Source organism: Bos taurus, chromosome 25 (assembly GCF_002263795.3).
Source record: "Bos taurus isolate L1 Dominette 01449 registration number 42190680 breed Hereford chromosome 25, ARS-UCD2.0, whole genome shotgun sequence".
In the NCBI taxonomy this organism is placed as follows: domain Eukaryota; kingdom Metazoa; phylum Chordata; class Mammalia; order Artiodactyla; family Bovidae; genus Bos; species Bos taurus.
Window position 1 is genome coordinate 2526130 of NC_037352.1, and position 134538 is coordinate 2660667.

The window sequence follows — 134538 nt, forward strand, 5'->3', positions numbered from 1 at the left end:
ATGTGAATGGAATAGGTGCAATTTCCAGGGATTCTGGGCACAAGTTTCTTCCTTCCTATGGAGAATTCTGAAACAATGAAATATTACTTATGTGAATATCAGTCATCTCACTTCTTGGACCTTTTAACCAGCACATGCAAGTTATAGACAGCAGTTTTCAGTGGGTTATTTGCTGTAAAGCTGATGTTTTGTACTCCATTTAGCATAGGATAGCCATTTGAAACCCTTAGGTGGTATTTCATGGGATAACAAACGTTCGTCTAGTCAAGGCTATGGTTTTTCCTGTGGTCATGTATGGATGTGAGAGTTGGACTGTGAAGAAGGCTAAGCACCAAAGAATTGATGCTTTTGAACTGTAGTGTTGGAGAAGACTCTTGAGAGTCCCTTGGACTGCAAGGAGATCCAACCAGTCCATTCTGAAGGAGATCAGCCCTGGGATTTCTTTGGAAGGAATGATGCTAAAGCTGAAACTCCAGTACTTTGGCCACCTCATGCCAGGAGTTGACTCATTGGAAAACACTCTGATGCTGGGAGGGATTGGGGGCAAGAGGACAAGGGGACAACAGAGGACGAGATGGCTGGATGGCATCACTGACTCGATCGACATGAGTCTGAGTGAACTCCGGGAGTTGGTGATGGACAGGGAGGCCTGGCGTGCTGCGATTCATGGGGTCGCAAAGAGTCGGACACGACGGAGCGACTGATCTGATCTGATCTGATCTGGTGAACTCTGGTCCTTTATGTTTCAGCTCAGAAAGAATTCAGGGAGAGGTGAAAGGAGCCTGGCAGCCTACAGTTCACCAGTGGCACAGTCAGACACAACTGAGGACCTAAGGCTCTCACTGACCTGTCAGACCCCGTCTCATCTGCAGGACGCTGCTCTGCATCTCCTCGCCTGCGCAATAGTCCTTGGCTGCTGGCCAAGCTCCTCTCTCTCCCACCGGGGTCTCTGCACATGCTGCTCCTTTTGCCTGGGATGCCCTCCTTTTTCTCCGGGGCAGCCCTGCCCCTCTATTTCAAGCCAAGTCCCCTAAGGCCCCACCACATTCCCTGGCACATGGGTGGGCTCAGGAAATAATCACGCCTTGATATGCTGTGAGTGCTGTCGCTCTGTCGTGTTCGCCTCTGCAGCCCCATGGACTGTGGCCCACCAGGTCCCTCATCCATGGGATTTCCCAGGCAAGGACAGTGGAGTGCGTGTCATTTCCTTGTCCAAGGGATCTTCCGAGCCCAGGCATTGAACCCAGGTCGCTTCCATCTCCTTCATTAGCAGTCAGATACCTTACCATTAATGCCCCCCATGCTGTGGGTTCTCCCAGTTCCTCAGTCTCTTAGCTGACCTGTCCTCTCTCTTGGAAATGTTCTTCCCAGGAGTCTTGCAGGAGTCTTAAACCTAAACCTGCGACATGTGGGGACTCCCGTAGCCCTGTCTTCCTCCCAACACCTAAACGACTGAACATCCCAGCCCCAGGCTCAGAGCTTTCCCTTCCAGCTGTGCCCAAGAAACACCTCTACTTTCCAAATCCAGTTGCCCTTCAAGGATATCAGAAGTCGCACTGTGTCCCCAGATTCCTATGCCGAAGTCCTCTGAATGCCACGTCATCTGGAGGTGGTCTTTACAAGGGATCAAGAGAAACCTGGTCCTTGGGGTGGGCCCTAATCCATTATGACTGGTGACCTTAGGAAAATGGGGGATTAGGAGATACATGCATATCTGGAGAGGATCCCGTGTTGATGTGGAGATGGCTATCTACAAGCCTAGGAGAGACCTGGAACACAGGCTTCCCTCAGGGCTCTCAGAGGAACCATACCTGCTGACACCTTGGCCTCAACTTCTAGGCTCCCGTGTGAGAGAATAAATGTGTGTTGTTGATACACGGGTCTGTGGTTCTTTGTTATGGTGGCCCTGGGGCTGGAAGACTTACGAGAAGGCCATGGAGGTGCTGGGCTGAGAGAGGCTGTTGCCTCAGCAAGGAGGCTGGCCAGGCTGTGAGGGACAAGCCCTGTGGGGCAGGCCAGGGGAGGGAGACACCTGCCACTTCGCTTTGGATCGAGGGGACCCCAGAGGTCTCAGCGCCCAGACGGCCTTCATTCCCTTCTGAAGGCCCCAGTCTGTGTGCCAGGCAGCCCAGGCCGCTCCTGTCAACAACTGTGCCAAGCTGTTTGGGTCTTTAGGGATGGGCCCCACCGTCCACCCCGGGACGCTGAACCCCAGCCTGCCTCTGTGGGCCCTCTGTGATTTTTGTCACCCTGTCCTCCTTCTGTGACATCCCAAGCAACCCACTTTGCTGGGGACCCCACATCAGCCCTGAGACCACCCCTGGTCACCGTGCCCCAGGTCCTGGGTGACATCACTGCTCACACATAGATGATGCTCCACAGTCGGCCCCGTGCACCTTCTTTCCGGTCAGCACCCTGGAACCAGAACTGCCCACTTTCAGGGGGACACCCTCCTACACCTGGAACACCTCTCTGCTCCTCCACACCTGAGCCCCTGCCGTCCTCTCGGGAGCTTCCTGGCTCCCATCAGCTCATGCTGGCGGGAAGACAGTGGACTGGTCCCCCGACTGGTCCCCTCTCAGTCTGGGGTCACTGCTTCGTCAACGTTCCTGGGTGATGAGTGGGTGGGACGTGGGCCATCTATTGACCTCCCCCCATCCCAGCTCATCACAGAATTCAGGATCTAAATCAGTGCCCGATTCTCTTCTTTTGTGGAGAAGGCGGTGGCACCCCACTCCAGTACTCTTGCCTGGAAAATCCCATGGTCGGAGGAGCCTGGAAGGCTGTAGTCCATGGGGTCGCAAGGAGTCGGACACGACTTAGCGACTTCACTTTCACTTTCCACTTTTATGCATTGGAAAAGGAAATGGCAACCCACTCCAGTGTTCTTGCCTGGAGAATCCCAGGGATGGGGGAGCCTGGTGGGTTGCCGTCTATGGAGTCGCACAGAGTCGGACACGCCTGAAGCGACTTGGCAGCAGTAGAAGGGTCCTGGTGGTGGGGGGCTAGCGCGGGGCACGCGCAGCGCGGCCTACCCGGCCCCCGCCCCGCCCGCAGGCCCGCAGTTCTGGTCGTTCCAGGACCGGCTGCTAGAGGCCGCCGCACGCCCGCTCACCGAGCTGGGGCTGCCCCCCGGGACGGAGGTGGACGCCGCGTTCTCCTGGCGGCTCAACGGGAAGACCTGCCTGATCCGGGGGCGGCAGTACTGGCGGTAGGACGAGGCTGTGGCGCGCCCGGACCCCGGCTACCCGCGCGATCTGAGCCTCTGGGAGGGCGCGCTGCCGGCTCCCGACGATGTCACCGTCAGCAACAGGGGTGGGAGAGATCGCGGACTCGGTGGGCGAGGCCTTGGGGGCCCAGTGGCCGTGGGGTGGTGGGACTTGCAGAGCCCGGGGTCGGGGGAGAAGCCGTGCGGAGAGAGGGGTTTGGAGGGTGGTCAGGCGTAGACCAGCCCTCAAACCTCTCCCTCCCCGCAGGTGACACCTACTTCTTCAAGGGCCTCCACTACTGGCGCCTCCCCAAGGGCAGCATCAGAGCCGAGCCAGACTCCCGCCAACCCATGGGTCCCAAGTTCCTGGACTGCCCCGCCCCCACTGTGGGCCCTCGGGCCCCCAGACCCCCCAGAGCGACCCTTAAGCCCGGAGACTGCGACTGTCAGTGCGGGATTAGTCAGGCTGCAGGACGGTCTTCGGTGCCCCTCCTGCCTCTTCTGTCCCTGCTGTTGGGGGGCCTGGCCTCCCCCTGAAGGGAACCTGCGGCTGCGTGGAAGGGAGCTGATTGCCCACGGGGGATCCCGCGGGTTGTGGCTGTGGGAAGTCCGTCCCAGGGGCGGGGCTCAGCCAGGATGCAGCTGGGGATGCAGGTGGAGCTAAGTCCAGGAGGCGGAGACACAGGGCCGGCCCTGACACTGAATGCCCTGAGTGCTGCCTCCTGGGCCTTCCTTCCTCCCCTGCCCCTGGCCATGACCCCGCAGGACTCTCCTTTTCCCGGAACACCTGGCCTTTCCCGGAGCTCAGGCGGCTGAATTCCTGCAGCCCACCCCACCTGCCAACAGCAGCTGTCCCAAGTGCTTGGCTCTTTACAGGACAGCCCCACTCCCCCTTGCTGAGCCGGCTCTCCAGCCTCTGGTCTAAGGTTTCTCATCCTGTCATCCCCTCATGAAGTGCCAATCGAAGCACATTGGTGGGGTCCCAAACCCAGCTCTGTGACCACCCCTGAGCATGTCCCAAGTCCGGGGTGACATCCATGGCTCACATGGGTGTCACATGAGCATCACGTGGGTGATTCTCCTGAGACGGCCCCTGTGGCCCATCCTTGGTTCTAATCAGCACGCTGGTAACCAGCACCGCCCACATTCAGTACGACACCCTCCTGCTCCTAAAACACCTCTCCCATCTCCTCACCTGAGCCTCTGCCACCCCCTCCAGAACCGCTTGGCTCCCATCAGCTCGATGTTGGTGGGAAGAAAGTGGACTGGTCCCCTCTCAGTCTGGGGTCACTGTCTCCTCAGTGCCCCTGGGTGACAAGTGGATGGAACCTGGCCACCGCAATGACCTCCCTCCCCACTGAATTCAGGATCTAAATGAATGCCTCTGGAACTCTGCTTCTGGAATAGTCCACACAAGATAATCCAGGAAGGGAGTTCCCTGGTGGTCCAGTGGTTAGAATCTGGTGCTCTCATTGTCGTGGCCTGAGTTAAATTTCTAGTCCCAGAACTCAAATCCTTCAAGCCGATCGGTGTGGTCCAAGAAAAAGAGAGAATGACCTAGGGAACTTGAAAAATGCAGATTCCATGTCTTCACTGTGAATCCTCACTCTGGGTCTGGGGCCAGGAATCTGCATTTGAACAAACTGGGTGGTTGATGTGGGGGTGGGCTGGGGGTGGCCCCGATCTTCAAGGGACCAGGGCCAGCAGCTGCCGTCTCAGGTCTCTGTCTTCTGACTTGTGCGTCCCCTCCGTGTTCTCCACCCAGGAGCCAACCTCTTTCTGTGTTTACAGATTCCACTCACGGCCTGGGTGAGAGAGGTTCACCCCCATGGCTGGAGTCACATACCCACCATTTCTTAATGTGCCACCAGCCTCAGCGGGCCCACAGTGCAGCCCAGAGCTGACCCAGGGGCATGGAGCCCAGTGTGGTCACGACCAGGCCAGAAGGAGGATGACAGCCCGGTGTCTTCAACCAGCCAGGGATATGGATGTTCAAAGGCACCAGAAGCCATCTGGGCCTCTGTCAGGACCCTTTCTAAGTATGAGGAGGAGGAAACTTGTCTTCAAAAAGCTTATCAGCCCCAAAGCAGGACAATAAAAATAACAGGAGAGAAAACCCTTCATTTCCTAAGAGCAGTGATGGAGCCCCAAGGCGAAGTTTGGTGGCAGGAACGTGACAGACCTGAATCACTGTTTTACAGAAGAGGCTGGAATCCAGCATTGACGGGGGACAGGGTGGCTGAGGATGAGCTGGGGGGCAACCAAGAGTTGGTTGGAGGCGCCCAGAGAGGGATGTCCCATGTGACACCTGAGGCTCCTTTCGCTGAGACAATGGACACTTCTCCAGCCTCTCACTTCATGAAGTCAGGTTCACAAACATGCCACATCACATTGAATTTTATTATGTAAAGAACAGTACAGCTCCAGGAGTTGGTGATGGACAGGGAAGCCTGGCATGCTGAAGCCCATGTGGTCGCAAAGAGTGGGACTTGACTGAGTGACTGAAATGAACGAACAGTCCCAAGATAACAATGCAAAAGCTTCTGTGTTTCAAAGTAAACCATCAGGAAAATGAAAAGACAACCACACAATGGGAACAAAAATTGTGCAAACGATGTATCTGATAAGGGATTGGTACCCAGAGCATAAAACTCTTCTGACAACTTAAAATAAAAAGACAAATACCCCAGTTTAAAAACGTCCTGAGGATCAGTGTATACAGTTCTCCAAGAACTGTATAAACATGGTCCACAAACACATGAAAGGTTGCTCAACAGCATTTGCCTCCGGGGAACTGCAAATAGAAATCAGGGTGAGATAGCACTTCATGCCCACTAGGATGCCAGAATCAAAAGGTTGTGATAATAAGTGCTGATGAAGATCAGGCAAATTCGAACTTTGATATACTGCTGCTGGCAATGTGACGTGGTTTTATGACCTTGGGAAATATTCCAGTGGTACCTCAAAAAGTAAAAAGCAGACTTAGGGGTTGCCTGGTAGTGGGCCCTGGAGGATGATGGCTTAGGGGTGGAGAATGGCTGCTTGAGGTTGTTAGGTAGTTAGAATAGGAATCAGGAGTCCAGAATGGCGGTGGCTAAAAGACAAGGAAGGGAAAAGCCAGCGAAAACAGAGCAAAGGAAGGTCCGAGGACCGGAGTGAGGACCTCAGGTAGAACCAACAGCACTCCTGGCTGGCCCAATTTACATAGTGTGTTTAGGGGTCCTCAACGGTCAACCCAACTTACCTGCAGGCAGGTTTCGTTTTTCAGTTTGAAGTAATCAGCTGCTAGCATTTTCAGTGTGAGTTAGTTACCAACGTTCCACAAGAACAGGTTTCCCGTATTAATCTAACATCTGGGCTTTTAAGTTTTATTCAATTTTAATTAAACAGGCAAATACACTGGACGATATTGTACTAAACACGGGGGTGGACTCAAGAAGAGAAATCACTCCAGGCTGAGACTGGTTGGCCTCACCCACAGTTGGCTCTAATAGCTGTCTTTCCCCACAACACACACCCCGCCCCCGCCACACACCCCAACAGACACACACACACAGACACACCGACAGACACACACAGTGAGCCTTGGCTCCACTGGGAGAGAATATACGTGTGTCGCTGAGACCTGGGTCTGTGGCTCTTTATTATGGCGGCCCTGGGTCTCTGAGACAGACACAGGGCCATGGCTGTGTTGGGCTGTGAGGGGCTGTTCTCAGGGGGAGGTGGGCCAGGCTGTGAGAGTCAAGCGCTGTGGGGATGGCCAGGGCCAGGGAGACCCCTGCCACTGTAGCTTGGGACTGAAGGGCCCCCCATGGGGCTCAGGAGACCCTGGTCATTGGGGTCAGTTGGTCAGCAAGGCTCCCTTCAGACCCTCCTGGGCCCCATCCTTTGTGTCAGGCAATCAGGCCCGGCCCTGCCCTGGATGCCGGGGACCCGGGGAGAGTCTCCACCTCAGGGCCCTTGCAGGTCCTGTGACTTCCTGAGGGCAGGGCGGCTACCGAAGCTTCTCTGGATGTGGAGTGGGGTGCAGTCTGTTCAAGGGCCCTGGTCGCCTTCCCCTGTATCTTAACGCCCAGCTGGTTGACATCCTTTCCTGGAGCTCCGCAAGCTTCCTCAACGTTCTGTCCCAAGTCTGGACTTCCCTGTCCCTCCCTGCCCCCTAGTTGGTGGGTGCGGGTGGAGGGTGAGGCCCTAGTTGGGCTCAGAGATCCCGTCCCAGCTTAGGGAGGAGGGGCCTGTCCAGGGACCCTGAGTGTCAGGGACACGCCCTGTCCACCCTGGCCCCTCAGAATTCTGTCAGCCCATTTTGCCTTCCTTCTGTCTTGGCCCTGCTCTAGTTCTATTTCTGTCACACACACACACACACACACACACACACGAACCCCCGCCCCAGCCGGCTTCCTGGGCTCTTCGATGGCTCCACCCTCCCACCCCTCCCTCCTCTGCCCTTAAGTCCCTGACTCCCAGGGGATGCTGAGTCTGGCCTGCTGTGCAGTGGACTGCTAGCTGGGGCTCTGCCGCAGGCTCTCAGGTGAGGGGCTCCGGGCGCCTGGGCTGAGGAAAGAGGGGAGACCTGCAGGCAGAACTCGCTCCAGGCTGGTGGGCGAGCCTGCTTCTCCAGATCACTTTTCCTCACACCCTCCCTCCCACCGCGTTACAGTGGCAGAGCCTTGGAGCACCATGGCTTCCGCTAAGGTGAGTGACCGCAAGAGTGGGGGGAAGGTTGGGCCCTGGAATTTCCTAACTTGCCTCTGTCCCAACCTCCCTGGGCTGAAGTGGGGGACCCTCCGGGGAGATTGGCCTTGAAGACCTGTGACCCATGCAGTTGACAGGGTCCTCTCTCACAGCGATCCGGGGCAGTGACGGGGAGTGCTCTGCTATCTCTACCCCGACATTCTGAACAGTTACTGACACAGACCCTATACACGCCTGTTGCTCTGAGCCCTCTCTTTTATTTCATTTGGAAAATTCTCAGCTGGACTTCAACTATTTGTTTTCTCTCCATTTCTAAAAGGGTTTGTGCACAAAGATTTCTCTCTCTCTTTCTGTCTCGTTCTCTCTTGCTCTCTTTATTTTAACTTTTGATTTTGTGTGGGAATAGAGACGATTAACAATGTTGTGATAGTTTCAGCCATACATATACACGCATCCATTCTCCCCCAGACTCCCCCCACCCTAGAGCCCCGTCCTTAGCAGCAGGTCCTGGCTCTGGGGCGGCATTCCTGCTGGAGGACAGGTATGGCAGCAGCTCTGTGCAGGTCCTGGTGGGCTGGTCTGGGCTGCAGAAAACTGAGGAACCAGAGTCATGGGACAAAGGAGTCACTTTAGGAATTAGAGTCGACATTCTGGTGAGAGAGCTGCAAATGGAGGGTCTCCAGGGTCAGAGGAATGAGTCATCTCTGGAGACTTTTTCTACAGCCTGGAAACCTGGGGGTAGAGGCATGTGGTGTTTTACTAGAAACCGAAAGCATTTCTCTAGGGCCTGGATCAGCAGCTGAAGCCACGCTGAGCTCAGAGTCTATTCTTTCCCTTTGGGGAGCCCTCCCCGCTCTGTACCAATCCGCCCACCTCAGTCCTGAGCATGATCAGATGCTCAGGGGCTCTGGGCCATGGAACACCGGTGTCTGGGAGTGGTCATCTGGGGTGACCCAGGCTGAGCAGCCAGGCCCAGCGAGAGGACGATGAGGGCAGCAGAGTGTCCCCACGGCCCCTCGAGGTGTTTTCTTGCCCAGACACGTGTGATGCTGGGCTGACAGGATGGGGCCCCGGGACACAGGGTGTGCAGACGGAAGCCCTGCATGCCCTGTGAGCCACACTGACCACGCAGGGCCAGGAGGGCAGTGGGGACAGCGCCAGATTCCCGCCATTAGGTGGAGTCTCCCGAGGGGTCGGTGGGGCGCCTGCCACCTCCGAGATGGTGTCAAGTGTCTGGAGGGAAAGGGGCTGGGGGCCGGGGGTCTGCAGGGTCAGAGAACTGACCAGTTCCTCCCTGGTCTGCTCTAGCGGGACCACGGAGGGCTAGGCATCTGTAACCAGGTTGACCTGCCTAGTCCAGGGCAAGGGTCCTCCTTGTGTGAGTGTGTAACAGGTCTGCAATGGTTGGTGAGGTCTCATCAGCCTGGGTGTTACTGTCATCTCCACAGGACATCGACGATTTCATCAATTCCCTCAAAGCCAAATTGGTAAGAAGTTCTTCCTCATGTATGGTTAAGGGAATGGGGAAGCTGGGTGAAACTGAGAATGTTCTGGCCCACCTGGGACCCAGGAGTGAAAGGACCAGGCCTCTTTGTCCCAACTCTGTCTCTCTTCACAGTTTCAATTCGTGGAATTGTTTTGTACAAACCTTCAAAAGAAGTCTAAAGAAGAGGTGGGTCAGTGCACTCCCCTCTGTCCAGTTTAAGTGGAATAGGGTGGCTTTGTTGCAGGAAGGAAGACCTTTTCCAGCGCCTGAGAGTGGGCTCTTGTCTAACACTCGGAAATAATTCTCTGAGGAGACATACGTGCTGACAAAGCAAGAGAGTTTATTGAGAAAGGGCGCCCGGGTGGGGCACAGGAGGGTAAGGGAAACCAGGAGAACTGCTCTGCCTGCTGGTTCACAGTCTTGGGCTTCATGGTGATGGAATTAGTTTCTGGGCTGTCTTTGGCCAGTTGTTCTGACTCGGAGTCCTGCCTGGTGGCGCACACCTTGCTCAGCCAAGATGGATGCCAGCGAGAAGGATTCTGGGAGGTGGTCAGACACGTCCTGTCTCCTTTTGAGCTTTCCCCAACTCTTCCAGTTACTGGCAGCTTGTTAGTTCCCTGTTCCTCACTAGGACCTCCTGTCCTAAAATTACTCATGCAGATGGTTATGGTGGTGCCTGGCCAGGGTGGGCAGTTTCAGTCAGTGTGTTTCCCCTAACAATTTCATGATAATGGTGATGATGAAGGTGATAGCTCAGGGCCCAGTCCCTACACTGCACAAAATTCACCTGTGTATCCATTGTATCCGCTGACCGCACAGGTGGGGGATACGGAGGCCCAGGGCTGCTGGGGGAGGTGTGCAAGTCACAGGGCAGTATGACAGAACAGCAGTGTCAGATGCCTGGTCCGCAGCCACCGGAGGAAGAGGGGACACCAGTGAGCACAGACTCGGGCTTGAGATTGAGACTCGAAGTGAGAGAGGGTAGGGGAATTTTAAACTGAGTGATATTTTCCCAATAGGTCTGCTCAGATCTTATTTTAATGGAGGTGAGTTTGGGTCTTGCCCTTCCCCTGAAGTTGAGTCCCCAGGGTTGGGATCAGCCAGGGTACTGGGTCTGGACGTCTGTCTTCCTTCTGACTCTCCTGGACCCATGGGAGGCCCAGTGGGGACAACAGAGCTCAGCTGCAAGCCACGTGGGCAGTCTCCACATTTTCTTTCCTCAGAGCATATGCAGTGCAGATATGGCTGACGCCGTGGATGCTCAAGTTAACAACTCGGTGAGTTTGCGCTGACATCTCAGCCCCTCTTGATTCCCTTCCCCACTGGTCTGTCTTCTCATTGGTCCTGCCACAGGTGCACAGAGCTCCCCGGAGCGGGGCTGGGGGGCCCTGAGAGCTCCGGAGGGCAGCCTTGGGGCATCAGCCTCCTCACTCAGTGCGCGGCGAGCAGAGCCCTGCCTTCAGCCCCCTGCCTGTGAGCCCTGGGGCCTCATGCTGAGTTCAGAGGTCATTCCATCTTCAGGTACAATAAAGCACCAGGGCTCATTTCTCGAGGGGACCCAAGGGACCAGGCTCAGGTTTTGGGAAAAGTCCTCTTGTCGGTGGAGCTGTTGGCAGGAAGGCAGGCAGTTTTCATTCGTGGGCTTCTGGGTCCCAGAGTCTCCTAAAGGCTGGGAGGCCTCGGCTCGGTCAGGACAGTGCCCCAGACATGTACCTGAACAGCCTCCCATCCCTGCAGGAATCCTGTCCATTGCTTCGTGAAACACTGCAGGAGTTGCGTCGCAGAGTCTGTGAGCCCTCTGGCTCCTACAGTCCCCCAGGCCGGAACCAGCCCTTTGACTCCTCCACTTCAAGGGATTGGTATGACTGGACACTTGAGCTATTTAAAGAGCTCCTGCGGCGACTGCAGCAGAAGTTTCAGAAAGCCCTGGAGTGGCTTCATCAGATAGCGGCTGCCTGCCTACAGGGCTTGCGCATAGCGGCTGAGGCCGTCTGGAGAGTGTTGAATGATTTTTGCTCCTCTCTGGAGCAGCTCTTCAGGAGCCTCATCCAGGTCTAGAAGCCCCAAGGGGTCCCCAGGGAGCTTGGCCTCATCTAGACGCCTCAATTTCCCCTTCTCACAGGGCATCTTCTGATGCACCCTTTACCCTCCTGCTCACCCTTGACCCATCCTCATAGCCTGCCTCACCCCCTCCCCTTCAGGGAGGGCACCACCCAGCCCATCTAACTCTCCCTGCCTGAATTTTCCTGCACCAGGTCTGGCCTGCCTGTCACTGTAGTGCTGATGTCCTAATAAAAGTCAGTTGACCCAAATGGAGTGTCTGTGTGGATGAGAGGCTGGGGGTCGGATGGCTACAGGCAGAGGTGGTGGGTCAGATGGATCCAGGTGGGGGTCCTGGTGCTGGATGGATAAGCAAATGCCACTGGACTCTCTAATCTGTAACTGGGAATGAAGGAGGAAACAGACAGAACAGGCTCCATCTTGCAAGCAGGACTCCATCTTGGGTCAGACTGTGGACTTTGAGCTATGTGCCCAGTATCTATGGAAACGATGTACCAACTGGAAAACCCCCCACCGCCGATGGAAGAGCCCCAGGGCTCGTACCTAGACTCTCCATTGCCTAAAAGAATTCCCTAATTATCTGGGTAACCAAATAGAATCATGAATTCTATTATGCTTATTGGGATATGACCACAGGCTTATTGATAATTGTCCACTGTTAACTACTTAGCTCAAGGCATATGATCACAGGTTAACTTTGATTGTATCTTTCTTTTTCCTTTATTTCAGACTAGTTTCAGAGAATTTGGGGAGGTGGGTTTGAGCATGTACATTTAGGGTATATAAGGGGTCCTTGGCTAAGAGGAGACTCTACCTCAGGCCCCCTGGTGTAATAAACTGCACTCCACTATCTGCATTGTCTTTCTGAGTGAGTTTGTTTCCCAGAACGCGTGGCTACAACAGGAACACTGGTCGTGGACTGACTGGCGGGGAGGACTGGACCATCACACTCCTAGGGCCCAGGGAGCTCGGGGGAGGGGCTTTGACCCCTCTTGTCTTCTCCTGACCCCTCTCTCTTGGCCTTCAGTACCCCAGCTGGGGCCTTGGAAGCTCTACCATCTTTCTTCCAAGATCAGAGCCCCAGGGGCCAGGGGAAGGGGAGGGAGGGTGCCCAAACCTGGGCCAGGAGGGAAAGCAGGGTAGGAGGGGGGGAGTGGGCTTCTGGGCCTGTGGCGTCCCTCACCTGGGCCTCAAGGCAGAGACTGGGGGCCCGGGAGCAAGGCCTGAGGGCCAGCCTGGCTCACCACCTCTGAGGACACATCCCCCTACCCTAGGTCCCTACCTCACCTCCCCAGCCCTGACTTCCTGCCTCAGGGAGGTACCCACAGCAGTTTTCAGGGGTTCTCTGTAGCCCAGTCTTCCTCCCCACCCTGAAGGGCTGCACTCCCCCAGGCTCAGAGCTCTCCCTCCCAGCTGTGCCCAGGAATCACCTCTACTTTCCCCAGATTCAGGGCTGGTTCTCCTTCAGCTGCTTGAGCTCTGGTTGATGAGTTCACTTCCTTTCCACAAGCATTTGCTAAGGAGCAGTTATGTGTCTGGTTGATGGAGAGGCAGTAATTAAAATATGATATTTTTGTGGTTGAAAAGCCACCAGGTAAAGGTATTGTGCTCTGGAGCTGGAGTGCGCTGCTTTTCTCCTCCTGTATTGTTACCAGAAGTCATGTGATTTAAAATCTGTGCACCAGAGGAAGAGGCCAACCAAGTGGGCCTGATGGGCAGGAAGAAGGTGGAGCAAACCTAGAAACCAGCTCCCGGTTTTTAAGAGGATTATGGGCGGTTGTGCTGTGCTGTGTTCAGTCACTCAGTCATGTCTGACTCTTTGAGACCCCATGGACTGTAGCCCACCAGGCCCCTCTGTCCATGGGGATTCTCCAGGCAAGAATAATGGAGTGGGTTGCCACATTCTCCTCCAGGGGGTCAAACCCAGGTCTCCTGCATTGCAGGTGGATTCTTTACCGACCGAGCCACCAGGGAAGTCCAAGTGGAGTGGGTAGCCTATCCCTTCTCCAGGGGGTCTTCCTGACCCAGGAATCCAACCCGGGGCTCCTGCATTGCAGGCAGATTCTTTACCAGCTGAACTACCAGGGAAGACCCTACGCGTGATTAGGGGTCCCCCAACAGTCAACCCAACTTACCTGCAGGCAGGTTTAGTTTTTCAGTTTAAATTAATCACCCACTAACTGCTAGCATTTTGTTTGAATTAGTTACCAACCTTCCACAAGAACAGGTTTCCCGTATTAATCTAACACCTGGGATTTTAAGTTTTATTCAATTTTAATTAAACATCCAAATACGCTGGAGGATATTGTACTGAACACAGGGGTTAGTGGTGGACTCCAGAGGAGAAATCACTCCAGGGTGAGACTGGTTGGCCTTGCCCACAGTTGGGTCTAACAGCTGTCTTCTCCCCTCACAATGCACGCGCGCACGTGCGTGTGCACACACACACACACACACACACACGCCCTGACAGACATACATACACACACACCCTGACAGACACACACACACACACACACCCTGACAGACATACACACACTCACAGTGAGCCTTTTTCGGGGGGAGGAACTCTCCTTGGATCTACTCCCACCCAGCCTGCTCTTGAAGGGGTGGGGGAAGCAGAGAGCATCACCACAGACCCAGTGGAGAGGGTAACTGCTGCTGCTAAGTCACTTCAGTTGTGTCCAACTCTGTGTGACCCCATAGACGGCAGCCCACCAGGCTCCCCCGTCCCTGGGATTCTCCAGGCAAGAACACTGGAGTGGGTTGCCATTTCCTTCTCCAATGCCTGAAAGTGAAAAGTGAAAATGAAGTCGCTCAGTCGTGTCTGACTCTAGCGACCCCATGGACTGCAGCCTACCAGGTTCCTCCATCCATGGGATTTTCCAGGCAAGAGTATTGGAGTGGGGCGCCATTGCCTTCTCCAGGTGGCACTTAAAAAAAACATAAAGAGGGGCCATGTTCAGAAGGCTGTTTTACTTTGGGTATTTTAAAATACATTCCTGAGATCTGGACGAGATGCTTCTGTGCAAGGGAAGAATTACTATGCGGGGTCAGTGGAGCCAGAGGGAGGTGACTGAGGGTGGGTGGGAGCAGGGCGCATGCGCGGCAGCCTGGGCGCAGCCCAGGGACATGCGCTGCGATCCGCCCCGCCGAAGCGGGAGCAGCTAGTACAGAGTCTCTCGGGCGTGGGTTCTCAGGTGGCGCAGCAGGTGGGAGTTGCGGCTGAAGCTGCGGCCACACTGTGTGCACGAGTAGGGCCGGGCCCCAGTGTGCACCAGCATATGCCGCAGCAGGTTGCAGCTGCGGCTGAAGACCTTGCCACACTCTGGGCACTCCTGGGGGGGCTCAGCTGGCCCAGATGCGGCCTCGTCCCCCGCCCCGGCGTGGGTGGCCAGATGCCGCTGCAGGTGGGCGTTGCGCCGGAAGCTCCGGCCGCATTGCTCGCAGCTGTAGGGCCGCTCGCCCGTGTGGCTGCGGCGGTGGCGGGCCAGGTTGGAGCTGTTTCGGAAGCGGTGACCGCAGGTGTCACAGACGTGGGGTTTCTCCCCGGTGTGGATGCGCTGGTGGCGCGCCAGGTGGGCGCTCTGGCTGAAGCCCTCGCCGCACTCGCTGCAGCGGCAGGGCTTCTCGCCTGTGTGGCTGCGCCGGTGGCGGGCGAGGTCCTGGGTCTGGCTGAAGCTCTTGCCACACTGGGTACAGTGGTGGGGCCTTGGGCCGCCGTGGGTCAGGAGGTGGCGGGCGAGGCCCGCCCGCCGCATGAAGCGCTTTCCGCAGTGCGGGCATCCGTAGGGCTTCTCGCCCGTGTGCACCCGCTGGTGACAGACCAACTGGGAGCTCTGACTGAAGCTGCGGCCGCACACCTGGCAAGAGAAGGGCCGCTCGCCCGTGTGCACGCGCCAGTGGGCCCCCAGGTGCTCGCTGCGCCGGAAAGCCTTGCCACACTCGCCGCACACATAGGGCCGGCGCTCAGGCCCGGGGCGCAGGCTGCCCGAGCACTCGGAGCACTGGTGGCCCTTATCCTTGGCGTGGATCCGCAGGTGGCGCTTGAGGCTGGAGCGGCGCTGGAAGGTCTGGCCGCAATGGGAGCACAGGACTACGGTCAGCTCGGGGGGTGCCGGGGGCTTGGTCTCCGGGGTGCCGCCGGGGGGCTTCTGGTCCTGGGCGTGCGCCAGCAGGTGCTGTGTGAGGCGCGCCCGGCGCTGGAAGCCCTGGCCACATTCGGCGCACAGGAAGGCGGGCTCGGAGGAGTGCGTCTGCAGGTGTTTGTTCAGGTGCGAGCTCTGGCGGAAGCGGTGGCCGCACAGGTGGCAGGTGTGCGGCCGCTCGTCTGTGTGCGTGCGCATGTGCAGCTTGAGGATAGAGCTGCGGCCGAAGGCCTTCCCGCAGCACAGGCACAAGAAGGACCGCGCGCCCGGGTGCGAGCGCAGCTGGTGCGCCTCCAGGCGGGCCAACTGCGGGAAGCTGATGCCGCAGTCTGTGCAGATGAACTTGAACTCCGGGTCCGACTTGGGGGCGTCCTCGGCTGCTTTGACCTTGAGAACGTCACTCCTGCCTGGAGGGGACATTTCTCCTCCGGGGCTGCTCGTCTCAGGGCCTGATCCTAGCGACTGGGCGTGGGGCTCTTCTGCCACCCTGGGGCTCTCTGCCTGAGAGTTTGCTGAGGCAGCCGAGGGCCAGGACACCCCTTTCGGCTCTTCTGCCTTAAAAGCCTCTTCTAGGGTTCTGCCTCCAGTTCCTAAAAAAGAAGCAGAAAACAGGGCAGGTTGGGCTTTTTCAGAGGGCCTTCTGGGAATCGCTAGAACTTCAGTGCCCCGAAGTGGAAAGACACCGAGAATTCTGCAAAGTCTGTAGGTGGGCAGAGAGTGGGGTAAAACCCAAATAACATACAGTTTACCAGTTGTAAGGTGTATAATTCTGGTCCATTAGGCCTGTTTATAATGTCGGGCAACCATCACCACTATGTCATTCTCCCAAATGGAGACCTATATCGGTTAGCAAGCCTTCCCATGACCACCGATTTTATTTAACTAATTAAAATATTTATTTATATATTTGGCTGTGCTGCGTCTTAGTTGCAACACACGGAGTCTTCATTGTAGCACGTGAACTCTTATTAATAGTTGCCACCTCGTGGGATCTAGTTCCCTGACCCAGGCTCCCTGTATTGGGAGTGCAGTCATAGCCAGTAGACCACCAGAGAAGTCCCTTATATTATTTAATTTTAGCTGTTGTAATTAATTTTATTGAAGTATAGTTGATTTACAATGTTGTGTTAATTTCTGTTGTACAGCAAACTCTTTCAATTATATATATATATCCTTTTCTCTTATGTTTTATTACAGGAGATCGAGTAGGACATTGTTGTTTTTCCACTGTATTAATATATGTAATAATTGGTATCTGCTAATCCTAAACTTCCAATCTACTCCTCCCTCCCCCTTGGCAACCACGAGTGTTCTGTGTATTTCATAGATCAGTTGACATGTGTCATATTTTAGATTCCACATATAAGTAATACCATACAGTATTTGCCATGACCACATTTTTTTTTTCTTGGCCATGTCAAATAGCTTGGGGAATCTTAGTTCCTTGACCAGGAATTGAAGCAGGGCCCATGGCAGTGAAAGCCTGGAGTCCAAACCACTGGACCACCAGGGAATTCTCGACCACTTATTTTAAAAGCTCAAAGTTTGGAGGGGGGGCGGTTGATGATTAGATGCAAAGAGCCTTAAAATTATATCTATATAGATATGGACATATCAATATAGATCTATATAAATATATATCACCTCATCAAAATAGCTCATTTTTAGCCAAAGAGGCCAAAAAGTCAGGGGTCATCTTGGACATACAAAAAAACCTTCAGTGGTCATAAACCCAGGAAAAGGCTGTCTCACCCAGAGGATGCACAGGCCAAGCCTTCTTTGCTGGGACGTCTTCAAAGGTCAGGGACTCCTGTGACAAAGGGATGGCAGAGATTGTCAGTGAGTGAGGAACGGGGCTCGGGGACCTAAGAGAGATGAAGAGCTCTCCAGGTTTAAATTAAGGAAGACAGGGGTTTGCTGAAAGCAGAGTCAGAGAACATTGCAGAGCAGGAGATAGGCCTGGAGTGAGGGCACTCGCCCAGCTCACCAGCACTGCTGCCAGCTCCTGATCTCCCGAGCTCTCCTCTGGCCACAGCTCGGGGCCCTGGAGGGCTGACGGCACTGGGGGGAGACAGAGAGCTGTGAGAAGGCAGCCCTACCGCCGTGCGGCCTCGGGGTTGTGCAGCCATGGCCAGGGCCCTGGGACTCTCCGCCATTCCCGCCAGCTCAGGAGGCCGCCCCCTTTCCCTCCCTGCCCACACCCACCTGGCCCCCCAGCTCCCCCCGCACCCCAGGCCTCCATCTCCCTAGGGCTCCGGCGCCTCACCGCTCTCTTGCGGGGCCTGCAAAGTCCTCTTGGGACCTGGGCTCAGTGGCTGCCTTGAACTCAGGGGGCGTCTCCAGTCCCCCATCTCAGCAGGCTTGGAGGGCCCCGATTGGGATGGCGGGAGCGCCTGTGATGGTTCCAGAGCTGGAGGCCCTTCTGAAGCTGCTTCCTTCTTGGGACTGTGGCTGGAGACTTGGAAAGAGCCCCCCTGTTCCTCCAAGGTGACGTCTGCACGGGGACAATTCTTGCCAGCATTAAAACTGAAATCCTGTTCAGAACACACCCATGTCAGGGGACAGACAGGACAGTAATCCATGTCCTACTAACTCCGAAGGGCAGTGGCATGGTGGAAAGATGAAGCTCAGACAGGGAGGGAGGGAGTTAGGAGGTCAAGAAGGAACTGGCAGAGGAAGACAAGTGGGACCTTAGTGCCCCGACCAGGGATCGAACCCCCTGCCATGGAAGCACGGAGTCTTAACCACTGGACCACCAGCAAAGTCTCAGCTCAGTGATTTCTTAACAGGGAGATAAAGTCCCTGCCTTTCCCCCTGCTGTCCAGCCCACCGGCCGCCCCTCTTACCAGCGGCCCCACGTTGCTAGACTCCCTCTGGACACCTTCTAGCAGCAGTACCACCTCTTCACCATCCCTGAGCTGCTGGCCCTGCAGCCGGGCCAGGAGGTGTGGGGGCAGCACACTCAGGAACTGCTCGAGCACCAGCAGCTCCAGGATCTGCTTCTTGGTGTGCAGAGCCGGTCGCAGCCAGTGGTTACAGAGCTCCCGGAGCCGGCTCAGGGACGCCCTCGGCCCCATGTCCTCCTGGTACTGGAAGCACCTGAAGAGCTGGTGAGCCACCTCGGGCCGGGGCCTGGCCTCTGGCCGCCCAGGGTCCTCCTGGCTGGCAGCCTCCTCCTCTTCCTCCAGCTTGACTGCTCCAAGCTGCTCCGGCTCCCCCGCAGCTGGGCTGGGTTCTGCAAGCATCCTTCACCTTGGGGACTCCTCACCGTGGTTGCTCTCGTGTTCAAGTCTCTCCCTCCTGGCTCCCACACCTGGGGTGTTAAGGGGTGCCTGCAGGTGTGGTCTCCAGAGGAATCTCTTCTCGAACGGGTCACGGGTAGTGGCTCAGCCTGACCAAACAAAGCAGAGAAATCGAATTGCTCAGTATCATCCATTCCTTCCTGCAGCACTTAGAAGGTCACCTCGGTTTGCCCCAGGGACCAGAGTTGGCAGTCCCGAAAGAGGACAGTCTGGCTGTCCCTGCCTCTTGATATGGTACCACGGGGGTACCTGGCACCACCGAAGGGGGAGTCCTTGCCAAAAATGCTCCGTCGCAATCCAATCCAGCCTTTAGACCCAACTTCCAGTTAAAGGGCATTGCAGGGAATAAGAACAAGCTGGCGGAGAGGCTAAGAGTGATAGTGTTTAAAGATACAAAGTTGTAACAAGTAGTAAATAAGCCATAGAGATCTAATGCACAGTATAGCAAATACAGATAATAATATCGTACTGTAATACATTATGTAATATGATACTTATTGCTACATCACAATCATATTATAATATATAAATAAAATGCTGTATATCTTAAAGTTACTCAATGTTACATATCACATTTATAAAACAGGGACTTCCCTGGTCTAGGAACTAAGATCCCACAGGCCGCACAGCGACTAAGTCCAGGCTCCATGGCTAGAGAGAAGCTCGTGCTCTGCAACTACCGAGCCCATGTGCCGCAACTAAGACCCAACACAGCCAAAAATAAATAAATAAAATATTTTAAAAACGATTATAAAACAAACAAGCCAAATGATCCATTGAGTAAACAGCTGAACAGATCCGAAAGACCGGACATTCCCAGAAACCTGGTCCAAGTTCTTCCAAGTCTGTTATAAAAAAATAAGTGCCTGTAGGCACATTGCTGTAGAGGAGACTAACAGCTGATTTAAGGAAATGTGCGAACCTTGACTGGATCCTGACCTTTAAGGGATGGTGGTGCTAAAAGTTATTCTGGGAAAAAAGCTTTGGGGAAATAGTTGGGGAAATCTGAATCTGGTGGAGCCCTGGGCAATAAGGGAAATGACTACTAACTTCTGAGATGGGATTCCAGCCTTGCACAATGTTGGAAGTGTCTTCATTCTTAGAAAATGTTAAGGATCTGGAATTGAAGAGGCGTGAGGTTTCATCCACACTTATGGATCAACAAGGCAAAAGTGGCAAAATTATAGCAATTGTCGAATCCGGGAGGTGGGTGTATGGATGTTCATTGCATTGCTCTTTCAACTTCTCTGGAAGTTTGAGAATTTTAAAGATAAAAGGGTGGGCGGTGGGTATAGTTCATGCATGGGATCACTCCTTAACCAGACGTCCTGATTCTCACTTTCTGGTGCTGGAGGTGGCTTTCAGGGGTCAAAGCCAAGATCACCCAGCTGACCAGGGCAGGGCTGACCTCCCAACTAGTGTCCCAGTCTCGTTCCCTGGGTTCCATCCCAGGAGACAGGCCAGGATGAGCCAGGGAGACGGGGTCGGTGGGTGGGTTTCGACATGAGAGACTAAGCTGACTGCCTTCAGAGGTTTGTGACACATGTGTCCCCGAGGCAGGCCAAAGCAGAGAGGTGTACAGTAGGTGCAGCCTGGGGAGCTGGGTGATGAGTGGGAGATGCAAACATTTCCCTTTCTTTCCTAGTTTTTTTTTTTTTTTTTTTAAAGAAATCCTGGATTCTTCCTTTGTCCACTGGGAGGTATCCATCACAACATCCCTGTGAGTCTAGCTAACAATAAAAAAAAAAGTGCTTCTAACTTGGCAACAGGGGGCACTGGTTCTGTAAGACTGTTCCTTCCTTTGGGGCTAGCGGAGACCTACCTAGGGGGAGGTTCAGCCCCACCCCTAGAGGACTCAGTTCAGTCCTTCAGCACAACCCAGCCAGGAGGCTTACACTTCCAAAGAAGCTTGTACTTTTGTTCCAGAGCTTTGAGGCACTTTTATTTTATGTTTTGGCTCAGCCACGTGGCTTGCAGGAACCTAGCTTCCTGACCAGGGATTGAACCTGCGCCCTTGGCAGTGAAAACGTGGAATCCCAAGTCACTGGACCGCCCTGGAACTCCTGAGGCACTTTTATATTTCAATCCGGGCAGGGATTACTTTATGAATATGGAAACCTAAGTTCCAACATCTTTCTGCCCTCCCTGTTCTCCAGCCTCAGGGCTGCAAAAGAGCATTTTCCAGACCTGTTCCCCTACCCGCACATGAACATCCAAGGCAGAGACTTGGGCAGAAGCCCTCCTGCATCGCTTCCCACCAGGTAAAGGCAGCAGAGCGGTGCCCACACCTGCAGACTGTACACGCTGGGCGCACGTCTAAGTGCTGGCTGTTCTCACTGAGTGAAAACACAAACAACCATGGCTAATAGCTCGTCCTATCATGACCATGTTACAGCCCAGGACACCTAGACACAGAGATACAGACATTCTTCCAAGAAGGCAACCCAGCCTTGGTGATGGAGTCAGGGAGAGGTCGGCCTGGCCAAGAGCTTTGATAGTTTAAGCCCTCTTCATTCGGGGTTGAGGGATCTCTGAACCTCCTTTTCAGGTGGGGTGAGTGGGGGTTGAATGCGGTTAAAGAACACAGGAAACTGAGCCTAGCACTTCCCAGCTCAGAGGAGAGGGTTGTGATGCTAAAACACAGACCCAGGCCTGTGTCCTGGCTACCTGACCAGCCCCCAAGCCCCAGCCTCCCTCCACCCCCTCCAGCATCTTCCCAGCTTCCCTTCCTCTCCCTCTTACCCACTCCTTCCTGCCACTCTCCAGTCTCCCCCAACCACTCCAGAATCTCCTAGCTTTCCCCACCTCCATCCTCTCCCCCAGAGCCTTGTTCAACTTCCGTTCTTTCCTACATGTTGGCACACAGGGTTGCTTCCACTCATTGACACCTCTCTTCTGGGATGCCACACACACGACCCACCTATCTACTTTGCAGTTGTAATTATTGAGGAAGGCATGCAAACATGTCTGGGGCAGAAGAGATCTTTACCTTTCAAGAAAACGGGTTTTTATTTTCTTGTGTTTTGGTAGCATGAGCAAAAAAGTGATACAGAACCAGTCACATGTGATCAGGAACGCAGTATTAACAGCTGGCATGTACTGAGACCTTCTCTGCATGGGTTCTCTGCTTAGGGTCGCTTCATCTCTCTGCATCCCAAGCAGTAAACTATAATTTCTCCATTCGACAGGTGCAAAGACCAATCTCCTGGAGGATGGGTGACTTGCTCATGGTCACACCAGGGGAAGCGAAGATTTGCTTTAAGGAGAGAACACCAATCTTACGGTGCAAAAGCTCAGAAACAGAAAAGGACCCAATTACCCTCCTGCCGTGTGCGATCTGCCTAGTCTAAATCCAAATATTACAGCACAAATCTGAAAAACTAAGGGCATTCAAATTTCCAACCCTCAGGCCTAAACTCTTGGGATGCCACAAGCTTCAGGTGAGGTCTCACCAAAAGGTTTGAAAGAGGTGGAATTCAAGGGACGTTGGCCTGGAGAGTCTCTCCCGCCCCCAAGTCTGCAGGACAAAAGCTCTGTGAATATGCGCATCTGTAGGGGGTGAGCTGGGTTGCAAGAGGCAGGGTGTGGCGCTCTTCAGCCGTCCTCCGGTGTTTGACCAGCTTAACTTGGAGCCTAGAGTGGCGGAGAGGCTTAAGGTAGACCAGCCCGGGTGGAGGTGCAGCCGCAAGACCCGCCCAGACAACAGGGGTGCCCAGAGCTGGGGTCCTTGGCCAGAAACTTTCCCTTGCTCCCTGGATCGCTCGTCTTTGTTGGCTGCGCTCCCCTCTAGTGCTGAGCTGAGTCGAGGAGCCCGGTCAGTCCACCTGGGGGAACGTGGAGCCTGCCTTCTGCTCCCCAGAGGCCATAGCAAGCCCACGTCACAGGAAGTCCCGCGATCCTCCCAAATGCCCCCACTTACACAGGCCTCCCAGTCTTCCCAGCCCTGGATTCCCCAGCACTGGGCTTCCCAGCACAGACCAACCACGTCCGCCCAAGACTCTTCTGGCACTCTAATGCCTTATTCCACCAGCCCGCCAGAGGCCTGGAGCCCCCTTTCTCTCTCCAAGGTACAAGGAACCCCTTAAGTTTGTCCTTGGCAGCCTGCACCCCAGGCCTCTCTGCAACTCACCACTCGTGGGGGTGTTCTCTGAGGGCCCCTAAGGCCAGAGTCAGCCTCGGCCAACCTGGGGAAGGACTCCGGGAAAATGGAACAGGAAGTTGCCTGCCCCAATCCCATCCAGGTGGTGAGGGGGGCTTCCTTGAGTTAACCCTTAACCTCCCAGTTTGGGAGTGGTTTGGGGAGAGGGCGGGGCCAGGGAAATAGACAAAGCAGCAGGTTAAGATTCCAACCCTGGCTGGCATTTGAGAGTCTAACTACCCCTCCGACCCACCTAGTCAGGACCGGCTCTGTGCCCCTTGAGGGTCTGTCAACCTGTATGTTTGGTGGGGGCCAAGAGCTGCCATTTAAAAACGCTTGCTGGGGTTTCCGTGGCAGTTCAGTGGTTAAGACCATGTGCTTCCACTGCAGGCGGAGCAGGTTCAAGCCTGAGTCTGGGAGGTCCCCCTTATCTCCATGTATGGCCAGAAAAAAAAGCCTGCTGTGTGCGTGGTTCTTTGGTCAGCATTTCATTCATGCAGCAAATCTTTGCCAAGGGCCTGCTGTTGGTGTTGAGGATACTGAGCTAAATGTGAGGGACAGTTCCAGACTTCAGGGGGTTTACAGGAGCAAACCACAGGTACTAAAAAGAAAACAGAGCAGGACCACGTGTTGGGGAAGAGAGGTCACCGGTCGACACTGCCACCTAAATCCCTCCCAAGAATCTTTAGGGGTGGGTTCTGTCCCCTCTTTATCAGTGACTAAGTGGGGCTCCCAGGAGCGGAAGTGGCCTCACCAACAGCCTTGAGTCCAACTCCAAAGTCAAGCCTTTCCCTTCGCTCTAAAGGGCCTTTTTGGGTCACGTCCTTGGCCCCAGAGGGATGCGCGCCTCCCTTTGGGGAGTCCGTGGTGTCCGGCTGGGCGTTCAGGGCGCCTGCTGTTTGGGGGGTGCTGGGCCACATTCTCAGTGGCCGACCCTGCGCTCGCTCTGGTTCCCCGGGGCGGGTCTGGTCTCCTGCACTGACAGCACCTGGACTTTGTTCCTTTATTTTAACTGTCTAGTGTGGATCTCACAGGACAGTGGGCGGTATCCCTTCTCTGCTCCGTGCCTAGCGCCTGGCACATGTGAGGACGGACGGAATGCCTGAGGAACGGCCGGGCAGAGCCCCCCGTCCTGCAATGTTTACTGGCACCGTGCAGCTGGCGCCCCGCGAGGCTAACTCCCCGCACTTTACGGGTGGACTGGACGGGGCGCGGCCGGGAACCTCACACGGGGCGGGACTATGAAACCCTACCCTGGTCGTAGAAATGAGGCCACACCCCTGGGCGTGGCCGGGGCGGTGGAGAGGAGGTGTGTCCTGTACCCCTTCACCTCCTCCGGGCCTCCACGCCCCAACCCGGGCACCGCCTCCCCGGCCCCGCCTCCCTGACCCACCCGCGCGCCGAGCGCTGCGGCCCTATCTGACTAGGCGAGGTCCGAGCCCTGCGACCGGGAGCAGCGGGCCCCGTCCGGACGCGATGGGGCAGAGCTGCAGAAAGGTCGTGGCCTCCTCGGGTAATGATCCGACGTGGTGGTCTTGGTGCATCGGGCCTCAGTGAGAACCTCCGGGAGCTGGCCGGGAGCGCAGCGGCCAGGCTCGGTGATCGCTGCTGACAGTAACTTCCAGGCGTCCGACTCAGGTGCACACCTTCCCTGGAAATCTGTCAGAAAAGCAGAAATGGAGTTGACCCAACCCCCAGAAACAGCGTCCCGGCAGCAAGGCAAGTGACGCAAGATCAACACTAGCTTTTGGCCTCCTCCACCACTAACTCGCCGCCCAGCGATGGGCCCTGACTAATATCCGTGCTCCTGGCCCATCTCGCGCGCGCATCATTCATTCGGGGAATATTTGCTTCCCTGAGTGCGTCCAAGCGTGGTCCCTGACCCCAGGGACCCAGTGCTGAATACAAACACGAGTGCTGCCCCCTTGAGGCTTACAATCCGGGCAGGACCAGATCACTGAGGAGAGGATTCCTTTTGACTTTTATTAGCTCAAATTGGAGAAGGCAATGGCACCCCACTCCATTACTCTTGCCTGGAAAATCCCATGGTCGGAGGAGCCTGGAAAGCTGTGGTCCATGGGGTCGCTGAGGGTCAGACACGACTGAGCAACTTCACTTTCACGCATTGGAGAAGGAAATGGCAGCCCACTCCAGTATTCTTGCCTGGAGAATCCCAGGGACGGTGGAGCCTGGTGGGCTAACGTCTATGGGGTCACACAGAGTCGGACACGACTGAAGTGACTCAGCAGCAGCAGCAGCAGTTCAAATTACTTTGCAGAAAAAAATAGGGGGGCAGGGTGCTTAGGGGAATTCCCTGACAGTCCAGTGGTTGACTCCGTGCTTTCACTGCGGGGCGGAAATTCAGTCCCCAGTGGGGGAACTAAGATGCCGCAAACCAAAAAAAAAGAGGCTTAATGCACATTTAAGTCCCTTCAAATTCGTCCTCATCTTTGAAAATACACTCTCCTGTCCCAGAGTGTTAGCCGCTAAGAGAGGAAAATTCTTGTGAAGTTGCTGGTTTGTTACTTTACTCCATTTAGTAAACGATAAACGCATCCTGAAAGGATTTCTAATATACATCCACCTGTTTAGTGTATATATCAATATCTTCTAAAATTATCTTGAAAGTGAACACAAACTATTCTAGTTGTTACCTTAGATTTTGGGAAAGTAATTGGTGTCTAAAAACAAACAAAAAATAAGCCCCAACTTACCATTTATTTATTAAATATGAAAAAAAGTGTCCAGTATTATCCAGGTCAGCGAAAGTCCTTGAAAATACTGATGCGGTCTTCATCTTTTCTGTTATCTCTTCAGAGATTGCGAAAGAAAAACAAGTTTCTTGTATTTTCAGTTTCCATAGGATTCCTCCATTTAGAATAATTCAGGGCAAAAGAAGAAAATCCTTCTCCAGCTCTGGGAAGAGCTACTGTTAAAAACACTATGATCCCTTGATTAGGCTCTGGCTTATCCAGGGGCTTGAGCTTCCCTTGTGGCTCAGCTGGTAAAGAATCCACCTGCAATGCGGGAGACCTGGGTTTGATCCCTAGGTTGGGAAGATCCCCTGGAGAAGGGAAAGGCTACCCAGTCCAGGATTCTGGCCTGGAGAATTCCATGGCCTGTATGGGGTCGCAAAGAGTAGGAAACGGCTGAGTGACACTCACTATCCAGTGGCTTAAGTACGTTTCTAAACTGCATTAGTAACAGCTTAGCATTTTCCTCTGGGCAGCTGCCATCTTAAAGGAGTAATTAGGAGTGTTTATGGCACAGTCAGAACCCTCACTAAGGACCAGCCCTGGGACAAAGGCACTGGGCATTCTGATGAGAGCAGGAGTGAGCACTGCCTGTTCAGCTCTGTCTTGAGTGTCTGTAAACGAAAGCTGTCCCCCAGGCTTTTCAGCTTGTGTCTTTGGCAGGAGCCAGCCGTTGGCTCTGCGAGCTCCAGCTGCAGTCAGCTCTGCCAATTGTTGCTGTGTGACTTGGGCAGGTCATTTAATTGCATCCTGTCACTGTGCTGCTCAAAGCTCCTCCATGGCTTTCTGTGGCACTCAGAACTAAGTCCAGACAGCTTGGCCTGGGGCTCAGCCCAAAGCCCCTTCCTGCCATGGATCTCATCTTCTGTCCTCTTTTCCTTTGCCTTTCAGTTTCTGAACACGCCACACTGATCCCACCTCACTACCTCATTATTTTTATATATGTAAGAAATTTTGAGATACATTCTTTCATTTATTCTGGCTGCACTGGGTCTTGCTCCTGGTATTCGGACTGCTTTTGTTGGGGCACACCAGCTCTTGAAGGGGAGGGGGCGGGGAGGGGGGCAGTGCTCAGCAGGGCAGGCTCAGTTGCCCCGGGGCGAGTAGAATCTTAGTTTCCTCACCAGGGATTAAACTCCGTGTTCACTGCATTGGAAGGTGGATTCTTGACCACTGGACCACCAGGGAAGTCCTCCTCTTCATTCTTTTTTTTTTTTAATGAGTTGGTTTAATTCCAGGTGGTACAGAAATCAGGACAGAATAAAGACTTAAGAACCACACTTTGGCAGGAATCTGGGCTAAGTTTACTATGATCTCACAGTTAAAGCAGAAAAAAGTGAGAACTAAAGAGAAGGTGAACCACTGTATGATTTATTTATTTTTCACAGAAGTTTTTTCTTAAAGGTACAATAGGTTCCAAGACAACACTTCCTTCTAGCTATGTGTGTATTAGTCACTCAGTCGTGTCCGACTCTGCAACCCCATAGACTGTAGCCTGCCAGGCTCCTCTGTCCATGGAGTTTTTCAGGCAAGAATATTGGAGTGGGTAGCCATTCCCTTCTCCAGGGAATCTTCCTGACCCTCCTGTATTGCAGGCAGATTCTTTACCATCTGAGCCACCAGGGAAGCCCCTTCATTCTAGCTATAGGTGGTGACAGATGTTATGGCAGGGAATCCAGATGTTTAAACATGCATGGGATTAAGGATCGTCATTGCCTCAGACACTCCCTTTTCTCAGATTTCTAAATTCTACCTGTGACCAGAGGCCCCTTAGCTTTTAGTTCCTCAAGATTCTTCTGCTCTTTCTGTATCAGTTTGAATGCTTTATTTTCCTCATCTATCTCCTTGGCTTGCCTTTGTGGTTGGACATGGTACCTGCCACCCCTTCCCCAATTTTATTTTAATTAATTAATTTATTTTGACCACAACATGCAGCTTGTGGGATCTTAGTTCCCTGACCAGGGATCGAACCTGTGCCCCCTGCATTGGAAGCATGGAGCCTTAACCATCTCATCAGTCCCCAGGTTCCATAGGTCTGATAGCCTGAACATTGCTTACATCTGTGTTTCTCTACCTCCACTGCCACTACCAAGTCCAGGTCACCACCATCTCTTGCCTGGATCATAGCAATGGCCTAACTGGCTTCTTTTCATTCACTTCCTTTTTTTGTCTCTCCCACCCCACCCCACCCCATACACTGCACAGCATGTGGGAATCTTAGTTCCCCAACCGAACCCCTTGCCCCCTGCACTGGAAGTACAGTCTTAACCACTGAACCACCAGGGAAGTCTCCCTCCTTTTTTCTTTTAAAGTGAACTTTTAGGTGAACTGCACAAATATGTGCACAAACTCAAAATGAAGAACATCTTGAAATTCCAACTGAAAACAGCCCTTGAGCCAACATCCCAATCAAATCAGAATTCACTGGTACTCTACTCTGGTGCTCCCTTGTGGTCACTTCCATTCCCCCATAATCTCGATCTTGACTTCCAATCACAGCAGATTTGCTTGGTCTGTTTTGCAACTCCGTGCAAATGAAGTCACACGAGAGGAACTCTCCTCTGACCTTACTCCACAGTGGGGGACTCATCCACGTGTTGCTTATTCCCTGAAGATACGCCCCCGTGGTGGTGTTTATCCATTGTGTCGCTACGTGAGCGGGGAGGGGGTTCAGTTTGGGCCATACTTAATAGTTCTTGTAGGTCTCTGGGAACCATACAGGTGTGTGACTGTGGGGCGTGTGCCCAGGAGGGAATCGCTGTGTCACAGGGTATGTGGATATTCAGGTTCAGAAGGTTCTGTCCCACCTGTGCAGGGAGCTGGTACCATGTCCTTTCCCGATGTCTGCAGACATCTTGTGCGTTTCTCCGCTCAGTCCTAGGACCAGCCATTTCTCCATGGAGCCCCGATTCCTATCATTACTGATTTTTTTCACATTATAAAGCATTCACAAAAATAGGATTTTTAAAAGGAGAAGTAAAACTAATGGAAGTTCTACATTTCTTTTCATACCCAGTCAAGTGAAAAAAAAAATAGAGATATTTGTGAAAGACCACATGATATGTAGAGGAGGGAGTCTGCGAGCTGAGGGTAGGGGGCAGAGACTGCATGCAGCAGGATGAAGGGCTGGAAACATTAGCTGAAAACGACATCAAGGGCCGGTGTCTGAGTGCCATTGTCATCTGCTCCCATGAGTGGCCTCCAGGAGGGTTCTCTGATGCGTAGCCAGTCACAACGCCTCCTAAGTGCCCCCATCCCTGCATCAGTGTCTTTCACTTTTGTGAGTGAGTGTGGGCTGAAACTCTACCCAAGACTGGGGGACACTTTAGGGTATCTGACAGCAGGAGGCAGACAGAGCAACAGCGAAGGGTATTTAGGGATAATGACAGTGACCTGGTTTCCTAAAAATGCAGCAACTTCTAAGGAGAAAATAAGTTAATTTACTCTAATATCTACCCCAAAGAGCCAGGTGGAGTGACTACTGAGCTCAGTCTCAGTAGACAGTCCCCTTCCTACCTGTACTGTAAGCTGTCTTTGGTGCCCAGGTAGAGACAATGTTCTGGAAGGTGGAATGTGGGTGTTTGGGAAACATCCAGTCAACTCTACATTTCTGGGGGCTTTTCTGGTCCTGGTGTTCATGGGTTGCCTGGCTGAAGCTGCCAGACTTGACAATCATGGTAAGAAATGCTTGGAGCTGCTGCCTAGGGAGGAGCCTCCTTGTCCTCCTGGAGCTTGCCCAGGACAGGAAAGGGCCGTATGTGCCAACTGTGATGGGCAGACTTCTGAGCCAGCATCACAGCTGAGATCCAGGAGCCAGGTTTGGGGTTGGCAGTCTCTCTACCTGCCCCGTTTGCAAGATCAGAGGTTAGGGGCCTCCCTGGTGTTCCCGTGGTTAAGAATCCACCTTGCAGTGCAGGGGACACAGGTTCAATCCCTGGTCCAGGAAGATCCACAAGCCTTAGGGCTAAGCCCCAGTGCCACAGCTACTGAGCCTGCACTTTGAAGCCCGAGAGCCAAAACTACTGAGCCCATATGCAGCAGCTACTGAAGCCCACAAGCCCTAGAGCCCATGCTCCATAAGAAGAGAAGCCACCGCAAAGAGAAACCCACACACCACAACTAGGGAGTAGCCCCCGCTCTCCACAACTAGAGAAAGCCCCTGCACAGCAAGGAAGACCCAGCACAGCCAATACCAAAGTATTTTTCAAAAACCAGATGTTAGTCTGTTCACTCCTTGCAAAGAAGCGAAGGTTCCATCATAAGAGCTGCTGGGTAGTTTCAGTTGCTGCAAGGCTGGGGCATCAAGGAGTGGGTGGTGAGTAGATTGTGATGTAGCCACACAACAGAATGTGCCACAGTTACAAAACAGCAAGGCACTGCTTGAGAACGGCAGAACTCTTGGCACATAACCGTCTGTCCAAATCTGCACCAAGACTTGACCGAACTCTAGCACGGCTTCCAGCAGCATAAGGCTATGACGACTGCAGCCCCCCTTTAAAATGCCTGCCCGAGACAGCTCCACATTGTAGAATTTACTATTTGTTCTAGCCAATACCTGATGATGGGCCCCTCACCTCACTTTCTTAGAGCATTTACTAAACAAGGCTTATAATGTGAACATATGTCTCTTTCAACCCAGAAGCATCCCTCACAGCCCTGAGAGTCATACCTGTGAAATGTACTCATCAGAAAGAACAGGGCCTCTGTCTCCCTTCCCCGTGGGAGGATGGACTCCGAACTCCCACATCTGCCAGCTGGCAGACACCCCCCCACTCCCCCCGCCACCCCCTGCATCTTCACTGACCGGCTCTTTGTGATTTTTCACTTTTCTGACTCTACTGACCTCCCCACCACACCCCAGTTCTCCCTTTGAAACACCCAGTCACCTCTGCACATAGGATGGAGCTCAGCTCTTTGCCCTGCTGTCTGTAGATACCGCATAAAACCTGTTTTCACCACTTACTAATGTCTGGTTGTGTTTATCTTTGACAGGCTGCATGCTTTGCTTTCTCTATTTCTATGTTTTTCATACTGAACAACTGTAAGATATGTGTCACCTACGTAGAGGGGGCAAGTCAGCAGCATACACTCTCATTTTTGGAACAAAACTCCCATCGGACGTGGAAGGGCGGAGATCCGTGGCCCGGGAGGCTGAACTGAGCGCTGGGCGGGAATTCGCACTCGCGGGTCTTCGGAGCCGGCGCTCTCGGGCAGAGGGCCCTCGCGCAGCCAGCCCCATTCTCCCCAGGGGGAACTCGAGGACTCCCGGGCGTCCGCCCCTCGGTCCTTATCGCCCCAGTTGCCCACGTGCCCCTGGTCCACAGGCGGGCTCCACGAGAGACCCAGGAAAACCGGAAGTTGAAATGGGCAGCCGGACGGGAAACGTGGGCACACCAGCCAAGGTCAGGTAGCAACAGGATAACCCTCCTGCCCCGGCGGGACTGCCCTCGGGGGCGCGGACGAGAGCGCGCAGGTAAGGGCGACTGGATTGCGTTCTGTGGGCGGGACCATGCGGAAGATAGCCAATCACAGTGTCTCCCGCGGGGCGGGGTAGAGTCGTTGCCTGGACGACGCGCTCCCCGCGTCCGTATTCTGCTGGCAGCGCCATCTGGGTTGTGCCGACTTGTGCGTGTCCTGGGCCTCGCGTGGCTCCGAACGCGTCCTCCAGCTGCCACCTCGAAGCCAGGGGATGGAGTCGCGGGTTCCCTCTACGCCTCCGGGGGTCAGCGGGCCGCCGGCCGCCCGAACACTCACGACATGGTCTCCAGCTGCCCTGAGAGTTCTTAGTTATTTTCCTTCTTAAATTATTTTTTTAAATGGCTCCATCTACCTAACACTTATCAGTTCATTTCAGTCGCTCAATCGTGTCCGACTCTTTGCGGCCCCATGGACTGCAGCATGCCCGACTTCCCCGTCCTTCACCAACTCCCGGAGCTTGCTCAAACTCGTGTCCATCGAGTCGGTGATGCCATCCAACCATCGCATCCTCTGACGTCCCCTTCTCTTCCTGCCTTCAGTCTTTCCCAGCATCAGGGTCTTTTCCAATGAGTCAGTTCTTCGCATCTGGTGGCCAAAGTATTGGAGTTTCAGCTTAAACATTAGTCCTTCCAATGAATATTCAGAACTAATTTTCTTTAGAATGGACTGGTTTGATCTCCTTGCAGTCCAAGGGACTCTCAAGAGTCTTCTCCAACACCACAGTTCAAAAGAATCGATTCGTTGGCGCTCAGAGTTCTTCATAGTCCAGCCCTCACATCCATACATGACTACTGGAAAAACCATAGCTTTGACTAGATAGACCTTTGTTGGCAAAGTAATGTCTCTGCTTTTTAATATGCTGTCTAGGTTGGTTATAGCTTTTCTTCCAAAGAGCAAGCGTCTTCTTTTTCTTCTTTTTCAGTGGTTAACATTTGATCTGATATTACTCGATTATTCCTGTTTTTCTTGACTTCTCTCACATTCCTTTATTTGCCTTATCCTCTCTCTTTCCTAAGGCTAAATAAATCTCTGCAGTGCCCTGTCTCCAGCCTGGTTTAACCATCTTAATTAGTACATACTTGTTTTTGTTTTTCTTATAGCAAATGATTTTTTCCCCTCGTTTTTATTATCCTGGCTGTTTTTGTAAGGTCCTCTTTAAGACCTGAATCAGCTTGCAGGCCAGTCTAGGGGTAATTCACAGAGTTATTGGGTTGACCAAAAATCCATTTTGTCCAACCCAGTATTTACTAAAGATGGCATTTTCTTACTCAAGCTCACTGAAGTCACAGGATACCAGAGTTGGCATTTGTTGAGCATTTCCCGTGCCTGAAGTTCCAAAAAGCCCCTTCATCCGTGACAATTCTTTTATAAACAGGCTCCTGAGGTAAGTACACCCCTAACCTGGTGGCCTGTGAACGAGACAGCAGATGTCTTCTGCTGGAATTGTATACAGTTCTTAAACTGCTTGTTGGTTTTGGTCATGAACATCCAAAACATCAGGATATTTCACATAAAAATTGAATTCTTTTGTGGCTTCTCTTGAAAAATCCTCAAGTTTTTGGCTATATCGAACCCCCAACCATCCCCTTTAAACAAAGTGTGGTTTCTTGAGAACCTTGAAGGCCCTCTCACTCCAGTGTTACACCCCGAGCACGGATCGTTTATTGTACTACCTGGTTGTGAAGTGAAAGTCGCTCAGTCGTGTCTGACTCTCTGTGACCCTGTGGACTATGCAGTCCGTGGAATTCTCCAGGCCAGAATACTGGAGTGGGTAGCCTTTCCCTTCTCCAGGGGATCTTCAGTACTACCTGGTTACTGAAATCATTTATGTTTTTGACCGCTTTACTTATTGACTCACTCTGCCCTGGCACCTTTCTGAAGTCTTTCAGGGACTGCAATTCTCACACAGCAAATATTGATAATCCTTCCTCCTAGACGGTTTCCTCTCATTTCCAAAGAGTTAATGTCTGCCATATAGTAGGTACTCAATAAATATTTTCTGAACAGTTAAATAAATGCTGAGACTTTATTTGGTCTAATTTAGGTGATCCCATATTGGCATCCAAACCTGTGGGCTTTCTCAGTATCCCTGAAGTAGCCCCTTTTGTCTGATAGAGAAACATTTGCCCAGGAATCAGGACACACACACTCTCTCTGCCCTTGGTATATTCCTGGGTCTGCCATGTGTGAGATGGTCCACCTCAGGGTGAATTCCTTTACTCTGGACACCGACTTGATGAAGAAACACTCCCAGACTGCACAGTTCATCTTTTCCAAGGCCCCTTGTGCCTTTTCCCTCAGTTTATAACCCTCTCTGGCTTGAAAACACTATTTATTGACCAGAATCAAACTCCAGGGGTAATTTTTCTTTCTTTCTTTCTTTTCATTTTTTCATTTCTGACAGAGTAGTAGAATCCCTCAGAATTCTAGGACTCCTAAAACAAGTTGAACTCCACAAGCAGAATTGCAAACCCAATTTGCTGCAAACCCCCAAAATGCTGCAAGGGCCAAGTGGGGAACCAAAGGTGGTAAACTGAGAGCAGATTCCCTAATGGGAGAAATACGGGTTCAGGATTGCTCTGGTTGTTCTTCTTTCTCAAGACAGTCAATCTCATGGGGACTCTCCTAAGTTTTGTTTTGGGATCTAAGTTTTTGTTTTTGTTTTTTTAATTAAACCCTTGTTGAGTGCACATAGCAAGCACACCAAGGGGGTGGTACAGGGGCCAGTGGTGTCTGTCTTCCTGGGTGACGTGGATGCATCTCGGAGGACTCTGATGGGCAGAAGGCAGGGGGCCTGGGAACGTTTGCAGGAGGAATCTTCCTGGTATCTGACTACAGGGCTGACCCTCACCCCTTTCCTGACACCCGGTCTCCTGTGCCCTGTTAAGGAGGAATGGGTGCCTTGCCCCAGGAAGAGAAGCATAGTTTCTGCTCTCCTATTTTGGGAAACTTAGTTCTCAGGGTCCGAAGGAAAGACAGAGGCAGAGAGGTGGACTATGAACCCACCAGAGGTGGACTATGAACCCTCTCCTGTGCGGAGAGGAGGAAGCCTGTACCGGTTTCGGAGAGAGGAAGGACATCATTCGTGCGGGACCGTGAGCAGCATGGACGCCCGGCTCGGGCGGGTGGTTGCAGCCGCAGGGAGGGCTGTCTGAGGGTTTGGGACCTCATGCTGGGTCAGGGGTGGCTGGGTCAGGCCCCTATGTCACTTTTATCCCTAGCCTTGAGAGGGAGCTGGGGGTGGGGGGAAGGTGTCTGGAAAAAAATCAGATTAATCCCACATCTTTCCAAGGTGTGAGGCATGTGGGGTAGTTGTGGGTAGAGAGTTGTTCCAAGGTCTCTCTGTTTCCTAGGATTGCTCTTAGGCAGCGAGACCTCCATGCCAGCCTTAAGGTGAACTCAGAGGACCTGCTGACCACTCTGGGAGCCTTAAATGAAATCCAAGGATGTCTCCACGGAGACACCGATAAGACCTTCAGAAACTGTGTACTGAAAAGGAGCACCGTGTTCCTCCACTGGGCAGTGTCCGTCCTGTAAGGACAGCTGCAAATCTGAAACGTTTTCAAATATCAAAATCCTTCGACAAAATCTATGTTCCCGCTTTGGCGCCCCTGCTTGGCTGGTTTCACGAGTACAGGCCGGGTAAAGCGGTCGTGAGCCAGCAAGGAGGATCTGGGGAGTCATCTCCTGACCGGCCGAGAGCAGGTGCAGCCGGCCTCAGGACCCCAGACCCGGAACCCTCCAGGCTGGGAACCCTGTAGGGCTGCAGCTGCGCGGGGAACGGGATCTGGGAGGGACTTCCTGTCGTCCCTAATCCCGGTCTCCACCCGGCTCCTTGCGCCCGGTGCAGGCTGCGGAGACTCCCTTCCCCAGGGGCGGGGGCTCCGCCGCCCGTAGCGCCCCCTCCGCCTCCACGTCGGTGAGAGCGGGGCTGGGAGGGCGCCTGGATCCCGAGAGCCGCGAGGGTGGCCGGCTGGCAGGAAGGGCCGGGGTCAAAGGTGGAAGGCTACGGGCTGGCGGGGAGAGGAGGAGGCCTGGACCGGGTTCGGAGAGAGGAAGGACATCATTCGTGCGGGACCGTGAGCAGCATGGACGCCCGGCCCGGGCGGGTGGTTGCAGCCGCAGGGAGGGCTGCTGACAGCGGGCGGCTCAATTTCGGGATCCCAGGTGGGACCGAGTCAGGTCGAGGGCAGGGTGTGTGTGTGTGTGTCCGGGGCCGGGAGACTCCGGAGCCTCGATTCCTCCGCCGAGCTGGCTGCGGCGGGCGGGGCCCCACTCAGCACCTGTTTGGTAGCATCTCTGCAGATCTTTACGCTCTTCGTGACGGGAGATACAGATTCCAAATTCCCCCAGCTTTCCCTAACCCAGCTGCTCTGAGATTCGGAGTTGTTGCTTCAGCGATAAAGGGGATCACAGAAAACAGCATTCAGTCAGAGCGAGGAACCAAAAACAGTTTAGAGAGGGAGGCCGTTGGAGGGCGTCCGGGAGGCTTTACGTCCGATTGGGGCCAAGGATGGGTCTGGTCCCGCGTGGGGATTTCGGGGCTTTCAGGGGGTGTCCAGGGGACGCTGGCTGATTTCCTTCTGCTCCTCCAGGCTCCTGGCCAGAAGCTGGAGGGGGCTTGGCCAACACAAGCACAAAACGACTCAACGGTGCTTTCTGGCTCTGAGATAAAAAAAAATGTCTGCAGACGACGGAGGCATCCGGGCTGCCCAGGACAAGGAGAGAGCCCGAGAGGTATGAATGGGGTGTTGGGAAGGGGAGGCATGCACTGGAAGGATTGGAGTGGGAGGGGATTTTCAGGACAGGGCATTTGAAAGAGTTAGACTCTCTGAGGGAGCAAGGCTGGTAAATGAGTTTAGGGGTGTTGAAGAGAAGGTATGATGGGAAATACCTTCCACCAGGGAATTGACTTCTATGGGACTGTTTTCCTTTGCCTGGTGAATTCATAGTCAGCAGACCAAAAGCTACATAATATGGTAAGGGGGTTACATGGAGGGTCCTACAGGTGGGATTTGCTCTGGGCAAATGGGCACATGGCAAGCCTCACCCCTCTGCCTGGGTCCCCAGCTCCTCTCACTCTGGGCCTGAGCACTTAGTCCTTCCTGTACCTGTGTGTGTGTAATTAACAACCTGAGGGAGGACCAGGGTCACCAGCCGTGGGGGAACCTGAGTCAGCTGCAGCTGAGTGTGCGACCTTGTGTAGGGCCCCTGGCCTCTGGGAACCAGGCGTGTCATCTGTAAAATGCGGATCATGTGCCTGCCATGCCCACCTGTCTCGCCAGGTGGTGGGGAGGCTGGGAGAAGATAATAGGCAGGGGAGTCGTCTCTGTGCAGCTTGTCAGCCCCTAGGAGCTCATTACTGCAGCTTGTAAACCAGCACCACCCATAGCAACTAGATCCTGGGTCAGAGCAACCTGGAACTCCTCAACTAGGATTCCAGTGGCTGCAAGTGCAAAGACAAATCAAGTGTTTGTTTTCTGTGTTCATATCATAGAAGCACAAAGAATTTTTACCGCTGCTCAGTTTCCCTTCCATCATGCCTTTGTAACACCCAATGGGCCTCACAGGCCCATAGCATTCTCTGCTGATGTTGGATTCTGTCAGCTCCCACAGGAGAGTGATAATAATAATTACCAGCACCGCTCTTTGTTCATCTAGAACTTTCTGGAGAGGGTAGCTCTCGCATGTCACCAGTGCGGAGGTAGAGCAGCTGGGTCTCAGAGGCCACCAGGCCCATGTGGCTCCCAGGCACTCTGATTCCCAGCTTGAGGTGTTTCTCGTCCAGACCCTAACCTGTACCCAGGTGGTTGGGAGGTGGAGGGATAGACTTGAGTTCCCAGCAGGAGGCTGGCTGGTACCCAGTGCTGTGGGTGAGATGAGGCCTCACAGGACCTCCCAGTGCAAGGGAAGTGACTTTCCGCAATGCTCTGCTCTGCTTTGGGCTGAAAGGCTAGTGACCAGAGGTTATGGATTTCAGCCCCGGCAGCCTGACTCCAAAGCCTGCCCCTCAGCCTCCCAGAGGGCTGGGCCCTGAGGCTGCCGTGAAGCGGGCAGGGAGGGCCCTGGAAGTCCCACCGTGGGAGGCAGTGCTGAAGGAGACGAGCCTGGGAGTTTTCTTTCCATCAGACCTAGATGGATGCAGGGACTCAACACATTTAGAGGTACTCTTAGACTTTTTCCAAATCAGAAACTCCAGCTTCTTTGACCAATTGAGTAAGGCCTGAAATGGCCCAAGGCCACAGGCCTTCCTGTCACTTTCAAGAAGTGGTGGCCCTGGAGGTGACTTGCAGGTCAGCTCCACTTGAGTTCCAGTCTTGGTCAAGTCACTCCCAGCTCTGTGACCTTGGGCCATTGTCTGATCTCAGAGCCTGGGTGTGTCAGGTTCCTGTGTTTGCTGTAACAAAGGACCACAAAATGGGTGGCTTAAAACAACCAGAATTTATTCTCTCACACATTTGAAGGCCAGAACCCCAAAATCAACGTGTTGGCAGGGCCCCCTCCGAAGGCTCTAGGGGAGGATCCTTCCTGCCTGTCAGCTTCTGGTGGCTCCAGGTGTCCCTGGGCTTCTGACAGCATAGTTCTGATCTCTACTAACAACTTCACGTGGCTTCGCCTCTGTTTCTGTGCCCTCTATTTAGTTGTTTTGTTTTGACTTGTGGGGTCCTAGTTCCACGATCAGAGATGAAACCCGGGCCCTTGGCAGTGAAAGCTTGGAGTCCTAACCACTGGACCACTGGGAAATCCTTGTGTCCTCTCCTTATATACAGACACCAGTCACTGGATTTAGGGCCCAACTGATTCCAGGATGATTTCAAGATCCTTAACTCATTACATCTGTGCTGAGTTGCTTCAGTTGTGTCCGACTCTTTGCGACTCTATGGACCTTAGACTCTATTACATCTGAAAGACCTTTAATCCAAATAAGGTTCCAAGTAGACATGAATTTTGGAGGAACACCATTCACCCGACCCAACTACACTGTTTCCTCATGTATTCAGTTCAGTTCAGTCGCTCGGTTGTGTCTGACTCTTTGCAACCCCCTGAACCACAGCACGCCAGGCCTCCCTGTCCATCACCAACTCCCGGAGTCCACCCAAACCCATGTCCATTGAGTCATTGATGCCGTCCAGCCATCTCATCCTCTGTCATCCCCTTCTCCTCCTGCCCTCAATCTTTCCCAGCATCAGGGTCTTTTCCAGTGAGTCAGCTCTTCGCATGAGGTGGCCAAAGTATTGGAGTTTCAGCTTCAACATTAGTCCTTCCAATGAACACCCAGGACTGATCTCCTTTAGGATGGACTGGTTGATCTCCTTGCAGTCCAAGGGACTCTCAAGAGTCTTCTCCAACACCACAGTTCAAAAGTATCAATTCTTCTGTGCTCAGCTTTCTTTATAGTCCAACTCTCACATCCATACATGACCACTGGAAAAACCATAGACTTGACTAGACGGACCTTTGTTGGCAAAGTAATGTCTCTGCTTTTTAATATGCTGTCTAGGTTGGTCATAAATTTCCTTCCACGGAGTAAGCGTCTTTTAATTTCATGGCTGCAATTACCATCTGCAGTGATTTTGGAGCCCAGAAAAATAGTCAGTCACTGTGTCCCCATCTATTTGCCATGAAGTGATGGGACCAAATGCCATGATCTTGGTTTTCTGAATGTTGAGCTTTAAGCCAACTTTTTCACTTTCATCAGGAGGCTCTTTAGTTCTTCTTCACTTTCTGCCATAAGGGTGGTGTCATCTGCATATCTGAGGTTATTGGTATTTCTCCCAGCAATCTTGATTCCAGCCTGTGCTTCCTCCAGTCCAGCGTTTCTTATGATGTACTCTGCATATAAGTTAAATAAGCAGGGTGACAATATACAGCCTTGACATACTCCTTTTCCTATTTGGAACAAGTCTGTTGTTCCATGTCCAGTTCTAACCATTGCTTCCTGACCTGCATACACATTTCTCAGGAGGCAGGTCAGGTGGTCTGGTATTCCCATCTCTTTCAGAATTTTCCACAGTTTATTGTGATCCACACAGTCAAAGGCTTTGGCATAGTCAATAAAGCACAAATAGATGTTTTTCTGGAATGCTCTTGCTTTTTTTTTAGAGAATAACAATCCACACTGCTATGGGAGGTGTGAGGCTCACGTTGGGAAGAGGTGTCTGCCCCATGGGCACCTGCAGGGCCATGTCCAGCTTCCCTTCCTTCCCCCATGATCCTGCTTGCTGGTGGGCATGAACCAGGGTGTGCGGGTCTTGGGGACGGAGAGGGGAGCAGGGCAGTCTTGCACTTGGGTGTACGCTCCACCACCCGCGGGGTCTGCCTCTGTGCCTCCCATCCTCTGTCCCAGTGCTGATGCAGCCGTCATTCCTAGACTCCAGGTCATGGGCATTCTTGTCAAGAAATGCTCTCTGAGTCAGAGGGGACAGTGCCTCTAGGAGAGGCCTGGGAGTCACCCCACATCAAGATGGAGCCAGAGGAGCCGCACCCTGAAGGGGTGTCACAGGAGACCAGAGCTGAAGGAGCGCGGGGCTGGGTGCCCCTAAGCCAGGGCACTAAGGAGAAAGTGTGTTTCCTGCCTGGAGGAGGTGAGAAAGGGAACGGGGAGAGGGGCCCTTTCCCTGCTCCCAGCCCAGGTAGGAAGACCCAGGTGTCTGCCCCACCTTCCCTGCAGAAGCTGCCCGACTCACCCTCAGAGCCCACTGACCCTCCTCTCGGGTCAGGTTGGGGGGTGGAGTTGGAGGCAGCGGGGGGTCCCTGGTGGGCCTGGCATTCATTCACTCCCGGGAGCAGGAGGGCCAAGCAGGGCGAGGTGGCCGCCTGAGGACCTCTCTCCTCTCTCAGCCCTCCCAGCCCCCCAGACCCCTGTGCTCTCCCGCGAGGGGAGGACCAGAGACCGGCAGATGGCCGCGGCGCTCCTCACCGCCTGGTCCCAGGTGAGTGTCCACGTCCATGGCTGGAGGCAGAGCCAAAGGACGTGGAGGGACAGCATCTGTGACAGAGCTGTGCTCCGGATCCTAGCGCTGGACCTGAGGGTGGGGGCCAGAGACCCTGAGCTTTGGAAGTGGTGCCGAAAGGGAGTCTTGCTTTTCTCCTGTGCTGTCCACAGTCGCATGGTTCTTACCCCCAGAAGTCTTCCTTAGGCAGCTGCCCTGCTTCACCAGCAGACCCAGGGCGGGCCTCACCCAAGTCGGCAGGATGGGGGTCCAGGTCTGTCCTCGTCCTGGCACCACTGAGCGCCTCCACCATGTCCTGATGAATCCTGGAGACGGGGCATGTCCTGGAGAGGGGGCCTTCTGTGTTATTTCAGATGCCGGTGACCTTTGAGGACATGGCTCTGTACCTCTCCCGGGAGGAATGGGGGCGGCTGGACCACACCCAGCAGAGCTTCTACAGGGAGGTCCTGCAGAAGAGGAGCGGGCTCTCCTTGGGTAAGGGCTGGGGAATCAGAGCGGGGCCCGTCCACTGCCACCTCCTCTCCCATTTCCAGGGCTTGAATCCCCTCTTGCAGTTCATCCGGACCCCGCTGTCCTATAGAACCTTCCTAGTGGTAGACGTGTTCTTTCTGTGCTGATGTGGTAGCCACAAGCCAGATGTAGCTAGTGAGTCTTTGAAATGCAGCTGGAGCCACTGAGCTCTTTTATCTCATTTTAATCAGCTCAGATTTGAGTTGAAGTAGCCACGCATGGCCAGCAGCTGCCATGCTGGACAATGCCCATCTAGAGACTGTGCTCTAGTTCTTCCCTAGCTCCTTCCAGCAGCTCCCCTTCTTCTCCCCTCCAAGCCCAGCTTCAGAGGTGTCTGAGCAGAAAGCTTGGCTCCGGGCCAGGCTGCAGGCCCAGGGGACAGGTAACGGTGCCAGCTGGTCCCTCCGGGCCTTTGACTCTGAGCTGTTACATCCCCCTCCCAGGGCCATGTCCTCTTCTCAGAGGGGCCTTGGTTCCCTTGGTTTTTCTCATGGTGAGTATTTAAGTCCCAGGGTTTTGACTCCTCAGTTTTAGGCTCTAGTTTTCATGACAGAATTTTGTGAGGGTTTATGGAAAAATCAGAGCGTTCATTTGGTCAGTCAGTCTGTCTGCGTGTCTGTTATACACCGCCTAGTCCCGGTGGAGCCACAGACTGGGTGATTCCACCTTCTGACTTTGGTGGTGGGCCTCAGGATCACAGCAGTGGCTCTGCTCACGCCTGTAATCATCTCAGGTTTGCTCGGCACCCAGTGTTGGGACTCTCTGGGGCCTCAGCCAGCAGGTCCAGGGAGATCAGATAGAACCAACCTCCACTCGCAGCCCCATGGTGGGCCTCATGAATGCCCTAAACCACCCATTGGTCCACACATTCCTTCCCTCCCATGGGGCTTGGATCAGGTCATGAAGCCCGGGCCCCCTCTGCTGTCTTCCTGGCTTGACCAGAATTCCTAGGCCCTCAAACCTGGGGGACTTGGCAAATGGGCCTGGTCCCTGACTTACGGGTGGTCGGTGTCCCTGGCCCTCTCAGCCAGGCCCTCCCGCTGGCCTCTCTCTGCCCACTGCCCCTGTCCCAGGAGCCCTCTTTGTGGTCCTGGGAAGGTGCAGGTGCAGGAGAGGAAGATGCATCTGGATGCTGACTGAGGGGGCCACTGCTGGGGGCTGTGTGACACAGGGGTGGCCAGCCCTGAGAAGAGTGTCCGGACGATGCCTGGGAAACTGTGTCCTGAGAGGGTGTGGCCATCTGGATTTGCCCTGTGTTTGCAGAGCTGCACCCCCTCTTTCGCTCCATCACCTCTCCAGGGGGTGGGTGCTGGTATCTCCCACTGTGCAGCCCGAAGGGCCCTGACTGAGCGCAGCATCTCTTTCCAAGCAGGGTTTCCCTTCAGCAGACCTTTCTGGGCCTCTCAAGTGCAGGGCAAGGGTGAGGCCCCGGGCTCCAGCAGGCAGTTGGGACATGAGGAGGAAGAGAAAAGAGGTGCGTGCAGAGGGGACAGGTGGGCGGGGTAGTGGGGTCTTGGTTGTCACTCTTTGATGCCCCAGGTCAGCACGGGCTGTTTCTTGTGGGGTGCAGACACAGAGCCCCTCCTGGGGCCGGGCCACCCACCCCCGCTCCTGTGTGGAGGTGGCTCTTGCTTCCAGGGTGCCCCGCAGGTGCTTGCCCTCATCTCCATCTCCAGAACTCCCCTGGGGCCCTCATGAAAGCCTCTCTCTTGCTGGAAACCCTGTTTATCCAGGAGTGGTGGAGGTGGACAAGGAGGAGCTGGCTGCATCCCTGGGAGCCCTTGGCGATGCAAAGTCCTTCAAAAGCAGAATGGGAAGAGCCCAGGGGGAGGCCCCGCGGTGCGGGCAGCGAGCAGCCAGCGGCCAGAACTCAGGGCCAGCCAAGGACGATGTGCAGCCCTGTCCCGTGAAGGAGGCACAGCTGGAATCAGCCCCGCCTGACACCGACCTCCCGAAAACCCAGGAGGGCCACTTCCCGGAGCAACCCAGAGAAGGGGGGACGGCCGCCCCCGAGAGCAGCGAGGAGGGCCTGGCGCTGGACAGCGAGGCGGGCAAGAAGACCTACAAGTGCGAGCAGTGCGGCAAGGCCTTCAGCTGGCACTCGCACCTGGTGACGCACCGGCGCACGCACACGGGCGAGAAGCCCTACGCCTGCACGGACTGCGGCAAGCGCTTCGGCCGCAGCTCGCACCTCATCCAGCACCAGATCATCCACACGGGCGAGAAGCCCTACACCTGCCCATCCTGCTGGAAGAGCTTCAGCCACCACTCGACGCTGATCCAGCACCAGCGCATCCACACGGGCGAGAAGCCCTATGTGTGCGACCGCTGTGCCAAGCGCTTCACCCGCCGCTCGGACCTGGTCACCCACCAGGGCACCCACACGGGCGCCAAGCCGCACAAGTGCCCCATCTGTGGCAAGTGCTTCACGCAGAGCTCGGCCCTGGTCACCCACCAGCGCACCCACACCGGGGTCAAGCCCTACCCGTGCCCCGAGTGCGGTAAGTGCTTCAGCCAGCGATCCAACCTCATTGCGCACAACCGCACACACACCGGCGAGAAGCCCTACCACTGCCTCGACTGCGGCAAGAGCTTCAGCCACAGCTCGCACCTCACCGCCCACCAGCGCACCCACCGAGGCGTCCGGCCCTACTCCTGCCCGCTGTGCGGCAAGAGCTTTAGCCGGCGTTCCAACCTGCATCGGCACGAGAAGATCCACACGGCGGGGCCCAAGGCCCTGGCCATGCTGATGCTGGGGGCGGCCGGGACTCTGGCAGCACCCCCGCCTGCCCCTACCTAGGAGGCTGGGAGGGAGGGGCCGGGGCATCTGGTGTGGGAGTGTGACCTGGGAGACCCAGGAAGGGAGGCGGGGAGGTGCTGGCATGGGGGTGGCAACACAGGAGGAGCTCAGATGAGGACCAGGCATGCTCGCCGCAAATTAAAGGCCTTGGAATTCAAGCGACAGCCTATAGCTTCCTTTCATGGGGCCCTGGAAGCTGATCCTGGACTCGTGGGGAAAGTGGAGCCTTCCGGGGCAACTATGCATTCTCACTCAGTCCTCTGAGAAGGCATCTTCCTCCCCAGCCTTTACCTGGCTTGGGACCCATTCCAGAATCTAGAGGTTTCCAACCTGAAGCCAACCAGCCACTTCTGCTGCTGTTGTCATTAGGTATTCCCGCTGAGCCCTGGACCCTGCCATGCCTCTTTTCCTAGGGAGTCGGGAGCAGGGCAGAGTCAGCATGGGAATTCATGCTCAGTGTCTTCTGCCTACTTTGTCTCCTGTCTCAGGCACTAGGGCCTGCATTTTGTGGCTGCACATTTTCACCTGCATCCCTGGGGTCCCAGCTTCAATCCAGTGAGGATTTCTCACTTACCAGGGACCCCCTACTTCTCCTGGTCCTTTCTGAAGCTGATGCCATCTCCTGCTCCTACTTCTCACCTCCTTGGCCTCTTTGCACAGTTCAGTTCAGTCTCTCAGTTGTGTCTGACTCTTTGCAACCCCATGGACTGCAGCATGCCTGGCTTCCCTGTCCTTCACCAACTCCTGGAGTTTACTCAAACTCATGTCCATCAAGTCAGTGATGCCATCCAACCATCTCATTCTCTGTCATCCCCTTCTCCCGCTTTCAATCTTTCCCAGCATCAGGGTCTTTTCAGATGAGTTGGTTCTTCACATCAGGTGGCCAGAGTATTGGAGTTTCAGCATCATTCCTTCCAATGAATATTGAGGACTGATTTCCTTTAGGATGGACTGGTTTAATCTCCTTGCAGTCCAAGGGACTCTCAAGAGTCTTCTCCAACACCACAGTTCAAAAGCATCAATTCTTCGGCGCTCAGCTTTCATTCTAGTCCTTTGTAATTTGCCCTGCCTGAGCCTGCCTGCCTGTTTTACCCTTGGCCTTGATGAAATTAAATGAAAACTTCGAGTTCTTAACCACTGGACCGCCAGGGAATTCCCCGGCCCAAGTCCTTGCTAAAGGCATTATGCCGTCCCCGGGCCGGGCCGGGCCGGGTCGGGGACGTCGGCTGATTCAGCACTGCAATAGCCTGAGAAACTCCTCCCAAACTCGTGTGACCTCGCAGAGTTGGCGGTCTGGGTGTCGCCTTATATCCAGGAGGACGGGTTCCATAAGGTCCCGCCCCTCCCACGTTGGCCTTTGCCAGTCAAGTGTCGAGGCGGAGTAGGGGTGGGCTCCAGCAAAAGTGACCAATCACGACCGATGTTTGTTCTCTAGGCATCCGCTCCCCCTCACGCCCCCACGCCGCACGGTTGCCTGGCAACTGGTCGACGCTTTGGGCTTTGGAACTTTGTCTTTTCCGCTCAGCTCAGGCCCCTGGCCTACCACCGAGACTCCAAACCTCCTGCTGTCCTAGAGAGGGGGCGGACAGAAGGCGAGGGCTCGGGCCACAGCCGCTTCCAGCTTAGCTTCTTGCGGAGAGCTGAGATTTGCTGCCCAGAGACCCCGGGAGCCCGAGTCCAGAGACCACATGAGGCCCTGGAAATGGCTGGCCTGTGCACGGTAGCCGGCGAGTCGTGGCCCCGGCACAGGAGCTCAGCGAGAGCCCAGACGCCTCCTGCCGGCACACTAACACCTGCTGAGCCTTAGAGCAGGGCCTAACTGGGCTGCCTGGAAGAGTCGGGTGTGGAAACGGCCTGAAGAAGACCTTGATTCTTTTGCTGGGACCCGAGTAAAGTGAGGCAGTCCATACTGGAGGGGTACGTGGTGATGAGTGGCGCGCAGGGGTGGATGGTAAAGGGCGAGGAAACGTTAAATACGGGCTTTGCTGCATTCACTCCTTCATTTTTCAAATACGAAATGAAAACGTGCCTTCCAGGTCCTTTGCTAAATATCGAAGAATAAGCGATGCAAAAGCCAGACAAGATCCGTGCCCTCAAGGGGTTCCGCTCTAGTAAGGGAGACTAACAAGCAGTGTAAACGTATAAATGACATATACATTACTTTCAAGTAGTGACAGATGCCAGAAAGAAAGGAACCGGGTGAAGTAAGGGAGGATGTTAGGTACTGGTTGTCGGAGACGGCCCCTCCCAGGAAGGAACGTTCAGGCTTTGGGGGTAGGACCTTCCAAGCTAAGGAAACAGAACGGATAAAAGCCCTGCCCTGAGAAAGAGATTGGTGTTCCAGGAGTTGAAATGACACCAGTAGTGGAAGGGAGGGGTGGGGGTTGGTTAGAAAGGTGAGACTTGAGAGAGGCTGTGGCCTGCGATTTCTCCCTGGTGTCTTGTGTGAAGGGTGGAGAACGGGCGTTCTTGAAGATGGTCCTACCGTGGTGTCCGCATTCTCATGCTCCTCGGCCATCCAGAGATGTGTGATCAGGCAGGCTTCCTGCCTGGGTTGCAGAGGCAGGACTCTGTGGCTTGTGCCTGTCACCTCCTGGAACTAATGCCAGTTTTTCTGTTCTCAACTAACAAAGCGCCAGGTGAGCCCTAATGATTAAGATCCAACAGGCCACTGACCAGAACAAGCTGGGCTCAAATCTTCCAGGGAAAGTGGAAAAGATGCCTGGGAGGTCCTAACTCCTGCTGTCTTTCGTGCGTGAGTCCTCTTTCCTGTGGCATGACCGTTTGACAGGCTCCTGGTGATGCATAATTCCCTGAGAATAACCATTCTTTATTGAGTGTTTCCTTGTGTTAAAAGTTAGTATTAGGCTAAGTAGTCTATGTGTATTCTCTCATTTATTTAATCTTTATAACAACCCTATGAGGTAATGAATCAGGATTCAGTTCAACTGCAAATAATAGAGACCCAAAATAAAGATGATCTTAAACAAGACAGAAGTGAATTTCTTAAGACAACACCTGTAGGTGGGCTGGAGATAGCTTATGGCAGGACTGGCATGGCAGCCCTAATCCACAAAGTCAGTAGATACCTAGACTCCTCCAAGCCTGCTGCCCCACCACCGTTAAAATCTCACCTCACTGACCCCAAACAAGCAGTGGGACTTAACCATATGTGCCGATTTTTAAAATTTTAACCAAATGGGAATATTATGTACAACTTCATGTTAATAAATCTGAAATTGTTGATGAAAGGGATGATTTCCTAGAAAAATCATAATATCAAGATTTAGTCAAGATCACATAGAAATTCTGAATATCCAGTATCCCCTAGGGAAATTATAAAAATAAAAAATATGTATTTTTACCATTTTTCTTTAAAGACTGGAAGAAAACCTGATTTTAGCTTGGGTTTAGGTTTGACAGGAAAGGCACTAGGACCACTGTCAATTTTCCAGTAGGCTGGGTGAGAAGAGAGACTCAGGTCAAAGGATTTGAACATTATTTGCTTGAGATGGGGAAAGACTTTAGGTGGGGAAATCAGCGACCCTGCATAAAGTGCACTCTGTGTGTGCATGCGTGTACTCAGTTGTGTCCGGCTCTTTGAGATCCCATGGACTGTAGCCTCCAGGCTCCTCTGTGCATGCAATCTCCCAGGCAAGGATAAACTCTTAGTAGGCAGTAATGCTAGTTAGGGTTTACATTCTGGTTAAAATAGAGATCCAAAATAAGAGTGGCTTAATCTCAGTATCTGTCTCTCTCTTACACCATCATCTGGGCATAAATCCACCCACAATTATCAGGAATCCAGGCACTTCCACCTTCTTGCTTTGACACCCATAGGGTTAGTGTCATCTGCATGGTCCATGCCCCCATGTCCAAATTCCTGCTAGCAGTTGGGGAAAAGAGAATAGGAAGACAGAATCCCTTTCTAGTAAGATACATACAGCACATCTGCTCATGTATCATTGTCTTCAGTACAAATACATGGCCATACTTCAATGCAGTAGACTAGGAAATACATATTCTTTATTTTTAAGGGCCACATGCCCACTGAAAACTTACTATTGAAAGGGAAAACTGATACTGAGGAACCACTAGTTCTTCTTCAAATGAGAATAGATGCTGCATAATACAAGCATGGAAATATACATCAGAGACAAACAAAATGTATTTTCATTACCCAAGCCAATGATGCCTGCTGTCCTGAGTTTTTTCAATATTTATTTCTTTTTATTCATTCATTTATTATTTTTAGCTGCACCAGGATCTTAGTTGTGTCATGTGGGATCTAGTTCCCTGACCAGGGATCTCGAACATTGGCTCACTTCATTGGAAGTCCAGAGTTTTACCCAACCAGAGGGAAGTCCCTGTCCTGATTTTTAACACTTTGGGAGTTCTGGACAATGCTATACGACAAAGAAAAATAATAAGTACAAATTCTAGAAATGAATATAACTTTTATGGAAAGAAAAATTTTACTCTTTACAATATATATTTATATTTTCTAGCTAGAAAAATAAACTAAAACTATCAGAAGGAAAAGAAAATGCAATAAGATGGTCAACTTCAATATAACTACATACGAATAATTTACCAACTACCAGGAATGCCCAATAGAGTATTTGGTCGGTGTGCCGGCTATTAATTTATTGTCTCTCAGACCCCCCCAGTAAACCCTTTTGGTCCTTCTTTGTGATAATGGAGCCAGATTCTTAGACGTTTCTCCTTCGCCAGCCAATTAGATGTTAGTCTTTGTCAGTAGAGGGCGTTGGAAGAACACTAAGGCCACAATGCAAAAAAACCTCCTGTGCCGTTCTCCACTGGGGCCAGTAGGGGGCGGCGAGGGACCCAATAACATCCACGTCATCAGTCTCAATTGAACAGACTGGGCTCATCCCGTCCAGTAAGTTGTTCGAACAAATACAGAAAGGTGTATGCAGTAAAGATCTACAAATACGGGGAAATGGAAACAACCTAAGTGTCCACGAGTAAGAGACTTTAACTGGAATATGGAACCTTCCTGCTCTGGAATACTGTGCAGCTTGCAAGATGGATTTTATTTATAAATGCTGCTTTGGAAACATACCTTCGATAGACTTTTGAGCCAACGAAACATAACTTAAATAGAACGATTCCAGATATATATTAGAAATATTCATAGAACACTGAAATATTAATAGTGCTTATTTATGAATGACCTTACTAGATATCCTTTCAGTTATTTTTATCTTTAGTTATTCAACAAATATTGTGCCGAGCACAATATTTTAGGTGATGGAAGTAGAGCAGTGAAAAGTCTGATCTTGTGAAAATTATAGTCGAGTAATGGAGTTAAATATTATACAGATACATCAGGTAGTGATAAAGGTTAGGAAGAAAAATAAGGCAGGGCAGAGGCATAACAGCGGGGGGAGGTATGGGGCAGGAGCTTTTTACATAGGGTTAGGAAAAACCACTTTGATGGAGTGCCACGTGAGCTGACTGAGGAAGCTAGCTTTGTGGATATGGATACCTTGACAAGTTTATTTTCTTGCCTACACTAAGGATGCAATTCTTGCAAAATCAAACAACAACCAGACACGAAAGGATTTTCCACTTCAGAAAAAGATTTTGGAGCCTCAGATCTCCAAAACGAGTAAGAGGGTGGAAGCACGGACAGATGTACAAAGCTTTTCCGATGCGGCCCCCCTGCTTCAGATTGTCCCCAGCCCGGAGAGCCCTGCTGTCCTTCAGTCAAATCTATCGGTGGCAGAGGGCGGGGGTCCTTCGGGGTGAGCGTCGCCGACGGCCGCGTCCGGCTGAGAGACCCTGGTCGACTCTCAGGGACAAAGAATCGCCGCCGGAGGTCCCCCGCCCCTCACTGAACTACTTCCACAGCAAGCATCCACTAAGAGCAGATGAAGGCTTGGGCGGGACCCTATAGCTATAAAGGAGTCTCCCAGCGCCGAGCTCCAGCTCCTGGACCACGGTCCCCCCAGTACTCGACCCACTCTGGAGCGGGAAATGCCGAGGACTGACAGAAGAGTCCGCCCCTGAGCATCCCTTCCGGCGGAGCTGGCGTCCCACTCGTAGCTCGGATAAGCCATGTATCTGCCCACCAGGCCAGTCTTGGCTTCCCCTTTACGCCCTTCAGGGGCCAGAGGAGCACCAAAAAAACTGAAAAACCAAGAGAGATGAAGACTGTGCGAGTCTCCTCAGACTGGGGGAATGGAATGGGTGCGGCTGTGCATGGGTCACTGCCTTCTGATTGGCCATCCTTGGGAATTCTGCCCATTCATTGGTCATCCGTCAGAAAGAAGGCGGGTATAGTGGGAGAACGGCCTCCTGGGGAGTGTAGTGCTTAGTGCGTGCCTCGACGCGTGCGCTATGTCGCTTCCCAGCGGGCCCCGCGCGAACTTCCGGCACCCAGAGCAGGCGGCGGAAACTGGGATCGCCTGGGCTGTTGTGGGCGGTGTGTGTCTAGAGAGGGGCGGGACCGGCGACGCGGCCCGCCAGGCTCCTTAGTTTTAGTACCGGTCTCTGGGCGGCCCGGCCCGGCCCCCGGAGGCTTAGGCCGAAGGGGCCGCGCACCGCTTGGAGGTGCGGAGGAGAAAGCCTGGGGCGTCGCTTCAGCAGCCCGCCCCTCCGCCTCTCATCTCCGGGCAGGCAAGGCTCCTGGGACCCTGGCGGGGCTCCGGCCGGGTCCGCGCTCCCGACTGCCGAGTCCTGCTGAGCGACTCTGGTGAGTCCCTGGCTCTCTCCGAGCGGAGCCTCCTCCTCGGTCACTGGCGGATGAGCGTGGAGAGCGTACCTTTCAGGGGTTTTGTAAGGAGTAGGAGAATAAAGTAAAGGACGTGCTTCGCGTATAGTAGAAAAGAATTGGAAACGATCTGAGTGCCTCGCTCAGCTGGGATGGGTACTCATTAAGAAACGAGTATATCCGTACTGCAGGATCTCCTAGAGTGGCTGCTGAAGAAGCATTATTAGGTAGAAAGGCGGATTACTAAACCGTGTTGCAGTAAGAACTCATTTATGTAAAAACACGCACAAAGCACTCCCCTCCCTCCCCCTCCCCCCATTTCTGTGGATACATTTCCAGTAATTGCTCTGGGAAAGATTTGGGAGGTCAGCTGTCAGACTGTTAATGGGGGAGCAGCTGCAATGTGGAAGGAAGAATTTCTCTTTGATGTATTACTGTATTGTTTAAATCCCTCCTTTTATTACAATGGTTCATAATCACTTTTTTTCTTGAAACAAAAAAAGCAATTAAAGGGCTTCCCTGGTGGCTCAGTGGCCAAGAGTCTTCGACTGCCAGTGCAGGAGACATGGGTTGGATCCCCGATCCAGGAAGACCCCACAGGCCGCGGAGCAATTAAGCCTGTGCGCCACAACTCCTGAGCCCACGTGCCACAACCAATGTCGCCCCTGTGCCCTAGAGCCTGTGCTGGGCAACAAGAAAAGCTAGTTCAATGAGAAGCCTGCGCAGGGCAACTAGAAAGTAGCCCCACCAGTGTCCACGACTAGAGAAAAGCCGGTGCAGCCAAAAATAAAATAATTAAAATTACTTTAAAAAAAAGCAATTGTAGAAACCCAAAATACACACGTTTCACTGTGGTGTAGAGTTGCAATAAGGTATAAGTATGTGTCATGTTCATGTGTATCTATGGATAATGGATGGCTCCAGGTGGTGTCTCTTTTGGAATTAAGTTTTCAGATTGAGAAAGATAATACAGCACATATATTGTATAACAATAACACTACCAGGAGAATCTGGGACAACACTCAGTAATCAAAACATTAGTTTAAAAAAAAATTTTTTTTTTGGAAGCACCACAAAGTTTGCAGAATCTTAGTTCCTCAACCAGCGATTGAACTCAAGTCCCTAGCAGTGAAAGCATCAAGTCCTAACCACTGAACCAACCACAAAATTCCCAGTTAAAAGAATTTTTTTTTTTTTAATTGAAGAATCATATACAGAAAATACATCAAAAGTTCAGCCTGGGAGAAGGAAATGGCAACCCACTCCAATATTCTTGCCTGGAAAGGCCCATGGACAGAGGAGCCTGGCGGGCTGCAGTCCACGGGGTTACGTGACTGAGCACGTGTGCGTGAGGCTTGTGGGAGATGGGTTGGTAGCAATAAACTGGTGGAACTAAAAAAAAAAGAATTCAGCTTGATGAATTTTTATGAACTGAGCAAATACATTAATATTTCTGCCATACAACATATGAACATTTACATTACCTGGGATAAAAGGAAATTATAAATATGCTCATCTCACGTCAGTAGACCAGGTGGTGAAAACCTGGGAGTTGGGGATTTGGGAACTGAGGATAAGGGGGCTTGCACCTGTACTGGGAGGAGAGAGAGAGAGAAGCATGAGCTAAACATCAGAGGAACGCCTATAAAGGCCCTAGGGTCAGGAGGAATTGGAGCTAGAGTCCCTGGACGTCCTTCCAGGCCGGTGCTTGCTCATATACCACGCCCCCCGCCCCACTCTTTTGCTCTTTCTCCAGGAGTGCCTGTCCAGATGCCAGCCCCGCTGCCACTGGGGAACCCTCTGGGAGACTGAAGACCCAGGCTGAGGCTGACTGGCCCTGAGCCCTAGGCCAGGGCGATGGCAGCCCCCCCAGAGCCTCAGGACCAAGCCCCTGAGGAGGGAGAAGGGCTTCTGATCGTGAAGATAGAAGATTCCTCCTGGGAGCAGGACTCTGCCCAGCCAGAGGACCACGGGGACCCAGAGGTGTGCCGCCAGCGCTTTCGGCAGTTCTGCTACGGGGATGCAGGCGGGCCCCACGAGGCCTTCAGCCAGCTCTGGGAGCTCTGCTGCCGATGGCTACGGCCTGAGCTGCGCACCAAGGAGCAGATCCTGGAGCTGCTGGTGCTGGAGCAGTTCTTGAGTGTGCTGCCCCTGGGCGTCCAGGACTGGGTGTGCCAGCGGTGCCCAGGCAGTGGCGAGGAGGCTGTCGCCTTGGTGGAGGACCTGCAGAAGCAGCCAGTGAAAGCTTGGTCACAGGTGAGGGGCCCCTCCCCCACCTTGGGGGCACCTGGATGGCATGTGAACTGAGGAGAGCTGGCTGTCTCCCTAGAGATGAGTCCTCCATAGGTCAGAGGCGGGGGTTGGAGAGGACACGGAGAGCTGAGGGAGCGTCCACGGGAGCTTGTCATAATGTGTGGCCTTTCTGAAAGATACCATCCAAGTGAATCTGGTTTCTTTTTGGTGACTTTGGAGGGCAGCAGCAGGACCAGAGGAGGCATGTTCCGAGAAAGCAGCTCTTGGCTCCACAGGATCTGCAAACGTTTATTTGTGTTCTTGGGAGGCATCTGGGGAGATGCTGATGTGTTGCCTGGGAGTGGGGTCTTGCCCTTGACAGGAAGGTCTCCCACCACGGCCCCTTGCTAAGTGGCTTTCTGATTCTGGCCTTTGGAGGCTGGTCCTTGCCTCATGCTTGGTCGGGGAGATAACACTGCCCAGTGTCTTCTGGTCTCCCTGGGGGCTCCGTGCTGACCACCTTGCCCACCCCCAGCCTCCTGAGGAATGTGTCCTGTGTCTCCTTCCCAGGGATTAAACTCTGTCTCCCCGGTCTGGTCTCGATGCTGATGAGCGTGTTGTGGTTCCTGCACAGGATGTGCCCTCAGAGCGGGCGGAACCTGAGGCTGCAGTCCAGGGGTCCCAGGCCCAGGGGCCTCCCTGGAGGGCGGGGACACGAAGCCGGCCACCTGTACCCTGGGAGCCGCACAGCCGTGGTGGTGAGTAAGCTTGAAGGTGGCAGAGTGGCTGGTCAGGGGCCTGAGTCCTTCTCAGGTGTTACCCTAAGGGGAGCAGGTAGGGTATTTCTGTTCCAGCAAGGCAGGGTGTGTGTATGTGTGTGTGTGTGCAAGGCATGTGTGTGTGGTGTGTGTATGTCTCTGTGGTATGTGTCTATGTGTGGCATGTGTGTATAAGGCGTGTGTGTGGTGTATGGTGTGTGTGTGGTGTGTGCATGGCGTATGTCTATGTGTGTGTGTGTCTGTGTGTGGTGTGTGCATGGTGTGTGTGTGTGTGTGTGTGTGTGTGTGGCATGGGTGTCTGTGTGTGTAAGGCATGTGGCGTGTGTGTGTGTGTGTGTGTGGCATGGGTGTCTGTGTGTGTAAGGCATGTGGTGTGTGTGTGTGTGTGTGTGTGTGTGGCATGGGTGTCTGTGTGTGTAAGGCATGTGGTGTGTGTGTGTGTGTGTGAGAAAGACAGCATGTGAGAGCCCTTGCTGCCGGCCTGGGCCAGGCTCTCTGAGGCTCCATTCTTCCCCACAGCCCAGCTTCCAGCTCTTAAACAGGGGAGCACCAGAGAGACGACAGATACCTGCTTTGCCTCTGGGGTGAGTTACCCATCCCTTTGTCCCCTCTGACCCTGATGAGTCCCTGAAATGGATCTCTCCTTCTCACAAGGCCTCCTCCATCCATCCTTTTCCTGCCAGGACCCATCCTGTTCCCATCCCAGCGCCCTTCCTATCTCCACCCATACCTGCCTGGGGAGTCCTGAGCAAGGCAACTCTGAGCTGGGCTTCCTCACCTCATTCTAGGGACCTGTGACATTTGGAGACATTCCCTTTTATTTCTCCCGGGAAGAATGGGGGTCCCTGGACCCTGCCCAGAGGGATCTCTTCTGGGACATAAAAAGGGAGAACTCTCGGAATGTTGCCCTGGGTAAGCATTGGGCACAGCCGGGGCTCTGGGTGGGATCCCAGACATAGATTGTTTAAGCCTGTAGTTAGTAAGTGGAAGGTGCGGTAGATCGGTTAGGTCTGTAGTTAGTAAACACCTCTGTTCCGGAACCCTGGCAAACCCCTTGGGTGCTCCAAACGGTTTCTCTGCCGTCGTCCTCATGTCCCCGTTGCATGGAGGCTGGTCTTCTGGAGCGCAGGGCTGTCAGACTGAGCGCCCAGGCGCTAGCCCGGAGCCCCGTTCCCGCTCCTCTCCTCTGTGGCCCCGGAACCGCATGGCACTTAGGAGGCTGCCTACTACCCCTTGCAGGTTTGGGGCACAGGAGCCACAGTGAGAAGTCCCGGCTGGAGGAGGTGGTGACGGCGCTCCCGGACCAGGCTGCTGGCAACGAGACCGCATCCTGGAGGCCGGAGGAGGCCGAGGCCTGGGAGGGTGGGGCCCGGCCGGGGGCGCCCCGGGGGCGGGTGGTGGGGGCGCGGCGGGGCCGGCCGCCCACGCACCGGCGGCAGCTCCGGGACCTGGCGGCCGAGAAGCCGCACAGCTGCGGCCAGTGCGGCAAGCGCTTCCGCTGGGGCTCCGACCTGGCGCGCCACCAGCGCACGCACACGGGCGAGAAGCCGCACAAGTGCCAGGAGTGCGACAAGAGTTTCCGCAGCTCCTCGGACCTGGTGCGCCACCAGGGCGTGCACACGGGCCAGAAGCCCTTCTCCTGCACCCAGTGCGGCAAGAGCTTCAGCCGCAGCGCCTACCTGGCTGACCACCAGCGCATCCACACGGGCGAGAAGCCCTTTGGCTGCAGCGACTGCGGCAAGAGCTTTTCACTGCGCTCCTACCTGCTGGACCACCGGCGCGTGCACACGGGCGAGCGGCCCTTCGGCTGCGGTGAGTGCGACAAGAGCTTCAAGCAGCGCGCCCACCTCATCGCCCACCAGAGCCTGCACGCCAAGATGGCCCAGCCTGTGGGCTGAGGACGGGAGCGGGACCTACCCACCCGAATCCACCATCTCAGTGTGGCTTCCCGCTCACGGAACCGGCGGCCCTGCCCTCCTGGGACCCTGGCTGACGCCTCGGGGCATGGAGTCCTCCGTGACCTCACTGCCAGACTTCTAATGCTCCGAGGTTTTTCTTGCCCCTCGTTTCCTGGAGCCCCAGCACGTTGCAGGCGGGTGGCCTGAGCACGGGGGAGAGGCTGGCACACAGGGAAGTCAGGACTCGGGCAGGGCCTGGAGTCCCCATCCCAGAGCCCTCTTCAGCCCTGCTTGGCCCCGTGGCTCTTTGCTCCCAGCCTCTGGGCTGGGTCCATGGGCCAGGCCTTCTGTCCTGCCATCCTGTGACTTCCTGTGGGAGGGAGGCTAAGCCTCAGGGTGCTGCTGGGGTCGGGGGTCAGGGGAGGGGTCGGCCCACACCTGTGAAGAAGTGGATCCTGGGCTCAGAGGCTTGCTGGCCTCCACCCCTTTCCATGTCCAGGCACTGGCCTCTCTGGCCTGTCCCAGCGGCCCAGAAGCTGCCCGCCTCTGCTCTCAGCCAACCTGCCCCCAGCTGAGTTCCCGAGAGTCACCCTCCACCAGCTGAGGAGGGCGGTGTGGGCTCCAGGGACAGAGGCCAACTGTGCAGATGAAGAACAGGGCCGGCCGAGTCTGGCTGCCTCCGCTGCCCCCCACCCCCTCGAATCTCGGGGTTTACGGTACTTCATGCTAGTGCTCTGTCGGCATGCTGTTGCTGACTCCTGAGGCATTGCAGTCCCTGCAGAAGGGCATTCACAGGGACTGACCACAGGCCCTCCCAACGAGCTGGCCCAGCTGGCCTTAGAAGGGCAGCAGAAAGATGAGAATAAACATGGAAACTTTCTCCAAGCTTCTCCTGTTCTTTTGGTGGCTGCTGGGAGTGGGGGGTGGAGGGGCCTGGAATTCATCCTGGGCCTCCTGACCTGGTGGTTCTGTAGCACCTGGTGCTGGACCGTCATTGGGTGGGGCCACCGTCTCAGCTTCTGGGTGGCCTGGGCTCCAGGGGCTGCCGTGAGCCTCGGGGGCGTCCCCGTGTCAGCCAGCGCCTGCCCCGGCCTGAGGACAGCTCACGGTGGGACAGCCGACACACCCTTCCCTACCCCGCAGGAGAGTGGGCGGCTAACTGGGGGCCGGGGTTTTCACTGGGGCCCGCGCTCTGTCCCTTGAAATGAGACAACTTGGAGCCCGTGACTGGCCAGGGCAGGGGCTCGTGCTCTTGCCTGGACCCTGTTCTGGACCCTAGGGAGGGAGTACTGCTGAGATGAGATGGACACCAAGCAGACTTTCACATCTGACCCTCCCCTGCCTGGCCCGGGCCTGGGCCCCTGCGGAGCTGGTGGGTGTGTGCTGAGATCACCTTCTACCTTGCCAAGTCCTTTCCAGTTCAGCAGGTGGTGGCCTTGGGGCCACCTGCAAGACAGTGGGGGTGAGCCGAGACAAGATGTGTTGTCCCCCAGTCTGTGCGCCAGCCTCTCTGGCCCCCATGTAACCCAGGCTTCATCCCAAGGTTGCTGGACAGACCCCATTTCTCCAGTGAAGCTGCGGGGCTCTCCCTGGAGAGCAGAGTCCAGCCAGGGTTTCCTGCCTCTGGGGCGGTGCCTTCGCTGCTCCCCATGCCCCCAGGCTGGCAGTTGCTGTGTGGGCAGGCTCCTATACGTGCCCTGAATGAGTGAGTAGGGGTGGTGGGTGGCGGGGGCAGGGCATGAATTTTTTCGGTGCTGGTGGCGGCTCAGAAGGGAGACACTGGAGTGTAACGAGATCAGATAGCAGGTGGGCCAGAAGCTAAGAATAGACTGGGCACAGGCTCCTGGCGCAGGTGGGGGTGTGTTAGTGCCAGGCAGGAAGTAGCCAATGGGAGCCAGGGAACAGACCAGGGCCTAGGGGTGTCCAGGACCCAGGGTTCCAGGGCAGGGGGCAGAGTACAACTCTTCTCATAAACAGAGCTGATGGGATAAGACTCGGAGAGAGGCCAGGCCCTGGGACCCAGAGCATTGGCACTGAAGCTGTTCGAAGGAAGCCCCGACATCATCCCCATGGCTTTCTTGGTGGCTGGGACCCTGCAGGTGGCCTCACAGGTGGCCGATGCTCAGGAGAGCCTGGGAAGAAAGGTAGGTGCTGTCTGGCCTAGCCCCTCGCTGCCTCCGGGTTGAGCCCCACCCCGGCCCAGCTCTGGCCTTGCCTCCCCAGGGTAAGTACAGCGTGAAAGACCCAAGGGTGGCCCTGGCCCTCTGCAGCCCTGAGGTGTCAGCCTCTACGGCCGCTCTCCTGGAGGGTGTGTTCCAGACCCTGGGCTTTGAGAGCTGCCGGAGGCAGGGGGCCTCCGTCCAGGTGAGCCCTCATCTGCCCCCCCTCCCCCAACCTCTGCCCTCAGCCCCGCCTGGGGCCTCCCTGCACTCAGGCTGGCACTCGCTTCTGCCCCAGGGCTTCCGTGGGGAGCTGACGAGGTTCCGGGAGCAGCTGGATGCCCATGGGGGCTCGGTGGGCTGTGCTTTCGTGGCCTTGGTGGCCCGCCCCTGGCAGCTGAGGCAGTCACAGCAGCTGGTCCGGGAGCTGAGCCGCTGCAAGGCCCTGTGGGGCCGCCCCAAGGTCTTCCTGCTGCTCTCCAGCGCTCCCGGGGGTGAGTGGGCCGGCCGAGCCCCCAGGTGGGGGCCGAACAGAGTGGGGGTGGGGTGGGCAGGAGGGCCGAGACCCTCCCTCCAGGCCCGTGTGCTGCTGCTTCTCCACCCAGCTGTCCCCGAGCCTGGGGCCTTCCTCGCCAGCCTGGGCGAGCTCTGCGGCCGCCGTCCTCACTGGTCACTGCTGCAGCTGCTAACGGAGGTGAAGGCCCAGGAGGGGCGTCCCGGGAGGGGTACGACGGCGCCGATGTGTTCTCTAGGGGGCCAGAGAAACCACCCAGAGGGAGGGCCTCCAGGTACTGGGGAGGCTGTGACCCTGGCTGAGGCCCGATCTCATCCCCACCTGAATCCATTACCCCCACTCATGCCACAATAAGGCTTGTCTACACATGGGCGTCAGCCTCTAAGCCTCACTTCCCATCCCCTCCCATGCCTGTCCTCAACCCACTGAGGGCACCCCAGGTTTTCCAGCATCTGCTCAGCTCTGTGCCTTTGCCCAGGCTGCTCCTCTGCTTGGAGTCCTGCCCCCCCCCCCCACCCTGTCATCCCAGCCTGGCACAGACCCTCCGGGCATCAGCTGTGCCCCTCATCACCCAAGGGTGGGTGCTTGAATTCCCATCCACCCCTGTTCACACTCACCCAGCCATGACGGTCCCATCAGACCTGTGGGTCCCTGGGAATCAGGTCTGGTCTTGAGGCCCAAAGTTCTCACTGGGCAGTAGGTGGTCATTGGCTGACCCCAGAGGTGAGGGTGGGCCCCAGCTCTGCTCCACAGTTCTCCTTAGGTGGCGCCCACCCCACGGGCCTTCCCGGGTGGGCCCTGACCCACTCTGGGAGCACCCCACCTCGGTGCCGGGCCAGGGAGCAGCGTGCCTAATGGCTCGGCCACTGTCTCCCTGCGGCCATCCATGTCTTGGAATTCTGTGACCCTGAGCTTGACTAGGACCTCCCTCGGGCCTTCCCTTTCTTTCCTGTCTCCTCCCTCCATTCTGGCAGGGGATCCCAAAGAGCCTGGCCAAGCTGTTCCCTGGAGCCAGGGCACCCCCATAACTGCACTCCCACAGAGTGGCCGCCTGAAGAGTCCTCTGCCCCTAGGTCTTCTCCAGGACAGCTGAAGAGTCCGCAGGGGCTGCCTACTGCCCAGTGCTTCGGAGCTCCTTGCGGGGGGCACTATGCCTAGGGAACGTGGAGCCCTGGGGGCCCGAGGTGAGGAGGCAGGGCAGGGGTCCAACCACATGGCAGCAGTTCTGAATGGGATGGAGGCACGGGGAGACCTGGGCTGGGGCAAGGAGCCGGGAGGTCCTCCGACTGCATTGAACCCACTTAGCCCTGTCTGTAGCCAGAGCCCGGCCCCAGCGCTCAGTATGACCTGTCCGGGGCCAGGGCCGCCCTCCTCCTGGCTGTGACCCAGGGCCGGCTGGGGGCCCAGCACGATGTGGAGGCGCTGGAGGGCTTGTGCCAGGCCCTGGGCTTCGAGACCACCCTGAGGACAGACCCTACAGCCCAGGTGAGGGGAAGCCCAGAACCTCTGAAGGTCCTCTGAAGGAAGGGTACCCCCCACCCAGACCCTGGGGACTCTGTCCGGGGCCTCTTACCAATTGTGGGCAGAAATGCACCCCCAGCCTCCCTGTTGCATGCATGCATCTATGCGAACCCACTTCCCTGCTCCTGCAAGTCCAGTCTCCCGGGCCGCTGCCACCTCTCACGCCGGCCCCTGCTCAAGGCTCTAGATGGACCCTCAGGCTTTTCCTGGGAGGGTCTCTCGTTCCTTCCCAGACAGCTGTCAGCTCACTGCTCTCCCCTCATGGCCCTTAACTTTTTGGTGCAATTTCTCCGTGGTGATCGGAGAACCAGCTGCAGGAAGCTGGATCCACATCACCTCCAATGAGGCCATGCCAGGCTTTGCAGCAGGGGGGTTGGTTAAAAAAAGGTCTTACTCTCCCTGGGCCTGAGGCTGGCAGGAGGTGGGAGGTAGTGTGGGCTGAGGGCTACAGAAACCACCCAGGAAGGGGACACCAGGTACTAGGGAGGCCATGACACTGGCCCAGGCCCAATCTCATCCCCCACTCCCAGACTTTCCAGGAGGAGATGGCCCAGTTCCGGAAGCGGCTGGATGCCCACAGGGGCCCCGTGAGCTGTGCCCTTGTGGCCCTCATGGCCCACGGGGGGCCTCAGGGGCAGCTCCTGGGGGCTGACGGGCAAGAGAGGCAGCTGGAGGTGCTTGTGCAGGAGCTGAGCCACTGCGGGGCGCTGCGGGGCCGCCCCAAGATCTTCCTGCTTCAGGCTTGCCGTGGGGGTGAGCAGGCCCCGGGCCCGCCCTGGAGGCCTGCCTCCTGCTGCCCTTCCTCTCCTCATCCTGCGCTCAGCCTCTCAGGACTTGTTGTTCACCTCCTCCAGAAAGCCTGAGCACTCCCCTTCTCCTGCCCACCTCCCAGCCTCTCCTAGAGGTCATGTCCATGAACCTGAGCCTTCACCCTCAGCACGTGTCATTTAGTGTTCTGAGTGTTTCCGGCCTGGCAGGCTGGCCCAGAAGCTCTGGGGGTTGGGGGCTAGAACCCTGGAAGCACCCTGGGGTGTCTTCTGAGTGAAAGGACCTGACTGTCCCCTCCATCCCCAGGGCACAGGGATGCGGGCGTGGGACCTGCAGCTCTCCCCTGGTTCAGACGCTGGCTGCGGGCACCACCAGCCACCCCCTCCCAGGCCGATGTCCTCCACGTCTGTACTGATGTGCAAGGTGGGTCTGCCTACCGGAGGGCTTGGGTAGGGCTGGTGGGGAAGCTGCCAGAGGGCATTTCTGGGGCTTTGAGCTGGGATCCTGCTGCCACCTCTCTCCTCTCTTTGCCAAGAGGACAGGAAGGGAAACCTTCCTAAAGGGTAAGGACCTTTGAAAATCGAGAGTTTTTCCCCCTGCTTGAGCCTGAAACAGCCCTGGAGACAGGAAGGGAAAATAGCTCTTCTCAGGTCACACAGCTGGTAAGTGGCAAGGCTGAGATTTGAAACCGGATCTGTCTTTCCTGCCCTGCACTCTTTCTACTGCTTTGTGTGCCCTTGAGCCGGACTTGAGGGGGCCCTCGGGGAAGGTGGAGTCCTGGGATGCTGGGTAAAAGGTGTCGGTCCCTCTTGCAGGCAGGTCCTCCAGGGGCCCCACTCCAAGGAGCCCTAACCAAGCAGATGTGCTGATGGTCTATGCAGCCGCTGAAGGTAAGGTCATCATGAAACCCAGTTACACAGAGCCCAACCTCCTGGCCAGAGATCTGAAGTGGCGTTAGGGACATCTGGGGCTTGGCTGTTGGGGTGCAGCCCCATTGCAGTTAAGCCATCTTTCTTCCATATTTATTTTTTGTGACAATAGTAACATGGAGAGCTCAAACTGAGGGCTGGCTCTGCTAAGCACTTGACTTGACTCCTCTCGTCTAGGTTGTAAGGTCCATGAGGTCCACATAGTGGGTTCACAGTAAATGTTTCTTAGACATCGAGTCCATGGTATACTCACTCCACAAACCTTGAGCAACAACTTAATCCAGAAGCAAGAAGGCGCTGCTCCCTACCCCAAACCCTGGGATCCTGTGTGCTTGCCCCCTCTTCCACTAACAAAAGGCCCCTGGGGACTGGAAGGCAACTGGGAGGGGACCAATTGTGACCTTCTGGTCCTGGACCCCTGGCCTAGGCTGTGTGGCCTATCGGGATAAGAAGGGCTCAGACTTTATCCAGACGCTGGTGGAGGTCCTCAGAGCTGACCCCAAGGCAGACCTCCTGGAGCTGATGACTGAGGTGAGTTGGGGGGTAGTGGGGGTGGCCTGGGGAGAGGGACTGGATTCAGCCTTCTTCTCAGCTCCGGTGTTCTGCTCACCTCCTAGTCATCCTTTTGCTGAGGGAGGAAGTCCTTTGCCCTCAGAAACATGAGATAGTTGAACACACAACACTGGGCACTGGACAGAGCCACGGCCAGCAGTTATTAGCCACATGTGCTCACAGCTGGGGGACAAGGCCACCTTGGGCCCCACAGGTCATTCGGGGTTGCCCTGGGGAGCAGAGAGAACCAGCAGGGGCTGCAGACACAGGCCCTGTACATGCAGGATGTGGGGTACTTGTTGGACTAATTTCACAGGTTGGCAGGGAACTGAAGCCCTTCAGGATGAGAGAGGGGGTGGAGGGCATCTGATCTGGTTGGTGGGGGAACTAGCCGCGAGAGGGGCCTTCCCTGCTGGGTGGGGGGCACATCTAACAAGAGCAGGGAAACCGAGGGGGCCTGTGAGCCCCAAAGATGTCAAGGCAGCACTTGAAACTCCAGGCCTCACAATACACTGAGTGCCAGGCTGGGCGCGGGTGTGGGGAACCTGGCCGTCCTGGACACAGGCTGAGTGTGGTCCACACAGGTCAATCGGCAGGTGTGTGAGCTGGACGTGCTGGGTCCCGACTGTGATGACCGCCGCAAGGCCTGTCTGGAGATCCGCAGCTCCCTGAGGCGCCGGCTCTGCCTGCAGGTCTGACCGCGCCTGCGGCCACCCAGGAGTGCTGACAGTGGGGGGCCGCACACCAGCACCGCCAGTGACCCCGTCCACCCCTCGGTTTCCTCTCCTAAAAACGGCGAGATAACACAGGAGGCTCGGCTGGCATGGAATAAACGTGGTGATCGCTGGACACGTGAATAGCGCCCGCACGCAGGGAACTAGGACAATAAGCGAGATGATATATGAAGCGCCGGGCACTTCGGAGGCTGGGCCCACCGGGGGAAGACGGGGCTAAGAAAGCCCCACGTGGGCTGGGCGGCGCTGGATGCCCAGGGTCCACAGCACCCTCCCAGCACCCCCACCCCACCTGCACCGCACGCTGGGGCCGCGGACGGGGTTGGACGGCAGGTTTAGTGGTGCTGCGATAGGGGAAGCAAAGGGGCTGCGGGAGCAGCGGGCAGCCCCGCCTCAGCGTGGGCCTGGGGCTGTGGGAGAAGAGATCAGGAACCCTGGGGACAGGAGGGGCTTGGGCAGCGTCACGCGGGCTCGAACTCTGAGTTGCACGGCCACCTCAGCGGTGCTCAGTCGCGCCGCCCAGCTGCGGGCTCAGAGCCCGGCTCACCAGGAGCCCCGGGGGCGAGGCGCCGGGCCAGTGTGCGCACGCGCACTTAGGGGCGGCACTACGCAGGCGCTTGCAAAAGGTTTATGAGAAAAGCTGAGAGACCGTCCTTCGCAAGGCCGCGTGGCCTAATGGATAAGGCGTCTGATTCCGGATCAGAAGATTGAGGGTTCGAGTCCCTTCGTGGTCGTTGCAGCGTTCAGTTTTCCTCCTTAGATTTAAAATTTTCCGTGCCTCCCAACTGCTCCTTACGCAAGCCTAGGACCCTCGGGCTGTCAGCCACACTCCCTCCTGCCCCTCAGATGCATCCCTGCTGCTAAGAGACTTGGAACCCCAAGGTGAACCCTTGGGCGCTGTGGGGAGACCCACGCTGATCAAACCCGGGCGGACTGCTGACCCTGGAACCCCGGCCATGAGTCCCAGGAGCCCAGGGGCGACTGGCTGCATGAATACAGTTCAGATGACTAGAACTGCGACAGATGAGGGGTTGGACTTTTGCGGGGTGGCCCACCCTCAAGGGGTCGGGGGCATTTAAAAATATAAAAGATTATTGTGACGAAAAAGTTTTGGAAATAGATAGAAGTGATGGTGGTTGCGCAATACGGTAAATGTAACTGATGCCACTAAAATGTACACTAAAAATGGTCAAAATGGCAAATATAATGTTACGCACATATTTAAACACTAAAAAATTTTTTTAATTATAATAGGTAATTTCGATTTCTTGCAGTGAATATACCCTTAAATGGTTCAGTTCAGTTCAGTTCAATCGCTCAGTCGTGTCCGACTCTTTGCGACCCCATGAATTGCAGCACGCCAGGCCTCCCTGTCCATCACCAACTCCTGGAGTTCACTCAGACTCACGTCCATCGAGTCAGTAATGCCATCCAGCCATCTCATCCTCTGTCGTTCCCTTCTTCTCCTTCCCTCAATCCCTCCCAGCATCAGAGTTTTTTCCAATGAGTCAACTCTTTGCATGAGGTGGCCAAAGTACTGGAATTTCAGCTTTAGGATCATTCCTTCCAAAGAACACCCAAGGCTGAGCTCCTTTAGAATGGACTGGTTGGATCTCCTTGCAGTCCAAGGGACTCTCAAGAGTCGATTAGTGTGAATGTATATTTAAAATTTTAATGTAAAGAATATGCCCAGGATTGAGCCATCATTTTACCCAGAAAAAATGACTGTCCCTGAGGAACCAAGTTCTGGCTAAGGAATTTCTGGCTAAGTGGAATGACCAAGGCGATGGGACCTTCTCCCCCCAGGGAGGACGGTGGGGGAATGGCAGCTGAGCCTGTACCCCAATGGAGGGCGCAAGTAATCTTGAGGTCATGGGGAGTGTCACTGTCTCCTTTATCAGTTTCGTGATGTTTCAGTGGTTTGCTAAGGACTCATAAATAAAAAGAAGAGAAATTTCACTAAGATAAACATTTTAATTATTTCCCCCACTTTTACTGAGATGTAATTGACATACAGCACTGTATAAGTTTAAGGTGTACAACATAATGATTCAATTCACATACATCACAATCATTATTACAATCATGGTTTAGTGACCATCCATCATCCTTGTGATGAAAACTCGGGGTTTACTCTCTTAACTCTAAAAATGAGCTCTTCTAACACAGCAGTGTTAATTATCTTTATTATGTTGTACACTGTATCTCAGTACTTCCTTACAGCTGGAAGTTTGTACCTTTTGACTGCCTTCATCTAATTCCGCTCGCGCCTCCCCCGACCCCACTTCTGGGAACCACAATGACAAATATCTTCGAGAGAGGAAAGAATACCCATCTTCTGATAGGAGAGTAAACGCCGGGCTCTCTGATATTACAGTTCCACACTCTACACACTGAGCTAGGTGGGCATATACAGAGCCATCACGGAGGGTCCTTAGGACAAAGACCTAAGACCACTGGGCTCTGCTAAAAACCGCGTAGATTTGGGACTAGGAAACACTCTTGGTCTAAGAAGCAACGTGGAGAGGAGAATGAAGGTCGTGACCGACGCTTTCCCCAAGCTCCGGGCTGTGCCCTCTCTCCCCTTCGCGCCCACATTTTGCCTAGTGAACTCCTTCTTGATGCTAGTTCTCACGGGACGTAGATTCTCCTAAAAGAAGGGGGAAAGAGCTCGTCCGGGATTTGATGCCCAGACCTTGTGTACCCTAAGCGAGGATAGTATCCCGGTCAAGACAGTGGAGCTAACTGCTACCTTGGGTCTTTGAGCAGTTTCCTTCGCGCATGCGCAGTCTCCCTGGGGTCCCGGGATGCTCGGGGGCGGGCGGGATCTGAGCGAATGCACCTGTCGCATATGGTTGTCAGGAGGACCAAAATCAAGCCAAGCTGGAGCCGGGACGCTGTACAGAACCGCGAGAAGGTGAGAGAGAGGCTGGTCTAAGACTGTCGAAGAAGGTTTTTCATCAGCCCCGGTGGCCTAATGGATAAGGCATTGGCCTCCTAAGCCAGGGATTGTGGGTTCGAGTCCCACCCGGGGTAAAAGGGAAGAAAAAAAAAAAAAAAAGTTGTATTTTAAACCTTCTAGAGCAGGGGGGATAAAAGTTAAATGAAGCCGGCTGTCTACTGCCCGAGTGGGAAATTAAGGCCCCCCAGGGGGTTACTCAGCCAGCCGCCACCCTGAAGAGTCTCCCATAAAAACATGCACGTTTTCAGATGTCAGAAGAGTGCTTGCATTCTTTACGTTATTTTAACAACCGTCCCTTCTACTTGATATAGAAATAATTATTCATTTTTCTAGATGTATTAATTGTATTGTGGTTACTTATATTTTAAAAAAGTCTATTTTTTTTATAAACACAGCCAGTTATTTAGAGATTAAATTATGTGACAGCCAATGTGCTTTAAAATAGTGGGCTGGGTAGTGACTACAGTTAATAGTATTGTACTGTATACATGAAATTTGCAAAGAGAGATCTTAAGCGTTTTCATCACACACATCAGGTAATATGTGAGGTGATGGATGTGTTAATTAACTTCACTGTTGTAAATATTTTACGATGTAAATGTATATATCAAACCATCATTGTACACCTTCAATATACATCATTTTTATTTGTCAGTTATATCTCAGTAAAGCTGGAAAAAAAGATAATGGACTGGATCGAGGTATACACAAAACAAGTTTTTCTATGAGGTGATAATGTCTTAACTGAACACATTATACTATTTTTCTCTGCTTTAGTTCTTGCTTGAAATAGTCCATGATGAAGTTTTCTCTCTTTTAAATCCATGCAATATATGCCTTCATCCTCAAGGTAAAAATCTCCCAAATTTCAGGGCATGGTGGAGAGTAAAATTAGAAACCTCCTCTACTACATACCCACAGAGGAGATGATCGCTGAGGCTTTGTCATATATATAGATGCAAAGATATTACTTTGCCGTCAAAGGTCCGTATAGTCAAAGCTGTGTTTTTTCCAGTAGTCATTTATGGATGTGAGTGTTGGACCATGAAGAAAGCTGAGCACTGGAGAATTGATGCTTTTGAACTGTGGTGTTGGAGAAGACTCTTGAGAGTCCCTTGGACTGCAAGGAGATCAAACCAGTCCATCTGAAAGGAAATCAGTCCTGAATATTCATTGGAAGGACTGATGCTGAAGCTGAAGCTGCAATACTTTGGCCACCTGATACAAAGAACTAACTCACTGGAAAAGACCCTGATGCTGGGAAAGAGTGAAGGCAGGAGGAGAAGGGGACGACAGAGGATGAGATGGTTGGATGGCATCACCAACTTGATGGACATGAGTTTGAGCAAGCTCCGGGAGATGATGATGAATAGGGAAGCCTGGTGTGCTGCAGTCCATGGGGTCGCAAAGTGTTGGACATGACTGAGCGGCTGAACTGAATTGCTATATCTCATGGGCTTCCCCAGTGACTCAGTGGTAAAGAATCCTCCTGCAATGCAGAAGCTGCAGGAAATATGGGTTTGATCCCTGGGTTGGGAAGACCCCCTGGAGACAGGAATGGCAACCCACTCCAGTAGTCTTCCCATGGTGGTCCAGAGCATCACAAAGTCCATAGGGAGGTCAGACCCACCTCCCAGAATACTGGAAATAAAAGCAAAAATAAACAAATGGGACCTAATTAAAATTAAAGGCTTCTGTACAACAAAGGAAACTCTAAGCAAGGTGAAAAGACAGCCTTCAGAATGGGAGAAAATAATAGCAAATGAAGCAACTGACAAAGAACTAATCTCAAAAATATACAAGCAACTCCTGCAGCTCAATTCCAGAAAAATAAACGACCCAATCAAAAAATGGGCCAAAGAACTAAACAGACATTTCTCCAAAGAAGACATACAGATGGCTAACAAACACATGAAAAGATGCTCAACATCACTTATTATCAGACAAATGCAAATCAAAACCCCAATGATGTACCATCTCACGCCGGTCAGAATGGCTGCTATCCAAAAGTCTACAGACAATAAATGCTGGAGAGGGTGTGGAGAAAAGGGAACCCTCTAACTCTGTTGGTGGGAATGCAAACTAGTACAGCCACTGTGGAGAGCAGTGTGGAGATTCCTTAAAAAACTGTAAATAGAACTGCCTTGCTGCTGCTGCTGCTGCTAAGTCGCTTCAGTTGTGTCCGACTCTGTGCGACCCCATAGACGGCAGCCCACCAGGCTCCCCCATCCCTGGGATTCTCCAGGCAAGAACACTGGAGTAGGTTGCCATTTCTTTCTCCAATGCATGAAAGTGAAAAGTGAAAGTAAAGTCGCTCAGTCGTGTGTGACCCTTAGCGACCCCATGGACTGTAGCCCACCAGGCTTCTCAATCCATAGGATTTTCCAGGCAAGAGTAGTGGAGTGGGGTGCCATTGCCTTATGACCCAGCAATCCCACTGTTGGGCATACACACTGAGGAAACCAGAATTGAAAGAGACACGTGTACCCCAGTGTTCATTGCAGCACTGTTTATAATAGCCAGGACATGGAAGCAACCCAGATGTCCATCAGCAGATGAATGGATAAGAAAGCTGTGGTACATATACACAATGGAGTATTACTCAGCCATTAAAAAGAATACATTTGAATCAGTTCTAATGAGGTGGATGAAACTGGAGCCTATTATACAGAGTGAAGTAAGACAGAAAGAAAAACACCAATACAGTATACTAATGCATATATATGGAATTTAGAAAGATGGTAACGATAACCCTGTATGCGAGACAGCAAAAGAGACACAGATGTATAGAACAGTCTTTTGGACTCTGTGGGAGAGGGAGAGGGTGGGATGATTTGGGAGAATGGCATTGAAACATGTATAATATCATATATGAAACAAAAAAAGAAATTATATGATAATATATTTGATAAAAATTTTAAAAAATAAAGTAAAAGCAAAGTCCATAGGGTCACAAGGAGTCGTATATAACTGAAGCGACTATATATATATGGTATATATGCACATAGTTTTCTTTTCCTTTTAAAGACCATGAACGAGATTTTTCTGATCCTCCAGCTCTGGGCTTACTTCTTCTACTTTCCCAGGCACCTGGGGTCCTGTCATCCCTTCTCAAATCAGGAACTTCATCTCAATGCAGCATCTCCCACCATCATATGTGGCCTGCAGAGAACAGTGACCACAGAGCTATCCAAGCTGCCAGTGTTTCCCTCACTGATGTCTCTCCCTGTCTTATGGAAGGGAGTGTCCTCAGGGCCCTCTCAGTGGGGTGGTGGGTGTGCTCATCAAATATGACAGACTCATTGAAGCATTTCTATCTTGCAGAGTCTGAGTTCCTTTCTTTACATGATGCCAGGGACATTCTTGAATTCTAATCCCCTTAAACACAGGCCACCACTGTGTTCAGTCCTTAGCCAACCAACCAAGAAACATTCAGCTGCATGAATAACATTTAAACACAGGCTTTAGCCACTCCTTTGCAGTCAACCTGCTCTCATGTTTCAGGAGTGTATTATCCTCTGTCATTTAATAAAAGATCTGTCTGCTAAAAAAAATTAAGAAATAAACACAGGCTTGCTGGAATGTACGCCCAGAACAATAACTTCACTAGATCCAAAAATCACATCCCGTCCTCTTTATCCTAACATCCTCAGATCCATTCCCACACACATTCCCTAGTTTTCTGCCAGCATCATTCTTTGGGCATATGAATGAGTTCCTCCCAGGCGAGCCTTTGTACTTGCTCCTGCAGCATGCTGATCTAACTGTAGTTATGGGACAACCAGCGTTAGAGGGTAACAAGGCTGGCTGGTGTGGGCTTTGAGGAGAACTCTCCTCCCCTTGCAAGACAACCACTCCAGGTGAGATTATTGTGGTATATTCAAACAGAGGAAAGCTACTTTCCCCAGATATCAGAACAGTCTGTTTTCACTGGCAAGGGAGACTCCAAGTGACTCAGGGGTTCAAGAGCTCAACTTAGTCCAAGACCACCTAAACTTCCCCAGGCTTTGGCTCCACTCCTTCGTAATCAACGCCCTTCCTTTCACAGAAAAGATCTCTCGAGGCTGTGAACTCAACTTACAGTGTCATTCCGCAATATACATCATTCAGTTATGTGTTTGATTTTCAGCAATGTCAGCCCTGCAGCTATACGATTATTCTATGGCTGACAGAAAATATCCCTGGATCTCTGCGCGTGACTTAGGCTGAAAGTTTAAAGGCCTGATCTTGTCATTTTCTTTCTTCAAACAAACAGGCGCCCCCAGGGGAGTCCTTCCCACATCACAGTCCTTGTGGTCACCTCTACTGCTGCAAGAGTCAAGTGCAGCAGCCACGTGGTCCCCCAGGGCACCTGCTTCTGTTGGCACTTCATCATAATCAACCACGTGATAGGCGGCTTAATCACGGTGCTGCTGCATGTCAGGCGTTACCAGTATCCCATTTTCCACTGGCAAGGAGCTCAAGTCCAAATTCATTACCAAACCAGGGTCCAGGCAGCAGTCAATAAACCCATTTGTTGGTGGGGGGAGGGTGGGAGTAATGGGAAGAGGTTGTTACAAAGATACAAAGTTTTAATTATAAGATGAATAAGTTGTGGAGATCTGATGTACAGCATGGCAACTATAGTTAATAATACCTTATTGTATACCTGAAATTGTTAAATGTAGACCTTAAGTGTTCTCAACACACACACACATACACAAAAGGTAATTTTGTGAAGTGATGGGTGTCCGGCTCGGTATGTGGGATCTTAGTTCCCCACAATGTTCATGAGCTGAACACCCACCCCACGACTCCCATCCCTCACCTTGTCTTTAAAACCTTTCCCTGAAAACCCTCTCTGGAGTTTGAGCCTTCTGAGCACTAGCTGCCTGGACTTCTTGCTTGGAGTCTGTAATAAACTCCTTCACCACGACTCAGCACCAGTAGATTGGCTTTACTGCACGAGGCTGAGCCGACTCAAGTTTGGTTCCATAACAATTCATTCTTAGACTGTTTTAGGACATATTTTAGGACACAACTATTTTAGGACGTATTTCCTAGAAAAGCTGAGACAGGGATTTTTGTGTAATCAGTTAGTGAAGGGAACATTCTGAGGAGGCATCTGTAAGGGAGAGGAGGACACAGGATAGACAAATGGGCTAGTTTTTAAATTTATCTCTCCGGCTTCATTGTGGGAGCCAGTTCTTTACAATCAATCATAATCTCTCCCTAACTTCTCTCAGAAAGACAGACTATAACAGAACTCTGATGAGTACAGTCGGGTCCCTCTCTTTTGGGTGAGTAGGGTGCCCCAATCCAGCCACCAGGAGAGACACGACCTGGCAGGCACCTCCCCAAGCCCTCTCCTGCCCCTCTCTTACCCCCACCTTGGAACCTAGATCCTCAGATGACCCAACATCCTGAGAGCCTCAGGAGTGGCATCGCTAAGCTTTCCAGCTCCCCTGTCTCACTCTCAGAAAGGAAGTCACATCCTCACTGCTGCTTCTTGGGGAGTGGAGGACCTCACCTCTATCTGAGGTGTCCCACGACTTCCAGCTTTCTACTTTAGAAAGGAGATGAGGGGCTCCCTTCCCTGCTCATCTCCCCCAGGAGGGAGGAAAGCGCAGCGGATGCCGGTGGGGACACACAGGGTGTGAGGAGGCGAGGCTCCTGGCTGGGGATCGCCCCTGGATACAGACGGAGCACCGTGTAGGTCCCGGTGCAGGGCCAGAGTTAGCTGAAAATCCATCTCCTAGTCTCCTCTTGTTGCTGTCGTTCAGTATGTAGAACTGAGACTGATCTCATAAGAAAGTGGGTTCCAGTCCTAGTTTTGGGGACAATTCTTGGCCTTGCCGGGATCTCAGGAATTGCAAGAAAATTCCTAGAGGAAGATCCCGCGTGCGGTAACTAAGACCTACTGCAGCCAAATTAAAAAAAAAATTTTTTTAAGTTCCTAGAAAAGGATTTCTCCGTGTGCTGAAACTTACAGTTTCAGCTTTTAAATTCCAAAACACATATAATGAAACAAAGATGAAACAAGATGCTCTGCTGAGACTCAGTATGCCAGTCTCCCTGGTCTAGCAACTTCGAACTCAGAAAGAAGCCCCGTGGGAAGAGGATTAGTTTATATGGACCTTGTCGCTCTCTAAAATCACTTTGGTTTAGCTGTAAAGCCCTAGGTGCAAAAGCTGCGCCCAACGTGGGGCTCGAACCCACGACCCTGAGATTAAGAGTCTCATGCTCTACCGACTGAGCTAGCCGGGCTGTTGCGGAAGGAGGAGCTACAGTTCTCCTGAACTTCGCTGAACCTAAAACTAGTAGAGACGCACTCTGAATCCCGCGCACATCGCCTCCCTCCGTTAGGGTGTGGCAGGTGCCGGGTTCCAATCACCGGCGATTTCTCATTTTCAAACTCTCAGCCCCTTTCTGGAGAGGTAGCATGGCAATTCATTCCAGTATTCTTGCCTGAAGGATCCCAGGGACGGGGGTGGGCTGCCGTTTATGGGGTCGCACAGAGTCGGACACGAGTGAAGCGACTTAGCAGCAGCAGCAGCAGCATTAAGCCGATCGGGAAGGGTTGACGGCCTCGCCTCCGGGACAAGCCGGGAGACCTTCCTTCCCCGGAGGGTGGGGGTGGAGTAGGGGGATGTGGACCCCTTGCTCGTACTAAAATTTGGAGCAGCTGCCCTTCGGGGAGAAGTGAGCACTACCCCCAGTTCTGACCCCTACATCAGGTTCCAGATCCGTGAGGCTTTCCTGCGGCCGAGCCCAGACCAGGAGGGACCAGGAGAAGCTCGAGGGTCACCCCGGACCGGCCGGATGGGAGGTGGCCGAGTCTCATTCTCCTCGTGTCGCATGTTGGGTGAAATTTCTGTCCTGGGGTCCACCATGGGAGACCACATTCGCCCAGCAGCACGGTCCCTCCCCCTCCTCTAGCTGCTGCGGACTGGGTGGCCCTCGTGGCCGGGGGTGGGGGTGGGGGTGGGGGGATGGGGGCGGGGCGGGGAATCTGGCTCCGCGGCCCGGGGGCCAGAGCGCGCGGGAGCCCCCTCACCCGGAGATTCCGGCCGCGCTGCGCCTCCTCCTCTCCTTCTCGAATCGAAACCAAAACCATCCACAGGATCTGGCTGCGGATTCTCAGCCCGGGATCCGAGGGCGGAGCCGCGGTCTCAGGCCTCCAAGGACAGGCACCAGGAGCCACTGTAACACCGGCTCGTTGGTCTAGGGGTATGATTCTCGCTTTGGGTGCGAGAGGTCCCGGGTTCAAATCCCGGACGAGCCCAGCGTTTTTTCTTTTTCCCTTTCCCCAGACACCAGCTAGCTTTCGGTTTGAAGACTTCGTAACTCTGCGGAGTCCTGAGGGACCGAATCGTGGTTCCCGCCGGCCACGATCCGATCGTCCGCGCTCGGTTCTGTTCTGCCAAGTGGCCATCACTGCGCTGGGGTCGCTCTGGGCCTGGCGCTGGGGGAGGAGACCGAGATGAGTCAGTCTCGGCTCTCGGGAGACCAGCTCCGTGTGCCAGACGGTCACTGGACTGGGTGATGATGTGACTTGGGGCGTGTGTTTATACTTTGGGTAATAAACTCAAATTTTATGACCCAAGTAAAGGACAAGCCCACGGGGGCTGCCCAAAGGGTCTTCCACGACCCAGGCAAGGAAGGAAACCGCAGAGGAGACTGAGCATGGGGCCGCAAAATGGACCACCAGTCCCCACCGGGGTCCAGGGGGCGGTGCTTCGGACACGGGGTCTCCTCTCCCGCTAGAAGAGCTGCGGTGTTTTCATAGGTTTTATTATTATTTTCTGAGGCCAACAGATCCAGCTACTGAGAAGATGGCTTATTACAGTTTCCAAGAGGAGGTGGCACGTCTCCGTGGGGGGAGGGGGGACGGGGACGCACCAGTGTCGGAAGGAAGAAGAAAATGTGGGCAGGAGACTTTCTTGTGGCTTCAGGGAGGGTGAAACAGGTCAGGCAGGGAAGACAGGTTTAAATGGCTGGCTGAAATAAGTTTGGTGGGATCGGGGGCACAGGTGCTGTCCCTGGTTGTCTGTTTCCTGGCCTTGAGGTGACTCTGCAGGTGGATTGTGGCCCAGAGGGTGAGAGTTTGATAAAACAGGTGGTCGTGGGCTGTGGACCCTGGATTGGTTGGTTTACCTTTGAAAAATGCCTGCTGACGGAGGAATTGTTTGCTATCTCGAAGAACTGACCAGGTCGGTGGGCCTGGAAGATCCCCTGGAGTAGGAAATGGGAACCCACTCCAATATTCTGGCCTGGAAATTTTCCATGGACGGAGGAGCCTGGCGGGCTACAAGCCATGGGGTCGCAAAGAGTCCAACACGACTGAAAAACTGAGCACAATTGACCAGGGAGGAAGGTTCAAGAGGGAGGGGACATATAACTTATGCATGATTCACGTTGATGAATGGCAGAAACCAACACAATACTGTAAAGCAATTATCTTCCAATTAAAAATTCAAAAATAAATGTTTTTAATGTTAAAAAAAAAAAAAAAAGAATTGCCCAACCTTGGGAGAGGCCTTTGCTCCAGAGTCAGCAAGGTTCCAGACATCTAAACAACAGAATACAGAAAAGACATGGCTGATACAGGAAGGGACTGAGACTTTGGTTGGAATCTGAGGGCCCCCAATCTAGGCGGCTTTCTGATCCCAGGCCCAGAGTCGGGCCTCCCCAGGGTATTAAGGCACAGAGCCCCTGCCAGGCAAGCTGCCACAGGGCCAGAGCTGCCCAGCACATGCAGAGGGGGCAGGGGGCTGGTGACCCTCTTCTCTGATCTAATCGCCCCAGTTTCTCTGGTTAAGCCTGGAGTCTTGCATGCTTGGTGCCCCTTTCATGCCTCCTGACTCTCAAGTCCCCTACTGAGTGCGTTTCCTGAACAGAACCCTGGGTCCCATTTGGATGTCCAGGGAGGCCTCTTTGGCCTTTGAGGCCTAGTGGGCATCAACCAGGGTAACCAGGCTCCCTGGCCAGCACTTTCTTCCCCCACAGACAGAACCTTTTAAGACTCGCATTCCTTGAAGGGAAACCACCACTGCCTCCAGCAGCAGGTCCACTCATCTTTGTGTCAGGGCTGCCCCTCCCTCCGAGCTGCCTCAACCCCCTCCCTACTTGGGCACCCAAGATCTGCTGTCCTCTACGGCAGGCCCTGAGTCTAGGTTCTGCCTGCAGCTGGGGTCTGACTGTCATCTGTCCAGGGAACGGGAAGTGAGCACTGCAGAGGAAGCTCCCTGTGGAGCTTTTTGGCATCAAATTTGGCATCAAATCCCCAAGGAGCCCCATTTGCTTTTTCTGGTCACTTTAGGGCTGAAACAGAACTCCTGGCAGAGCGGGTGTGGGTCCTGGCCCTGTGAGAATGGATCATGGGGCAGGCACAGTGGGTGGTGGACCCAGACCCGCTGGATGCGAGTGGCCAGAACAGGGTCACTGAGGTCAGGGGTCCGTGTGTGTTCAGTAGACAGGAAGTCACCGTGACCCAGGTCACATCAGCGGCGACAGCACCTTGGGGCATCTTTTCTGAGCAACTTCCTCCCTTGTCCTTTTACTCCCTACTTAAACCCCCACCCATCGCTGGGGCCCCTTCCTGGCTGCGGTCTGCACTGGGATTCGAGTCTGGGACTCTGGAGGCGGTTCTCCAGGCTGGACCAGCTGTGAGACTGGCAACCCCTCGGCAGGTGTTTTCAGTGGGTGCTGGCGGAGCCAGGTGGTCCTGGAGGCATCTAGGAGCCCGCGACGTCGAGGACGGGATCCGAACTCTACTTCAAGCTTCATTCTGCAGCCCAGGCCTCAGTCCGGTGACAGAGGCAAAATGGGGGTGCTCTGCTGAGCTGATCGCCTCAGTGTTCCTTGTACAGAGAAGGAGAGGGGAGAAGCCGAACCCTCCAAAACCTCCATTGGAACTCGCCAACTTGGAGCCTCAGCGTGGGACAATGAGGAAAGTCCCATGTCCGCCCCCTCCCACCCCTTCTCCCACCCCCGTCCACGGAATCAAATCCTTCCATTCATGACACTCACGGGGAAAAGGGAACCATCCATGGACTGAGGAATCAGGGACAGTCCCAGACCAGGGAGGACAGAGCTACGTTGAGTTCATCAGGAGGGGAGGAGACTACCATTGTGTGGCTCGTTGGTCTAGGGGTATGATTCTCGCTTAGGGTGCGAGAGGTCCCGGGTTCAAATCCCGGACGAGCCCTGCTTTTAATAAAAGGCTGTGTCCCGGGGACACACTGTTGTTACGTTCACCGGATATGGATATTCCCACCTCAGCTGTCATCCTCATCCTTCCGAGCAGTGGTCTGGGTTGCTCAGATCTACAGGGCCACTCCTGGTAGAGAGAACATGGAACTCGGTTCTCCCCTGACTCCCAAAGGAGCATCCTAGTGTAAGCTGAGCTTTTTATGACCGTGGACATGTTGTCCTGCAGATGCAGAGATAGTAGTAGCTGGCTCGCTCGCTCCCCTAAATAAACCAAAGGAAAAACTGGTGTGTGGGTTTGGTCTAGAATCCAGGTTCAAATCGTTAATGGATCTATTTCTAGGGTTCCTTTGGTTAAAGAAGTTGAGAAATCTGGTGAGTTAGCAGATCCACTGTAAGGAGTGGACATTTTGGGCTTATGAGAGCTTGGGCAGGGTAGCGCGGTGCAAAGTCACAGGCTGCGTGACTTCACCTTTGGTGCATTTTGTTCCTAAACAGAAAGGCAGGAATTGCTTAGAGATCCTGTCAAAAGGACGCCCAACGTGGGGCTCGAACCCACGACCCTGAGATTAAGAGTCTCATGCTCTACCGACTGAGCTAGCCGGGCACATGTGACTGGTAGACTCCAGCCAAGCTTCAGAACTTGACTGGCTGTGGATCACCCCAAATGACTGGGTGGGGTACGTCCCTGGGTTAGCAGGGATGTGGAGTCCTCTCAGGGCCTTCTGTGTGTTTAGACTGCCCAGAATTCCCCGAATCCCCAGCAGGAAAGCAGCCTTGCAGGGGCAGGGGAGTGGGGGGAAGTGGGAGGGGTGGGTGAGTGAGGGAAAATGGGGGAGTCAGGGAAAGTGGGGGGAGTCGAGGGGAGTAGGGGGACTGGGATAGAGTAAGGGACATGTGGGGTGAGATGCCACACTGACAGAGGGACAGACAGACAGCTGTTCAGCAGCTGCCAGGAGCCCTGCAACTGGCACAGAACTGAGGGTGGACCTGCCCAAGCTGATCGGGATACTCCTGGATGAGGAGACCAACTGAAATCGGGCAATGGCAAGGGACCCACCACTGTATTTGCACAAACAAACCCGTGAACTGACAAGAATTGTTAGACATGCTGGATTCTACTGGATTCTATGTTCACATGACACCATCCATGCTTCCTGCGCATTATCTAAAATAAACTTTTTTTTTATTTAAAGTTTTATTTTGCCCAACCCTTCTCGGTCTGTCCTTTGGGTGATCTTGAATTGTTGGAACCAAGGACCTGGTGGTGGATTGCTGGAAGGGGTTGGAGACCCCGGGGCACCCACCAGGACACCTACCCTGCTCACTCCTGTTTCGGCCAGTCTCCCAGGATTCAGAATCAGAAGTGAGGTGGCCCTGGAGGAAGAAAGCAGATGGTTGCCCCGCACTTGTGAGACCTGGGTAGGCTGAGGATGAGGCTACCCTGCCACATCCCCCTCCCAGCTTGCCTCTCTAGAGCAGAAAGCCACTTCAGATATACAGTGGACTGGGAGTGAGGGCAGAGGTTATCTGCTCCCCCCCATCCCCGCTACCCCAAATTCTGGAGACAGGGTGCTTCAGAGAATTTTCTGAGGATCCCTTGAGATTTCAGACTCCACCAGTCCCCATGTGCAGAGCTGGCCTGCATCCTGAAACCAGCCAGCCGAATGCAAAGGGAGGTTAGGAGGCAGCAGGAGCCTGCAGGCACTGAGCACCATAGAATACTGTGGGGCCATCCTTAATGCTGTTGGATGTGCACATGGCATTAGATTATTTCAAAACGGAGGACTTTATTTGTAGAGTTAAGGCAAAAAACTTTTATGGGTGAAACAATGTCGTACACAGGTTTCAAATATACACAGAGACAGAGGAGGCTCTGGTGTGGGGGTGGGGGATGAGGGGTTATGTGATTCTGCTTCATTTTTTTTTTTCAAAACTTTTAAAAGTAAGGTTTATTTTGAAAACTTTATTCTTTGATCAAAGAATGGAGAGGTGCAAGTACATCCTCTTCTAAATTTTGTTTATTTTTTTAATCCACCAGAAACTTTCAGCGATTTCATTTCTCTTTTTCTTTTTTTAGTTACTATTTCTTCTAACACTGTTTAGCCCCATCTTTCTCTTCTCTTAGGTCTTCAAGACTCCAATATTATATATTTTGTTAAAGCCCCACAAAGCCTTGAGGCTCTGTTACTTGGTTTATTTTTTTAAGTTTATTTTCTCTGTTCTTCAGATTGGGTAATATCTATTGTTATATCTTCAACTGATTCGTCTGTCCTGTTGATCCTGCCATTGCCTGTCAATTAAGTTTTTTATTTTGATTATTGTATGTTTCTGTTCTAAGCGTCTCAGTTGGTTATTCTTTATTTTATTTATTTGAGACTTTCATTTTTAAATTTGTTTTAAGTGGCTTGTAATTGCTCTCTGAAGCATTTTTACATGGCTGCTTAACCACGTTTGCCTTCCTTGGCCGATGGTTCCAATACCTGAGTCAGCTTCTCTTGATTGTCATTTATCCTTCAAATTGACATTTTTCTAGTTCTCAGTTTCATCAGTGGTTTTCAATTGCATCTTGGACAGTTTCGGCATTATGAGACTCTAGATCTCATTTAAATCTTCCGGGTTAGCAGCCTTCTCTGAGCAGGCGCCCCCCGGTAGGGAAAGAGGGGGTCACCCTGTTGCTGTCTGCTGAGGGCAATTCCCACAGGATGGGACCTGCTGGGTCCCACACTGCTGGGTCCCACACTGCTGGGCTGGAAGTGAGAGTTCATACTGTCCACTAGGCTTCCGCCGACGGCCCCTGGCAGGAGGCAGGAGGGGCGCCTCCTACTGCTCCCCGAGTGAACAAAGAGAAGGTTGGGGGGAACGTTAATGTCCATCATTAGAAGCCGGATTAAAGCAGGGCGGGGGAGGAGGGGACGCTGCTACTAGGTGCTGGGCCAACGGCCCCGACGTTTCAGGTCCCAGGAGGGGAAAAGGGAGGTGAGGAGACACTTCGGCCGAAGTTAAGGGGTCCATTTCCTCAGGTGGATGCTCGGAGCAGTCCTGCACGGGCTCCCTACTATCTCCTTTCACCCCGTGGGAAGAGGGGTGGTGGTCCAGGGGAGCTTTCCGACCCCGCTGCTGCTGCGCTAAGTCGCTTCAGTCGTGTCCGACTCTGTGCGACCCCATAGACGGCAGCCCACCAGGCTCCCGCGTCCCTGGGATTCTCCAGGCAAGAGGAGTGGGTTGCCATTTTCCTTTCCAATGCATGAAAGTGAAAAGGGAAAGTGAAGTCGCTCAGTCGTGTTCGACTCTTAGCGACCCCATGGACCGCAGCCAACCAGGCTCCTCCGTCCATGGGATTTTCCAGGCAAGAGTACTGGAGTGGGGTGCCATTGCCTTCTCCGCCCGACCCCGCACGGGTCATTAAGAACAGCAGCAGCAAAGCCGGGCGGCCAGATGTTCCCCCGGCCGGAACGGACCCGGGAGCCTTCCCAGACCCGGGCGGGGAGGAAGCGCTGCTCTTCATCGCGCGGCAGCGTTGGCGCGGCGCGCCCCCTGGCGGCCAGGCGGGGAAAACCACCTGCCTGTGCCACGCGGCACAGGGACGCGGGCAGGGTTCGGCGTCCCAGGCGGGAGCTGTGGTCGCCCGCTGTGCCTGGGGCTCTCTCTTCATAATTCCCACCCGCTAAGCTATTTAATGTGGAGCCCAAATTCAGGACTCAGATTCTGGACCTCTAGCCCTTCCGCTCAGGCTAGCGGGCTGAGTGGATGGGGCGGGCGGGTGATGGTACATCAGACCACACGTGGTGTCCACAAGAGGCCCTGGAATAGGTACACTGGGAGTTCTGGGGATAAAAAGATGGGCTCGTCCGGGATTTGAACCCGGGACCTCTCGCACCCTAAGCGAGAATCATACCCCTAGACCAACGAGCCACAGTAACACTTTCTTTGCCCATTCCATATTATCGTCACATCACTTCCCTGTCCAGCCTCAGGGCCACGGCTCCCCGCTTCCGAGGTGCTTCACAAAGGGCTCCGGTAAGTTCAGTTCTCTGCCGTCTAGAAGAGGAGAGTGCAGTGTCGCCGCGCCTGTGCGCACCAGGTCCGGGAGCCTGATCCTCTGGGCATCTGGTACTCCGTTCTGCCTCCCCTAGTCCTGGCTCGACTGGCGACGCCAGGCCACCATCACTGAGGCCTCCACCGCAGAGGAACTTGAGGGTCCTTTCCTCTCTCTACAACCAAAGGCTGGGGACTGGGGACAGAGCTGGAGCCGCGGTGCCTGGATTCCTCTGCTCCCGACAAGGCCACGAACTACACAGCTGTCAGTCTTCTCCATGGAAGAGAATTATATTCAGAGAAATGTGGGTCTCCTGAGGCTTAGGGGCCACGTGCACTGGTCACCCCAGAGGAGCAACTAATGTGGCCTGGGCCTTTCCCAGGGCCCTCCCGCGGGAGCCTCCATCCCTGAGCTGGTGGCCTTGTCCACAGGCCACCCGCCACCACCACCATCCCTGGGCCCCTGCCCCGGAGGCTCTGCCCTCTTCAGAGCTCGGCAGAGGGCCCGCTCTTCCCTGTACACCCAAGCCCAGGCCCTAAAACGTTCAGAAGAGCTCACACCTAGATTCTGCCGGGACTTGTCAGACCTGAGATACCACCCTTGCATGTCCCTGTTGCCCCTGCGACTTCAGTGACCCTCCTCCCCACTGTGCATTCTGACTCATCCCACACATTCCATGTACCAGGCCCTGTGCTGAGAACTCTGCAGGGACCAGCTCTAAGGGCACCAGCCCCAGTGGGGGAGGCTGTGACCTTTGAGCAGACACACACACACACCTGGAAGGCCAGGAAGGCTGGTTCAAGTGCTGACCTGGGGCAGAGAGAAGAGGGGGAGATGTGGGACAGAGCAGAGGCAGTGGGGTTGACTGGAGTGGGTGTTGGAAGAGGGGCTGATGCAGGGTCCACGGGTGGAAGGAAGGGAAGACTTAGCCTTGTTGTGGGGGAAGGCCCAGGGCCTGCTGGGTCTCTTGGCCTTTTAAGCCAGGGATCGTGGGCCCGGGCTCCACCCGGAGCAGGAACAGTGTGTTGGGTCTTGGAGAAGGTTTCTATTGCCCGGGTTTGGGGCAAATGGAGCTTCAGCTTTGGGTATTAGCATTTCTGATCTCCTCCAATGGACCTTCAAAGCTAGAGCTGTCACTTGGTACTGTGGAGGGGGGGGCGGGGGGGCGGGGGAGGGAGGCAGGGAAGGGGTCCCTGGAATGTCCCAGTCTAGTCCTTCTGACTTTTCAGTAGCGGCAGCTTTTCTAGACTCTGGAACTTTGTGGGTAAGAGGAGAGAGGTCAGGAACAGAATCCTACCCAGGATGGGTTTTCCAAGCTCAGCAGGAATGGTAAACAATGTGCCCCCCCCCGCCCCCCCCCCGCCCCCATCCCCCCATCCCCCCACCCCCGTCCCAGAGACCTTCTGAACAGACGAAGCATCCTGGGAAGGGCCCAGGATCAGTTTCTGACTCTTCCAAGATAGTCCCAAGACACAGGTGGTCGTGGGCAGAGCAGTGGCTCCCTGGAGTCGCGGATGCGAGGACCCTACACAGGAGCAAAGGAGTAGCCCACGAGCCCTCCCCTCTGGGACTCTGTGGTGCTGCGCATAGGTCAGAAGAGGAGCGCAAGGGGCTGATTCTTAAGGTCATTTTAAACAACTGAAGCCATAAATAGATGGGAGCTCAATCATGAGTTAGATTCCGGATTACATAGGCAGAGGGAGCCATGATCCGGGCTCCTCTGAGCCATACTCGGACCCAGGAGAGGGGCTGTTCCTTGCCCCCACCCTCAACCCCCGAGGACCACCCTGAGAGACCCTGACCCAGGGCTGTGGCTAATGGCCCCAGGCCAAAAGTTCCACTTTAACAGTAAGAGAAAGAATCCCTGCCTGCCGACAACTGCATGAGAATGGGGGTCCGGGGAGAGGCGGCGGAGGGCGCGGGGAGGCGGAGGGGGACGATGCCCGGCTGGACGTCCAGGGACTGTGCCAACAGCCTGAATGCCCAGAGGGCGGGCTCCAGGACGCCCGCACCTGTGCCGATTTTTTTCTTCTTCTTCTTCTTTTTTTTTTTTTGCAGGACCCGCCTTTGGGACTCAGCTGCGGGGAGTCAAAAACGCCCCTCGTCTAAGCCCGGCTAGCTCAGTCGGTAGAGCATGAGACTCTTAATCTCAGGGTCGTGGGTTCGAGCCCCACGTTGGGCGTGTGCTTTTTGGATGATGAAGAGGCCACAGGGGCGGCACACCACCAGAAGGAAAATACTAAGAACCGTTTCCAGAGGTTTTTACCGATACAGGCAGCCAGGGGACCTACGTTGCCAGCAACCTAATCGGTTCCCTGGATCCTCACACATTTCAGCCGCAGACTTCCGTCTCCACCTTGAGCGAAGCGGTTCAGACCTTTGGCCCGCCAGCCAGCTTTTGAATACCTGGCCCGAGAAGACGCCCAGCCCCTGGATCTTAGATTTAGTAAACCCCGAGCGACCGGCGCCACTGCACTTGACTAGGAGCTCATAGAACCCCGGACTCCGGGAGCCCCAGGGTGCCCGCCGCCCGGGGTGTAGGTGCCGGCGGCGGGGGTGGGCAGGGCGGGGATGGAGGGCGACTCTCCGAGCCCGGAGCGCCCCGGCCAGTTCCAGGCACCGAGGTTTGGGGAGCGCCATCAGGAGGCTCCTCCGAAGCAGGGCTCCCCGCGTGCCTGAGGAGGGGCTGCTCAGAACTTCCCTCCCCAACCCGCCCCTCACCCCCGGGCCCGGCAATCGGTGGTCTCTTATTTGGCGGGGGGGGGGGGGGGGGGGGCTCTCAACTTTGCTCCACTCTCCCCAGTAAAAAGGACATGGACACGGGGCGTTTCGCTTCCCGATTTGGGGGAAAGCGAGGATGACGGGATACAGTTTCCATCAGCGGATTTTCTTGTTTTCTCTCAAGGGTCTAGCCTTCTAAAAGGGCAGGCTGGGTGTTTGACGGGAGCAGGTTTGCTTTATTTTTTGGTAGGAACCCAGACTTCTCTTAGAGTGCCATCAGCGAGGCTGCCCCTGCCTCTCCCCCGGACCCTTGGAACTCCAGGTCCCAGGACCCAGGCTGCTACTCCGGCCAGACTAAGGCACACTTAGTCTCAGGAATATTTCCTGGTGTTCTTACGTGAAAAGAAAGAACGGTCTGGGGTACAGAATAGTTAGGTCCGTATACCTTATTAGCTTTATGGGAGGGGGGGGGAAAAGTCTTACCTTCAGGACCAGTGTTAGCTGTGGTTGCCCTAACAAATTACCACAATCTGGGCAACTTGTGTGTGTGCGTGCTAAGTCGTCTCAGTCGTGTCTGACTCTTCACGACCCGATGGGCTGTAGCTCGCCAGGCTCCTTTGTCCGTGGGATTCTCCCGGCAAGAATACTGGAGTGGGTTGCCATTCAGAGGATCCTCCTGACACGTGGATCGAAACTGCGTCTCTCTGTCTCCTACATTGGCAGGTGGCTGCTTTACCAGTAGCCCCATCTGCAGATATGTGTGGCTAGGATTCTGTGAATGCTTGCTCCACATGGAAGAATCTGAACTCCCTTACCAGCTTAACAAAAGCTGCGCCCAACGTGGGGCTCGAACCCACGACCCTGAGATTAAGAGTCTCATGCTCTACCGACTGAGCTAGCCGGGCTGCTTGTTTACCCTGTCTCTCCTTTGGAAGATCGATCCCTGTCCGTAGGTCCCTGCTGTGCACAGCTTGGCTTCTCCCAGTTTTTTCGAAAAACTGCCAGGAAGCCTCAGGTTTGAAGGCTGCGAGGGCGCGGGACAGCCTTGACCGTAATTTAGAGACTTGCTTAGCGGGGCGGGGAGGGGCGAGGTGGGGGACGGAAGCTGACCCAGACGGACAGGCATATGGAGGCCCCGGAGCGCGCCGCGCTGAGACACCGGTGCCTGGGCCCCTGAATCCCATGCACGTCACGGGACCCCGCACGCAGGAGGCGGCCCCACGAAATTGTCTTCTTGCTTCCCAGATATGGGATCAGAACCCAAGCTTCCCCCAACCGTCCCTCCCTCCCGTGAGGGCCGGAGGGAAATCAGGACCCTCTTGCAGACGGGAGGGCAAGGTCACTAAGATAGGTGGCACAAGGCGTTCTTTTCTACAGTGGTCTGGGGGTGAGTCCCCAGGGCCTGCGAGAGCTCCTAGGGCCAAACCTTGGTCCCCCTGACCCCTGCCCCGAATACTCACCACTCACTTGCCACGCCACGCCCTACCCCGCCCCGCTTTAGGCGGCCCGCCTGAATTATCCAGAATGACCCAGGAGACCCGCTGCAACCCTGGGACAGGGAACCCGGTACGCAGGGGGTGTGACGCAGTGTCCAGCCAGGGCCAACTTCTTCCTTCCCAGTCAGTTTCTGGAATAAGGAAGGGAACTGTGAGGCACCTAGAGCTACACGGGGGCTTTGGGAGCCCAGCCCAGGAGCCCCAGGGTCTGCCCTGGACCCTAGTCCCCCTTCCTGTAGGGTGAGACTTGGCTTTGATCCAAGGTCAGTGGCTGGGGCTGGTCAGTTGGTCTCCAGTTTGGGTTTCAAGGGGAGCCCTCATGCGGTCCCTGCGACTGGGCCTGGGCCAGAGGGAGGGCCCAGGGGCAGTGGATGGGTGGAGAGGCGACCTCCCCAGCCGCTGGGGCCCACAGTGTCGATCTCATTTCTCTCTGGAGAGTAAGGCAGATCCTCCAGCCACAAGCCCCCCTTCCCTCCGGGGAGGGAGGATCTGGGGGACCGCCTAAACTGAATGAGGGAGAGGAGAGAGGAGGACGTGGATGACACCAAGGACAGTCAGTAAGGTTATGATAGCTTGTTGGTGTAGGGGTATGATTCCTCCTTTGGGTGCATGAAGTCCTGGGTTCAAATCCTGGACAAATCCACTTGTTTAAGGCAGTTCAGTTTCAAGTTTTATGATGCTCTATATATGTTTGATTCTGGAGATATATATATATAGCATCTAATAAATATACTACTGTTCAGGCACCCTACCTTCTGAGATTCTGGATGACCGTGAGCATTAGGACACCATTCAACCCAGCACAGTGCCTTTTTGAGAAGAATACTGTTAATACTATTTTTATATTCCTTTTGAATAATCATCATTATTTTCTAATGGAGTGTGTGCACTTGATGGGCCCTGTACAGCTTCTCCAACCCCAGAATCAGATTGAACACCGCCACTCTAAGTTCCCACTCACATTGATTTTCCAGCAGTGCTTGCTTTTTCCACAGAAGCCACAGAAAACTTAACTTTGCCAAAAAAAAAAAAATATATATATATATATATATAATCATAAAACTTGAAACTGAACGGCCTCGAACCAGTGGTTCACATAGAATGGTGTCTAATGGATGTTGACTATTGCTCTTTCTCTCAAAACTTCAAAACATCCCTGGAAAATTTAAAATGCTATAAAGGTGCCTTCACACACAGTTTGGGGACTGCAGAACTAGGCCAAAAGTGTTGCCCTGAGTACAGGAGTCATGTGGTTTAGGAACAGAAGAGGCCATCAGAAAGAGCTCCTGCAGGTGGCCCCTTGGGCTGGGTGTGGGGGTGATTGCTATGGAAGGGGCTGCCCTTTGAGCCCAGTCTTTCCCCCTGCCCCAGGGGGCCCTGTCTGCCTGAGTGACACCCTGAGCCAGCAGCCCCACACTCCTAGCTGGCTCCAACACCGAGGGCTGTTGGTCTACACAGACAGTACAGCCAGGCCCTGCCTGCTTGGTTCTGAAGAGAACTCTTGGGGTTGAATTCAGGACCTCTCACATCTAAAGCAAGAAAAGCACCCTCAGAACAGAAAAGTCCCCCTGGCTGGTGGTCCTTGGCATCTGCTCTCTCTCAGTCTGATGTATATCCTCATCTCTGTGGTCTGGAATGCCAGTGTCTGTGGTGCTGAACCACTGACAGATTTTCCTAAAACAAAACAAACAAAAAACCCCCCCAAACCAGCTAACCATAGGGGTTCATTTTGGATTTGAACCCAGGACCTCCCACTCCCAAAGCAAGAATCACACCCCTACACGAACAAGCCACAGCATATGGGCTCCTATTTTTCCTTGGTGTCATCCACGTCCTCCTCTCTCCTCTCCCTCACTCAGTTTGGGTGGTCCCCAGATCCTCCCTCCCTGGAAGGAAGCAGAGCTTGTGGCTGGAGGATCTGCCTTACTCTCCAGAGAGAAATGAGATCGACACTCTGGGCCCCAGGGGCCAGGGGATCGCCTCTCCACCCATCCACTGCCCCTGGGCCCTCCCTCTGGCCCAGGCCCAGTCGCAGGGACCGCATGAGGGCTCCCCTTGAAACCCAAACTCAAGACCAACTGGCCAGCCCCAGCCACTGACCTTGGATCAAAGCCAAGTCTCACCCTACAGGAAGGGGGACCAGGGTCCAGGGCAGACCCTGGGGCTCCTGGGCTGGGCTCCCAAAGCCCCCGTGTAGCTCTAGGTGCCTCACAGTTCCCTTCCTTATTCCAGAAACTGACTGGGAAGGAAGAAGTTGGCCCTGGACACTGCGTCACACCCCCTGGGTACCGGGTTCCCCCTCCAGGCTTGCAGCGGGTCTCCTGGGTCATTCCGGTTCAGGCCACACGGTCCGCCCTAAATCAGGGTGTAGGTTGGGGTGGGGTGGGTAGTGTGTATTGGGGGCGGGGGCCACGGGGCCCAGATTCGTCCTCAAGAGCTCTTGCAGGCCCTGGGGACTCACCCCAAGACCACAGTAGATAAGAACGCCTTGTGCTACCCATTTCTAGTGAGCCTAATCTTCAGGACTCCGTCCTCCGTCTGCAAGAGGGTCCTGATCTTCCCACCCCACGGGAGGAGGGATGGTCGGGGGAAACTTGGGTTCTGATCCCATATCTGGGAAGCAAGAAGGCAGTTTCATGGGGCTGCCTCCTGCGTGCGGGGTCCTGGGACCGTGCATGGGGCTTCAGGGGCCCAGGCACTGACCTCCCAGCGCTGCACGCTCCCACCTGGCCTCCATCTGTCCGTCTGGGTCAGCCTCCCCTTTCCCCCCTTCCCTGGGCACCCTAGGCAAGTCTCTGCATTTCAGTCGAGGCCGTCCTGCCCCCTGGCAGTCTTCAAACCTGAGGCTTCTTGGCTGTTTCTCAAGTAAACTGGAAGGGGCCAAGCTGTGCACAGCAGGGACCTATGGACAGGGGTGGTTCCTTCAAAGAAAAAAAGATCAAAGAGCCGCCCGGCTAGCTCAGTCGGTAGAGCATGAGACTCTTAATCTCAGGGTCGTGGGTTCGAGCCCCACGTTGGGCGTAGCTTTTGTTAAGCTGCGTTAGGGGAGTTCAGAGTCTTATGCGGCAAGCAAACATTCACAGAGTCCTAGCCACACCAATCACAAATCCCGGGGACCAAATTTCAAGACCTCGACCTAGGAAAAGAAAACGGCAACTCACTTCGGTGTTCTTACCTAGGAAACCCATGGCCGGAGGCGCCTGGTCCGCTACAGTCCAGAGTCAGAAAGAGTCCCACAAGACTGAGCAGCTAAGCAACAACGACGACCTAGGGTCACGGAGAAAGCATGGAACTTTCATAAAGAAGAAGACAGGGAAGATCTTCATTTCTTGATGGTTTGATCTTTTGGAGGTGCCTGCTGGCTGGTGACAGACTCCCAACCCCAGGGCTAGCTAATTCCTAGAGGAAGTAAACAGTTTGCAAACCAACAAATTCAGTCCACACACTGAGTCATGTCTTTATCTAACTTTCACACACCAAGCCAATATTTCCCCTGGCCCGAATCACCCAGGGCTTGATCACCCAGCCCCCACACCCTAAAACCCACTGAACTGTTCAAATGAGCCAGCCCCTGTTGACTCCACCCTGCCTTACTTTTCCCATGGAAGGGATTTGCCCAGAACCGCAGGAGGCTCCCAAGGTGGTCCTCTCCCACCGTGTGGGGCTTTGGGGATCAGAAGGGGGATCCGCCACTCTTCTCCCGCGCACAGGCTGGCAGTCCTGGGGCCAGGCGCATAAGGCGGAGCGGTCACCTCCTTCCCCTGATCCTCCTCCTCTGGAGGTTCTAGGGCACAGGCCCCACCTTAGGGGATCGGCGCCTGCTTGATGCCAGTCCCCTGTGCCTGCCTGCTCCGTAGCCACAATCCACAGCCCCACGCTGTCAGCCTGAGGCTCGGGGTCCCCTGGACTGCCGGTGCTCGTCCTGTAAGATGCCCTCCCGCTCATCCAAGCCTCTGGTCCCACGCCCCCCGCCCCCCGCCCCCATGTTTCTGCTGTTCACTCCCCTAGGGCGGGGATCAATCCCCCTGTGGTCCAGGAATCAACCCTTCCTGATCCTGGCTTAGCGGGCCTCTCTTTCTGCCCCTGCTGGCCTGGGTTTCCTGGGTCTCCCCGCCCCAATTCAAGGGCCCCTCTGCCAGTCTACTTCGGAATAAACCTGACTCGAGCAAGGATGGGAATAGTTGTAAACGAAGAGTTGAGAGCGACTTTGCAGGGGTGGCTCGTTGGTCTAGGGGTATGATTCTCGCTTCGGGTGCGAGAGGTCCCGGGTTCAAATCCCGGACGAGCCCAGGTTACCCTTTCCGGGTTACCCATAGTTTTAGAGCCCGGAGAACCGAGAGCAAACCTACCTCTCCCGAGCCCGGGAACCTGAACTCACGGTCCCTGCTCCAGCGCACAGCTCTGCTCGGTTCTTCCTTCCCCGCACGCAGCTTTTTCCCGAAACTGGACACGGGTTTCTTCCGGCTGGTCCGAGATGCGTTGGTAAAGGTGTAAAAATACACATTGGCTTTTGAAAACTCGATCCAAATAAAGTAAGAGATCTGATAACTTGTTGAAATGACACTTTAGATATATATTGGTTTAGTTAAAATATACTGCACTTAATTTCACCTTTTTGTTACTATTTTAAAAATCTGTGGGAATTCCCTGGTGGTCCAGTGGTTAATCAAGATTCGCCGTTTTCATTGCTGGAGTCTCGGGTTGATCCCCAATAGAGTAGTTAAGATCTGACATCTAATAAGATGTTAAATAGAAATTTGATTGAAGGCATTCTTCTTTTGTTCCAGAATTCAAAATTCTTCCACTACATACATTCGCCATTGGAAGGGAGGCTTATACATGTGTATGTGTGTGTGTGTGTGTGTGTGTGTTAGTTGCTTGGTGGTGTCTGACTCTTTGCAAGCCCATATACTGTAGCCCACCAGGCCCCTCCGTCCATGGGATTCTCCAGGCAAGAACACTGAAGTGGGTTGCCATTTCCTTCTCCAAAAGGAACTATAGAAAGAAAGAAAGTGAAGTCACTCAGTCGCTTCCGACTCTTTGCGACCCCATGGACCAGAGCCTACCAGGCTCCTCAATCCGTGGAATTTTCCAGGCAAGAGTACTGGAGTGGGTTGCCATTTCCTTCATATATATATATATATATATATATGACTTATTTACATTGTTGTAGGGCAGAAACCAACACAACATTGTTAAGCAATTATCCTCCAATCAAAAAATAAAGAAAAAAAAATATTTGCCAACTTTTAGTTTAGCTCATTGAATTTCTTACCTGGCAACTTGGAACCCCACGTATGTGTTCTACTGGACAAGATGGAAGCTGCAGCCGCTTAGAATCCAACCTTGAAGGTCCTACAGTGTCACTTCAGCCCTACATTATTATATGAAGAAGTCACAGCCACAGTTCACTGAGGTTCAAGTGGGGTCAGTCCAAAGACCCCCCACTCCTCACTGCAAAGAGTGTCAAATAACTTGTGGTCATTAAAAAAGAAAAAAAAAAGCTTTATTCAGACTCACAGATATTTAGAGAAAAAGCCAATGGCTACCAGTGAGGAGATGGAACAGGGAAAGGGGCATATGGGATAAGGGATTAATAGGTAGAAACTACTATGTACAAAATAAGCTACAATGATATACTGTACAACACAGGGAATAAAGTCAATTTTTCTAGTAATTATGAATGAAGTATAATCTTTAAAATTGTGAATCACTATATTGTACACCTGTAACATAAAATATTGTACATCATTTATACTTCAATTTTTTAAAATTTTTATATAATAGAGTGTAACACATTTAAAGTACACAATTTCATACATTTTGACCTTTGTGTACTCCCAAACCATCACCAGAGTCAAAATAATGAACAAATTCATCATCCTCAACATTTTTCTCATGGCTTTGTTATCTCTTCCATCTACCCCTCAAACACTAGTTTGCTAAGAGTTTTTAAAATCAGGAATGGAGGTTGGACTTATCAAGTGCCTTTACTGCATGTATTGAGATGATCATATGGTCTTTTTCAGTCTATAAAAAGTACATTGATTTTTAAATGTAAACATTCTAAATAGTTTAAGGACATATCAGAACTTTAAAGATTTTGCTCCTCTGTGACATGTCCCTTATCCCCTAGCCAGCTCCCTTCCTTCCTCACTTTCACTGGAGACACCTAAAGAAACACCCGTCCTCCAACTTTGGGGGTCCTAGAAGGTGCAGCTCTCAGGGATGAGGTTGACAACAGTTTTTGCTGACAGAAGCCACCCCAACATACAGATGCCAAAATGTGACCGATTACCCCGGGTGGGACTCGAACCCACAATCCCTGGCTTAGGAGGCCAGTGCCTTCTCCATTAGGCCACCGGGGCGTGCTCTTCAGGCGCTCGCTTCCTGTCCAGGACCCGCCCCTTCTACACTTAGAGCGCGAGACTTCTGTTCCAGTATTTTGCTGCTCTGCTTCCTTTGTTTAGGGACAAGCACGGGCTTGGGATATATGCACCCTTGTGCCCGGTACCCTAGGGTCCCAGGGTTGCCCAAGTCCCCCTGCGCCTGGTGGGGATGGAGGAGGGAGTCGGGGTGGAGGTGGGGGTGGTGGTGGAAGCCACCCTGAGTGTGTATCACCGAACCCCGGACCCTAGAACACCAAGCATAACCTCACCATCCCCTTCAGGGTATCGGCACCGAAACTTCCCCCAGGTTCCCTCTCTCGGAGCAGAGAATCCCGCCTCTGCCCTAGTTGCGGGGCGGGGGGCGGGGGGCGTGGGAGAGGGGAGGAAGGGCGGTGTCAGGGCGACCAAGGACCAGAATGCGTCATCTTCGTTCTGGCTCTTTGGTTTAAGGGTACGGTGCTGGCCTTGGGGGCGACTGGCCCTTCACGACAGTCTTGGGCATCCCCGAGTTTCCAGACACTGTCGCTTTCAGGAGGGGCAAGCCGGGAAAGCTCCAGGAGGAGGGGATCCATCACCTCTCCCCCCTTTTTAGTGCCCAGCACAGGGAAGGCGGTGGCTACAGACTTTTCCTGCTGGAAGAAGTGTCCCTCACCCTCTGCTCGTCTTACCTGGAGACTCAGGGGGACCACGGGACCCGGATGGGACCTGTGGGCAAGGACCGAGTTGGGGAAGGAGATGGAGTTCAGAACCTCCGCACTCGTCCTCCGAGCAGCGCGCGGCACCTTGTCCCACGACGACGCCCTTGGGGCTCGAATCCGGGACCCGATCCGGGATGATGCTAAGGAAGGGAGGAGGTCGCAGCTTCTCGCACTTCGGGCGTCCAGGCTGAGGACTCTGCGACCCCAGACCACAAATTGCCCCTACCGGAGCAAAGGGGACTCGCTGTGGAGGCTCCAGCGAGTACTCGCTGGAGCGAGGGACTGGGGACCCGACTTTCCTCTGCGGACCTAGAACTTGGATCAAGAGTGGAAGACAGCAGCTCCGCGATTCAGTGCCTGTAACCTCTGGCAGGAGGAAGAAGATGGGAAGAAAAGGCGATGTAGGAGTAGCCAGCCAGTCACCTGGGCTTGACCTGTTCTAGCAAGGCCCGGCTAGCTCAGTCGGTAGAGCATGAGACTCTTAATCTCAGGGTCGTGGGTTCGAGCCCCACGTTGGGCGGGGTTTCCTATTTTGGGAACCCCTGTCATTTGCATAGGCTTTGCATGGGCTTTTCAATAACTCCGAATCCGATTTGGAGAAATCTTCCTGAGAAACGGCTTCCCTGGTGGCACAGCTGGTAAAGAATCCACCTGTAATGTGGGTAGACCTGAGTTCCATCCCTGGGTTGGGAAGATCCCCTGGAGAAGGGAACAGTTGATGGCTCCAGTTTTCTTGCCGGAGAATTCCAAGGACTGTATAGTCCATGGAGGGTGGCAAAGAGTCAGACAGGACTAAGCGACTTTCACTTTTCTGAGAAAACAAACACAAAGTCTTAGTCACCTTATCCTATGAGGAGGAAGAAAGGACACCGATTTGGGGTGTGATTTTCCCCTCAGGAGACATTCGGGGCAGAGGGAGCAGGGAGGGTGTGTCTTAAACAAGAAAAGACAAAGCCAGGCCTGGAGGGGTCCCTGCCCTATTGCTGTGGTGTAGGTTCTGCTCCCTGACTGACTGGGGTCTCCGTGCCTCAGTTATACTCTTCAGATGGCTTTGGATGGTTCCATAGGGCCCCTGGTGCCCTCACACCAAGTGAGACTCACATCCTACCCCTCTCTGCTGTTGCTAAGTCACTTCAGTCATGTTGGACTCTGTGCGACCCCATAGACATCAGCCCACCAGACTCCCCCACCTCTGAGATTCTCCAGGCAAGAACACTGGAGTGGGTTGCTATTTCCTTCTCCAATGCATGAAAGTGAAAAGTGAAAGTGAAGTCGCTGTCTTAGCGACCCCATGGACTGCAGCCTACCAGGCTCCTCCATCCATGGGATTTTCCAGGCAAGAGTACTGGAGTGGGGTGCCATTGCCTTCTCTGATCCCTCTCTGTGGGCAGATTCAAATGCTGGACAAGCCCTTCCCTTGCCCTCAGGACATTTTTGTGGTGTGCCTGGAATGACAGACTCTGATTCCAGGTGCTTTTACTTTATGATGGAGAGCAAAGGGGTTGAGACAGGAGGGAGTAGGTACTGACAGGGAGTCCTGGGGTCCAAGCCCTGCTCTCCCCCCCTTGCCCTGGGTATCACTTTGGGACACTGTGGACTGATCTATGTCCCTGACCCACACATCCATACTTCCCTGCACAGACTCTGTCCCTGAACCTCAGTTTCAGGAGCACTCTAGTAACCTTGTGGAGATCTAGGAAATCTCCACACCCAAGTGGCTGGTGGCCTGGGGTTTTGAGCCTCCCTCTAGGTGTGAGTGGTCCAGGATGCAAATCCTGGGCAGTTCTTTTAGGGTTGGGGGAGGGCTACAGGACCAGGCTCCTCTATTCCCCATCTGGACTTCACAGATCTGGACCCACCAAGCCTGGGCTCTCAAGGGCCTCTCAAGGGCCCCATCTGTAGAGTGGGGATAATAGCAGCTCATGCCTCAAAGATTTGCTTGGGATATTAAGTTAATTTTTTTTTTGGTAAATCATTTAGAACAGTGTCTCAAGACTGCAAAACTAATTCTTGCTTGAGCTTCCATCCTGTCTGCCCACCACAGGCCACCTCCCTGAGCCAGGCAACTCTGGGCTGCTGGAAGCACTGGTTTTCTCTCTGAGGCCCCCTCCCAGCTCCCTGGGCCCACTCTTGTCCCACACTCTTCCACACCTCACACTCTTCCACCCCACTTTGGGCAGAAACCTGAAGAGTCTTGTCCCAGATGGCAGCTTCTAGCTCTGGATCCTGAGGGTTCCCATCAGTGATCCGACCAGACTCAGAGTCAGTTGGGGCTCAGCAAAATATTTTGGCAGAAGGAACCCACGGCTCAGGCCTGCTTTCCACCACCCTGAGGCAGGAGCTGTGTCCTCATATTCCTGGCGCCTCCTCAAGCTGACACACCCACATCCCCTGGCCTCATGGTGGGGACTGGAGTCAACATGTGGGCCTCAGGCTGTGTCAAAGCCCAGAGAAAGACCGATTCAACTCAGTACCAGGCAACATCCGGGATCTCAGGCTGCGTCTGACTTTGGTGGTTTGGGTTGAGGGCCACCTGTGCAGCTGAAAATACCCATAATCTGAAGCAGACCCTGGCATCATCCTGAGCCCAGACGTGGCTTTAACAGATATTTGGCAACAGCAAGTAGGTGGGCCCATCTTCATTTGGGGCCGAGTGTCCGTCTACACGTTGTGAGATCATCCCCCTTGGGTCTGCCCTGAGTTCTGTCCGTGCTGCAGGGCTTCTGGCCGCCGCTGAGCCACCAGCCAACCGCCGTCCATCCGTCAGTGCGGAGCCCCACTGCAGCCCCGCACAGCTCCTCCTCTGCCTGAGGACACCACAGATTCTAGGCAGTCTAGACACTCAGAATGCCCGGAGAGGATTCCATGTCCCCTCTGACCCCGATCCTGCCCTCTCCTGTCATTTGGAGTGGTCTATAGCCAGTCACCTTCGGAAATTCGGAGCACGTGGCAAAGCGCAGCTGCCCGGCTAGCTTAATCTCAGGGTCGTCGTGGGTTTGAGCCCCACTTTGGGCGACTTTTTCGCTGCCTTTTTTTTTTTCTCTGTGTATTGTGGATTCCTGTCCCATGTGAGCTAGTTTTCTACTCCCAGCTGTCCACTCCCGACTAAAAACTGCCCTGTTAAAGGCTCAGTGAGTGGAAACACATAAATTCCTGATCACCATAGGCGTCTATGCTGGGTCCTGCCCTCGCTGTCGTCCTCTCCTTTGAGCGTTTGGGCCTCTCGTGGGGGCTTGTAGACTCCCATTTTTGGAAGGCGAGGGGAGTAAGGAGTTCAGGACAAGGCCAGAACTAATGCCCGTTAAGGCTGACAAGCCCCCCAATTAAAAAGTGTGAAGACCTAGGCTGCCTGGGGAATTCGACCCTTTTGCTCCTAATGGAGACTCCTAGTGGCTCAGCTGGTAAAGAATCCGCCTGCTATGCAGGAGACTTGGGTTCGTCTCCCTGGGTTGGGAAGATCCCTTGGAAAAGGGAATGGCTTATGGATCCAGTATTCTGGCCTGAAGAATTCCACGGACTGTATAGTCCATTGGGTCACAAAGAGTCGGACACGACTGAGCGACTTTCACTCACGCCTGAACCAGTGAGCCTTCCCTGGGAACCTCCGCCTTCTCCTCCTCTTGCTGAGATAGTGCTCTGTTTGGAGGAGAATTTGGTTCAGATGTCAATTAAATAGAGGGATAAAATGTTGTTCCGGTAGTTGCAGAGTCTGCTTTGCCTCAGGTCCAGGCACCCCCGATAGGTCCTGGAGAGAGCCGCCTGCGGGCGAGGTGCAGGGCTGGAGTCAACGGCAGCCACTTGAGGCCAGGTGGGTGGGTGGCTTCAGGGACCTCCCAAGAACGGAGAGCTGCAGCTTCCCAGTCTCCCTCCATCTCCCACAGCAGGAGGAGCCAATGAGCTAACCATCTGTCTGAGGCCGGAGTTCGGCTGCGAACCCGCGACCTCAAGAACCCACAGAGCGGGTTTTGCAGGTGCACACACTGACAACTGAGCTACAACGGCGAGCTTCCCCGGAGTCACCTGCAGAGGGAAGGGGGGAGGGGTTGTTGTGTGTGTCGGCTCGTTGGTCTAGGGGTATGATTCTCGCTTTGGGTGCGAGAGGTCCCGGGTTCAAATCCCGGACGAGCCCGTTCCTTTTCTTTAAAAGGAGAACTGCAGGTCGACCTGATGGAGCGTCGGGGAGACGCAAGGCGCGCCTAGGGCATCTGAGGCCAGGACCGCTGCTGTCCGGCCGGATCAGTCGGTAGAACAAAGCGACTCTCACATTCAGCCTCGGGGGTTGGGGGCCCCACGTCCGAAGAGGGCTGTCTTGGTTTTGACCTGCGGGGGCGGGAGCGGGGAGCTGAGCCGGGAGAAGCGCGAGCAGCACTGGAGGCCGAGGCGGAGGCGGTGTCCCCTCGATGCACTCCGCCGGCATTTATTGAGCGATCACCCGGGGCCACGTCTTGGGGGTTCGGCCGCCCGCAAAGCGAGCGTCCCAGAGATCGAGGCTCCGGGACCCTCCGCGCCCCCGCCCGCTCTCGAGCGCTCCCCACCTGCACGCGCGACCCGGAGTCCCTCGCCGGCTTTGTCCAGCGGGTCCCCTGCGCTCGCGGCTGCGAGGAGGCTTGCGAAGTGACCGATGAGCGGCGCGGGGACAGAGGCCGACCGCCCTTCCTGGTCCGGGGCTCTCTGTCGCCCGACAGCGGAAGGGAGGCGGCGCGGACCCCGGACTGTCGGAGCGCAGGGGCTTCTGTCCGTTTTGCCTGCCCAGGAGCGCTGGGTTTTCTCCGCGCGCGTCATTCCTGGAACCCCGCACTTCCCGGTGGGTCTGAAATTGGGGTCTCCCTTCTGCACCACCTCACTGGCGTCGCGGGTCCAGCTCCCAGACACCACGGCATCAGAGAGGGGAGCCGAAACCCGTAGTGTGTGCGGCTCGTTGGTCTAGGGGTATGATTCTCGCTTAGGGTGCGAGAGGTCCCGGGTTCAAATCCCGGACGAGCCCTGCTTTTCTTCCCCACTTGCGGGTCTCAGGGCCCACTCTGTGCCTCCCCTTGTCGTCGTTTCAAAATTTTCATTGAGGCCCAGTAGCCAAAGTGTCTCCACGAGTGTCTTTACAAGCTACATTTTCAGTCCGAGTTCCAGACACGGAAGACTGAGAGAGGTTCCCTTCCTCTGCATTAAGAGCCGGTGGTTCTTCGCTTGCAGGTCTCTGAACCGTCAAGCCTGGGTCCCACAGTCCCAGGTCAGGAGGCCAGGATATTGGCGTGCAGAGAGGAGATGCGCTGCTGGCATTTGCGTCTGGAGCCCAGCCCCGCCTCAAATCCAGGCCCTCCACGTCCTCGCTGACCCCGGGACTTACTCCATCCTGTCATTTGGGGCGGTCCACAGCCGTCAAGTTCCGACACTTGTCTGCAGACGGCTCTGTGCAGCCGCCCGGCTAGCTCAGTCGGTAGAGCATGAGACTCTTAATCTCAGGGTCGTGGGTTCGAGCCCCACGTTGGGCGTAGTTTTTGCCACCTATTTGGATTCTTGGCTCACGTGGGTTGGTCTTCTGCTCCCAGCTGTAGATTTCCGATTTAAAACTGCCCTGTTGGAGGCACAGGGTGCAGACATACAGATTCCTGCTCACCTTAGGAAGCCAGCCTGGGTCCTGCCCTCAGAGTTGTCTGCTCTTTGTAGCAGATGGGCCTCTATTCGGGATAGCTAGACTCCCATTTATGGAAGGTCAAGGAAGTAAGCCGTCTATGGGGTCGCACAGAGTCGGACACGACTGAAGTGACTTAGCAGCAAGGGAGTAAGCAGGTCAGGACAAAGCAAGAACCAACGCCCTTTAAGAGTCACAAGGGTTTTCCTCCTCAGGGAACACTGCTGCTGCTGCTGCTGCTAAGTCGCTTCAGTTGTGTCCGACTCTGTGCGACAGCATAGACGGCAGCCCACCAGGCTCCTCTGTCCAAGGGATTCTCCAGGGAAGAACACAGGAGTGGGTTGCCATTTCCTCCTCCAATGCATGAAAGTGAAAAGTCAAAGTGAAGTCGCTCAGTCGTGTCCGACTCAGCGACCCCATGGACTGCAGCCTACCAGACTCCTCTGTCCATGGGATTCTCCAGGCAAGAGTACTGAAGTGGGGTGCCATTGCCTTCTCCACCACCAGGACCGGTTCTAATCAAAATACAAAAGAGTGTAAAAACCTGAGCCCCTCCTCCTTCCCCTGGACCTGGGATCCATGGCCGGAAACCGCCTCCCCCTCCTCCTCTCGCTCAAAAACGTTGCACCGTTGGGGCAGAATTGGATTCAGAAATCTAGGGTTCTTCCAGAATCTTGTTTTCCTCACTTCCTCAGGAGGCCCAGGCACCGCCCCACCCCCCACCCCCCATCGGTCCCCGTGTGAGGACGACTGCAGGCGAGGTGTTCTGGGCGGCCAGTCTCCTGCCTCCATTTGAGGCCAAAACTGATCAGAGCTGCAGCTGCGGGGTCTCCCTCCAGCTCCCGCCGCAAGAGGAGCAGATAATCTAACCGTCTGTCTGCAACCGGAGTTCGGCTGCGAACCCGCGAGCTCAAGAACCCACAGAGCGGGTTTCGCAGGTGCACACACTGACAACTGAGCTACAGCGGCGAGCTTCCCGGGAGTCACCTGCAGAGGGACGGGGGGGGGGGAGGGGGTGGGAGGTGTGTGTTGGCTCGTTGGTCTAGGGGTATGATTCTCGCTTTGGGTGCGAGAGGTCCCGGGTTCAAATCCCGGACGAGCCCGTCCTTTTTCTTTAAGAGGACTGAAGGCAGACCTGGTGGAAGCTTCGGGGAGACGCAAGGCGCGCCTAGGGCATCTGAGGCCAGGACCGCTGCTGTCCGGCCGGATCAGTCGGTAGAACAAAGCGACTCTCACATTCAGCCTCGGGGGTTGGGGGCCCCACGTCTGAAGAGGGCTGTCTTGGTTTTGACCTGCGGGGGCGGGAGCGGGGAGCTGAGCCGGGAGAAGCGCGAGCAGCACGGGAGGCCGAGGCGGAGGCGGTGTCCTCTCGATGCACTCCGCCGGCATTTGTTGAGCGATCACCCGGGGCCACGTCTTGGGGGTTCGGCCGCCCGCAAAGCGAGCGTCCCAGAGATCGAGGCTCCGGGACCCTCCGCGCCCCCGCCCGCTCTCGAGCGCTCCCCACCTGCACGCGCGACCCGGAGTCCCTCGCCGGCTTTGTCCAGCGGGTTCCCTGCGCTCGCGGCTGCGAGGAGGCTTGCGAAGTGACCGATGAGCGGCGCGGGGACAGAGGCCGGCCGCCCTTCCTGGTCCGGGGCTCTCTGTCGCCCGACGGCGGAGGGGAGGCGGCGCGGACCCCGGACTGTCGGAGCGCAGGGGCTTCTGTCCGTTTTGCCTGCCCAGGAGCTCTGGGTTTTCTCCGCGCGCGTCATTCCTGGAACCCCGCACTTCCCAGTGGGTCTGAAATTGGGGTCTCCCTTTCGCACCACTTCACTGGCGTCGCGGGTCCAGCTCCCAGACACCACGGCATCAGAGAGGGGAGCTAAAAACCTTGGTGTGGGCGGCTCGTTGGTCTAGGGGTATGATTCTCGCTTAGGGTGCGAGAGGTCCCGGGTTCAAATCCCGGACGAGCCCTGCTTTTCTTCCCCACTTGCGGGTCTCAGGGCCCACTCTGTGCCTCCCCTTGTTGTCGTTTCAAAATTTTCATTGAGGCCCAGTAGCCAAAGTGTCTCCACGAGTGTCTTAACAAGCTACTTTTTCAGTCCGAGTTCCAGGCACGGAAGATTGAGAGGTTCCTTTCCTCTACATCAAGAGCCGGTGGTTCTTCGCTTGCAGGTCTCTGAACCGTCAAGCCTGGGCCCCACAGTCCCAGGTCAGGAGGCCAGGATATCGGCGTGCAGAGAGGTGATGCGCTGTTGGCGTTTGCGTCTGGAGCCCAGCCCCGCCTCAAATCCAGTCACCCCATGGCCCCGCTGACCCCGGGACTTACTCCATCCTGTCATTTGGGGCGGTCCACAGCCGTCAAGTTCCGACACTTGTCTGCAGACGGCTCTGTGCAGCCGCCCGGCTAGCTCAGTCGGTAGAGCATGAGACTCTTAATCTCAGGGTCGTGGGTTCGAGCCCCACGTTGGGCGTAGTTTTTGCCACCTATTTGGATTCTTGGCTCACGTGGGTTGGTCTTCTGCTCCCAGCTGTAGATTTCCGATTTAAAACTGCCCTGTTGGAGGCACAGGGTGCAGACATACAGATTCCTGCTCACCTTAGGAAGCCAGCCTCGATCTTGCCCTGGGAATTGTCTGCTCTTTGTAGCAGATGGGCCTCTATTCGGGATAACTAGACTCCCATTTCTGGAAGGTCAAGGGAGTAAGCAGGTCAGGACATAGCAAGAACCAACGCCCTTTAAGAGTCACAAGGGTTTTCCTCCTCAGGGAACACTGCTGCTGCTGCTGCTAAGTCACTTCAGTCGTATCCGACTCTGTGCGACCGCATAGACAGCAGCCCACCAGGACTGGTCCCAATCAAAACACAAAAAAGTGTAAAAACCTGAGCCCCTCCTCCTTCCCCTGGACCTGGGATCCATGGCCGGAAACCGCCTCCCCCTCCTCCTCTCGCTCAGACACGTTGCACCGTTGGGGCAGAATTGGATTCAGAAATCTAGGGTTCTTCCAAAATCTGTTTTCCTCACTTCCTCAGGAGGCCCATGCACCGCCTCCCCCCGCCCCCCATCGGTCCCCGTGTGAGGACGACTGCAGGCGAGGTGTTCTGGGCGGCCAGTCTCCTGCCTCCATTTGAGGCCAAAACTGATCAGAGCTGCAGCTGCGGGGTCTCTCTCCAGCTCCCGCCGCAAGAGGAGCAGATAATCTAACCGTCTGTCTGCAACCGGAGTTCGGCTGCGAACCCGCGAGCTCAAGAACCCACAGAGCGGGTTTCGCAGGTGCACACACTGACAACTGAGCTACAGCGGCGAGCTTCCCGGGAGTCACCTGCAGAGGGACGGGGGGGAGGGGGTGGGAGGTGTGTGTTGGCTCGTTGGTCTAGGGGTATGATTCTCGCTTTGGGTGCGAGAGGTCCCGGGTTCAAATCCCGGACGAGCCCGTCCTTTTTCTTTAAGAGGAGGACTGAAGGCAGACCTGGTGGAAGCTTCGGGGAGACGCAAGGCGCGCCTAGGGCATCTGAGGCCAGGACCGCTGCTGTCCGGCAGAATCAGTCGGTAGAACAAAGCGACTCTCACATTCAGCCTCAGGGGTTGGGGGCCCCACGTCCGAAGAGGGCTGTCTTGGTTTTGACCTGCGGGGGCGGGAGCGGGGAGCTGAGCCGGGAGAAGCGCGAGCAGCACGGGAGGCCGAGGCGGAGGCGGTGTCCCCTCGATGCACTCTGCCAGCGTTTGTTGAGCGATCACAGGGAGCCACGTCTTGGGGGTTCTGCCGCCCGCAAAGCGAGCGTCCCAGAGATCGAGGCTCCGGGACCCTCCGCGCCCCCGCCCGCTCTCGAGCGCTCCCCACCTGCACGCGCGACCCGGAGTCCCTCGCCGGCTTTGTCCAGCGGGTCCCCTGCGCTCGCGGCTGCGAGGAGGCTTGCGAAGTGACCGATGAGCGGCGCGGGGACAGAGGCCGAACCCCCTTCCTCGTCCGGGGCTCTCTGTCGTCCGACGGCGGAGGAGAGGCGGCGCGGACCCCGGACTGTCGGCGCGCAGGGGCTTCTGTCCGTTTTGCCGGCCCGGGAGCAATGGGTTTTCTCCGCGCGCATCATTCTTGGAACCCCGCACTTCCCGGTGGGTCTGAAATTGGGGTCTCCCTTCTGCACCACTTCACTGGCGTCGCGGGTCCAGCTCCCAGACACCACGGCATCAGAGAGGGGAGCCAAAACCCGTAGTGTGTGCGGCTCGTTGGTCTAGGGGTATGATTCTCGCTTAGGGTGCGAGAGGTCCCGGGTTCAAATCCCGGACGAGCCCTGCTTTTCTTCCCCACTTGCGGGTCTCAGGGCCCACTCTGTGCCTCCCCTTGTCGTCGTTTCAAAATTTTCACTGAGGCCCAGTAGCCAAAGTGTCTCCACGAGTGTTTTTACAAGCTACATTTTCAGTCCGAGTTTCAGGCACGGAAGATTGAGAGGTTCCCTTCCTCTACATCAAGAGCCGGTGGTTCGCCGCTTGCAGGTCTCTGAACCGTCAAGCCTGGGCCCCACAGTCCCAGGTCAGGAGGCCAGGATATCGGCGTGCAGAGGTGATGCGCTGTTGGCATTTGCGTCTGGAGCCCAGCCCCGCCTCAAATCCAGTCACCCCATGGCCCCGCTGACCCCGGGACTTACTCCATCCTGCATTTGAGGCGGTCCACAGCCGTGGGAGAAGGCAATGGCAGCCCACTCCAGTACTCTTGCCTGGAAAATCCCATGGACAGAGGAGCCTGGTGGGCTGCGGTCCATGAGGTCGCTGGGAGTCGGACACGACTGTATAACTTTCAAGTAGACAACCTAAGCGACTTCACTTTCACTTTTCACTTTCATGCATTGGAAAAGAAATGGAAAGCCATTCCAGTGTTCTTGCCTGGAGAATCCTAAGGACGGGGGAGCCTGGTGGGCTGCCGTCTCTGGGGTCGCACAGAGTCAGACACGACTGAAGCGACTTAGCAGCAGCAGCAGCACAGCCGTCAAATTCCGACACCTGTCTGCAGGTGGCTCTGTGCGGCCGCCCGGCTAGCTCAGTCGGTAGAGCATGAGACTCTTAATCTCAGGGTCGTGGGTTCGAGCCCCACGTTGGGCGTGGTTTTTGCCGCCTATTTGGATTCCTGCCCCACATGGGTTGGTCTTCTGCTCCCAGGTGTCCATTTCCGACTAAAAGGTGCCCTGTTGGAGGCACAGGGTGCAGACACACACAAATTTCTGATCTCCATTGATGCTTTTGAAATGTGTTGTTCGAGAAGACCCTTAAGACTCCCTTGCACTACGAGGAGATCAAACCAGTCCATCCTAAAGGAAATCAACCCTGAATATTCATTGGAAGGACTGATGCTGAAGCTCCAATCCTTTGGCCACCTGATGCCAAGAGCCAACTCATTGGAAAAGACCCTGATGTTGGGAAAAACTGAAGGCAGGAGGAGAAGGGGGTGGCAGAGGATGATGGTTGGATGGCATCATTGAATCAATGATCGTGAGTTAGAGCAAACTCCTGGAGTTGATGATGGACGGGGAGGCCTGGCGTGCTGACGTCCATGGGGTCACATAGAGTCGGACACGACTGAGCGGCTGAACAACAGCGGAAGCCATGCTGGGTCCTGCCCTCGTCCTTGTCAGCGCCTTGTACCGGTTGGGTCTCTCATGGGGGCTTGTAGACTCCTATTCCTGGAAGGTCAAGAAAGTAAGCCGATCAGGACAAGGCAAGAATCAACGCCATTTAAGGCTCACAGGGGTTTTCCTCCTCAGGGAACACTGGTCCCAATTTAAAAAAACAAAGTGTGAAAACCTGAGCCCCTCCTCCTTCCCCTGGACCAGGGAGCCATGGCTGGAAACCGCCCCCCGCTCCTCCTCTAGTTCAGTCACGCTGCTCCGTTGGGGCAGAATTGGATTCAGGTGTCGATTAACTAGAGGAATATAGGATTCTTCCAGAATCTGTTTTGCCCGCCTCCCTCACTCAGGCCTCCCTCACTCGGTCCCTAGGTGAGGCCTCTTGCAGACGAGGTGCCCTGGGCGCGCGGAGTCTCCTGCCTCCGTTTGAGGCCAGAACTGAGCAGAGCTGCAGCTGCGGGGTCTCCTCCAGCTCCCGCCGGACGAGGAGCAGATAATCCAACCGTCCCTCTGAAACTGGACTGCAGCTACGAACCTGTGACCTGGGGTTCGCAGGTGGGGACACCGACCACTGAACTATGGCGGCGAGCTTCACCGGAGTCACCTGCGGAAGGACCGCGGGAGGGAGCCAGGTGTGTGCGGCTCGTTGGTCTAGGGGTATGATTCTCGCTTTGGGTGCGAGAGGTCCCGGGTTCAAATCCCGGACGAGCCCTGCTTTTCTTCCCCACTTGCGGGTCTCAGGGCCCACTCTGAGCCCTTCCATTGTCGTTTTAAAATTTTTCATTGAGACCCAGTAGCCAAAGTGTCTCCGTGAGTCTCCTAACAAGCTACAGTGTCAGCCTGTGCTGGAGGAACGAGGAATGGAAGACAGAGATGTTCCCTTCCTCTGCATCGGGAGCCCGTTCTTCGCGGTGGCAGGTCTCAGAACCGTCAAGCCTGGACCCGAAGGTTCTCGGTCAAGAGGCCAAGGCATCGGCGTGGGGAGAGGCGATGCGCTGCTGGCGTTTGCAGCCGGAGCCCACCCCCACCTCGAATCCAGGCACTCCACTTACCCACTGACCCTGGTACCTGCTCCATACTTTCGTTTGGGGCGGTCCACAGCCCGTCAACTTCGGAAACCTGGCCATAGTCGGATACCCTTAGGCGCCCGGCTAGCTCAGTCGGTAGAGCATGAGACTCTTAATCTCAGGGTCGTGGGTTCGAGCTCCACGTTGGGCGTAGTTTTTGCTGCTTGTTGTGGATTCCAGTGCCACGTGTGCTGGTTTTCTGCTCCCAGCTGTCCATTCCCGACTAAAAAGTGCCCTGTTGGAGGCACAGGGTGCAGACATAAACAGATTCCTGCTCACCATAGAAAGCCACGCTGGGCCCTGCCCTCGCCTTGTCTGCTTCTTGTAACGGTTGGGCCTCACATGGGAACTTCTAGACTCCCATTTCTGGAAGGCTAGGAGAGTAAGTTCAGGACAAGGGAAGAACCAGTGCCCTTAAAGGCTGATAAGTCCCCCAAATTAAAAGGTGTGAAGACCTAGGCTGCTCTGGGAATTTGACCCTCTTGCACCTAATGGAGACTCCTACCCCTGGACAATAAGCAGTCCTGCGGAACCTCCTCCTCCTCTCGCTCAGAGACTGCTCTGTTGGGGGAGAGATTTGGTTCCGGTGTCGGTTAAGTAGAGGGATATAGGGTTGTTCAGTAGTTCCAGAGTCTGTTTTGCCTCAGGCCCAGGGACCCTTCGGTCCCTAGGAGAGGCCTCTTGCGGGCGAGGTGTTCTGGACGGGGAATCTCCTGCCTCTATTTGAGGCAGAACTGAGCAAAGCTGCAGCTGGAGCGGGGGGTGGGGGTGGGGGTGGGGTGTCTTCCTCCAGTTCCCGCCGCAGGAGGAGCAGATAATCGAAACGTCCCTCCGAAACCGGACTGCGGCTGCGAACCCGCGACCCGGCGATCCCCGAGAGCCGGATTCTCCGGTGCGTACGCTGACATCTGAGCTATGGCAGTAAGCTTCACTGGAGTCACCTGCAGAAAGACTGGAGGCGGGACAGGGGATGATGTAGTGGCTCGTTGGTCTAGGGGTATGATTCTCGCTTTGGGTGCGAGAGGTCCCGGGTTCAAATCCCGGACGAGCCCGTCCCTTTTCTTTAAGCGGAGGACTGAGGTTTGGTCTTGTGGAAGCGTCGGGGAGACGCAGACTAGACAACGTCCTCAGAGAGAGGGACATGAGGTAACGCTCCTGCAGAGTAAAGGAAAGTGCCTCGTAGGTTGCCTTAGGGCTCCAGGTCTCTGATGATTCCGGAGGATCACTGCTACAGCCCCCGATCAGCCCTACTGTAACTTAAAGTTGCATTTTAGTGGCGGGGAGACGGGGAGGCGGGAAGAGAGAAAGAGACTCCCGGGCTTCCCTGGGCACAACTTCATTCTTGTGTCGGGGTCTCGTCCCCGGGGCTTTCCCTGATGAGAGGGTGAAGAAATGGGGCTAAGTATCCGGAGGGGCTGGGGAGTGGCTGGATGTCGAGGGAGAACATACCGACTGCAGACTCTGCCCCGACCTGACCCCCGACTCCTGGACGCGGGCTCTCGCTGCTCCGAGGGCGGCCTCCTCCTCCCCAGCCCGACTGCAGGGCCCACCTCCTCCCCCAGCTGGGCTGGGAGGGACATCGTGACCCGTCCTGGTGCGCGGTCGGGTTGATGGGCTAACCCGCCCCCCTCTGGGGACCACCCCCAGATCAGGCCATCCTAGGGCATCTGAGGCCGGGACCTTTGCTGGATCAGTCGGTAGAACAAAGCGATTCTCACAGTCAACCTTGTGGGTTGGGGGCCCCGCGTCCGAAACGCGCTTTATGGCTTTTGACCTGCGGGGGCGGGAGCTGGGAGCCGACCCGAAGCGAGAGCAGCGCGGGAGGCCGAGGCCGAGGCGGTGTCCCCTCCGTGCACTCCGCCGGCGTTTGTTGAGCGATCACCGGGGGCCACGTCTTGGGGGTTCGGCCGCCCCCAAAGCGAGCGTCCCAGAGATCGCGGCTCCGGGACCCTCCGCGCCCCCGCCCGCTCTCGAGCTCTCCCGCGCACCCCGGAGTCCATCGCCGGCTTTGTCCAGCAGGTTCCCTGCGCTCGCGGCTGCGAGGAGGCCTGCGAAGTGACCGATGACCGATGAGCGGCGCAGGGACAGAGGCCGGCCGCCCTTCCTGGTCCGGGGCTCTCTGTCGTCCTAGGGCGGTGGGGAGGCGACGCGGGGCTCCGGATTGGGGGAGCGCTCAGTTTTCTCTGGGTCCATCAGTCCTGGGATTCTACACTTCCCAGTGGGCTTGAAATTGGAGTCTCCATTCCGCGTCAGTTCCATGGCATGGCCGGTCCAGCCGCGATCCCACCGGTGGAAGAGAAGATCCAAAATGCACAAGCATGTGGCTCGTTGGTCTAGGGGTATGATTCTCGCTTAGGGTGCGAGAGGTCCCGGGTTCAAATCCCGGACGAGCCCTGTTTTTCCTCCCCAGTCGGCGGGTCTCAGGAGCCACTCTGTGCTTCCCCTTGTCATTTTTAAACTTCTTTTGAGGCCCAGGAGCGAAAGTGTCTCCACGAATCTGGCCACAAGCTACTTTGTTAGTCCAAGCTCCAGGCACGGAAGACTGGAGAGGTGTTTCCTTCCTCCGTACATAAAGAGCCAGTTCTTACTCGGTTGGAGGCCTCTGAACTGTCAAGCCTGGGCCCACCGTCCCTGGTCAGGAGGGCAGGGCATCCACTTGGGGAGAGGCGATGGGCTGCAGGCATTCGCATCACTCTAAATCCAGTCACTTTACCTGGCGTTGACTCATGCGTCTTCCCTCCTTCCTTGCCGGAAGTCAGCAGGAGTCCAGGGACTTCCGGCACCGCTGGGTACCCAAGGTCCTGGGCCCCAGCGCCTGACAGGAGCCAAATCCCCTCTGCCCTGTTCTGCGGAGGCCGCCTTTGAGGTGCAAGAGGTGGACACTGGGACCCCCACCCCCCTGTGGGGTCTCAGGTGCTTGCCGGGATGTCTTCAGCATATGCTGGAAAGAGTGCCATGGGACGCCACAATGAAAAATAACAAGGAAACTAGGCATCATGAGCAACAACCAGTGAACAACAGACATGAAAATAAAGTTGGAAAGATGCTAAGATTAATAGATACAGATTATAACACAACTATCCTTACTATGTATAAAGATATGAAAGACAATAATGAAAATATATTTGAGAACCGAAGCTATGTAAAATGCTCTAGAAGAATGAAACAGGACTGTATTTGTTTAAAAATACGCAAAAAGTGAAACAAATCTCAATAGATGTATGCAATGGTTTCGAAATATGAAAGAAATGGTAAACTAAAAATACGTCAAAATAAATAATATACAATAAACAAAAAACCTAAAATATCCTAATATTACAAATTAAGCAATACACTTCTAGAAGTTATATGAGTTAAGGAAGAAATTACAGTAGGATTTAAAATACTTTGAAGTAAATGATGATGAAAAATACTATATATCAAAACCTTTAAGACACAGCTAAAGCAGTAGTTAGAGGAAAATTGATAGCCTTAGATGTGTATAATAAAGAAGACAAGCTTAAAGCTAATGACAAGAAATTAGAAAAAGTACAGCAAAAAATAAACCCAGATAAATTAGAACAAGGGGAGAAACGATGAAGAGCTGAAAATAATGATGTTGATGGAGAAGGAAATGGCAACCCACTCTAGTACTCTTGCCTGGAAAAGTCCATGGACAGAGGAGCCTGGCGGGCTGCAGTCCATGGAGTTATATGACTGAGCACGCATGCATGAGGCTGGAGGGAGATGGTTAGTAGCAATAAACTGGTTGAACTAAAAAAAAAAAAAAAGATAATAATGATGTTGAAAACAAGCATACAAGCATACAATAGAGATTAATGACAAAAAGTTAATGCTATTGATGAACTCTGCAAAAACTGATTAAGAAATAATGACAGAAGATACACATATAGAGAATGACTTTACAGTTATTGGATAAATTAAGATAATAAAAGTATATTCTAAATAACTTTGTGAAAGCTGTTAGTACCCATAACTTGCCCAAATTATCTACAAAATACTGCAGCAAATTTCAAGTTTGTGGTGAAACCTTGAAAATATTCTATCTGAGGTTAGAAATGTAACAAGGATGCTGACACTCTCTACTTCTGTTGAACATTTTATTGGAGACAGTGAGTCACCCCATACATTGCTGGTGGGAATGTAAAATCGTACACTCGTGCTGGAAAACACTGTGGCATTTCTTTTAAAAACTAAACTTATAACCACCATATAACCCAGAAATTTGGGTATTTATCTCAGAAAAATGAAGACTTCTTTCTGTTCACACAAAAATCTGTACACAAGTCTATAGTTGTTTTATTCAAAACAGCCAAGAAACTGGAAATAATCCAGATGTCACCCCAGGGGTCAATTGTGCATTTCGCCCTAGGTTTGTGCTGCTCTCTCTGTGTGACTTCCCCCAGCTCCTCCTCCCTAAGCCCACCGTCAGGTGAGCTGGGTGGGCACAGGGGCCAGACTGGGTTCCCCAGCCAGGGGGTGGTGAGGGAAGTCCTGGACTAGAGGAACTGTTATCGTAGAAGGGATCGTAGATGGAGAGTGGAGCTTGAAGCGGGAACTCCCTGTGAGGCCCTGGAACCTTTGGCTACTGACCACCCGACCCTGGTGTCCACGTCTAAGTCAGTACCCGTCACCTAGGTCCCATCACCTTCACATTACCCCATCAATATATGCAAGGGTAGGGTTTCCTCATGGTTGCCCGGCTAGCTCAGTCGGTAGAGCATGAGACTCTTAATCTCAGGGTCGTGGGTTCGAGCCCCACGTTGGGCGTCTTTTCTTCGTTTGCACCTTTTGGAGTCCGGAGAAACTCAGCAGGTGAACATCAGTGAGCATCAGATGAATACCAGGATACTACACCTTGGGGAGCGCCTTTTCCAAGCAAGGCAATCCTGTGACCTGCCATCAAAGGGCACTCAACTGCCCAGCCGGACCCACAGCTCCTTGCTGGCTTTTACCCCAGCTCCTCCTCAAGCATGTTCCTGGCTGCAAGAAGTGTCAGCAAAGTCACCTAAAGGCCAAGCCGGGATGCTAGTGTAGCCCGTCTTTCCCGGCGTTGGGCTTATTGTAATCTGAGCACAGGGACCACTAGACTTGCTTGGGGGCGGGGGTGCGGGTAGGGTCCAGGGGCTGCTTCCCAACTTGCTGGCACAGGAAGCTCTGGCGTCCTCCCCTTGCCCACTAATCTATGAGCTCAACACTTTCCCATGGGTCTGAAATTGGAGTTTCCTCCCCGCCCCACCTTACTGGTCTCCCGAATTCCATATCGGGGATGCCACGGAGTCACAGAAGAGACCCAGAGGGTACAATTTGTGTGGCTCGTTGGTCTAGGGGTATGATTCTCGCTTAGGGTGCGAGAGGTCCCGGGTTCAAATCCCGGACGAGCCCGTTTATTTCCGTTTTTACATGAAAACAGCTCTTCTCTAGAGATTTGAGAACTACGCCAAGTCCCCAGATCTTGTACTTCAAAGCTCCACACTTCGAGAGAATTAGAGAAAACATTTAAAAGCTTCAAGCTGTTTCCAGATACATTTAAACTTTTAGTAGGAGTCTTGGGGATTCCAAGTCCCCAGATCTTGTACTTCAAAGCTCCACACTTCGAGAGAATTAGAGAAAACATTTAAAAGCTTCAAGCTGTTTCCAGATACTTTTAAACTTTTAGTAGGAGTCTTGGGGATTCAGGGGTGTGGACATCACCGTGCGGAGCAATTTCTTCGGGGCTTCGGTCAGGTTAAGGCCGGCGGGGGAGAAAACCTGAAACAGTCTCCCCAGATCACCTACCTTTCAGGCTTCGAGTCCAGCAATTAATTACTCCACTGAGACTCAAACATTCCTGCTAAGTGTCCAGTAATGTATCGGGCCTGATTCCGGCACCCAAGGCCTTCCTCCTCTTTCTTGATTCACTTCTCTTCCTCCTTCTCTCTGTCTACTGTCGCCCCTCACCTGGGCACTCCCAGGTCTGCCCTGGCTTCACAGCCCCAGGTCAGGGAAGGGTTCCGGGAGCCAGGGTTGGGCATCAAGACCTGGGGCCCATGCTGTCAGGATAGGGGTCCTGTCCCCGGCTCTGAACCTCAGGCTGTGTTGGGCCCCATTTTTGGCGGCTGGGGGTCCAGGTGGAGTTTGAATTTGACCCTTAAGGAGCTCCAAATCTGGAGAGCTGCTTTCAGTAAAGCGCAAAGACTCCCCACTTCCAGGGGCAACCACATGCCAGGGTCAGTCACCCTGTAGGTCTGGGTCACCACTGACTGAGAGCAGGGCCATCCCTCAGGCCAAATCTCCTCTTTTTCCAGAGTCTGCTGCAGAACTCCAAGGCTGATTCGACTATTGGATTTGATTTCCTGGAGGGAGTGGGGGAACCATCTCTCTACAAATTTGTTAAAAAACAAACAAAAACACTTTAACTTATTGGTTAAAAAACTATAAACAGTTTTAAAGAAGTTATAAAGAAAAACACCCTGGCAGAGTCGAGGTTTCCAGTAACACAAATGGGTTTTGGGGACCAACCCTCTTTCTAAAAACAACTGAAAATGTTGGATATAAAAAACAAACAAACCTCAAGGCAGTGAAGAGCTTGCTTTTGGAAAAGTCAAGAAATTCCGGGCCCAATTTAAACGGATGTGGCAAACCAGAGAGATGATGGCGGCCCGAAGTTGCCGTGGGACCAGGGACACCTGCCAATCTCGGCAAACGTGACCGCCTTAGGCTCCGGGAGACCGAGGCAGAGCCCAGGATCTGCTCTTGGGTCCCCCCTGGAATCTGTGACCCCCAAAGACGAGTATGAACAGGAACACACTCGTCCCGCCACAACGCCGCCAGCTGCTTCTGCAATGCGTGTTCCCCGGCGTCTCCTCCTCCCGGCCCCTTTTACTAAATAAAATACAATCGCTTTAAAAGGCGAGCCTGTGCGGAGACCGCGCGCACCCGTGGGACGAAGTGCACCCGAGGCACAAGGGACCCACGTCTACAGCATCCTGTTTCCTCTCAGCGTCCGCCGTGTTGTTCCCATGCTGGTTTCTCCCCAGTCCCCGGGCCGGTGGCTCCAGCGCCCCCCACTCCTAGCCCGCCGCTTCATCCCGGCGGGTGGCCAGACTGCCAGGACCAACAGGACAAAGGAGATTAGAAGCCGCGGCAACTGAATCAAAGTTTGTCCTCTGATTCTGTCCTGGATTTTTGTTTTTTTTTTTTTTTTAGTCATAAAGGACTTATTGGAGGAGATTGAAGGAGATTGGAATCTGGACTGCGCATGGATAATCTTGTTGCTCGAGTGACAAAGGATGAAATCGGGATAGGGGGTGACGAGAGGAGAAATTGAGGTCCCGGGAGCTCTCCTGAGGGGATGCGGTAGGGTGGGGGTGGGGGTCGGATCTTGAGCGGCTCTGGATTCTGCTGACTTTTTACCCTTCGGATTAATTATGAACTTCAGTGAAGAAAGAAAGGTGGGTGGCGAGGGAAATTGCAGGGGGTGTGTCCCAATCCCGCGGACTTCGGCTTTGGGCAGCTCCAAGGGTGTGGTTTGGCCTGGAAAAGCGAGGTCGGGCGGGGAGTATTCTGCGGGCGGGCGGTCTCCCGGACGTTGCCAAGCCCTGGGTGACGATGCCCAAGGCAGGAGGCTTTGGGGGAAATTCTGACTGCCGCCTGCGGCTGAGCCTCTGCGGGCGCGGAGGGGTCGCCTCCCCTGCTCGCGGTGTTGGCCCCGCACGCCTTCTTCCAGCCCTGCGCTCACCCGGGTCTTCTGTCCAGCCGCGTCCCCGGAGGACTGAACGTTTATCACACACGCCTCAGGGTGGTCCTGCCCAACGCGCCGCGGACTGATGCAGCCAGGGACCCTCACTGCTCGCTGCATCTGTCATCCGCAGGACAACCCAGGGCGTTCCGGAGCCTGAGACTCCCGCTGGAGGAAGCCGACAAACCGGACTCCGGGGAGCGCTGGAGGAGCCGCGGGAATGCAGGGAGAGGAGGGCGCGGCGGGCGGCGAGGGCGCGGCGCGCACAGGAGCTCTGTCGCGAGTCGCGATTGTCTGTTTCACTCAGGACTCTGTTCCTTGGCGATTTGAACAGAGACTGGGACCTTGTAAGGACTCAACCAGGTTTCTAATAAGCACCCAAACCAATTCCTGAATCACTTTCTAACTACTGGCCACTAGTTATTCCTTCTTCCCAAGTTCTTGGGAACAGTCTTGGCAGCAGCCCCAGTGGCCTAATGGATAAGGCACTGGCCTCCTAAGCCAGGGATTGTGGGTTCGAGTCCCACCTGGGGTAGTATGGAAGATGGCCTGTCTTTCCTTAAATGGAGAGTTGCATTTTGGATCATTAGATAAATAGATCATAATAGATCTTAAGATATAAAGATTCCCCACAATCTCTAACAAGGAAGGACAAAGACGGCGTTCCCGTACATCTAAATGGGAAAAAAATATGTGGTTACACATACATCTTAATGTGGGAATATGTGTGGTTTCGTTCGAATTTTGCAAAGCAGTCTATTCTTTGATCCTCTAATTCCAATTCTTTGAATCTGTCTCAGAGATAAAATGACTGATGTAAGTACAAGGATGTTTTTATTGCAGCAGAGTTTGGTAAATAATAAATAAAAGGGAGATGGGAATGGCCATCTGTGGGAGACAGATGGAATATACTTTCCTTCATTAATACTGTTCAACCTCAGAAAAGAATGTTCAGTCTATCCCAGTCGACTTGGAAGTTCTTGCTCTGAAAGGCGTGCTTGATGCATTTCTTACATAACAAACAGTAACTCCTAAGCTGCAGCTGTCCCTGCATGACTGTACAGAAAGGAATCAGGTGTGGAAGGACCCAGGAAGGAAGGGGAGAAAAAAAGAAGCTCTAGCAAAATGCAGAAATACACAGATCAAAAACTAAACAGAAAATGTGGACAGCAGAGCTTGCCCCTTTGAAATGTGGGTGTAAGAACTGAAGGGGTACTTAGGGGAGAATTGAAAGTAAGGGGGGCAATGATAACGTTGACTTGATCTGGGTTAAGACTGTGGGTGATTTTCTGCCTGGACTTCTGTTATTTCAGTATAGCTACTTTTGTGACTTTTTATAATCACAGGCCAGGAGAAAGCGCCCCATGTCCTCAGAAACATCTATTTTCTTTTCTCTTTCTTTCTTCTTTTAATAACTGAAGAGGGCAGGGCAAGTTTCCTAACAGGGAAGAGAGAATCGCCCCTTAAAAGACTCCTACCGCACTTCCTGCTTGCCTGTTGTGTTAAAAAACTGCAGGCGTCGAGTCTGGTGAAGAAGGAAACACAAATGAACAGCAGCAATTTCCTTTGATCTGGAGTCTGGCCCCCTTTCTTCCTCTTTCTTAAAAATCTAATTTGTCAACTGCGGTATCCTCAGTGCTTGGCATACATTAAGCGTTCAATCAACACTTGAGTGAATGGATGACTCTATTAGGCGAGTGACCTCTAGTATGTTGGGACACGTTTGGGGTCCAGAGCTTATGGGAAAATGCATGCTCCCCGCCAGGCGGTGCAGCCCAGTTCGGTGGGTTTCGCTGGCTCCCAGCCCAAGGAGTCCCTGCTCCGACCGGACTCTTATCCTCCCGCAGCAGCTGTTGGTGGTGGTCCCACCTCATCTTCAGGGTCTTGTCAGGTAGTAGGTGCACACTTTCTCCTGAAGAGTGTAGACTCCCCGTGAGCCCGGCTAGCTCAGTCGGTAGAGCATGAGACTCTTAATCTCAGGGTCGTGGGTTCGAGCCCCACGTTGGGCGTACAGATTTTTTTTTTTCCTTTTTGCAGGGGAAGGCACGAAAGCCAGGATTCTCTTAAATACATACCAAAAGGTGTCTTTGAATGAAAGTTCTTAAATTTAGCAAGACTTAGAAAGATGGTATCTATAGTACTATATCAATTTTTAAAAAGGGCAACCAAGAAAACAATTACAAAAAAGAAAACAGAATAAAAAAAGACAGCCAGATATAATGCCTCCTGAGGGAATCCTGGAAGCAGCAAATGTCACATTTGTAACGAACAATTTTCTAGTAGGGGCTTCCCTCATGCAGAAGGCAATGGCAACCCACTCCAGTCCTCTTGCCTGGAAAATCCCAGGGACAGGGGAGCCTGGTAGGCTGCAGTCCATGGGGTTGCTAAGAGTCAGACACGACTGAGCGACTTCACTTTCACTTTTCATGGTCCAGGGGCTAAGACTCTATGCTCACAACGCAAGGGGCCCAGTTGGGCACTAGATCCCACATGCCTCAACTAAAGACACCACATGCCTCTACTAGACCTGGTGCAGCCAAATAAATAAATATTTTAGAAAATTTTTTTCTAGTAGCCTCATTAAATTCTTAAAAATGAAGTCAATAAAATAATATATTTTATCTTATCTGTGCTTAGTCGCCCAGTCATGTCCAGCTGTTTGCGACCCCTTGGACTGTAGCCCACCAGGCTCCTCTGTCCATGGGATTTTCCAGGCAAGAATAACTGGAGTGGGCTGCTATTTTCCTCCTCCAGGGGATCTTCCCCACCGAGGGACTGAACCCATGTCTGCTTGTCTCTGGCACTGCAGGCAGATTCTTTACCTGCTGAGCCATAACTAAGTTATTATAATTTCCCACATAATAATATACAAATTATCAATGAGATGCATTATAGTCTCAACCTCAGTACTTTCGAAATTTTGAATCAGATGGTTCTGTCGGGGGTGGGGGGAAGGGGGGTTGCCTGTGCATGGCAGAATGTTTAGCAATATCCTTGGCCTCTAGATGTCAGTAGCCTCCTTGTGACAACCAACAATGTCTCCACACACTGTCCAAAGTCCTCTGGGAGGCAAAGTTGTTTCTGGTTGGAGTCATTTGTCTAGAGAACCAAGGGCATACATACTGGTACAAACAGTTCACATGTGGAATCTGACAGGAGGGCTAACTTGACAAGGGCCAGATGGCAGGGTCATTTCATCCTGAGACAGCCAACTCAGAAGGCAGCCTGGTAAGGTCAGGAAATAGGCTGTGTACAGGGGACTTTGTTGGCAAGGCAAAGTTGCTGGACTTTGCTGTACAGTCAAAGCTATGGTTCTTCCAGTACTCATGTTTGGATGTGACAGTTGGACCATAAAGAAGGCTGAGTGCCAAAGAATTGATGTTTTTGAACTGTGGTGCTGGAGAGTCCCTTTTACTACAAGGAGATCAAACCAGTCAATCCTAAAGAAAATCAACTCTGAATATTCATTGGAAGGACAGATACTGAAGCTGAAGCTCCAGTACTTTGGCCACCTGAAGTGGCTGACTCATTGGAAAAGACCTTGATGCTGAGAAAGATTGATGGCAGGAGAAGGGGACAACAGAGGATGAGATGGTTAGATGGCATCACCGACTCAATGGACATAAGTTTGAGCAAACTCTGGGAGATAGTGAAGGACAGGGAAGCCTGGTGTGCTGCAGTCCATGGGGTCGCAAAGAGTCCAAAAAGAGCTAGTGACTGAACAACAACAGCAACAACAAGAGGACTTCACAAATACGTTACTATATTGAGACTAGCAGGAGCCAGATTTCTTGCTGGTGGAGTTGGAAAGCAAAGGCTTCAACAAATCCTATGGTGTTGCACTGGAGTTGGAGTTATTACTAACGTTTTCTGGTAACTTGGTAACTGTTGTTTTGCTGGTAAAGAGGATTGGTGGTAGTGACTTCATAAAGGTGAAGTAAAAGTGAAAGTGAAGTTGCTCAGTCGTGTCCGACTCTTTGCGACCCCATGGATACCAGGCTCCTCCCTCCGTGGGATTTTCTAGGCAAGAGTACTGGAGTGGATTGCCATTGGTGGCTCGGAGGGTAAAGCGTCTGCCTGCAATGTGGGAGATCTGGGTTGATCCCTGGGTTGGGAAGATGCCCAAACGAAGGGAATGGCTACCCACTCCAGTATCCTGGCCTAGAGAATTCCATGGACTGTATAGTTGATGGGGTCGCAAAGAGTCGGATATGACTGAGCGACTTTCACTTTCACGTTATGATCTCAATCCTTGCATCTCCTTATATCTAGAAAAGCACTAAATCCCTTCATGGTGACATCAGAGCCTCACTACTAGCAGAAGACTTCATAAAAGTAGGTCTTAAGTGGTATATTTTCCTGCCTGCCATCAGCATCAGTTTTCTGTATTTCTTAACTGGCATAGTCTATATAACGAACTTTTCGCTTTTTCCCGAGTCCGTCCGTCGCAAGGAGAGGAGCTGCCGCCCTGTAGGCTCATAAGCAAGGGATGGACGTGTGGAACCTCCAGCCTCTAGGTCAGGAGGAATAAACAGACTCAGCACCGAACCCAATAGGCCGAAGGCCCGCAACGCCTTCAGTTAAGACGGGCTCATTCATCCCAAGACTGCGAGTGCGGAGCCGCTGCTGACTGCAGAGGGGTCAGGTGGTGATGGAGCGGAGTTCCGGCCCGCGAAAGCAGGCCCCTTTATACGTGCGGACCACCAGCCCCACGACCGCCCGGGCCATCCACCGCGGCCGCCGGAGTTGCGCGCGGCCGCCATCCGCAGAGCGCGCGCCGTCCTGCGCAGCCCGCAGCCTGTGATGGTGGAGAAGAAGCGGACCTGCCTCACCCACAGCCTTTGGACGACTTCCTTCCCCGAAGCAACGACGTTGTCGCCGACTCTCCTAAAGAAGCGGAGAAAGAGGGAGGGGAGAGGGAGAGGGAGAAGGAAGAAGAAAAAGAGTAAATGCTAAGTTCATTCCTTTAATTGTTCATTTTCACCTTCAGTTATTCAGGAGATCCGGTTTGATCCCTGGGTGGGGAAGATCCCCTGAAGGAGGGCATGGCAACCCACTCCGGTGTTCTTGCCTGGAAAATCCCACGGACAGAGGAGTCTGGGGGGCTACAGTCCCTGGGGTCGCACAGAGTCGGACAGACCTTAACGACTAACACTTAAACTTGTTTATGGCACATTACCTTAAATTTTCTCTTTTAAAAATAGCGTTAATACTGATTCACAAATTTTGACATATTTAATGTTTTATAATCACTTATAGGACTTCCTTGGTGTAGGGAATATGCTATGCACAGGCCTGTACTATAATTAACAGGGCTTCTTTGAAAAATAAGAATGACTTTCTCATCACCCCCAGGCAAAGGGCTGGGAGCAGTAAAAAGTATATCATGGAAAAACATCTTGAAAACAAGATGTTGAAGTACAGATATGACTGATGGAATGCCATTAGTGAAGGTTCTCATAACCAGAGTCTTGAGGGAGTTGCTGAGAAAGGTTGTCACTAGCTGTGGGGCTAAACAGAGTCATGAAAGGCCTGAAGGTTTGACATTGAGGACTGTGCATTATATTTCTTTATCCCTGATCTGAGATTGTAAAAAAACAGATATCTAGAGCACGTACAAGGAAGTCAGATCAGATCAGTCACTCAATCACGTCCGACTCTTTGCGACCCCATGAATCACAACACTCCAGGCCTCCCTGTCCATCACCAACTCCCGGAGTTCACTCAGACTCATGTCCATCGAGTCAGTGATGCCATCCAGCCATCTCATCCTCTGTCGTCCCCTTCTCCTCCTGCCCCCAATCCCTCCCAGCATCAGAGTCTTTTCCAATGAGTCAGCTCTTCGTATGAGGTGGCCAAAGTACTGGAGTTTCAGCTGCATCATTCCTTCCAAAGAAATCCCAGGGCTGATCTCCTTTAGAATGGATTGGTTGGATCTCCTTGCAGTCCAAGGGACTCTCAAGAGTCTTCTCCAACACCACAGTTCAAAAGCATCAATTCTTCGGTGCTCAGCCTTCTTCACAGTCCAACTCTCATATCCATACATGACCACAGGAAAAACCATAGCCTTGACTAGATGGACCTTTGTTGGCAAAGTAATGTCTCTGCTTTTGAATATGCTATCCAGGTTGGTCATAACTTTCCTTCCAAGGAGTAAGCGTCTTTTAATTTCATGGCTGCAGTCACCATCTGTAGTGATTTTGGAGCCCAGAAAAATAAAGTCTGACACTGTTTCCACTGTTTCCCCATCTATTTCCCATGAAGTGATGGGACCGGATGCCATGATCTTCGTTTTCTGAATGTTGAGCTTTAAGCCAACTTTTTCACTCTCCACTTTCACTTTCATCAAGAGGCTTTTTAGTTCCTCTTCACTTTCTGCCATAAGGGTGGTGTCATCTGCATATCTGAGGTTATTGATATTTCTCCCAGAAATCTTGATTCCAGCTTGTGTTTCTTCCAGTCCAGTGTTTCTCATGATGTACTCTGCATATAAGTTAAATAAACAAGGTGACAATATACAGCCTTGACGTACTCCTTTTCCTATTTGGAACCAGTCTGTTGTTCCATGTCCAGTTCTAACTGTTGCTTCCTGACCTGCATACAGATTTCTAAAGAGGCAGATCAGGTGGTCTGGTATTCCCATCTCTTTCAGAATTTTCTACAGTTTATTGTGACCCACACAGTCAAAGGCTTTGGCATAGTCAATAAAGCAGAAATAAATGTTTTTCTGGAACTCTCTTGCTTTTTCCATGATCCAGCAGATGTTGGCAATTTGATCTCTGGTTCCTCTGCCTTTTCTAAAACCGGCTTGAACATCAGGAAGTTCACAGTTCAAGTACTGCTGAAGCCTGGCTTGGAGAATTTTGAGCATTACTTTACTAGTGTGTGAGATGAGCGCAATTGTGTGGTAGTTTGAGCATTCTTTGGCATTGCCTTTCTTTGGGATTGGAATGAAAACTGACCTTTTCCAGTCCTGTGGCCACTGCTGAGTTTTCCACATTTGCTGGCATATTGAGTGCAGCACTTTCACAGCATCATCTTTCAGGATTTGAAATAGCTCAACTGGAATTCCATCACCTCCACTAGCTTTGTTTGTAGTGATGCTTTCTAAGGCCCACTTGACTTCACATTCCAGGATGTCTGGCTCTAGGTCAGTGATCACACCATCGTGATTATCTGGGTCATGAAGATCTTTTTTGTACAGTTCTTCTGTGTATTCTTGCCATCTCTTCTTAATATCTTCTGCTTCTGTTAGGTCCATACCATTTCTGTCCTTTATCGAGCCCATCTTTGCATGAAATGTTCCCTTGATATCTCTAATTTTCTTGAAGAGATCTCTAGTCTTTCCCATTCTGTTGTTTTCCTCTATTTCTTTGCATTGATCCCTGAAGAAGGCTTTCTTATCTCTTCTTGCTATTCTTTGGAACTCTGCATCCAGATGTTCATATCTTTCTTTTTCTCCTTTGCTTTTCTCTTCTTTTCTTTTCACAGCTATTTGTAAGGCCTCCCCAGACAGCCATTTTGCTTTTTTGCATTTCTTTTCCATGGGGATGGTCTTGATCCCTGTCTCCTGTACAATGTCACGAACCTCATTCCATAGTTCATCAGGCACTCTATCTATCAGATCTAGGCCCTTAAATCTATTTCTCACTTCCACTGTATAATCATAAGGGATTTGATTTAGGTCATACCTGAATAGTCTAGTGGTTTTCCCTACTTTCTTCAATTTAGGTCTGAATTTGGCAATAAGGAGTTCATGGTCTGAGCCACAGTCAGCTCCTGGTCTGTTTTTGCTGACTGTATAGAGCTTCTCCATCTTTGGCTGCAAAGAATATAATCAATCTGATTTCGGTGTTGACCATCTGGTGATGTCCATGTATAGAGTCTTCTCTTGTGTTGTTGGAAGAGGGTGTTTGTTATGACCAGTGCATTTTCTTGGCAAAACTCTATTAGTCTTTGCCCTGCTTCATTCTGTATTCCAAGGCCAAATTTGCCTGTTACTTCAGGTGTTTCTTGACTTCCTACAAGGAAGTAGATGTTAGCAATAAAAGGCATGCAAGGATTAGGATCTGGGCTTTTGCCTGCGAGCGGCATCAGCCCCCTTATCCCCACCTTATTTCTGAGTCTTATTTTTCCTTATTCTTCTGCGGAAATGCTCCCTCAGGTCGGTTCATTGTTGCGCTGGTCCCAACACTTGGTAGGACTCTGTGGTAAAGAATACGCCTGCCAATGCAGGAGACAAGGGTTTGATCACTGGGCTGGGAGGATCCAAAACGCAGAAGAGCAACTACGCCTGGGAACCACAGCTACTGAGCTCTAAATCCATTACAATGAGAGGCCCTTGCACAGGCAACACTGGAGAAAAGCCTGCACAGCAATAAAGACCCAGCACAGCCAGAGATATATAAATAAATAAAAGAAGTAGTTTATAATCACTTATAGGTTTTTGTTTTGTTTTGTTTGGCTGCACTATGCAGCTTGTGGGATCTTAGTTCTCACACCAGGGGTGGAAAACTGCCCCCTCCACAGTGAAAGCCCAGAGTCCTAAACACTGGCCATCCAGGGAATTCCCTATTATTCTCTTTGATGCTTAAATTATTCCAGATTCAACCAGTGGGAGAGCCCTTTCAAGCTAGCATCTTTGTTTATTTTCAAAAATCTCTGTTTATCACAAATCTTCAATTTGAAAATTTTCAATCCTGAAGAAAATTGAAAGTTGAAAGAATAGAACAGGGAATTCCCCAGCAATCCAGTGGTTTAGGATTGCATGCTCTCACTGCCCAGAGTGTGGGTTGAATCTCTGGCCTGGGAATTAAGACCCCACAAGCCTCACGGCAGGACAAAATAAAATAGTACATTAAGCATCATATATGGATACGGTGATCCATTTGAAAGTCATTTGCAGTTCATATACATCCACATTGGACTTTGAGCCTTTCCTTATTTTTTGGCACACACATAATGTTCTAGACTCACTCACCTTACTTTTTTTCTGCCCACACCTGGAAACAGCCCTTTCTATAAGGAATCCTGTTTCCTTTTAGTAGAGAATGGTATTTAGAAACCAAGATCTGGGTGCTAGGTATGCTGAATGCTACTGGATTGTCATTAATTATGGTTTTTGGTTTTTTTAGTTCACTCTAACTTTTAAAATCGCTTACTAATTTATTCTTGTGTCTTGAATATTCCTTCTCCAATCCTTTGCTTAACTCAGGTCAGTTGATGGAGTGACTCTAGTGGATTATAGTGTTACGTAGGTAGAATAGGGAAAAGGAGTCCAAATTGGCGGTGGCTAAAAGGCAAGGAAGGGAAAAGCCCGAGAAAATAGAACAAAGGAAGGTCAAAGGAAGGTCCGAGGACCAGAGTGAAGACTTCAGGTAGAACAAACGGCACTCCTGGCTAAGCCCAATTTACATAGGGCAGGCCCAGATGGAGGAAAAAGCAGATAAAAGGAGGAGCCAAAGCGTTTGCTCTCTTTCTCTCCTGTGGGCTGCGCTCTCTCTCTCTCTCTCTCTCTTTCTCTGTCTCCCCCTCCCCTGCACGCTCCTCCACTCTCTTCTCTTTGAGTCTTTGGGTTGGCATGCCCTCACGCTTCGAGGATGGATTCTCCTGTTATCTTCTAAATAAAATAGAGCTGTAACACTGATTTGCTTAAGAGCTATAACACGGTTTGTCCAAGACCCAAGAGCTGTGACTCGCCAAGGGCTTTAATGTCCGTCGCTCCAAATCTTTGTTGTGATGAGACAAAGAACTGAGGAACATACACTCGTGTGACAATAGTAACTGATATTTATATATTTTGTTTATATATATATATAAAACATATATGTTTGTGTTCTGTGTACATATATACGGAACATATATATATATATATGTGTTCCATAGCATTCCTTCCCATTTCTTTCCTTTCTCTTTTCTTCTGGATATATTTGTGAGACTACTCCTTTCCTCCATTTAGTCCTGGTGATAAATTTCCATCACTGAATTCCGGTATGGAATGGCCTGGGTTTATGACACATGTTGACCAGAATACCCCACTTTCCCACCAGGCATGGTTAATTCTGATCTGGGCATATGATTCAAGAAGGATTGATCATAATCTTGCCTAACAACAGTGCCAATAAACTGATAGAAGCGCCCTTCTATGGTTAGCCTGGGAAGATGTGAGTTTGGACGTACTGATGGCTACCTTCTTGCCACATGGAGAGAGTCTGCAGAGTGAAGACAAACAGAAGCAAACAGAGTAGAGGATAGAGAAATACAGGTCCTGATGTCATTATTTGGGCCCCTGAATCTAGCCCTGTCTGAAACACACAGGCTTTGCAAGAAGAACTTTGGGCTTTGCAGTTACATCAACAAATAGAGTCTATTTCTCCTTAAGCAGATAATCCAGTCACCATTCTCCTCCCCCTCCCCAGATCTTTGATAATCAATTTCATATGTGGGGACATTGGCCTATTTTTGGAGATGGAATGTAGAGAACTTGATGTCATAGCATGTATCTGATGGAGATGTGAAGGCTCATTACAGTCCTGAGATTCTTATTTTGAGTTACTGCATGCGTGCTGGGTCACTTCAGCCATGTCCGACTCTTTGCAACCACATGGTTAGCAGCCCGCCAGGCTCCTCTGTCCATGGGAGTCCCCAGGCAAGAATACTGGAGTGGGTTGCCATGCCTCCTCCAGGGCATCCTCCCAACCCATGGATTGAACCCACATTTGTCTGCTATATTGGCAGGTGCGTTCTTTACCACCAGCGCCACCTGGGAAACCCTTTGAGTTACTGGGAGCAGGTTAAAGATGTTTATTAAAATGCCCTAGTTAGCATAGGAAATATATTGATGATCAATAACCCAAGTAGTGGATGACTAGCTAGAAAGTGAAAGTGAAGTCGCTCAGTCGTGTCCGACTCTTTGCGACCCCATGGACTGTAGCCTACCAGGCTTCTCTGTCCATGGGATTTTCCAGGCAAGAGTACCAGAGTTGCTTGCCATTTCCTTCTCCAGGGGGTTTTCCTGACCCAGGGATTGAACCCAGGTCTCCAACATTGCGGGCAGATGCTTTACCTCTGAGCCACCAGGGAAGCAGAAACACTCTGATGTCTAAAGGACCTTTTTTTTTTTTTTTTCTTTTTCTAAAGGAATTCAACAGTCACTTATGACCCAGGTGTATGGTTTTTATGAGTAACCCTTTAATACTATGAACTCAGGGAAGTAAATTGCAATGCATAAGATTAAAGGCTTTATTGGGCATCTTAAAGCCAGATCTTGCCCTCAGCACAAATACAACACTATGTATTGGACTCAGGAATTCTCTGTTCCTCATTAACATCCATGTTCTACCAATTTATAAATGAATTCAGCAATGTTTCCTATTTCTACCTCATTTACCCCCAAATTAAAATATAGAATGAAAGATTTTTCCACTGACCCATTGTAAAAATAACTATTGACATATGAAGATAAATATGTGACACTATTTCTGAATGTTATTTATCCAAAACACAGGTGATTAAACAGAAAACAAAGGGTATAAACATCACAAATAACTTTAACCTTCACCTAGTGGTCATGGTCCTAGCCTAGTGCATTGATGAAGTTAGAGGTCATGGGTGTTTAACATAAATTACCTCATTTAATCTCACAATTCTACAAGGTGATTATTATTTCTCCTTTCTACAGAGAGTGAAAATTTGTAATTCTCTGAAGATCGGTAGCTTTCTCAAAGTCATACAACCAATGATGTGGGTCTGGAATTCAGTACTGATCTAGGTTATCCAAAGTTTAACCCTTATCCAGCTTCATGTGTATTTCCCAGCAAGGCTAGGTGGGGGATAAAATATAGAATTGGGAGTTTTCTCTAGCAGAAGGGTTGCGGATGCTGACGATCCCCAAGATTACATCATTTCCAGTGTTGCCAAGTCCTGAAGCAGCAATTATATAACTCTGATGACAGGTCTTTATTACCAGTGTTGGATCCAAAAAAAGCCCACAGAGGAGAGGAGACAGTGACTATCTGCTTGTCTCTAATGAGGCTCTCAGGGCATATGGCCCTAGTGGCCATCTAGTCTCCTGTAAAGAGCTGACCATGTGATACCCAAACATCCTTCTTGCACAAAGGGCTGTGTCTGTGCACCCCATCCCCTTGTTCATGCAGACTCAGCCTAAAAACCCAAAGATGAGTCCCTCTCCTTCAGAAAAAAAATCTCTTGCCAGGTCTAGAAAAGAGAAGCAAACATGGGAATTCTGGGGACCGTGAAGACTACATTCTTCCTGGGTAAGAGTCAGATGGGTGGGACTTCATCAATCATTTATTTATTTATTTATGTAAATTTATTTATTGGTGGGCTGCTGTCTATGGGGTCACACAGAGTCAGACAAGACTGAAGCGACTTAGCAGCAGCAGCAGCAGCAAGGTGTAAAGCCTTAAGGGGGCACTCCTCATTACATCTTCCTTTAGTGACTTTGTAGAAACAGTTCTGAGCTCATCTGCAGTTCTTGCTCGGGCATAGCCAGTATGTTTTATCTGTTTATGAGACTCTGAACTGTGAGGAAAACAAATGGACTGAGTTTCTGCCAATCCTCTGGGTTGTTTCCATTTTAATTTTAGGAATTTGAGTTAGGGAGCTCAGCACACATAGCCAAAAAGGCTGACTCAGAGCTCTGTAAATTGCTCCAGAAATTTGAGCCCAGGAAGAAGTAGCAGCGATACTATCATTAGTAGCAGTTTTTGATTGATCATTATATCATCCTCAGAGCAGGTGTGCTAGGAATGTGTAACAGCTACAGATTAGAGGTAAGGGAACTAAAAAATATTCTCTAAGGCAACATCACTAATGATATTAATATCAATGACATCAGTACTCTGTTTCAGGGTATATGCTTACTACATGTCAGTCTCTATGTCAACCTTTTACACTTGTGTTATCCAGTACTCATCATAAATAATAAAGTCTCTATTAATATTCCTGTATCTGTAGTGTTTCTGATACTTACATTAAAAAATACATGATTATGGTAGAAAGTTTAAACATACACAAAAATTATGGACAAAACCACTGTCACATTTTCTCGGTGTCCTTCTAGAGGTACAGCACGAGCATAGGGAAACAGCCCTAATTTTGCTAATAGAAGAGGCACAAAACATACCTGGAGAAAAGTGCTAATGCCTCAGCAAGGTTTTAATACCACTGCCTTTTTCCTTGCATTCTTCTTAATTGCCCCATTTTGACCATCATTTCCAGACTTTTGAATTTTTCCTGCTGCTGTCTGCTTTTGGGTCTAGGCTCCCAGCCACATGGGAGAGGCGAACCAGTCGAGAGTCTCTGAGTTCCTCCTCCTGGGGCTCTCCAGGCAGCCCCAGCAGCAGCAACAGCTCCTCTTCCTGCTCTTCCTGACCATGTACCTGGCCACAGTCCTGGGAAACCTGCTCATCCTCCTAGCCATCAGCATGGACTCTCGCCTGCACATCCCCATGTACTTCTTCCTCTGCAACCTGTCTTTCGTGGACATCTGCTTCTCCTCCACCACTGTCCCCAAAGTGCTGGCCAACCACATACTCGGGAGACAGACCATCTCTTTCTCTGGGTGTCTCACGCAGATGTACTTTGTTTTCATGTTCGTGGACATGGACAATTTCCTCCTGGCTGTGATGGCCTATGACCGCTTTGTGGCTGTATGCCACCCCTTACACTATTCAGCGAAGATGACCCCCCAGCTCTGTGTCCTGCTGGTCACTGGGTCGTGGATCATTGCCAACTTGAATGTCCTGTTGCACACCCTGCTGATGGCTCGACTCTCCTTCTGTGCAGACAATGCCATCCCCCACTTCTTCTGTGATGTGACCCCCCTCCTCAAACTCTCCTGCTCTGACACACACCTCAATGAGGTGGTGATTCTGACTGAGGGTGCCCTGATCATGATCACCCCGTTCGTTTGCATCCTGGCTTCATATGTCCGCATCACCTGTGCTGTCCTGAGGATCCCATCCACAAAGGGGAGATGGAAAGCCTTCTCCACCTGTGGCTCCCACCTGGCTGTGGTTTCCCTCTTCTATGGCACCATCATTGCTGTGTATTTCAACCCTTTGTCCTCCCACTCGTCGGAGAAGGACACTGTAGCTACTGTGATGTACACGGTGGTGACCCCCACGCTGAATCCTTTCATCTACAGCCTGAGGAACAGAAACTTGAAAAGGGCTCTTGGAAAAGTGGTTGGCAGGAAAATGTTTTCTGTCTCAGGAGAGAATCAAAACTGAGCATCCTCCCCATGCAGATTTATTTTCTTAGTAACTAAGTAGCTGTTGAGCCGTTTTGCCAAGGGCAGTCTGGAAGGAAACGTTGATGGACAGGGAGGCCTGGCGTGCTGCAATTCATGGGGTTGCAAAGAGTCGGACACGACTGAGCGACTGAACTGAACTGAGGGGCATGTAGAAGACAATCATTATTTATTTGTGGACCTAATTCATCTATAACCCTGCTGCATCTACCAAGTAAAGAGACGGGTTTTTTTTTTTTTTTAATGACTAACTGTTGAATTATTTTACAACCACATCCAATTTTTTAAGTGGTATGTTTAGAAAGATACAGGTTCCACATATTTTTGAATATTAAAGTCACCTGGAAGTTACGGCCCACCCACTGATGTCCAGGTCCCAGCACAGACCAAATAGATCAGAATCTCTGGATGTGGGGCCTTAACACTGAGGTTTTAGAATCTCGCGATTCTATTGTGCAGTCAGGATGACGAATCACTGGTCTCCATCATCTTATGTGCTCTCTGTCATGGTGAGTCATAAAGACTGGGTCACAAAAACGCTCACAAGAGTGGTTATGAGACGCAGATAAAGAAACAACCGAGTGAAATATGAGGACTAAAGTCGATAGTAATATTTCAGGTGAGACTCAGGGGCTCAGGTGGACTTTCGGTTCAGATCTTGGAGAGGCGAAGCGGCGCAGAATGCGGAAACCCCCTGTGAGCATCCTGATTGGCTCTCTGATCTTAGGGGGCGGGGTCATCCGGGCAATTTTTGGTACTAGGAATCCAAATCAACATTTGCCCCTTGCTTTCCTCCCTGGCTAGCAACCCTCCGCCACACCTTCAAACCAAGTCAAATGCCACCTCGTCCTCCACGAGCCCTTCTGATTCTCGAGCTCTGTTTTTTCCTTTGGTTTATTCTTCCCCTCCACAAGGATTTCCCACATATTATGAGACAGTCCATACCCAAATTCACATGCTATTCACTTTATTCCCTAGTGTCTGGCACTGCTCTTAGACCAAAGGCAATACTCAGATCTAGCTGAAAGAAAAATAAAAAAAAGGATGAATGAATGTCGCCTAAACTTTTATCTATTTTGGCTGTGCTGGGTCTTCATTGCAGTGAAGGGGCTGTGTTACCCAGAGGTATATACCATCTTAGTTCCCCAACCAGGGATGGAACCCGCATCTCCCACATTGGAAGGCAAGTTCTTTACCAGTATATCACCAGGGAAATCCTCGCCTTAACTTTTAATTTGAACATTCTTGCTTGAGAAGGAGTTTAAAATTTGCCTCATTTAAAAATCACTTGTTACTTGACAGGTAATACCTACATACTATGGAACATTAAAAAAATCATTAAGAAGAAGATCAAAATAACTTGTAAATTTGCTGCTCCAAGATAACTTCAGTATTACACATGGGAGAAGGCAATGGCACCCCACTCCAGTACTGTTGCTTGGAAAATCCCATGGACGGAGGAGCCTGGTAGGCTGCAGTCCATGGGGTCGCTAAGAGTCAGACACGACTGAGCAAGTTCACTTTCACTTTCCACTTTCATGTATTGGAGAAGGAAATGGCAACCCACTCCAGTGTTCTTGCCTGGAGAATCCCACGGACGGAGAAGCCTGGTGGGCTGCCGTCCATGGGGTCACACAGAGTCAGACACGACTGAAGTGAGTTAGCATAGCTTTAGAAAAGTTGGCTGCACTTTTCCCATTTGTGTTCTCATTTTCCACCTCCTTCTTCCCATCTCAGTAAAAGTCTTAGAAATTTGATTTTAATGGCCATATAATATTTTATCCACTCATGGATGCAATTTATTTATTCCTTGACTCTGGACAACTTAAAGTGTCTCTGTGCTATAAATAACACAGCTGTACACTTCCTGGTGTAGACATCTTTGTGTTCCTTAGTGTCACAGTTAGCCTACATACCTATTGCCCGAACTTGGAGTAAAAATTAAGGTCATCATTCCTTTATTTCTTCATTATTTCTGTCCCACCCCACCTGATAAAACTGTCAGAAAGTCCAGTACCTTTCTCTTGGTGTCAGAGCATCTCAGAAATTCACTCAAAGGAATCAGTCAGTCTTGCTTTCTGCTGCCAGGTGGAGAGAGAGAACTGGAAGTTGGACCCACCCAAGGCCATGATTGTGTGAGTTGCTAGAACCCAGTGTAGCTACTGAACCTTGATCTTGTTTGATCTCCCGGAGGCCTGTTTTGCAACTAAGCCTGTGCACCGCGACTACTGAGCCTCTGCTCTAGAGCTCATGCTCTGCAATGAGAGAAGCCGCCGCAGTGAGGAGCTGCACACCACAACTAGAGAGTGGCCCCCACTTGCTGCGGCTAGAAGAAAGCCCACACAGCAACAAAGACCAAGCAGGGCCAACAATTAATACATATGTAACATTATTTTTAAAATAAAGTAAGGTATGTTCATTTTTTTAAAGACACAATGCCACTGCATAAATAATTGTCCTGCCTACTTTTTGGCCTCTTTGTACCACACGATGATGGTAAAAAATATTGTCTAAGGTTTAGATGTCACTCTTGGGTCAAAACTTGAAGATACTAGAAAGAAGACAGATTAGCATGGCCCCTGCGCAAGGATGACACGCAAATTCGTGAAGCGTTCCATATTTTTTCTGGGGGAAAAAAAAAAAAAAGAAATGAAGACAGCACTATGGCGATAAATCCCAGACAAAATTTCCTGAGACCTCAAACTGGGACCTGGCTGATCTGGGCCTGTGCCCATAGATGGAGAGACTCAGTTATGAAATCCTTGTTCTTCTCTCTAATGAGGCTCTTAGGGAATTTGGTCCCAATGGTTGTGAAGTTCTTGCAAACACCTGCTCTGTGATTGCCCCAAATATTATTCCTGTACAGGGGACTAGGACCATGAACCCTGCTCCCCACTCACAGGACCTGTCTGTGTTTCTAAGACATTCTGGTCCTCGAAATGGATAGAAGCACTGATGACCACTTATCCAGACATGAAGAACGCTTGATGGCAATAAGCACCAACCTCCCCCAGGTAAGAATACAGCAGTGAAGACACTGATATCTATTAAGACAGGAAATCTTTAAAGGAACCTCCTCTGCCATGTCTTCCAGATACAGGAAGTTAGTAGCAGGAGGTCGTGAGTCCATCAGGTGTCACTCAAGATGAACCCAGTAATGATCAACCGTTCCTCTTGTTTCTTTAAGAGCCATGTATGAGTTAGGTGGGTAGGGGAAGAACTGGAGTATTTAAGCAGAGACTATATACTCAAAGGGAGAATGCAATGGCACCCCACTCCAGTACTTTTGCCTGGAAAACCCCTTGCACAGAGGAGCCTGATAGGCTGCAGTACATGGGGTCACGAAGAGTCAGACATGACTGAGCGACTTCACTTTCACTTTTCACTTTCATGCATTGGAGAAGGAAATGGCAACCCACTCCAGTATTCTTGCCTGGAGAATCCCAGGGACCGGGGAGCCTGGTGGGCTGCCATCTATGGGGTCACACAGAGTCGGACCCGACTGAAGTGACTTAGCAGCAGAAGCAGCATATAGTCAAAGAGTCATGCTGTGTAGAAGCTTGCCTGTTTTTCAGATTTTTTAAATAAAAATTTCGTCAGTTATGCCTCAATAAATCCTCAATAAAGTACAGGGGAGAAAGCAATGGTATTTTCAAGATAATAATACACCATCAGCTGATTGTTCATCAGCTTCCCTGGTGCCTCAGTGGTAAAGAATCTGCCTGGCAATGCCTGCCAATGCAGGTTGGATCCCTGGTTCAGGAAAGATCCCCTGGAGAAAGAAATGGCAACCCACTTAATTATTCTTGCCTAGAGAATTCCATGGATGGAGGAGCCTGGTGAGCGATAGTCCATGGAATCACAAAGAGTTGGACACTGCCTCGAGACTAAACAAGCAGTTGGTTGTTCTATTCAGGGCTCTTCCAGACCAGTCAGCAAAGACTGTCATTCCCCAAAGCAGCCACACAAGGGTTAAAGTTTTAGGCACTCAGTCGTCTCTGACTTTGCGACCCCATAGACTGTAGCCCTACAGGCTCCTCTGTCCATGGGATTCTAATAACATAAGAATCAGTAAGTCCAATAGGGAAAACATCAGAACTGAGTGTTGGAGATCAGGAGCGTAGGTGGGGTGCACAATGGGAGCAGCAAATCTATAAACTGATTTGCAAATGTGATCCTGCCTGGAGCCCGATTTCGCAGCTATTGACCTTCCTTGTCTGGGTTTCTGATTTCACTGTTGTCTATTCACCTAGATTCAGCTTAGGAGAGGGGCAAACCAGTCGAGTGTCTCTGAGTTCCTCCTCCTGGGGCTCTCCAGGCAGCCCCAGGAGCAGCAGCTCCTCTTCCTGCTCTTCCTCACCATGTACCTGGCCACCGTTCTGGGAAACCTGCTCATCCTCCTAGCCATCAGCGTGGACTCCCGCCTGCACATCCCCATGTACTTCTTCCTCTGCAACCTGTCTTTTGTGGACATCTGCTTCTCCTCCACCACTGTCCCCAAAGTGCTGGCCAACCACATACTCGGGAGACAGACCATTTCCTTCTCTGGCTGCCTCATGCAGATGTATTTTCTCTTTGAGTTTGCTGACATGGACAATTTCCTCCTGGCTGTGATGGCCTATGACCGCTTTGTGGCTGTATGCCACCCCTTACACTATTCAGCAAAGATGACCCCCCAGCTCTGTGCCCTGCTGGTCACTGGATCGTGGGTCACTGCCAGCTTGAATGCTCTGTTGCACACCCTACTGATGGCACGACTCTCCTTCTGTGCAGACAATGCCATCCCCCACTTCTTCTGTGATGTGACCCCCCTCCTCAAACTCTCCTGCTCTGACACACACCTCAGTGAGGTGATGATTCTGACTGAGGGTGCCCTGATCATGATCACCCCGTTCGTTTGCATCCTGGCTTCATATGTCCGCATCACCTGTGCTGTCCTGAGGATCCCATCCACAAAGGGGAGATGGAAAGCCTTCTCTACCTGTGGCTCCCACCTGGCTATGGTTTCCCTCTTCTATGGCACCATCATTGCTGTGTATTTCAACCCTTTGTCCTCCCACTCGTCGGAGAAGGACACTGTAGCTACTGTGATGTACACGGTGGTGACCTCCATGCTGAATCCTTTCATCTACAGCCTGAGGAACAGAGACTTGAAAAGGGCTCTTGGAAAAGTGGTTGGCAGGAAAATGTTTTCTGTCTCAGGAGACAATCAAAACTGAGCATCCTCCCCATGCAGATTTATTTTCTTAGTAACTAAGTAGCTGTTGAGCCGTTTTGCCAAGGGCAGTCTGGAAGGAAACGTTGATGGACAGGGAGGCCTGGCGTGCTGCAATTCATGGGGTCGCAAAGAGTCGGACACGACTGAGCGACTGAACTGAACTGAGGGGCATGTAGAAGACAATCATTATTTATTTGTGGACCTAATTCATCTATAACCCTGCTGCATCTACCAAGTAAAGAGACGGGTTTTTTTTTTTTTTAATGACTAACTTTTGAATTATTTTACAACCACATCCAATTTTTCTTTTTAAGTGGTATGTTTAGAAAGATACAGGTTCCACATATTTTTGAACATTAAAGTCACCTGGAAGTTACGGCCCACCCACTGATGTCCAGGTCCCAGCACAGACCAAATAGATCAGAATCTCTGGAAGTGGGGCCCCAACACTGAGATTTTAGAAATCTCGCGATTCTACTGTGCAGTCAGGATGACGAATCACTGGTCTCCATCATCTTATGCGCTCTCTGTCATGGTGAGTCATAAAAACTGGGTCACAAAAACGCTCACAAGAGTAGTTATGAGACGCAGATAAAGAAACAACCGAGTGAAAGAAATATGAGGACTAAAGTCGATAGTAATATTTCAGGTGAGACTCAGAGGCTCAGGTGGACTTTTGGTTCAGAGCTTGGAGAGGCGAAGCGGCGCAGAATACGGAAACCCCCTGTGAGCATCCTGATTGGCTGTCTGATCTCAGGGGGCGGGGTCATCCGGGCAATTTTTGATACTAGGAATCCAAATCAACGTTTGCTCTTCCTTCTGCCGGGACCCACGTCCCTTGCTTTCCTCCCTGGCTAGCAACCCTCTGCCACAACCTTCAAACCAAGTCAAATGCCACCTCGTCCTCCACGAGCCCTTCTGATTCTCGAGCTCTGTTTTTTTCTTTGGCTTATTCTTCCCCTCCACAAGGATTTCCCACATATTATGAGACAGTCCATACCCAAATTCACATGCTATTCACTTTATTCCCTAGTGTCTGGCACTGCTCTTAGACCAAAGGCAAAGATCTAGCTGAAAGGGAAAAAAAAAAAAGGATGAATGAATGTCGCCTAAACTTTTATCTATTTTGGCTGTGCTGTGTCTTCATTGAGAGGCATATACCATCTTAGTTCCCCAACCAGGGATGGAACCCGTATCTCCCACATTGGAAGGCAAGTTCTTTACCCCTAAATCACCAGGGAAATCCTTGCCTTAACTTTTAATTTGAACATTCTTGCTTGAGAAGGAGTTTGAAATTTTCCCCATTTAAAAATCACTTTTGTTACTTACTGGTAATACCTACATGGAACATTAAAAAAATCACCAAGAAGATCAAAATAACTTGTAAATTTGCTGCTCCAAGATAACTTCAGTGTTACACATAAATATAGCTTTAGAGAAGTTGGCTGCAGTTTTCTCATTTGTGTTCTCATTTTCCACCTCCTTCTTCCCATCTCAGTAAAAGTCTTAGAAATTTGATTTTAATGGTCGTATAATATTTTATCCACTCGTGGATGCAATTTATTTATTCCTTGACTCTGGACAACTTAAACTGTCTCTGTGCTATAAATAACACAGCTGTACACTTCCTGGTGTAGAGATCTTTGTGTTCTTTAGTGTCACAGTTAGCCTACATACCTATTGCCCGAACTTGGAGTAAAAATTAAGGTCATCATTCCTTTATTTCTTCATTATTTCTGTCCCACCCCACCTGATAAAACTGTCAGAAAGTCCAGTACCTTTCTCTTGGTGTCAGAGCATCTCAGAAATTCACTCAAAGGAATCAGTCAGTCTTGCTTTCTGCTGCCAGGTGGAGAGAGAGAACCGGAAGTTGGACCCACCCAAGGCCATGATTGTGTGAGTTGCTAGAACCCAGTGTAGCTACTGAACCTTGATCTTGTTTGATCTCCCGGAGGCCTGTTTTGCTGCAGCATTGATGCTCGTGGCTCACATCCCTTTGGGGTCCACCTCTGGCCTCGAGTCACAGCTATTGGAGGTCAAGTTTATTTTATCCTCCATAAAATTCTGACTCTGCTCCATGGTGGCTCCATGCATGGGGGCTCCCAACTCCATTGTGTCAAACCAGCTCTGCCCGTGAACACCCAGCTCAGATTTACCCTTCCACCTTTGAGAATCCTGCTGGATCCTTGGGGTCTTTTTTATGTGGAATGGACTTCAATCAGGTTTCTTCTACATCATAGCTGTATCTGTGAATCAGGATTCACATAAGTGTATATGAAGATGATAATATTTGGATATTGATTGATTTGTAAAGTAGTGAACATTTTAACTATTTTCTCTACAATATTTGGATGTTGATTGATCTGTAAAGTAATAAACATTTCAACTATTTTCTCTCTGTATATTAATAGATTTTACCTTTTGATTTGATGCTGGGTTATGGAGGGCATGGAGCTTCACGAATGTTATACATTCATCATAGATTGTATCTGTTAGGAACTGAAAGATCTTTATCCTCTTTAATCCTTTTTCATCTTAAAGCAGGCTTTAGTTAATATTAAAATCACATCTCTACTTCCTTTCAGCTTGTGTTCATTCATTCTCTCAGACTTTCTAAAATAGTTGACTTGATGAAGGGTTCTTTCCCTGTGTCAGTGTCTTTTTGTTTTTAAGCTTCTAGTACACTAGAGAAAATTAGAATATAATTCTATACTTAGAAAGAATAGTCACTGATGAATGTTTCCATCTCCCATTCCCGGCTACAAATAAAGGAAACAGACTTCCCTGGTAGTCCAGCGGTTAAAAATCCACCTTCCAATGCAGAGAACATGGGTTCCATCCCTGGTCCAGGAAGATTCCACACCTTCCTCGGGGCAACTAAGCCTGTTGCCACAACCACTGATGCCTGCACTCTGGAGCCCAGACTCTGAAACAAGAGAAGCCATGGCAATGAGAAGCCCTCGCAACTAGGGAGTAGCTCCCCACAGCCAGAGAAAGTCCCCGTGCAGCAACGAAGACCCAGTTCAGTCAAAAATAAATAAATACATTTATTAAAAAAAACACAAGTATAAAATTAATACATGCTTTGTAAGACACAGTTCTCCATGTGTTTATTGCTTTTCTGCACATTTTGTGACCAGAGACATTCACTTCTTTTGTTCTAGACCATTTCTTCAAGGATGTTTCTATAATGAACAGCACTGGAAGATAGAAACAGTGTGTCTTTCCAGAGCAAAGGGCAGATTTTTCACCATCCAGTGTAGGCAATGGCACCCCACTCTAGTACTCCTGCCTGGAGAATCCCATGGATGGAGGAGCCTGGTGGGCTGCAGTCCATGGGGTCGCTGAGGGTCAGACACGACTGAGCGACTTCACTTTCATTCACTTTCCTGCATTGGAGAAGGAAATGGCAACCCACTCCAGTGTTCTTGCCTGGAGAGTTCCAGGGACAGGGGAGCCTGGTGGGCTGCCACCTATGGGGTCGCACAGAGTTGGACACGACTGAAGTGACTTAGCAGCAGCAGTATAATAAATGTATTCTTTTCGGGCAAAGTTCAGCCAGGCTTATCCCCAGTGACAAGATCTGATTTCTTAAGCTGAGGAATCCTCTCCTGTGACACATGCATTGTGTGTGCAGGTGGTACTTGTCCTTATCACATCATTCTCTGAGAATCGGGGCTTAGGAACTGGTGTAAATGCAGGCACTCTGGCTCCTGCCCCTGCTGGGAGTAACACAGGCGTGCTTCATTCTATTTTGCTACATAGTTACTGCATTTTTTTTTTGAGCAAATTGAAAGTTGGTGGCAACTCTGTGTCAAACAAGTCTCTTGGTGCCTTCTCCCCAGAAACATTTGCTCACTTTCTGTCTCTGTCCTATTTTGGTAATTCTTGCAATATGTGAAACTTTTTCATTATTATGATAGTTTTATAGTGACATATAATCAGTAATCTTCGATGTTACTACTGCAAGAGATTCTGGCTCTCTCAAGACTCAGATAACGGTTAGCACTTTTTTGGCAAAAAAAAGTATTTTTAAAGTAAGGTATGGGGCTTCCCTGGTGGTTCAGTAGTAAAGAATCTGCCTGCCAATGAAGGAGACACAGTGTGATCCCTGGTCTGGGAAGATCCCACATTCTGTGGAGCAACTAAGCCTGTGCACCGCGACTACTGAGCCTCTGCT

The 134538-nt window shown here is 52.6% G+C and overlaps 7 protein-coding genes and 31 non-coding genes across 54 annotated transcripts; 32 read left to right on the top strand and 6 right to left on the bottom strand.

Annotated features, from left to right (window-relative positions):
- The first annotated feature begins 2731 nt into the window (after positions 1 to 2731).
- LOC132343837 (interleukin-32) lies at positions 2732 to 11701 on the top strand. 5 transcript variants are annotated; one of them, XM_059881527.1, is made up of 6 exons: positions 2732 to 7903; positions 9352 to 9390; positions 9522 to 9575; positions 10409 to 10435; positions 10613 to 10666; positions 11127 to 11701. In XM_059881527.1, the coding sequence occupies exons 1-6, from the start codon at positions 7889 to 7891 to the stop codon at positions 11445 to 11447; spliced, it is 510 nt and encodes a 169-aa protein (XP_059737510.1). In that variant the 5' UTR covers positions 2732 to 7888; the 3' UTR covers positions 11448 to 11701. The 5 variants fall into 5 exon arrangements, with proteins under 5 accessions (XP_059737510.1, XP_059737508.1, XP_059737511.1 ...); XM_059881525.1 differs by having other exon boundaries at positions 2732 to 7739; positions 7869 to 7903; positions 10409 to 10666; XM_059881528.1 differs by lacking the exon at positions 9522 to 9575 and having other exon boundaries at positions 2732 to 7739; positions 7869 to 7903.
- A 2916-nt stretch (positions 11702 to 14617) lies between these two features.
- Positions 14618 to 18675, bottom strand: ZSCAN10 (zinc finger and SCAN domain containing 10). Its single transcript, NM_001192113.1, has 5 exons — positions 18445 to 18675; positions 17865 to 18132; positions 17586 to 17650; positions 17351 to 17408; positions 14618 to 16188 (listed from the first exon to the last, which is right to left on the bottom strand). Exons 1-5 carry the CDS (start codon positions 18673 to 18675, stop codon positions 14618 to 14620), a joined length of 2193 nt encoding a protein of 730 aa, NP_001179042.1.
- Positions 18676 to 31245: 12570 nt separating this feature from the next.
- Positions 31246 to 43691, top strand: ZNF205 (zinc finger protein 205). 9 transcript variants are annotated; one of them, XM_059881293.1, is made up of 8 exons: positions 35082 to 35436; positions 35865 to 36006; positions 36174 to 36248; positions 39641 to 39854; positions 40111 to 40202; positions 40577 to 40697; positions 42103 to 42207; positions 42467 to 43691. In XM_059881293.1, exons 3-8 carry the CDS (start codon positions 36246 to 36248, stop codon positions 43531 to 43533), a joined length of 1602 nt encoding a protein of 533 aa, XP_059737276.1. In that variant the 5' UTR covers positions 35082 to 35436; positions 35865 to 36006; positions 36174 to 36245; the 3' UTR covers positions 43534 to 43691. The 9 variants fall into 9 exon arrangements, with proteins under 9 accessions (XP_059737274.1, NP_001029645.1, XP_059737276.1 ...); XM_059881291.1 differs by lacking the exons at positions 35082 to 35436; positions 36174 to 36248 and adding an exon at positions 31246 to 31264; NM_001034473.2 differs by lacking the exon at positions 36174 to 36248 and having other exon boundaries at positions 35063 to 35436; positions 42106 to 42207.
- Positions 43692 to 49607: 5916 nt separating this feature from the next.
- Positions 49608 to 56061, top strand: ZNF213 (zinc finger protein 213). Its single transcript, XM_005224642.5, has 6 exons — positions 49608 to 50254; positions 52029 to 52528; positions 53139 to 53262; positions 53803 to 53867; positions 54072 to 54195; positions 54523 to 56061. The coding sequence occupies exons 2-6, from the start codon at positions 52130 to 52132 to the stop codon at positions 55179 to 55181; spliced, it is 1371 nt and encodes a 456-aa protein (XP_005224699.1). The 5' UTR covers positions 49608 to 50254; positions 52029 to 52129; the 3' UTR covers positions 55182 to 56061.
- Positions 56062 to 56101: 40 nt separating this feature from the next.
- CASP16 (caspase 16) lies at positions 56102 to 63609 on the top strand. Of its 5 annotated transcripts, XM_005224643.5 has the most exons (11): positions 56102 to 57325; positions 57405 to 57545; positions 57639 to 57834; positions 57946 to 58034; positions 58928 to 59038; positions 59172 to 59339; positions 59906 to 60128; positions 60450 to 60566; positions 60959 to 61033; positions 61500 to 61603; positions 62209 to 63609. In XM_005224643.5, exons 1-11 carry the CDS (start codon positions 57251 to 57253, stop codon positions 62320 to 62322), a joined length of 1413 nt encoding a protein of 470 aa, XP_005224700.2. In that variant the 5' UTR covers positions 56102 to 57250; the 3' UTR covers positions 62323 to 63609. The 5 variants fall into 5 exon arrangements, with proteins under 5 accessions (XP_005224700.2, XP_010817534.2, XP_010817535.2 ...); XM_010819232.4 differs by having other exon boundaries at positions 57405 to 57834; XM_010819233.4 differs by having other exon boundaries at positions 57405 to 57834; positions 62317 to 63609.
- TRNAR-CCG (transfer RNA arginine (anticodon CCG)) lies at positions 63020 to 63092 on the top strand. Its single transcript has one exon. It is a non-coding gene; the product is annotated as a tRNA-Arg (tRNA).
- A 1712-nt stretch (positions 63610 to 65321) lies between the features above and the next one.
- On the top strand, positions 65322 to 65394 carry TRNAR-CCU (transfer RNA arginine (anticodon CCU)). Its single transcript has one exon. It is a non-coding gene; the product is annotated as a tRNA-Arg (tRNA).
- Positions 65395 to 71493: 6099 nt separating this feature from the next.
- TRNAK-CUU (transfer RNA lysine (anticodon CUU)) lies at positions 71494 to 71566 on the bottom strand. The gene has a single exon. It is a non-coding gene; the product is annotated as a tRNA-Lys (tRNA).
- A 946-nt stretch (positions 71567 to 72512) lies between these two features.
- TRNAP-UGG (transfer RNA proline (anticodon UGG)) lies at positions 72513 to 72584 on the top strand. The gene has a single exon. It is a non-coding gene; the product is annotated as a tRNA-Pro (tRNA).
- Positions 72585 to 75437: 2853 nt separating this feature from the next.
- TRNAP-AGG (transfer RNA proline (anticodon AGG)) lies at positions 75438 to 75509 on the top strand. The gene has a single exon. It is a non-coding gene; the product is annotated as a tRNA-Pro (tRNA).
- Positions 75510 to 76045: 536 nt separating this feature from the next.
- Positions 76046 to 76118, bottom strand: TRNAK-CUU (transfer RNA lysine (anticodon CUU)). Its single transcript has one exon. It is a non-coding gene; the product is annotated as a tRNA-Lys (tRNA).
- A 3236-nt stretch (positions 76119 to 79354) lies between these two features.
- On the bottom strand, positions 79355 to 79426 carry TRNAP-AGG (transfer RNA proline (anticodon AGG)). The gene has a single exon. It is a non-coding gene; the product is annotated as a tRNA-Pro (tRNA).
- A 2233-nt stretch (positions 79427 to 81659) lies between these two features.
- Positions 81660 to 81732, top strand: TRNAK-CUU (transfer RNA lysine (anticodon CUU)). The gene has a single exon. It is a non-coding gene; the product is annotated as a tRNA-Lys (tRNA).
- Positions 81733 to 83103: 1371 nt separating this feature from the next.
- On the bottom strand, positions 83104 to 83176 carry TRNAK-CUU (transfer RNA lysine (anticodon CUU)). Its single transcript has one exon. It is a non-coding gene; the product is annotated as a tRNA-Lys (tRNA).
- A 3539-nt stretch (positions 83177 to 86715) lies between these two features.
- TRNAK-CUU (transfer RNA lysine (anticodon CUU)) lies at positions 86716 to 86788 on the top strand. The gene has a single exon. It is a non-coding gene; the product is annotated as a tRNA-Lys (tRNA).
- Positions 86789 to 87984: 1196 nt separating this feature from the next.
- TRNAP-CGG (transfer RNA proline (anticodon CGG)) lies at positions 87985 to 88056 on the top strand. The gene has a single exon. It is a non-coding gene; the product is annotated as a tRNA-Pro (tRNA).
- A 2006-nt stretch (positions 88057 to 90062) lies between these two features.
- TRNAR-CCU (transfer RNA arginine (anticodon CCU)) lies at positions 90063 to 90135 on the bottom strand. Its single transcript has one exon. It is a non-coding gene; the product is annotated as a tRNA-Arg (tRNA).
- A 1166-nt stretch (positions 90136 to 91301) lies between these two features.
- On the top strand, positions 91302 to 91374 carry TRNAK-CUU (transfer RNA lysine (anticodon CUU)). The gene has a single exon. It is a non-coding gene; the product is annotated as a tRNA-Lys (tRNA).
- Positions 91375 to 94911: 3537 nt separating this feature from the next.
- TRNAP-UGG (transfer RNA proline (anticodon UGG)) lies at positions 94912 to 94983 on the top strand. Its single transcript has one exon. It is a non-coding gene; the product is annotated as a tRNA-Pro (tRNA).
- A 783-nt stretch (positions 94984 to 95766) lies between these two features.
- On the top strand, positions 95767 to 95838 carry TRNAP-AGG (transfer RNA proline (anticodon AGG)). The gene has a single exon. It is a non-coding gene; the product is annotated as a tRNA-Pro (tRNA).
- Positions 95839 to 96267: 429 nt separating this feature from the next.
- Positions 96268 to 96340, top strand: TRNAK-CUU (transfer RNA lysine (anticodon CUU)). The gene has a single exon. It is a non-coding gene; the product is annotated as a tRNA-Lys (tRNA).
- Positions 96341 to 97511: 1171 nt separating this feature from the next.
- Positions 97512 to 97583, top strand: TRNAP-UGG (transfer RNA proline (anticodon UGG)). Its single transcript has one exon. It is a non-coding gene; the product is annotated as a tRNA-Pro (tRNA).
- Positions 97584 to 98364: 781 nt separating this feature from the next.
- Positions 98365 to 98436, top strand: TRNAP-AGG (transfer RNA proline (anticodon AGG)). Its single transcript has one exon. It is a non-coding gene; the product is annotated as a tRNA-Pro (tRNA).
- Positions 98437 to 98863: 427 nt separating this feature from the next.
- On the top strand, positions 98864 to 98936 carry TRNAK-CUU (transfer RNA lysine (anticodon CUU)). The gene has a single exon. It is a non-coding gene; the product is annotated as a tRNA-Lys (tRNA).
- An 889-nt stretch (positions 98937 to 99825) lies between these two features.
- On the top strand, positions 99826 to 99897 carry TRNAP-UGG (transfer RNA proline (anticodon UGG)). Its single transcript has one exon. It is a non-coding gene; the product is annotated as a tRNA-Pro (tRNA).
- A 784-nt stretch (positions 99898 to 100681) lies between these two features.
- On the top strand, positions 100682 to 100753 carry TRNAP-AGG (transfer RNA proline (anticodon AGG)). Its single transcript has one exon. It is a non-coding gene; the product is annotated as a tRNA-Pro (tRNA).
- Positions 100754 to 101484: 731 nt separating this feature from the next.
- On the top strand, positions 101485 to 101557 carry TRNAK-CUU (transfer RNA lysine (anticodon CUU)). Its single transcript has one exon. It is a non-coding gene; the product is annotated as a tRNA-Lys (tRNA).
- A 1161-nt stretch (positions 101558 to 102718) lies between these two features.
- TRNAP-UGG (transfer RNA proline (anticodon UGG)) lies at positions 102719 to 102790 on the top strand. The gene has a single exon. It is a non-coding gene; the product is annotated as a tRNA-Pro (tRNA).
- Positions 102791 to 103223: 433 nt separating this feature from the next.
- On the top strand, positions 103224 to 103296 carry TRNAK-CUU (transfer RNA lysine (anticodon CUU)). The gene has a single exon. It is a non-coding gene; the product is annotated as a tRNA-Lys (tRNA).
- An 829-nt stretch (positions 103297 to 104125) lies between these two features.
- Positions 104126 to 104197, top strand: TRNAP-UGG (transfer RNA proline (anticodon UGG)). The gene has a single exon. It is a non-coding gene; the product is annotated as a tRNA-Pro (tRNA).
- A 1270-nt stretch (positions 104198 to 105467) lies between these two features.
- On the top strand, positions 105468 to 105539 carry TRNAP-AGG (transfer RNA proline (anticodon AGG)). Its single transcript has one exon. It is a non-coding gene; the product is annotated as a tRNA-Pro (tRNA).
- A 2303-nt stretch (positions 105540 to 107842) lies between these two features.
- On the top strand, positions 107843 to 107915 carry TRNAK-CUU (transfer RNA lysine (anticodon CUU)). The gene has a single exon. It is a non-coding gene; the product is annotated as a tRNA-Lys (tRNA).
- A 543-nt stretch (positions 107916 to 108458) lies between these two features.
- On the top strand, positions 108459 to 108530 carry TRNAP-AGG (transfer RNA proline (anticodon AGG)). The gene has a single exon. It is a non-coding gene; the product is annotated as a tRNA-Pro (tRNA).
- A 2797-nt stretch (positions 108531 to 111327) lies between these two features.
- Positions 111328 to 111400, top strand: TRNAR-CCU (transfer RNA arginine (anticodon CCU)). The gene has a single exon. It is a non-coding gene; the product is annotated as a tRNA-Arg (tRNA).
- A 1401-nt stretch (positions 111401 to 112801) lies between these two features.
- TRNAK-CUU (transfer RNA lysine (anticodon CUU)) lies at positions 112802 to 112874 on the top strand. Its single transcript has one exon. It is a non-coding gene; the product is annotated as a tRNA-Lys (tRNA).
- Positions 112875 to 124090: 11216 nt separating this feature from the next.
- On the top strand, positions 124091 to 125340 carry OR1F1 (olfactory receptor family 1 subfamily F member 1). The gene has a single exon (XM_002697874.5). It carries the CDS (start codon positions 124161 to 124163, stop codon positions 125118 to 125120), a length of 960 nt encoding a protein of 319 aa, XP_002697920.2. The 5' UTR covers positions 124091 to 124160; the 3' UTR covers positions 125121 to 125340.
- A 2316-nt stretch (positions 125341 to 127656) lies between these two features.
- Positions 127657 to 127764, top strand: LOC112444375 (U6 spliceosomal RNA). The gene has a single exon (XR_003032705.1). It is a non-coding gene; the product is annotated as a U6 spliceosomal RNA (small nuclear RNA).
- Positions 127765 to 129501: 1737 nt separating this feature from the next.
- Positions 129502 to 130359, top strand: OR1F1C (olfactory receptor family 1 subfamily F member 1C). The gene has a single exon (NM_001389856.1). The coding sequence runs from the start codon at positions 129502 to 129504 to the stop codon at positions 130357 to 130359; it is 858 nt and encodes a 285-aa protein (NP_001376785.1).
- The last annotated feature ends 4179 nt before the right edge of the window (positions 130360 to 134538 follow it).

Coding starts and splice junctions, on each gene's coding strand:
- CASP16 (XM_010819232.4), top strand. CDS start 57,251: ATGGCTTTCTTGGTGGCTGGGACCCTGCAGGTGGCCTCACAGGTGGCC. Junction 59,039..59,171: donor TGGAGCCCTGGGGGCCCGAG/GTGAGGAGGCAG, acceptor CCCTGTCTGTAG/CCAGAGCCCGGCCCCAGCGC. Junction 59,340..59,905: donor GGACAGACCCTACAGCCCAG/GTGAGGGGAAGC, acceptor CCCCACTCCCAG/ACTTTCCAGGAGGAGATGGC.
- OR1F1C (NM_001389856.1), top strand. CDS start 129,502: ATGTACCTGGCCACCGTTCTGGGAAACCTGCTCATCCTCCTAGCCATC.
- LOC132343837 (XM_059881524.1), top strand. CDS start 9,304: ATGGTTGGTGAGGTCTCATCAGCCTGGGTGTTACTGTCATCTCCACAG. Junction 9,576..10,408: donor AAAAGAAGTCTAAAGAAGAG/GTGGGTCAGTGC, acceptor TTTTCCCAATAG/GTCTGCTCAGATCTTATTTT. Junction 10,667..11,126: donor ATGCTCAAGTTAACAACTCG/GTGAGTTTGCGC, acceptor CCATCCCTGCAG/GAATCCTGTCCATTGCTTCG.
- ZNF205 (XM_059881291.1), top strand. CDS start 35,950: ATGTCTGCAGACGACGGAGGCATCCGGGCTGCCCAGGACAAGGAGAGA. Junction 36,007..39,640: donor ACAAGGAGAGAGCCCGAGAG/GTATGAATGGGG, acceptor CGTCATTCCTAG/ACTCCAGGTCATGGGCATTC. Junction 40,203..40,576: donor TCCTCACCGCCTGGTCCCAG/GTGAGTGTCCAC, acceptor GTGTTATTTCAG/ATGCCGGTGACCTTTGAGGA.
- OR1F1 (XM_002697874.5), top strand. CDS start 124,161: ATGGGAGAGGCGAACCAGTCGAGAGTCTCTGAGTTCCTCCTCCTGGGG.
- ZNF213 (XM_005224642.5), top strand. CDS start 52,130: ATGGCAGCCCCCCCAGAGCCTCAGGACCAAGCCCCTGAGGAGGGAGAA. Junction 53,263..53,802: donor GGAGCCGCACAGCCGTGGTG/GTGAGTAAGCTT, acceptor TCTTCCCCACAG/CCCAGCTTCCAGCTCTTAAA. Junction 54,196..54,522: donor CTCTCGGAATGTTGCCCTGG/GTAAGCATTGGG, acceptor TACCCCTTGCAG/GTTTGGGGCACAGGAGCCAC.
- ZSCAN10 (NM_001192113.1), bottom strand. CDS start 18,675: ATGGGGCCGAGGGCGTCCCTGAGCCGGCTCCGGGAGCTCTGTAACCAC. Junction 18,133..18,444: donor CTAGCAACGTGGGGCCGCTG/GTAAGAGGGGCG, acceptor TGTTCTGAACAG/GATTTCAGTTTTAATGCTGG. Junction 17,651..17,864: donor GCAGGCCCCGCAAGAGAGCG/GTGAGGCGCCGG, acceptor CAGTGCCGTCAG/CCCTCCAGGGCCCCGAGCTG.